Raw genomic sequence first — 144,179 nt, forward strand, 5'->3', positions numbered from 1 at the left:
TACATCCTGAAGAGAGCGACGAAAACTCCTTGCGATGCACAAGTGGTCAATCTGGTTCTCCGTTGACAGGTCTGGTGACACCCAAGTTGCCTTGTGTACCCTTCTGTGGTGGAAAACACTTTCTCCGATGACCAGGTTACTTGTAGCGCACAGGTCGGCGAATCTCTCCCCGTTGTCGTTCATCTCGCCTAACCCTTGCTTTACCATGATCTCCTCATATCCTTGGTTGTCACTGCCGATCTTGGCGTTGAAGTCAACCATTAGAATAATGATGTTTCTCTTTGGTCTGTCTTGTATGATGGTTGACAGTCTATTGTAGAAGTCGTCCTTTATATCCTATGTACTGTCGTTTATTGGGGCGTAGCACTGGATTATGTCCATGTTGATCCTCTTCTTCTTTGTAAGGAAAGAGGCCGTCATGATCCGAGGTCCGTGTGACTCCCACCCGATGAGCGCTCTCTGTGCCGACTTGGAAAGCATTAGGGCAACTCCCTGGGTGTGTGCTGCATCCTCCTGCTCATGCCCCGAGAACAACAGTAACTCACCGGAAGTCAGTCGCTTCTGCCCAGAGCCAGTCCATCTTGATTCACTGATCCCTAGGATGGTGAGGTTAAGCTTCCTCATCTCTGCGGCCACCTGTGCTGTCTTCCCGGTCTCATATATGTTTCGGACATTCCATGTACCGATGGTGGTAGTGGTCCTGGTGGAGATGATGGTCTTCGGCCTGATGGCTTCCAGTTAACACTGGCTATCACCGTCCGGCGTCATACGTCCTCCAGCTGGAGGTCCACCTTCTCCCAGGTCCGTGATGTCTGCTGTTATTCTGTTGGCGTTTCGGTAGCATTAACGTTTCAACAGGGTAGGGTAGCTAGCCCTACGCCCAACCCTCCTCATTTTTCAGCGCGGGCTTGGGACCGTCCTTGGCGGAGTTATTATTTTTATAAAATACAAAATTATTTTACGAGCAACATGAGCAAGAGTTTCGTTTTTCAATGAAGATGCTATTTTTTTTAGAACAAACTCATGCGCATAGTAACAAATATAAGCAACCACTCAGTAGGGCTGATGTTATGAGAACCATTCTACATGATACAGATTACCGTAGGGAGCTAAGTATAACCAGTATTTTGACAAACAATGCCGATTTAAATGCATTTTTGTTGTGAGTTCAAAGAATACACATTTAATTATAGATTAATATATAACACGTGCGTGTTTTTATATTTGTTCACTTCCAAAATGTACCGTATTCATTAAGAGGGCCAATACTACGGATTGACACGCTACTTGTAACAAACCAAACAATTTAATAATTATTATTTATATTACGATTTATACTACACCAACACTAACGCATGTCACTCTAAAGCTCTGGAATAAATCTGACAATTTCGTTTAGCATATGGTAAAAATTCTTTTAGATATGTTGCCCCTCGCTCTGGAACTCCCTATCAGAAGATTTTAGAAAATGTACAAATTTCGCAATTTAAAACTTTAATTGGGACATGGAATGCAAAAATCTGTATGTGCAAATGCTGTAGACTGAATGGGATTTCCACAGCAAGGGAGCATCACATCACTTAGTTTTAAGTTCATTTTCTACTAAAATGTTATACATGTATAGTGTTAGATTTGCTTAGCTTTGTGTGCTTTGGATGCTTAGCATGCTCTCTATGCTTTATTTATTTAAATGTTATATGCTGTTAGTATTTTTCTTAGCTTTGTATGCTTTGTGTGCTGTGCATGCTCTGTATGCTTTGTAGGCCCTATATGCTTTATATGCTTCGTGTGATCTGTATGCTTTGTATACTTTGTGTTCTTTGCATGTTTTTGTGTGCTTTATATACTCTATATGCATTGTTTGCTTGTATACTTTGTGTGCTTTGCATGTGTTTTTTGCTCTATATACTTTATATGCCTTGTTTGCTTGGTGTATTTTTGTGTACTGTGTATGCCTAGTATATTTTGTATGCCTGGCATGCTTTGTGTGCTTTGTTTGCGTTTAATGCTATGTATGCTATGTATAATTTGTGTGCCTTACGCTTTGTATACTCTGATTGCTTTGTACGCTCCGTACGCTTTGTATGCTCTGCATGCTATGTATGCTTTGTATGCTTGATATGTTTTGTATGCTCTGCATGCTGTGTCTAGTCGATATTTTATTCTTTCTCTTAAAAAATTATCTGACTTTTAATGCAGACAAATCTAAACTTTTTAGTACCATATCTGATGTTGTAATATCATGCTATATATTTATATGTATATCTGCCTTTTAATTGTAGAACAAATTGTTTCCAGTCTTTCAGCTTTTATACACTTGTTATTTCTTATTCATCATGTTTTATAGTCGGTTGTACCGCCCTGTATCTCTCACTTGTATATGCTGCAAGATGCTAGAGCACATCATTGTCAGCAACGTCATGGGACCCCTGGACAGTAACAACATCCTAACCGACTGCCAACATGGTTTCAGAAGGCGACGGAGCTGCGAAACACAACTCCTAACCTTGTCAGATGAACTACTGAAGTCCTTAGACAAAGGTAAACAACACGACCTAGCCATCCTGGACTTCAGTAAGGCGTTCGACAAGGTCCCCCACAAGCGTCTGCTGACAAAGCTGCACCACTACGGTATACGCGGCCAGACATTGGAATGGATTAAAGCCTTCCTGACCGACAGAACGCAGCGAGTTGTTGTAGATGGTGCTACCTCAGACCCTGCCCCAGTAGTCAGCGGAGTGCCTCAGGGGAGTGTGCTTGGACCGATCCTCTTCCTGGTATTTATAAACGACCTCCCCCTTAGAGTTTCATCCAAGACAAGACTCTTTGCGGATGACTGCGTGGTCTACAGACAAATAGACTCAGATAGCGACTGCGACCATCTGCAGGAAGACCTCCATCGGTTGTGGCAATGGGAGAAACTCTGGGGAATGTCATTCCACCCAGAGAAGTGCAGCATCCTGCGAGTCCACAGAAAACGATCCCCATTACTGCACAACTACACCCTCAAAAGCCATATACTCGCCAGTGAAGAGACGTCAAAGTACCTCGGAGTGGAACTGACGAAAGACATGTCCTGGAAACCTCACATCCAGACCGTAACACGGAAAGGAAACAGCACTCTGGGATTCCTCCGCAGAAATCTAAGGATTGGCAACGAGAACGTAAAAAGTGCTGCCTACTTTTCACTCGTCCGTCCACACCTGGAATACTGCAGCACGGTCTGGAACCCATACCAGAAGGACCAGATTCACGATCTGGAGATGGTCCAGAGAAGGGCAGCCAGGTATGTGACGAACCGCTACCATAACACTAGCAGCGTCACATCCATGCTTGATCACCTGCAATGGGAAACCCTGGAGTCACGGAGGACAAAGGCCCAGCTGACGATGATCTACAAGATATCAAACAATCTCATAGACATCCCAGCAGCAAAATACCTCTCCCCAGGCTCAAGCAGAACCCGATCAAGCCATGACATCAAGTTCCTGCCTATCTCCACATCGACATCCTACTACAGGCATAGCTTTTTCCCCGGTATTATACCGACCTGGAACAGCCTACCAGCCGCTGTTGCAGAATCCCCTGACTTGGTATCCTTCAAGCAGGGACTAGCAAACTTAAGTTTCTAATCAAGTCGTCAGCGCCAGCTACAAAGTAAACCCCAATGACACCTCATGGCTGTGCCGGTTGAGGTTCAATCCTCTCCGCGGCCACCGTAGCCGGAGAGGCATGAGGTAGAGGGATGAAACGTAGCTGGGGACGCATCTGTACTGTCCTTCTGACTTTTAACTATCAAACTCTTCTCACTGTACTATTTTCCCATTCTTACTTTATCTCTTCACCACCCGTCGCATAATTGTCAAGTTTGACGGCAGCGACGTACGATGTAGATGTAGATGTAGACAAGCTGTCTGAGCTTATGTTTGTTGTTTAACTCTTGCCGACTCAAAATAAATCTTATCTTATCAAAATAAATCTTATCTTATCTTATCTTTAGCATGGGATTTCTTATTTTTTAGGTTCGTCCAACGGACATGAGCAATACTAGTAGTTTTTAACCTTCCATTTCGATTACGAACCATAAAGAGTACAAAACTTATAGGTGTGAACTTTTCACAGCTTTAATATCGTTAATTACTGATATGAAGAAACTATGGATCTCAAAAACAAATTGAAATCTTTATTAACAAAACAGGTAAATGGCATTATTCAATCCTTTATGTTGTAATTATTGGTATTGGTATTAGTGTGCATGTTAAAATAATCTATACCACATATCGCATCAAAAACATTTTCGGATGAAATGTATGCATACGATTTTACTTGAGAATATTAACAAATTGAAATGTAATTATCGTTTTCTGGCATTGAAATTTATCATTTTTAAAATAGAATTTATCAAATAATCAAGGTATATGACTTGACATCATTTCTACATGCTAAAGTACCCCACCAGCACAGCTTATACAAACTAAGATACTTTGGAGTTATTTCACATGCTTTCTTCTGGATATCTGACTTTCTTATAAATAGAACCCTGCTTTTGTCCTGGAGAGAACCATGCCAGACAAGGTAACTTTAACTTCCAGAGTCGCACAGGTCACTGTCTTGAGGCCCATCTTATTTCTGATCTATAGAAATGACTTTGCTGATTATTTAATTTATAAAACAGCGCTCTTAGACTTTTGGCAGATGATGGCATCATCTAAAAAAATATCAACATCCTCTCTGAGGCCAAAAACCTCAAGCTGGAAAATACCAGATAATGATTTTTTGAAAAGCAAAAATCTGAGTGTAAAAATATTGTACAGTACAGCCAAAGCGGAACAAACGTTTTTCGCGATCCGCGGCGGCAAGGCGAAACCAGTCGATGCCGCGTCAGTCGTTGAAGCCGCGTCAGTATGCCGCGGCAAGTCGCATTTCGCCGCGAAACTTGGCATCTGTCCGCCGAGACATGCCGCGGTCCGCGACATGATGCCGAGTCGATGCGATCATGAAATATTTTTTTTTTTAATTATTAGTTACATGTAGTTAACAAATTTTGAAAGAACAATTATAACAATAATTAAAATCATAATAAATTTATTGTGCGAGGATTGTATTAGCATATACATGTAAGCATAGTTAATGTGTCTGGCCAATTATTAGGTTTGTTTCCCGCGTATGTATTTCACACATAAACAAGGTCACGTAATTATGTTTTCGCACATACAAGTGGTCAAGGCTCAAGCATATGGTGGATTTATAAAATAATTGCATGTTGATTCCGCTATTATACCTTAGCTGAGAAAATTAGCAGTTTGAAGCCACATCAATAATCAAGACGGTGACGACGTATTTGTAGTTTTGTTAATTATCAGCTTATTACAACTATTGTTTGAATATGCGTATATAAACACGTTTTATTTTGTTCATATTATACAGTTAATATCGCTACTAATTACCCGATAATCCCGTATATTCCAGTTTTAAAGCAAATGCTGGTAAATATTTACGATACACAAACATTCTCGATATTTCCTTAAGTATCAAATACATTTGGGCATTTGTTACTATTTATAGAGATGATGAAATAACGTCTAATCGGGGCGTTTTTTTTCTCCACTGAACACGCGATTTACGCCTGACGTGATGTTCATGTATTTATACAACACAAAATACACCCAAACTTTCCAAACGACTTTCTACATGTCTGCATAATTTTCGCGCGCTTTTTATGAAACAAAGGATATTTTAGCACTGTTTATTTGACGCTAGAATTTGCCAAAGGACGCGTTAGCATTAAAATTCTGAAGTGTGTTTCGGATTACAAATATAATAATGATAATCGAACGAAACATAAACAGTTGCGCGTAATTAATTCTACGCTACACATACATATATGTACATGTAGGTGGATATCTTTTAACTCGATCCGCCGCGTACGTATGCGGCGGATTTACTCCGCGAAAGTACGCGAGGTTAATACAGACTCGGCGTCGTTGCGCGGATCGATGCCGAGTGCCATGGCGATACGCCGCGTGAACACACGATTCGGCCGCCGCGGACTAATAATCTGGCCGTGGCGTAGCCGCGGATTATGTTTGTGCCGCTTTGGCTGTACTGTAAAACATGTGCATATCACAGGATATCACAAGTGTGAAACAGAATATTCAAAATTATGATTTTAAATATTCTTTAAATGGTTGTAATTTGACCTTTAATTAACATAATTATGAAGTCGCCTATACACAATTGTAAAATATCTTATGCACATTTAAGAAGCCTACCATGTGAAGTTGGCTATATTCTATATATTGTGATCATTGAACAACTAGTTATTGATGTTGTTTTGTTTGTTTGTTTGTTTTATTTGTGCATACATGTCAAGCAATTTACAATTCAATGCAATCAAGGCAATAAGTAACGTATAGATTGCATTATTATCATATTCAGAAACATGCATTACATGAATGGTGCCATTTATCACAGATCCAAATAAGATTACGACATGATGTATACACAGGATAACCCGTAAAGCTTAGACATGTAAACATGAAAAAGCTTATTTCCAACGGGGTCCCTGGATTTAGTCGAACAGATCTTATACGTGACTATAAATATAAGGGCGACAAGGAGATGATGGTCCGAAGCCATGTCTGCTTCTCGCTTGACATGTACATCCTGAAGAGAGCGACGAAAACTCCTTGCGATGCACAAGTGGTCAATCTGGTTCTCCGTTGACAGGTCTGGTGACACCCAAGTTGCCTTGTGTACCCTTCTGTGGTGGAAAACACTTTCTCCGATGACCAGGTTACTTGTAGCGCACAGGTCGGCGAATCTCTCCCCGTTGTCGTTCATCTCGCCTAACCCTTGCTTTCCCATGATCTCCTCATATCCTTGGTTGTCACTGCCGATCTTGGCGTTGAAGTCAACCATTAGAATAATGATGTTTCTCTTTGGTCTGTCTTGTATGATGGTTGACAGTCTATTGTAGAAGTCGTCCTTTACATCCTATGTACTGTCGTTTATTGGGGCGTAGCACTGGATTATGTCCATGTTGATCCTCTTCTTCTTTGTAAGGAAAGAGGCCGTCATGATCCGAGGTCCGTGTGACTCCCACCCGATGAGCGCTCTCTGTGCCGACTTGGAAAGCATTAGGGCAACTCCCTGGGTGTGTGCTGCATCCTCCTGCTCATGCCCCGAGAACAACAGTAACTCACCGGAAGTCAGTCGCTTCTGCCCAGAGCCAGTCCATCTTGATTCACTGATCCCTAGGATGGTGAGGTTAAGCTTCCTCATCTCTGCGGCCACCTGTGCTGTCTTCCCGGTCTCATATATGTTTCGGACATTCCATGTACCGATGGTGGTAGTGGTCCTGGTGGAGATGATGGTCTTCGGCCTGATGGCTTCCAGTTAACACTGGCTATCACCGTCCGGCGTCATACGTCCTCCAGCTGGAGGTCCACCTTCTCCCAGGTCCGTGATGTCTGCTGTTATTCTGTTGGCGTTTCGGTAGCATTAACGTTTCAACAGGGTAGGGTAGCTAGCCCTACGCCCAACCCTCCTCATTTTTCAGCGCGGGCTTGGGACCGTCCTTGGCGGAGTTATTATTTTTATAAAATACAAAATTATTTTACGAGCAACATGAGCAAGAGTTTCGTTTTTCAATGAAGATGCTATTTTTTTTAGAACAAACTCATGCGCATAGTAACAAATATAAGCAACCACTCAGTAGGGCTGATGTTATGAGAACCATTCTACATGATACAGATTACCGTAGGGAGCTAAGTATAACCAGTATTTTGACAAACAATGCCGATTTAAATGCATTTTTGTTGTGAGTTCAAAGAATACACATTTAATTATAGATTAATATATAACACGTGCGTGTTTTTATATTTGTTCACTTCCAAAATGTACCGTATTCATTAAGAGGGCCAATACTACGGATTGACACGCTACTTGTAACAAACCAAACAATTTAATAATTATTATTTATATTACGATTTATACTACACCAACACTAACGCATGTCACTCTAAAGCTCTGGAATAAATCTGACAATTTCGTTTAGCATATGGTAAAAATTCTTTTAGATATGTTGCCCCTCGCTCTGGAACTCCCTATCAGAAGATTTTAGAAAATGTACAAATTTCGCAATTTAAAACTTTAATTGGGACATGGAATGCAAAAATCTGTATGTGCAAATGCTGTAGACTGAATGGGATTTCCACAGCAAGGGAGCATCACATCACTTAGTTTTAAGTTCATTTTCTACTAAAATGTTATACATGTATAGTGTTAGATTTGCTTAGCTTTGTGTGCTTTGGATGCTTAGCATGCTCTCTATGCTTTATTTATTTAAATGTTATATGCTGTTAGTATTTTTCTTAGCTTTGTATGCTTTGTGTGCTGTGCATGCTCTGTATGCTTTGTAGGCCCTATATGCTTTATATGCTTCGTGTGATCTGTATGCTTTGTATACTTTGTGTTCTTTGCATGTTTTTGTGTGCTTTATATACTCTATATGCATTGTTTGCTTGTATACTTTGTGTGCTTTGCATGTGTTTTTTGCTCTATATACTTTATATGCCTTGTTTGCTTGGTGTATTTTTGTGTACTGTGTATGCCTAGTATATTTTGTATGCCTGGCATGCTTTGTGTGCTTTGTTTGCGTTTAATGCTATGTATGCTATGTATAATTTGTGTGCCTTACGCTTTGTATACTCTGATTGCTTTGTACGCTCCGTACGCTTTGTATGCTCTGCATGCTATGTATGCTTTGTATGCTTGATATGTTTTGTATGCTCTGCATGCTGTGTCTAGTCGATATTTTATTCTTTCTCTTAAAAAATTATCTGACTTTTAATGCAGACAAATCTAAACTTTTTAGTACCATATCTGATGTTGTAATATCATGCTATATATTTATATGTATATCTGCCTTTTAATTGTAGAACAAATTGTTTCCAGTCTTTCAGCTTTTATACACTTGTTATTTCTTATTCATCATGTTTTATAGTCGGTTGTACCGCCCTGTATCTCTCACTTGTATATGCTGCAAGATGCTAGAGCACATCATTGTCAGCAACGTCATGGGACCCCTGGACAGTAACAACATCCTAACCGACTGCCAACATGGTTTCAGAAGGCGACGGAGCTGCGAAACACAACTCCTAACCTTGTCAGATGAACTACTGAAGTCCTTAGACACAGGTAAACAACACGACCTAGCCATCCTGGACTTCAGTAAGGCGTTCGACAAGGTCCCCCACAAGCGTCTGCTGACAAAGCTGCACCACTACGGTATACGCGGCCAGACATTGGAATGGATTAAAGCCTTCCTGACCGACAGAACGCAGCGAGTTGTTGTAGATGGTGCTACCTCAGACCCTGCCCCAGTAGTCAGCGGAGTGCCTCAGGGGAGTGTGCTTGGACCGATCCTCTTCCTGGTATTTATAAACGACCTCCCCCTTAGAGTTTCATCCAAGACAAGACTCTTTGCGGATGACTGCGTGGTCTACAGACAAATAGACTCAGATAGCGACTGCGACCATCTGCAGGAAGACCTCCATCGGTTGTGGCAATGGGAGAAACTCTGGGGAATGTCATTCCACCCAGAGAAGTGCAGCATCCTGCGAGTCCACAGAAAACGATCCCCATTACTGCACAACTACACCCTCAAAGGCCATATACTCGCCAGTGAAGAGACGTCAAAGTACCTCGGAGTGGAACTGACGAAAGACATGTCCTGGAAACCTCACATCCAGACCGTAACACGGAAAGGAAACAGCACGCTGGGATTCCTCCGCAGAAATCTAAGGATTGGCAACGAGAACGTAAAAAGTGCTGCCTACTTTTCACTCGTCCGTCCACACCTGGAATACTGCAGCACGGTCTGGAACCCATACCAGAAGGACCAGATTCACGATCTGGAGATGGTCCAGAGAAGGGCAGCCAGGTATGTGACGAACCGCTACCATAACACTAGCAGCGTCACATCCATGCTTGATCACCTGCAATGGGAAACCCTGGAGTCACGGAGGACAAAGGCCCAGCTGACGATGATCTACAAGATATCAAACAATCTCATAGACATCCCAGCAGCAAAATACCTCTCCCCAGGCTCAAGCAGAACCCGATCAAGCCATGACATCAAGTTCCTGCCTATCTCCACATCGACATCCTACTACAGGCATAGCTTTTTCCCCGGTATTATACCGACCTGGAACAGCCTACCAGCCGCTGTTGCAGAATCCCCTGACTTGGTATCCTTCAAGCAGGGACTAGCAAACTTAAGTTTCTAATCAAGTCGTCAGCGCCAGCTACAAAGTAAACCCCAATGACACCTCATGGCTGTGCCGGTTGAGGTTCAATCCTCTCCGCGGCCACCGTAGCCGGAGAGGCATGAGGTAGAGGGATGAAACGTAGCTGGGGACGCATCTGTACTGTCCTTCTGACTTTTAACTATCAAACTCTTCTCACTGTACTATTTTCCCATTCTTACTTTATCTCTTCACCACCCGTCGCATAATTGTCAAGTTTGACGGCAGCGACGTACGATGTAGATGTAGATGTAGACAAGCTGTCTGAGCTTATGTTTGTTGTTTAACTCTTGCCGACTCAAAATAAATCTTATCTTATCAAAATAAATCTTATCTTATCTTATCTTTAGCATGGGATTTCTTATTTTTTAGGTTCGTCCAACGGACATGAGCAATACTAGTAGTTTTTAACCTTCCATTTCGATTACGAACCATAAAGAGTACAAAACTTATAGGTCTAGGTGTGAACTTTTCACAGCTTTAATATCGTTAATTACTGATATGAAGAAACTATGGATCTCAAAAACAAATTGAAATCTTTATTAACAAAACAGGTAAATGGCATTATTCAATCCTTTATGTTGTAATTATTGGTATTGGTATTAGTGTGCATGTTAAAATAATCTATACCACATATCGCATCAAAAACATTTTCGGATGAAATGTATGCATACGATTTTACTTGAGAATATTAACAAATTGAAATGTAATTATCGTTTTCTGGCATTGAAATTTATCATTTTTAAAATAGAATTTATCAAATAATCAAGGTATATGACTTGACATCATTTCTACATGCCAAAGCATTCAAATAAAGTACCCCACCAGCACAGCTTATACAAACTAAGATACTTTGGAGTTATTTCACATGCTTTCTTCTGGATATCTGACTTTCTTATAAATAGAACCCTGCTTTTGTTCTGGAGAGAACCATGCCAGACAAGGTAACTTTAACTTCCAGAGTCGCACAGGTCACTGTCTTGAGGCCCATCTTATTTCTGATCTATAGAAATGACTTTGCTGATTATTTAATTTATAAAACAGCGCTCTTAGACTTTTGGCAGATGATGGCATCATCTAAAAAAATATCAACATCCTCTCTGAGGCCAAAAACCTCAAGCTGGAAAATACCAGATAATGATTTTTTGAAAAGCAAAAATCTGAGTGTAAAAATATTGTACAGTACAGCCAAAGCGGAACAAACGTATTTCGCGATCCGCGGCGGCAAGGCGAAACCAGTCGATGCCGCGTCAGTCGTTGAAGCCGCGTCAGTATGCCGCGGCAAGTCGCATTTCGCCGCGAAACTTGGCATCTGTCCGCCGAGACATGCCGCGGTCCGCGACATGATGCCGAGTCGATGCGATCATGAAATATTTTTTTTTTTAATTATTAGTTACATGTAGTTAACAAATTTTGAAAGAACAATTATAACAATAATTAAAATCATAATAAATTTATTGTGCGCGGATTGTATTAGCATATACATGTAAGCATAGTTAATGTGTCTGGCCAATTATTAGGTTTGTTTCCCGCGTATGTATTTCACACATAAACAAGGTCACGTAATTATGTTTTCGCACATACAAGTGGTCAAGGCTCAAGCATATGGTGGATTTATAAAATAATTGCATGTTGATTCCGCTATTATACCTTAGCTGAGAAAATTAGCAGTTTGAAGCCACATCAATAATCAAGACGGTGACGACGTATTTGTAGTTTTGTTAATTATCAGCTTATTACAACTATTGTTTGAATATGCGTATATAAACACGTTTTATTTTGTTCATATTATACAGTTAATATCGCTACTAATTACCCGATAATCCCGTATATTCCAGTTTTAAAGCAAATGCTGGTAAATATTTACGATACACAAACATTCTCGATATTTCCTTAAGTATCAAATACATTTGGGCATTTGTTACTATTTATAGAGATGATGAAATAACGTCTAATCGGGGCGTTTTTTTTCTCCACTGAACACGCGATTTACGCCTGACGTGATGTTCATGTATTTATACAACACAAAATACACCCAAACTTTCCAAACGACTTTCTACATGTCTGCATAATTTTCGCGCGCTTTTTATGAAACAAAGGATATTTTAGCACTGTTTATTTGACGCTAGAATTTGCCAAAGGACGCGTTAGCATTAAAATTCTGAAGTGTGTTTCGGATTACAAATATAATAATGATAATCGAACGAAACATAAACAGTTGCGCGTAATTAATTCTACGCTACACATACATATATGTACATGTAGGTGGATATCTTTTAACTCGATCCGCCGCGTACGTATGCGGCGGATTTACTCCGCGAAAGTACGCGAGGTTAATACAGACTTCGGCGTCGTTGCGCGGATCGATGCCGAGTGCCATGGCGATACGCCGCGTGAACGCACGATTCGGCCGCCGCGGACTAATAATCTGGCCGTGGCGTAGCCGCGGATTATGTTTGTGCCGCTTTGGCTGTACTGTAAAACATGTGCATATCACAGGATATCACAAGTGTGAAACAGAATATTCAAAATTATGATTTTAAATATTCTTTAAATGGTTGTAATTTGACCTTTAATTAACATAATTATGAAGTCGCCTATACACAATTGTAAAATATCTTATGCACATTTAAGAAGCCTACCATGTGAAGTTGGCTATATTCTATATATTGTGATCATTTAACAACTAGTTATTGATGTTGTTTTGTTTGTTTGTTTGTTTTATTTGTGCATACATGTCAAGCAATTTACAATTCAATGCAATCAAGGCAATAAGTAACGTATAGATTGCATTATTATCATATTCAGAAACATGCATTACATGAATGGTGCCATTTATCACAGATCCAAATAAGATTACGACATGATGTATACACAGGATAACCCGTAAAGCTTAGACATGTAAACATGAAAAAGCTTATTTCCAACGGGGTCCCTGGATTTAGTCGAACAGATCTTATACGTGACTATAAATATATTGTTTTTTCAGTTCTTAATATATAATCGACATGATCCTACACATGATTTCTTCTACGAATTAAGTGAATCTTTCAAAAGTTGACATGATAATACACTGACACGAATAAAAAACATAAAAATAATGAATTACATAAAAATAAAACAAATCTAAAAGTAAAAATACATGGAATTCTCGTCTACCTTCATATCATTTAATAGATGTGTCTTAACAAGTTTCTTAAAAGTAAATTTCGATTCGATGGACTTTATATTATCGGGTAATGCATTCCAATCCGTAATACCATTGTAGTAAAATGAAGAACTAGTAAAGCCATCAACTTGAGGTACATAAAAATTAAATCGGGATCTATTCCCATACTGATGGACATCTGTACATTTGACAAAATTGTCTTTCATATAGCTTGGACATTTATTGTAGAAAATCTTATGGATGTGTTTAAGCCGAAGTTGCTTGCATCTTTGTTCAACGTTCAATAAACCAAGTTCTTCAAAATGCGATACAACAAGTGATGTCCTACAATGGGAATTGTTAATAAAACGAACCATTTTATTTTGGACTATTTGTAACTTGTGCTTAAGCACAAGTTGATTGTTGTTGATTTTTGTTCTCCAGGATTCTCATATATCACTAATCGAAGAAAACATCAGTCATGAGTTGTTTGCTGATGAACCTGCTGTTTCCAAGTATAAGGTCTGTTGCATTACACAACTTTTTAGAAAAAAAAATCACTATCAAATATATATTTGAAGCTAGTGTATCTGCTCAACATTTCTGTATTAGAAACAATGGTTTCACACTTATACCTCAATATTTATTTGGGGTGTTTTTCAGCAGTTTTGGAACATGACCGATTCCCATGATATTGGGAATTTCTGCATCAATTTGCTTTAAATTGGTAAAATCACAAAGATTGATACATGTTTAATGTGTCGTAAAATCTTGTTATGCAAATATTGAAATTCTTTTATTTTATTTTTTAAATATTAACATAATCTAAAATGTAGGCAACTAACAGACTTGTTGTACGGGGGTTTATCTCAAGTAGCAAAGAAGTTGCAATGGAATGTAATATTTTGTGAAGGAAAATTCTCAAAGCATAAAACCGTGTCTGTGAACATTTTTAGCATGAAATGCTGCAGTCTAACCCACAAGAAGATCGTGAGACTATAGAGAATATTGACAAAGAATACTATGAGGACACAGACACCAGTCTGTTTGAACTGCAGGTACATAATCACATCTCGTTGGATTAGTAACTAATTTTGTCTCGAGCTGTGTCTAGCGTCTTGTGTAATACTTTTGTAATTCATGCTGTTTTTTTCTTAGTTATCACAAAGCTATAGGACAATGTTTTGCAGAGTTTTGAAAGTAGGGTGTATTTCAAGTAATGATGGAGATTTTATGCCGAATAAGATCCTTCCAAGGGAAAGACACGCATTTTGTTTTGTAAACCTTTTCCATGTATATTTTTTTATTTTAATATTTTTAGCTCATCTATTTTTTTTTTTTTAAATTATGAGCTATTGTCATCACCTTGGCGTCGGCGTTGGCGTCCGGTTAAGTTTTGCGTTTAGGTCCACTTTTCTCAGAAAGTATCAATGCTATTGCATTCAAACTTGGTACACTTACTTACTATCATGAGGGGACTAGGCAGGCAAAGTTAGATAATTCTGGCGTGCATTTTGACAGAATTATGTGCCCTTTTTATACTTAGAAAATTGAAAATTTTGGTTAAGTTTTGCGTTTAGGTCCACTTTTCTCAGTGAGTATCAATGCTATTGCATTCAAACTTGTTACACTTACTAACTATCATGAGGGGACTGGGCAGGCAAAGATAGATAACTCTGGCATGCATTTTGACAGAATTATGTGCCCTTTTCATACTTAGAAAATTGAAAATTTTGTTAAGTTTTGTGTTTAGGTCCATTTTATTCCTTAAGCATCAAAGCTATTGCTTTCATACTTGCAACACTTACTAACTTTCATAAGGGGACTGTGCAGGCAAAGTAATGTAACTCTGACTGGCATTTTGACAGAATTATGTGCCCTTTTTATACTTAGAAAATTGAAAATTTGATTAAGTTTTGTGCTTAGGTCCACTTTATTCCTACAGTATCAAAGCTATTGCTTTCATACTTGCAACACTTATTAACTATCATAAGGGGACCGTGCAGGCAAAGTTATGTAACTCTGACTGGCATTTGGACGGAATTATGGGCCCTTTATACTTAGAAAATTGAAAATTTGGTTAAGATTTATGTTTTGGTCCACTTTACCCCTAAAGTATCATAGATATTGCTTTCATACTTGGAACACTCAAAAACTATCATAAGGGTACAGTAAAAGGACAAGTTGCATAACTCTGGTTGTCATTGTTACGGAATTATGGCCCTTTTTTGACTTAGTAACTTTTAAGATATGGTTAAATTTTGTGTTTCGATCCACTTTACTTCTTAAGTATCAAGGCTATTGCTTTCAAACTTCAAATACTTTCATGCTATCATGAGGTTACTGTACCTGGCAAGTTGAATTTTACCTTGACCTTTGAATGACCTTGACTCTCAAGGTCAAATAATTAAATTTTGCTAAAATTGCCATAACTTCTTTATTTATGATTAGATTTGATTGATACTTTGACGAAACTACTCTTACCTGACATACCACAATAGACTCCACCCAAACCGTCCCCCGTGCCCTCCCCCCCCTCCCCCCCCACCTCCCCCCTCCCCCCCCTATTTTTAGTTTTTTGTTTTTTAAGATCATCTCACAAATGACCACCACACCCTCACACTATACCCCCACCCCACCCCACCCCCCTCCCCCAATTTTTTTTTTTTTTTTTTTTTAAGATCATCTCACAAATTACCACCACACCCTCACACTATACCCCACCCCCCCCCCCATTTTTTTTTGTAAACGGTTATGTTTGAAATACCGTCCAACCATCGCACCCAAAAAATCCCCCCCCCCCCCCATCGCCCTTCCCCCCACCCCCACCCCCCCCCACCCCCCCCCACCCCCCGCCCCCGATTTTTTTTTTTTTTTTTTTTTCGCTTTTTTGGAAGATAATGTAATAAATGTCCACAACCCCACACTATACACCCCTCTTCACTCCACCCCTCCCTCCTTTGTGATTGAAAATGAGAGTCCCTTCACCTTTAAAAAGAAAATAGATGAGCGGTCTGCACCCGCAAGGCGGTGCTCTTGTTTGTAATTTTATCATCTCACATGTTTATTTTTAGAAACTTCCAGAAGCCCTAAATTTAGAGCAAATAGATGATGATAGAAACCGACTTCAAAGACAACTGCAGGCAGTAGGTTGATTCTTTTACTTAGCCAATTTACAGGAATGTTATGAATAGTATATAGAAACACTTAAATTTAAGCATCCAGTTGCACATAAATCCTTTGTGTGTCTTGAAAAAGATACGAAGGTACAAATGATTCCTTTCTGTTCACAAATTTTACCTGTACAAGTGTGTTATCAATAAATGACAGGCTGAAAATATGTTTCATCCCAAGAGGGCGTAGGTAATAGCGCAGGTAATGGCGCGTAAGGCATGGGGACTGTTACTTCAATATTTGTGTTAATATGCTTTAAGGAAGTCACAATATTCATTGTGTTGCCTCAATGCCTATTCAGGGTGCAGGATCGCATGACTTTTTGAGGTTCAGAATTGAACATAAGTGGATCATTTTTTTCAAATAACTTTTTAAAATAATTTTTCTTAAGAATTTAAACCAGTGCAAAAATTACAGTTTTTATACTGCTAATGGCAATGTGAAATACATCAGCATTATTTTATTTACTAAGCCTGTGTTCTTGACCAAAAATTCTATATGTTGAGCATTCATGTTCACAGTTATGCTGCAGGATATGTGAAATTTTGACACCAATTTTAGACTTAGTCAGGGATTTATTCTTTAACTTCTTATAATAGCAAACAATTTCTTTTATGCACTGAAGGTTTTTGCAAATGTATTTCTATAACTTTAGATGTTTGCAAAAATATAGTTCTTAATGGTGTGTTTACACTCTGTCCAGCCCGTGTGTAAACCCCTGTGAACCCTGCTGATCCTGCGCCCTGTATTTGTCTGAGGCGGTCTCCGGCTGGGATTCTGATGGTTGCTAATGGCTTTCCATAAAATTAAATACTAAAGTGTCATAGCTTATATTCTTTTAATTGATTTGTATGCCCCCGGTAGGGTGGCATATAGAATTTGAACTGTCCATCCATCTGAAAACTTTAACATTGGCCATAACTTTTGCAATATTGAAGATAGCAACTTGATATTTGGCATGCAAGTGTATCTCAAAGAGCTGCACATTTTGAGTGGTGAAAGGCCAAGGTCATCCTTCAATGTCAAAGGTAAAAAAAACAAATCTAAGGGAAGTAACAAGCTTTAAAGGGAGATAATTTATATTGATTATTTGGCAGGTACAGATCATTTTTACAAGGGAAGTAATATTTTTTAAAGGGATATAATAAAAAAATAGAAAAAATAAATCAAAGCGGCGCAGTAGGGGGCATTGTGTTTCTGACAAAGACATCTCTTGTATTTCCCTATTATGTTATTGCACTTCATTCGTTATGCTCCCCGAAAATTTTCGGGGGGCATACAGTTGCCAGTTTGAAGTTCCTTACTTCCTTCCTTCCTTCCGTCACACTTTTGTTACAGTTTCTCATAGCACCTTCAATATTTTTTTCCGATCTCTTACATATTTGGCATGTAGGTACCTTGCATGGACCTCTACCTCTTGATGAGGTTTTAGGTCACTGGGGTCAAGGTCACCAAGGCTAATAATAGATTTTTATGTCCCCCACCACTATAGTGGGGGACATATTGTTTTTGCCCTGTCTGTTGGTTTGTTTGTGTGTTTGTTTGCGCCAACTTTAACATTTGCAATAACTTTTGAAATATTGAAGATAGCAACTTGATATTTGGCATGCATGTGTATCTCATGGAGCTGCACATTTTGAGTGGTGAAAGGTCAAGGTCATCCTTCAAGGTCAAAGGTCAAATATATACATTTAAAGCGGCACAACAGGGAACAAAGTGTTTCTGACAAACACATATCTTGTTTAAGGTGGTTATTAACACATAGATTGACAAAGCGCTTCATCGGGGAGCATCCATCAGTTTCACTGATATTCTTGTTTTTATTAATTTTTTATTTATATTTTCCATAATCATAATAATTGTAATTTGTTAATGAAAACGATAAAACTCAAAATTGGTTTGGTTAATAATGTGGACAAATAGACAGAATTTTTTTAAAGTCATTTATAAGTTTATTAACTATGTTGATTGATCCTTGAGTTTAAGACATTTCTGTTTTCCTAGATATACATTTGGAAGGACAAAATAAGAACAACTTTCATTCCATGCTACATGGTTTGATACATTGTCATGGCTACTCTATGATGAGAAGCAAGCATGCTTTAAATCTCCCATGTGTACTTATACATTTATATAAAATCTGGATTTTGTGTTTACTATTAAAAATAAGACTTTTGTCACAGTGATCAATTGGTAGCCCTCTGCCTCTTTAATACTAAGGCCCTATTAATTATTAAGTTATCTTAAGTTATGATTTCCCCTAAAAGCTCTCCTGACACCAGGCCATTCTCTTTCTCTGGAAACATTTGACTATTAATGTTATGTTTTTTACATTAATTTATAAGCTTAGAATTTTTTTTGTTTCTTGCAGGTTTCAAAGAAAGTTTCTGAGCTGGTTTTGGAGAACCACCCTGCATATGCAGCCGAATTACAGAGAGTCATGGAGCTCCAGAAGACATTACAGCTGGCCACTATCATCTGCAAAGATGGCAGAGGGTAGGTGTGCTCAGACAACTTTTTTTCTTCGTTAAGCTCAGCTTGTTATGATTTAAAAATATTAATTGTCACTTGCAATTCCAGAAGGGCTTTCGGACTCATTTGCCGATATTTTGCTTTTAAGAAACAATGTTCATTATGAATAATTATTTTTCAGAATCTCAAACAATATACATCATAATTTAAACACAAAAATATGTTGTTTGGTTATACAAAAAGCTTGTTTATTTGAAGGAAAACATTTAAAGCAACACTTAAACTTTGAATTGTATTACTATATATATTTAGACATGAAAATAAAATTACAGTTAATAAAAATGGAATACGAGTTTGTAATGAACTGCATGCTGTTTTGTTATGTAAGCTTTTTTGTATATAGGAGGCTGTATCTAGGCAACTACCAGGCTAGGCAAATACTTAATATGAATCAGAATGTATATGTTGTGTTCTAGCCATCTTTCTGAGACTAGGCAGATACTTTACATAATTTGTATGCCATATTTGTAGGCAACTTTCTGAAGCGAGACACAAATTCACTTTAGCAAGTCTCCGCCTGTTGTCCAATGTGAGGAAACGACAGCAGCTAAGGGAACTTCTCAAGTTTATCAAAACCATCAAGACACTGGTACGACACATCTACATGTCTATCAGTTCATCAGTGCAGACATATTATTGCTGACTGCATACATTTTTGGCTATTGAATCACAATACGTCTCATTTTCACACAAAAATGAAAGTATAATAATTATTCATGAATTGGATAAAATATGTGAAATTTTCTGGAGTTTTTTTGCAATCATTTTATAACAGCTCATAATTTTACTGTAATTTAATTTAATGATAATTATAAATTGATCCGAAATTTTGTGTATGTAATTGTTACATCTGAACCTTAATGGCTCATCTTTAGCTTGTAAATAAATACATTGTGCTAACATTGTTTTGTGTTGTATAAAACTATACAACTATACAAACTGTATAAAAAGCACTCCATATTATTACAAGACAAAATTTAAAATGAAGCAATTTTATACCTAGATTCAACATAGTATAGCCAATATTTGTGACCATTCAAGTCTGTTTTGTGCATTATGGATGTTACGAATTCTTAATTTTCCTGTTATTTAGAGGGTAATTTACATGTATCACATCTTTGCAGCAAAGAACTGACCTGAGATTACGTGAAATGATGGTGGTATGTACATTTAATTTATGAAAGAAACGCAAAAAATTTCATTATAGAGAGTTCCAAAACCTCTGCCTGGTTAACTTTTTTAACAGTTTTGTTCGTTTAAAAAAAAAACATTTAACTAAATATTTGATAAAAATATCTTGATGTTTTGCTCACTTGAACACAACATCCATAAGATGAGCTGGGATATTGCAGTTCTTTGTATGACTCTTGAAAGTAGTGGCTTCTCAAAACGAGACAAGTTTGAAGACAATGGAGAAGCTCTCTTTTCAAAACGAGACAAGTTTGAAGACAATGGAGAAGCTCTCTTTTCAAAACGAGACAAGTTTGAAGACAATGGAGAAGCTCTCTTTTCAAAACGAGACAAGTTTGAAGACAATGGAGAAGCTCTCTTTTCAAAACGAGACAAGTTTGAAGACAATGGAGAAGCTCTTTTCAAAACGAGACAAGTTTGAAGACAATTGAGAAGCCACTACTTATAATCATTATACAAGTTTGTCAGAGTGTGAGTCCAAATGGTATCTTAGCTAAGTAGAAAAATGGGATCAAAAACTAGGTCTTCTAGTCCAGAAGAAGAAAAGCCTTGTGAAAACTCTAGAAGTCCAATAGTTTGCCCAGACAACATAGACTGTGTTTAAGAATTGTCTTAATTGAGTTTATAAATGGTTCTGCTCCGTTTAAAAAATTGATGGCATGGGTCAGGGTTGTTTTTCCCATACACTCATACACCTTAAGAACTGTATGATTATTGTAGAGAGCACATATTTTGCCCAATCAGCATGAAACTTTGTCACATCATACCTTGGCCAAGTTTGATATTGGTTTGTGCAGCAAGGGGGTGGCAAACTTTTCTTAAATGGCTACGTTATTGTCACAATCTGGCTGAAATTGAAACTTGCTCAGAACAAAATGTTCTTTTGATACCCTGACAGAGTAAACAAATGATTCCGTTTCATTGAAAAAAGAAAGACTGCAGGGCAGTCTCCGTGATATGATCATATTGCAGCCCGTGATATTGCAACAATTATAGCCTGGGAACTATGAAGTAAAATTTCATATTATGAGCAAATATGTTATTCCTTTCTTAGACACTCAGTTCCTCTTGTTTGACACTGTGTAACAAATAAAGTATGTATGATGGGTCAAAGAAAAAGTACTGTTTTGTTCTTCAATATTTCTCTAAGAATAGATCAGTCATACCCCATTACGTAGAACCTCTGACCTGCAGAGTTCTGGTTTAGTTCATAAAAATGGCATTCTGCTAACAATTCTCTTGAGCGTGAATTGAAGATTGTGAATATGTCTGTAGGAGGAAGATTTCTGTGGCGCTATCCAGCTTTGTTTGGAGTGCCAGAAAGCCGCAGCAATGTTGAAGCACTACGCTTGTATCAGGTACCGATTTATCTTAAATAAAATACCACTTATACTTGGGTTATACATGCTTATATATAAACCCATATTTTACAAGCTACAGAATTTGAAATTTCCAATTGTACCTGAAGGTACTTCTGCTCAAAAAGGTAAGAAAGGGTATGATTAAAAAAAAGATGCTCTTCAACTACAACAGATAAGTGTCTTTTTTATATGAAAAGTCTGAAAATTAATTTCCTATTTATTTAAGCCCATATGTAATTGAGATAGAGTCTGTTTCCTTAGTAGGGTACGATAAACATGATTCAGTTGTTTCAAACTAAAATTAAGCAGTTTGACTAACCACTTTTCCTTTCAGTGAATTGAGTTCAAAACTTCAAGACACACTTGAGTCTATAGAAGAGCAGCTGGATTATGCCTTGTCAAAAACCTGTGTTCGTTTTGATGCCAAACATTACCAAAAGATACAACAGGCATATGACCTGCTTGGGAAAAGACAGGCAAGCATCTATTGTTCGTACATTATTGACATTTATTTGTCATTATTTGATCTTTGATCAAGCTTTGCCGTAAAAGATATTATGATATGCACGAAAATATTCACAATCAGAAACTTCACCAGGTATTAGTTCACTATTAGTGTAACCCAAGAGTTAGTTTAACCCCAGGTTGGCATGTGTGTCCATCTGTCTGTCCAAATTTGGATCCTGCAACAATTCAAAAGTACCTGTGCTTAGTTAATGAACCTTGGTATGTTGATTTAAGCCCACATGAGGAACCTCAATCAGGGGACAAAAATTTCACTCGTCCGCAAGTATTGACGAGTGAAATCTTGAATGGACAAGTGAATTTCCCTAAAGCTCTCGTCCTTCAGGATGATTTTAAAAAAGCTGATGTTAAAATATGTATTTTCTGACCAGTAAGACTCTTTTTCATTAAAGAAAATCATTTTCTTAAGCATATCTAATCCGAAAGTAGAACGCGAATGAACCGGAAATTGTTATTGCAAATTTCAAACAGCAGTTGGCATTGTTATGGGATACTGTGTCCCAAGTAAATATTGGCCTTTTTTTGGGGTGTAAACTTTGCGCGTCCATGTTGACAGGGAACCATCCGACTGCATTCACTGTAAGTATTGATTTTTAAAGAATTATTTAACCGTGAAGTACGGTTTTAGCTGGTGATCAGCTGGCATGAATAACTGAGTAAGCAGCATTTAAGCAGTGATATTAGGAACTTTATTAGTCATATCAGTCCTTTGCAATCTTTATATAACACACATTTAAAGGACGAGTGCATGTGTTTGCAGGACAAGTGAAAATTTTAATGCACTCGTCCTGCAGGAATAGTGCAGTTTAGAATTATTTTTGTCCCCTTCTCAATTATCCTAGAACCTCAGGTATCATTTCCAGAATAATCCTAGAACCCTGGTTTCAATTTCAGAACCTCAATAATCCTAGAATCCTGGTTTCAATTTCAGATGGCGCTCGACCAGTTGCACCTTCACTTCACGAGCGCCATCCACAACACAGCATTCCAGGTGGTACTAGGATACGTGGAGCTCTATGCTCCGCCAGGTGGAGCAACCAACTTCAACAAGCTGCAGTTTGCTGACCTTTGCAAGGTGGGATATTGTGGAACCAGAAAGCAATTATTAATTGACCACTGATAGGATTACATTTTCAATTAAAGATTTTGAGAACAAAGTATGGATCTTGTCACACAACTTCATACATCGTTCTGGGCAAACTGTGCAGAATAGACCTCCTTTAAACGAAAATTTTCATAAATGCTGAAAAAGTGGTGCCTTATTAGCCAGTGTGGACTGCAGAGGCTAATCTGTGATGACACTTTATGCACATGCGTCAAGCCAAGTTTCGCCAGATGGAGGTTTTTAAATACACTTTATCCAGTTCTTACTGGGGATTACATTTGGGGAATAGGCGAGCTAGCTCAGTTGACTGGGTAGCTGGCCTACAAATCCATGTAGTCTATGTCTAACTGTTTGTACACTGTAATGCGTGTTTTGCCATGAAAAGGCAGATTTGTGTAATAAGGATTTTCTCTCCAAATGATGTAGCTGAAGTTTGACTTAAGTGTATTTTTGTATACCATAGTTGAAAGAGTGCTGTATTAAGCTACGTGTTTGGATTTGAAATCAAATGAGCCTTGTTCTGAGAAAACTGGGCTTAGTGCATGTACGTTAAGTGTCCTCCCAGATTAGCCTGTGCTCTGTGCAGTCTGCACAGGCTAATCAGGGAGGACACTTTCCGCATAAACTTGGTTTTCGGTAATGAGGGGCTTCCTTAAAACTAAAAATACCATAAAAGCGAAAAGTGTCCTCCCTGATTAGCGGACTGCACAGGCTAATCTGGGATACTTTACGCACATGCATTATGCCCTTTTTTCTCAAAACACGACACAAATGGTTTTATTTCAGCATGTGACCATAGAAAGTTTTACTCCGTGTCTCATCGGTGTGTGCAAGGCCTTATGGGGGATTATGAAGAGTTATCACTGCACAACCCGCTGGCATGAAACACATCTTGACACTGCTAATACAGGTAAACAGGGCTTTGAAACTAATCAGGCATTTTCTATATGTTAACAGAGTCAACAAGTGTCGTGTAATTACGGCGAGATACAGCAGTTTATTCTATTGGGTTTTTGTTTGTTTTCCACTTTTTGCAGTTTTATGAAAGTATTAATTCAGCTGAATTTGAGTGAAAGAAATGTTATTACCGGTATAGCAAATTTGTCATAATCTTAAGAATAAATGTATGCCCATGGTCTGTTGTTATTTTAAACTTCATAGAATGGAGAATTTATTCTTTATGTGATCAACTGTAGCTTAAGTTATTGAAAAGGATGTAAATGAAACTGCTTGTATATATTTTTTAATGCATTTCTCTGTACATTTAAATCATAGAAGAAGATCAAAATTGAAATGGATTAAATAAATTGTGAGGAAAATTTTGAAAAAATTACACCAGAGCTCCAGATAAGGTTTTGTGAAATTCTTAACGTTACTACCAGGTTTTCAAAAAGAATTCTTAACTCTGAAATTTTATTCTTAACGTTACTACTAAGTTTTGGAAAATAATTCTTAACTTTTCTAAATGACATAAAAATAAATAATAATGGTTATTTTTATGCAAAAAATCAAAATAAACATACTAGCAACTTTATTTATACGAGTTCAACAGTGTCTATTCAGTATTATACAATTTTATTTTTCAAATACCTTCATATGCCCAAACTGTGCTTAGATTGCATGCCTTCGATAAATTTTTACATATTACACAATTAAAACGGGTTTCCCCTTCAATATTTTCAAGCGATTAGCCACGGGAATTGTCCCTTCCACTTGTTCAATGTTTTTTTGTTTAAGTTTGGACCCTTCGGGTCGCGTTTATTTTTAGCTTTTCCGACTGTGTCGGCAACTGAACATACAGCATCGTATACGATCTTTTCTATAATGTCTTTCTTAACATTCAACTTTGGCTCACTTTGCGTACAATATGTTAAAAGCGTGTTTTTGCACGCTTTGCAGTTTTTTAGGATGCTCTCTGGGCGCCGCCTTTGTTTTTTGACAGAAAGACTGTACATGCCGCTTTTATTGGAAAAAAAGCGCTTTGTTAAACAAACCCGATAACCATTCTATATAAGCACTGAAAAGATCTTTAATACTGTGAAAAGAACTTAATAACAGTTGATTCGAACAGATGTAAAAATAATATTCGTAACTTGATTTTGTAATTCTTAATGGTACGACAAGATTTTAAAATAAATTCGTAACGGACTTGATAAATAAATAATTTGTAATTACGAAAATACGACCCTTATCTGGAGCTCTGTACACAGAATTATACCCCTTAAAACAGTATTTGAATCATGTGCTTTTTTCCCATACATATCCAGACCAAGCCTCTGACAACCCAGACTCCATGAGTGTGGCCTACATCAAGCAGAAGCTTGAACATGGACTGGTGCGAATCTGGCAGGACGTGCAGCAGAAAGTGCGCACATACATTCTAGGCATTAATCTCTCCGCCTTCAAACTTGAGGAGTTCATTCACTTTCTTGACATTGTTAACAGGTATTGGTATACATGGATTGGTCTTGAAGTGTTTGTTATATATTTTAATAATATTTATTACTTGTCCATATGTTAATTATGTATAAACATACATACATACGTTATTAAATGTTTATTTAAGTAAAGAAGTATATTCTTGAATACTCAAAACACGCACACAAGTCTTTGATTTGTGTCAATTGAATCAACTGATACCGTATGACTCTATGTTTTTGTGTCCGAAAACTTAGATATGAAAAATATTCACAAAATACAGGTGTCCAAATACTTAGAGTCCACAATTGAAGTGTCCGAAAATAGCTTTAATTGTATCAACGACAACTGGTAATAGCACGCGCTTGTAAAATACCATGTCGTTTAGTATAAATTACAGTTATATATGTGTGCACTGCATTTTAAATAATTATAAATGCTTAATTTATTTGACAGAAAGTTACTTAAAGATTGTACTTTGACCAACGAGTTTAAAGATAAGCATGTGATGTACCGATACTCGCTTGTATGAACCTGTAATTAACGCAATAAAAAAAGCAAACACTGAATTCTATGTTTGTGCATTTCCGATAGTTGTTGTCTAACACCTTCCATTGTTCGTAAAACTTGCAATAGGGTGCATCACACTTTGAAGCGTTTAGTATTTGTCACAGTTATTTTACTGAGAAGGGGTAGTACCATTGCGGTAGATAATTGAAATGTTAATTGGCACTACCCCTGGTAATTGTCATATCGCTTATGCTATCGGGCGAAACCATTGTTTATATGGGTTTACAAGGTTATTTACCCAATTACTCAAATGTTATGGTCCGTTGCCTTCAGGCATGCACCTGCCATGTTTTATGATGTAAATCTGGTTGTAAAACCCCATGATCCAAGTGTAATTAGATATCGAAAACAGCACCGAAATTTGGTAAAATAGCGCTGTAAAATATACTGTCCGAAAACTTAGAGACATTAATTATTGACTAAAACTTGTGTGTCCGAAAATTAAGAGTCATGAAAAATAATTATTTTTGCTAAAAAAAGGAGTGTCCGAATACATAGAGTAATTACGGTATTTATTGTAATTTATCTGCAAAAAATCCTTGAAATGATGTGCGTGTGCATTTCTTGGGTAAATTTTGGACAATTGAAAATACATGAAACTGAAATATATGTACATAATCGGTGTTCTCTTGAAATTCTGTAATGTTGACCAGTTTCAATGGCTAATTTATGACTTGAACATTGGAATCTAGACACTGACTTTTGAACATGAAATTGCACACAATAAACGAATATGTTTATGGATTTAACATACATTTGAAGTGTTTGTAGGTATCACATCTTGATGAAAGATCCAAGCCAGTTCTGTGTTTTACAATCAATCAATCTTTGTTTAAATGACATAAGAAATACATCTACATGCTGGAATTCCATATTTCCTATCTCTTGACTTATCCAAACAAAACCAAATCCATAACGGTACAAAATATTTGTTACAGATGTCACCCAATTAGTTCTTCCGATTTTGTTGTGCCACTTAAGCATTATGTAACAATATCTAGGATATCGAAACTCTGTCATACAAATCAATGTACACCAATGTTTAAGGCATTTTACATGATGTTATATAGAAAAAGGTAATTACCATATTCTCCTAGTACTATGCCATCATTTACAGATTTATTTACACCAAGCAAATACTTAATTTGTACTTTTTCAAGAATGTCTGAGAATTCTTTTCCATATATCTCGGAACCATATGTGAGTTTTAGTTTGAATCATTTGAATCAAACAATTAAGAATATTCCCTATATGAACAATATCCAAATTTTCTTTGGTAGGATTTAACAGCAAAAATAGATATTAGGACCTGAGCTGCAAGTTTTTTCTTTAGCTTTTCGCCATGATAGTTTAGGCCTAAAAAGAAGATCCATATATTTATATACAGATATGATATTTACCTGATTGTTTTTATAGACCCAACTTTCATATGATTGTAGTGGACCTCCGTTTCTAGAAACAATAATTTTCATCTTTTGTTGATTAATTGTCATTCCAGTATGTTCACAAAATTCCAATATAGAGTTCAATTGTGATTGTAGCTTGGTAGCAGTATCAGCGCAGCTGTCTCTTCAATTGAAGTTTCAGTTTACAAAGCTTACACTTTTGCATTGAACCAATGTAACCAATTTGCTGCCATTTAATGAGAAAAGAAGCTCCTTTTTGTTGTTAATAATTTTACCATTGAGCAATGAACTGTGTCTTATTCACAAATCCAATGTTGTTTATATAACCTGTCCTTTCAAAACATGAAATTCTTTATCTTTGTCCTGTTCAATGTTGTCACCTTTTAACACCAGAATCTTGTAACCAAATCTGTTTTCCTAACTATTCTTAGTACAGATATAATGAATACGGTACATTTTTTTACCTCAACTCAGAATATGAGATTTTATTTTCCATTCGAGCAGAGCACAGAGAATGTAAGTCACCACACAAACAGTCTCAAATCACAGCTAAAATAATATTCACAAACTCTTGCACCAATTCAGGATTAAGACTGACTCAAAACTTAAAACATCTGTGAACACCAAGCATATGTGTCAACCTTATCTCAAAATTGAGTCGGAATATTGAACGAAGTATATTCATGATACAACTCCCAAGGGAATTAGCAGAAAATGAAAAGCATTTAATTTTTTTGTAATAAATTATTATATTTGTATGAATGCAAAATTTGATTTTTTCATTAAGTTAATCTTTGTTTAAGAATCTTTTTTGAAATATTAGCTTTGGGTTGCATCAGAAATTTTGGCTTAAAGAGCATTAATTCAAACCTAGGATGCTGATTTCTTTTATATATAAAATTGCTCTCATTTTTCAGGATGATCGACATTGGCGAGTATTTCTGTGACAGCAAGTCGGAGGGCCTGCAGGATTCATTGAAGCAGCAGAGTCTCAACTATTTCAAAAACCACCACAGGTATGGCATGACAGTATAGTATACTTTGGAGTTTGAATGTTTTTATGCCCCCGGTAGGGTGGCATATAGCAGTTGAACTGTCTGTCAGTGTGTTAGTCAGTCTGTCCGTCCGTCCGAAAACTTTGGAAGTAACAAGCTTTAAAAGGAGATAATTTCTATTTTATATCATTTGGCAGGTACAGATCATATTCACAAGGGAAGTAATATTTTTTTTAAAGGATATAATCTGAAACAAATTTTAAGGTCAATGTCATCCTTCACGGTCAAAAGTCAAAAAATACAATCCAAGGGAAGTAATTAGCTATAAAAGGGAGATAATTTCTAAACCTGCCAAATGATCAATTGAAATTTTATTTCAAAGCAGCGCAATAGGGGGCATTGTGTTTCTGACAAACACATCTCTTGTTTATTTTAATGCTGTTAAAGATATTCAATTTTGGTCTGGTCTTGCGGTATGCGGGTGGGAATTGAACCTAGGCTGTAAAGATGAGTATAAAAAACTAGCTAGTTGAAGGGATAATTGAACCTTGGTTGTCAAACTGAGTATTAAACCTAGGCTGCCAATGAGATAGTTGTACATACATTGTCAAATTAATAATTGAATATTGACTGTACAGGTTAGAATAAAACCTAGATTGTAGAGGTGAGAACTGAACGTAGGTTGTCAACTTAATAATTTAACGTAGGTTGTCCAGGTGAGAATTGAACCTTGGTTTTTAAATTGAGAATGGAACCTAGGTTGTCGAGGTGAGAATAGAACATAGGTTGTCTAGGTGAGAATTGAACCTAGGTTGTCAAGGTAAGAATGGAACCTAGGTTGTCCAGGTGAGAGTGGAACCTAGGTTGCCCAGGTGAGAATGGAACCTAGGTTGTCCAGGTAAAAAAGGAACATTGGATGTCCAGGTGAGAATGAAACCTAGCTTGGCCTGGTGAGAATGGAAACTATGTTGTCCATCAAAGAATGGAACCTATGTTGCCAAAGTGAGAATGGAACCTAGGTTGTCAAGGTGAGAATGGAACCTAGGTTGTCCAGCTGAAAATTGAACCTAGGTTGTCCAGGTGAGAATGGAACCTAGGTTGTCCAGGTGAGAATGGACTCTAGGTTGTCCAGGTGAGAATGGAACCTAGGTTGTCCAGTTGAAAAGCCTGTTGACAGCACAAAATCAAGGTTTAGTAATTATTCACTAAAAAAATTGTATTTATTGCATTGGAATAATAAATTAAATTAAAAAATAGTTTTCTCCTTAGTGCTAATGTCTTTAATATTGAATATAAAAGACATTAGTACTAAGGAGAAAACAAAAATTCATTTGTAGCTGGACTTTTCGAAGAAAACTGAGAGCTATACTACTTGCCTTTTCGTCAATGTCAGGCGTTGGTTAAAGTTTTTTTATGAAGTCAAATAACTTTAACACTATCAAAGATAATTAACTAAAACTTGGAATACTTCTATGTGACAACAAGACAATTGTGTAGGTCAAGGTGCATAACTCTGTCAGCATTGTTTTTGGAGTTATGCCCCTTTTTATACATAGAAAATTGAAAATTTGGTGAAGTTTTGTGTTTAGGTCCACTTAATTTTTAAAGTATCAAAGCTATTGCTTTCATACTTGCAACACTTACTAACTATCATAAGGGAACTGTGCAAGCATAGTTATGTAACTCTGACTGGCATTTTGACAGAATAATGGTCCCTTTTATACTTAGAAATTGAAAATTTGGTTAAGTTTTGTGTTTTGGTCCATTTTACTCCTAAAGTATCATAAGTATTGCTTTCAGACTTGGAACACTCGCTAACTATCATAAGGGACTGTACAGGGCAAGTTGCAGAACTCTGGCTGGAATTTTGATGGAATTATGGCCCTCTGTTTACTTAGTAACTTTGAATATTTTGTTGAATTTTGTGTTTAGATACACTTTACTTCTCAAATATCAAGGCTATTGCTTTCAAACTTCAAATACTTTCTTACTATCATGAGGGTTCTGTACCTGGCAAGTTGAATTTGACCTTTACCTTTGAATGACCTTGAATCTCAAGGTCAAATAAATAAATTTTGCTTAAATTGCCATAACTTCTTTATTTAGTATCAGATTTGATTCATTATTTGACAAAACAACACTTACTTGACAAACCACAACGGACTCCACCTAAACCATCTGCCACGCCCCACCCCAGAGTCCCACCCCAAAAAAAAAAAAAAAAAAAATATTGTTTTTTTCCTTTTTTTCTTATGTTTGAAAAATCAACTTATAAATGACCACAACCCCACATTTTTCCCCTTCTCCACCCTTCCCCACACATTGTTTTTGAAACATGGTAAAAAAACACAAATATTTATTTTTATTATTAGCTTATCTATTTTTTCGAAGAAAAAAATGAGCTATTGTCATCACCTTGGCATCGGCGTCGGCGTCAGTGTCCGGTTAAGTTTAACGTTTAGGTCCACTTTTATCATTAAGTATCAATTCTATTGCATTCAAACTTGGTAGCACTTACTAACTATCATGAAGGGACTGAGCAGGTAAAGTAAGATAACTCTGGCTTGCATTTTGACAGAATTATGTGCCCTTTTTATACTTAGAAAACTGAAATTTTTTGTTAAGTTTTGTGTTTAGGTCCATTTTATTCCTTAAGTATCAAAGCTATTTCTTTCATACTTGCAACACTTACTAACTATCATAAGGGGACTGTGCAGGCAAAGTTATGTAACTCTGACTGGCATTTTGACAGAATTATGTGCCCTTTTAATACTTAGAAAATTGAAAATTTGGTTAAGTTTTGTGTTTAGGTCCACTTTTTTCCTAAAGTATCAAAGCTATTGCTTTCATACTTGCAACACTTACTAACTATTGTGAGGGGACTGTGCAGGCAAAGTTATGTAACTCTGACTGGCATTTTGACGGAATTATGGGCCCTTTATACTTGAAAATTGGTTAAGTTTTGTGTTTTGGTCCACTTAACCCCTAAAGTATCATAGAATTTGCTTTCATACTTGGAACACTCACAAACTATCATAAGGGGACAGTAAAGGACAAGTTGCATAACTCTGGTAGTCATTTTTACGGAATTATTGCCCTTTTTTGACTTAGTAACTTTGAATATATGGTTACATTTTGCGTTTCGATCCACTTTACTTCTAAAGTATCAAGGCTATTGCTTTCAAACTTCAAATACTATCATGCTATCATGAGGGTACTGTACCTGGCAAGTTGAATTTTACCTTGAACTTTGAATGACCTTGACTCTCAAGGTCAAATTATTAAATTTTGCTAAAATTGCCATACCTTCTTTATTTATGATTAGATTTAATTGGTATTTTGACAAAACAACTCTTACCTGACATACCACAATAGACACCACCCAAACCATCCCCCCCTGAATCCCCCCCTGAATCCCTCCCATTTTTTTTTTAAGATCACCTAATAAATGACCACCACACCCTCACACTATACCCCCCCCCCCACACCCCAATTTTTTTTTTTATTCCCCCGGTAGGGGAACTGTTGAACTGTCCGTCAGTGTGTCAGTATGTCAGTCAGTCTGTCCGTCTGTCCGAAAAAAACTTTAACATTGGCCATAACTTTTTCACTATTGAAGATAGCAACATGATATTTGACATGCATGTGTATCTCATGGAGCTGCACATTTTGAGTGGTGAAAGGTCAAGGTCATCCTTCAAGGTCAAATGTCAAATTTATGGTGTCTATAAGTCGAAAACTTTAACATTGGCCATAACTTTTTCAATATTGAAGATAGCAACTTGATATTTGGCATGCATGTGTATCTCATGGAGCTGAACATTGTGAAGGGTAAAAGGTGAAGGTCAAGGTCATCCTTCAAGGTCAAATGTCAAATATATGGCGTCTGTCTGTCCGAAAACTTTAACATTGGCCATAACTTTTTTAATATTGAAGATAGCAGCTTGATATTTGGCATGCATGTGTATCTCATGAAGCTGCACATTTTGAGTGGTGGAAGTTCAAGGTCAAGGTCATCCTTCAAGGTAAAAAAATATATAAAAATTTCAAAGCGGCATTCTCATGAAGCTGCACATTTTGAGTGGTGGAAGTTCAAGGTCAAGATCATCTTTCAAGGTCAAGGTCATCCTTCAAGGTCAAAGGTCAAAAAATAATTATTTCAAAGCGGCGTTATCATTAAGCTGCACATTTTTGAGTGGTGGAAGTTCGAGGTCAAGGTCATTCTTCAAGGTCAAGGTCATCTTCAAGGTTAAAGTAAAAAAAAAAAAATTCAAAGCGGCGTTATCATGAAGCTGCACATTTTGAGTGGTGGAAGTTCAAGTTCAAGGTCATCCTTCAAGGTCAAGGTCATCCTTTAAGGTCAAAGGTCATTTTTTTTTATTTCAAAGCGGCGTTCTCATAAATCTGCGTATTTTGAGTGGTGAAAGTTCAAGGTCAAGGTTATCCTTCAAGGTCAAAGGTAAAAAATATATATATAATTTCAAAGCGGCGCAATAGGGGGCATTGTGTTTCTGACGAACACATCTCTAGTTTTTTTTCAAACATGGTTAAAAAACTCAAATATTTATTTTTATTATTTTATTTTTGAAATACCGTCCAACCATCCCACCCAATAATCCCCCCCCCCCCCAAAAAAAATAAAAAAAAATTATTGCATTTTTTTTGCATTTTTGGAAGATAATGTAATAAATGACCACACCCCCACACTATACATCCCTCTCCACTCCACCCTCCCTCCTTTGTGATTGAAATTGAGATAGGTCCATACACCTTTAAAAAGAAAAATAGATGAGCGGTCTGAACCCGCAAGGTGGTGCTCTTGTTTTATTTTTGAAAGACCATGTTACCATCCCACCCAAGCTATTGCTATCAAACTTGCAATATAATCTTATTAGTTTGTTTTATGTCTTTACAAATGTTCAATAGATTGTGGAAAATATACCTGAACTCAGAATCGTCTATAGTGTACCACTTCTTTAAAACATAAGCGATCAATATTTTTCAATTTTGGTCCTCTTCCAGTTAGAATATGACTATGTTGCCTTGACATTATTGAATATGAACAATTTCCCCATGATGGCTTACGTTATACTGTCAAGCACTCGAAAAGTCGAGCGCGCTGTCTTCTGACAGCTCTTGTTTTACTGGTCTATTTGCTGAAAAATAATTTGATTTTTAAACGACTTGAACAATTGAATTCTAAACTTGTCATAAACTCACTATGATACACTTACCCATGCACAGTAACACTCTACTTTTAAGTACTTTATTAGTATATGCTATACTGTGCAATCAGGAATTGACAGAAGCTTTTTAATTTCCCCTGTTTTCATTAAAGTTCTGTAAAAAAAACTGCATACTTCTCGTCTAGTAATAGAAATACAAGTAAATGGAAACAATTTCTTGAGAGAAAAAAACTCTTCAGCAACTTTTTGCTTTTATTTGAAAATGCAAGATCACTTATTTTTCTACACATTATTTTATTAATAATATATACAAATACGTGTGTATTGGGACATAAACTCTTATTTGTCATAGAATCCTAATTCTTTGCAGAGCCAAGATGGACGAGCTACGAATGTTCCTGGAGAATGAAGGATGGGAGTTGTGTCCTGTCAAGTCATCATTCCATGTGCTTCACTTAGTGGTCGGTAGTGGCACCAACTCTTCACCACTCATATAAGCACTTTGACACATGTGTAGTTCCTTAGAAAATCAGATTACATAAAATATTTTTTTACTAGAATCAAGTTTAAATGGCTCATTTCCCAATCCAGTGAGAAACTGATGAATTGCAAACAGCATTAAGCTTGAACAGACTGCTCTAGTATTATGCTGGTTCCATATAGCAAGTTTCAGTTTGACAGACTGCTTTAGTTTTATGCTGGTTCCACATAGCAAGTTTCAGTGAACAGACTGCTCTAGTTTTATGCTGGTTCCACATAGCAAGTTTCAGTTTGACAGACTGATTTAGTTTTATGCTGGTTCCATATAGCAAGTTTCAGTTTGACAGACTGCTCTAGTTTTATGCTGGTTCCACATAGCAAGTTTCAGTTTGACAGACTGCTCTAGTTTTATGCTGGTTCCACATAGCAAGTTTCAGTTTGACTGACTGCTCTAGTTTTATGCTGGTTCCACATAGCAAGTTTCAGTTTGACAGACTGCTCTAGTTTTATGCTGGTTCCACATAGCAAGTTTCAGTTTGACAGACTGCTCTAGTTTTATGCTGGTTCCACATAGCAAGTTTCAGTTTGACAGACTGCTCTAGTTTTATGCTGGTTCCACATAGCAAGTTTCAGTTTGACAGACTGCTCTAGTTTTATGCTGGTTCCATATATCAAGTTTCAGTTTGACTGACTGCTCTAGTTTTATGCTGGTTCCATATAGCAAGTTTCAGTTTGACAGACTGCTCTAGTTTTATGCTGGTTCCATATAGCAAGTTTCAGTTTGCTTCTGTTAAGCGTGAACAGACTGCTCTAGTTTTATGCTGGTTCCATATAGCAAGTTTCAGTTTGCTTCTGAGCAGGAAAGGGTTTGCTTTCCGTAGTGTTAATTGAAGGCCAAGCAGGGCTTTCAGATTTCTTTGTTTTAATGTTTGTGGCACTTTTCTTGTATTGTCCTTCGGCTTCTTGAAAAGCACTCAGAACATGAACTAAATTATGATACAGATTTTATGGAAAATTTTCAGCACTCAGCTGTCTAATGTTTTTTAAAAATAAATTTACTATGCTTAAAGGTTTTTATGCCCCCGGTAGGGTGGCATATAGCAGTTGAACTGTCCGTCCGTCCGTCCGTAAACTTTAACATTGGCCATTACTTCTGCAATATTGAAGATAGCAACTTGATATTTGGCATGCACGTGTATCCCATGGAGCTGCACATTTTGAGTGGTGAAAGGTCAAGATCAAGGTCCTCCTTCAAGGTCAAAGGTAAAAAAAAAACAAATCCAAGGGAAGTTACAAGCTTTAAAGGGAGATCATTTCTTTTTATCATTTGGCAGGTTCAGATCATTTTCACAGGGGAAGTAATATTTTTTAAAGGGATATAATCACCAAAAAAAATTAACTCAAAGTGGGGCAGTAGGGGGCATTGTGTTTCTGACAAACACATCTCTTGTTGTAGTTCATTTCTCCTTTATTGACAAAGAGTTTGCCATGAAGACCTAAATCTGTAGATCTCACCATTGATATAGAAAACACTAACTGGCATTCATTTACTCAGTACCAAATAGTTTGTAATTTTTATGCCCCCCTTTGAAGAAGAGGGGGTATATTGCTTTGCACATGTCGGTCGGTCTGTCGGTCGGTCCGTCCACCAGGTGGTTTCCGGATGATAAATCAAGAACGCTTGGGCCTAGGATCATGAAACTTCATAGGTACATTGATCATGACTCGCAGATGACCCCTATAGATTTTGAGGTCACTAGTTCAAAGGTCAAGTTCACGGTGACCCGAAATAGTAAAATGGTTTCCGGATGATAACTCAAGAACGCTTAGGCCTAGGATCATGAAACTTGATAGGTAGATTGATCATGACTCGCAGATGACCCCTATTGATTTTCAGGTCACTAGGTCAAAGGTCAAGGTCACGGTGACCCAAAATAGTAAAATGGTTTCCGGATGATAACTGAAGAACGCTTATGCCTATGATCATGAAACTTCATAGGTACATTGATCATGACTGGCTGATAACCCCTATTGATTTTCAGGTCACTAGGTCAAGGGTCAAAGTCACGGTGACCCGAAATAGTAAAATGGTTTCCGGATGATAACTCAAGAACGCTTATGCCTAGGATCATGAAACTTGATAGGTAGATTGATCATGACTTGCAGATGACCCTTATTGGTTTTCAGGTCACTAGGTCAAAGGTCAAGGTCACGGTGACCCGAAATAGTAAAATGGTTTCCGGATGATAACTCAAGAACTGCTTATGGCTAGGATCATGAAACTTCATAGGTACATTGATCATGACTCGCAGATGACCCCTATTGATTTTCAGGTCACTAGGTCAAAGGTCACGGTGACCCGAAATAGTAAAATGGTTTTCGGATGATAACTGAAGAACGCTTATGCCTATGATCATGAAACTTCATAGGTACATTGATCATGACTGGCTGATAACCCCTATTGATTTTCAGGTCACTAGGTCAAGGGTCAAAGTCACGGTGACCCGAAATAGTAAAATGGTTTCCGGATGATTACTCAAGAACGCTTATGGCTAGGATCATGACACTTCATAGGTACATTGATCATGACTCGAAGATGACCCCTATTGATTTTCAGGTCACTAGGTCAAAGGTCAAGGTCACGGTGACCCGAAATAGTAAAATGGTTTCCCGATGATTACTCAAGAACGCTTATGGCTAGGATCATGAAACTTCATAGGTACATTGATCATGACTCGAAGATGACTCCTATCGATTTTCAGGTTACTAGGTCAAAGGTCAAGGTCACTTTGACAAAAAATATATTCACACAATGGCTGTCACTACAACTGAGAGCCCATATTGGGGGCATGCATGTTTTACAAACAGCCCTTGTTTGTATTTACTTTGGTCAGCACCGATCATGAACAAAGTATCTAATGCCTGCAAGAAACAAAACTGTTTTCTTTATATTCCACAGGAGTTTAAATTCATGAGACAGTCTGTCACACCACAAAATTTCCTGACTAATAGGAATGCAAGGCAGCCCACCTCTGACCAATCAGAAGCTCAGTCTCTTAAAAGACAATATTTTGAAGAGTTCTCAGGGGACACTACTCCATTCGACTTTCAGACTGAGCAGGAAGAGAAGGAAGATGTTTTTGCAGGAGCAGGGGTGCAGTATTTACTTTATTATGCTGATAGTTGTAAAGAAATGATAGCCAATATTTTTATTAATATGTTTGTGTTTTCAATGTGAAAATCCCTCACCTGCAAAGAAACTAAGTAATGGTTGTACCCAGTAAACAGAGTGTGGTTCACTTTAGCTTACATAAAATAAATATGCTTTAATTTAATGGTTTTAGGGTACTAAAAGTATGGAAGGATTTAGGAATGACTTGGCATTTTGTCTGTTTTTTCACTATGGAATATTTAGTCCCAAAATTTTGTGGTCAACTCCTCTTTTTATGCCCCCGGATCGATAGATCGGGGTAAATTGTTTTTGTCCTGTCTGTCTGTCTGTCTGTCTGTTATTCTGTCCAAAACCTTAACCTTGGTTAAAGTTTGATAATTTTGAAATATTTAACATACCAACTTGATATTTAACATGCATGTGTATCTCATGGAGCTGCTCATTTTGAGTGGTGAAAAGTCAAGGTCCAGGTCATTCTTCAAGGTCAACGGTCAAATATCATTGTAATTTTATGCCCCTGGTAGGGTGGCATATAGCAGTTGAACTGTCCATCCATCAGTCTGTCCGTCCCGTCCGAAAACTTTAACATTGGCCATAACTTTTTCAATATTGAAGATAGCAACTTGATATTTGGCATGCATGTGTATCTCATGGAGCTGCACACTTTGAGTGGTGAAAGGTCAAGGTCATCCTGTAAGGTCAAAGGTAAAAAAAACAAATCCAAGGGAAGTAATAAGCTTTAAAGGGAGATAATTTCTATTTATCATTTGGCAGGTACAGATCATTTTTACAAGGGAAGTAATATTTTTATTATATCCCTTTAAAAAATATTACTTCCCTTGTACAAATAATCTGAACCTGCCAAATGATAATTATGGCCCCAGTAGGGTGGCATATAGCAGTTGAACTGTCCATCAGTGTGTCAGTATGTCAGTATGTGTGTATGTCAGTCTGTCTGTCCGTCCGAAAACTTTAATGGCCATAACTTTTTCAATCTTGAAGATAGCAACTTCATATTTGGCATGCATGTGCATCTCATGAAGCTGCACATTTTGAGTGGTGAAAGGTGAAGGTCAAGGTCATCCTTCAAGGTCAAATTTCTAATATTTGGCGTCTGTCTGTCCGTCCAAAAACTTTAACATTGGTCATATTTTTTTCACTATTGAAGATAGCAACTTGATATTTGGCACGCATGTGTATCTCATGGAGCTGAACATTTTAAGTGGTGAAAGGTCAAGGTCATCCTTCCAGGTCAAATGTCAAATATATGGCGTCTGTCGCAGTGATTTTTTGGCCCAAAATGATCGCCGAATTTCGGCTGCTTCCCAATCGCGAAATTCTACGATTTTTCCCAAAAAAAATCAAAATTTTCCACAAAAAAAAAATAAAAATTATTTTTTTTTTTTAAGAAAGAAGTGTCTTATGATTTCTTAACTCTAGATTTCAACTTTATTTTTTTTTAAACATCTTACAAACAATATACCTTTATTTTAGTCCTTTTTGTCGATAAATAATTCCCAAATTTGCCACTTTTATTGATTAAAAAAAAATTCCCAATTTCACCAGACTCCTTTTCTCAAAATGGCTAGAAAACCCCCAAACATGCACTTAAAAACAATATTAATTCTGTTACTTATACTCATATTTTTAATTCTTAATTTCTCCCAATTTCATGGTTTATCGCACTATTTTTCCCAATTTGACGGTTTATCGCGCTAATTTTCCCAATTTAAATGGCACAGGCTGTAACAAATAAAAGCAAAAAAAATCACTGGTTGGTCGGAAAACTTTAACATTGGCCATAACTTTTTCAATATTTAAGATAGCAACTTGATATTTGGCATGCGTGTGTATCTTATGAAGCTGCACATTTTGAGTGGTGGAAGTTCAAGGTCAAGGTCATCCTTCAAGGTCAAAGGTAAAAAAAATAATTCAAAGCGGCATTCTCATGAAGCTGCACATTGTGAGTGGTGGAAGTTCACGATCAAGGTCAAAGGTAAAAAAAAAATTTTTTAAATTCAAAGCGGCTTTCTCATGAAGCTGCACATTTTGAGTGGTGGAAGTTCAAGGTCAAGGTCATCCTTCAAGGTCAAAGGTCAAACAAAAGATATTTTTTAATTATTTCAAAGCGGCGCAATAGGGGGCATTGTGTTTCTGACGAACACATCTCTTGTTTATAATAAATCAAAGCTGCGCAGAAGGGGGCATAGTGTCTCTGACAAACACATCTCTTGTTCTTTCCTAAAAGTTTTACGTTCGTTAAAGTTTTATCATAACTTTTGCATGTGTATCTCATGAGCTGCACATTTTGAGTGGTGAAAGGTCAAGGTCAACCTTCAAGGTCAAAGGTCAAAATATAAAAACATAAATTTTCATAACTTTTTATTTGTGAGCAAAGCTCACAAATAATGCAGATGCAATTTTGCAAATCGGTATGCCTTAGCTACAGTAGGACCCGTAACCCATGACTGCCTGTGTGGATAACTCTAGTCAAATTAGCAGACGACAAATGCGTTTCTGTTTATACTTAACTGGTACACTGCAGCAGACAACAGCCTGTAATTATGTAAACAATAGAAGCTTGTGGGACATATTGGCCACTCTAGTGTTTATAACAGCTTGTGCGATAACATTGGTAAGTTTATCATTGAAATCTGTACATATTGGCTGCTTTTAGGGAAAACGGGGCATAATGCTGCATTAAAAGTCTGTCATGTGGGCAAAATTGTTTCTCAATAATTAAAAGAAAATAGATAAAGTATTAGATACACATATCACAACATGTACATGATTATAGGCTTGTTATTCTTTAGCAAGGCAACCACAATTCTGAAGATGGTTGCCAGTGCAGCGACCAATTGTGAAAAAAAGACATATTGTTGTTATTTTGTCTAAGTTATTTATATATCATTACTATGAGGATAAACAGTCACACACATCTCCACCTGTGCTTTAAGACACACTCTTTAAAATTTGAATGGGTTGTGTTCATTTCAAACGTGCGATATAAAAAGCTATAACATAAGTTTGAAAACTGAGTTGCTTCTAAAATTATGCAATAGCGAACAAATTCAGTGCCTTCAGCGCTTTGAATTAATATTGAACAAAGCAACTTCATATTTGGCGTGCATGTGCATCTTGTGGAGCTGCACATTTTGAGTGGTGAAAGGTCAAGGTCATCCTTTAAGGTCAAAGGTCAACAACAAAAAGCGGCACATTAGGGGGCATTGTGTTTCTGACAAACACATCTCTTGTTAGCTTTTGTGATCGCCTTTTGTCCGTTGTGTGTTGTGCGGCGTCAACATGTGCCTTGTTAACTCTCTGAAGGCCACATTTATTGTCCAATCTTCATGAAATTTGGTTAGAAGATTGGTCTCAATAATATCTTGAATGATTTCGAAAATGGTTACGTTTGCTTGAAAAACATGGCTGCCAAGGAGCGGGGCATTTTTCCTTATATGGCTGGCTATATATGGCTATAGTAAAATCTTGTTAACACTCTAGAGGCCACATTTATTGTCTGATCTTCATGAAACTTGGTCAGAAGATTCATCCCAATAATATCTTGAACGAGTTCGAAAATGATTCCGGTTGGTTGAAAAACATGGCCGCCAGGAGGCAGGCATTTTTCCTTATATAGCTATAGTAAAACCTTGTTAACACTCTACAGGCCACATTTATTTGCCGATCTTCATGAAACTTACTCAGAAGAAATGTCCCAATGATATCTTGGATGAGTTCAAAAATGGTAACCTTTGCTTGAAAAACATGGCTGCCAAGGGGCGGGGCATTTTTCCTTATATGGCTATATATGGCTGTATTAAAGTCTTGTTAACACTCTAGAGGCCACATTTATTGTCCAATCTTCATGAAACTTGGTCAGAAGATTCATCCCAATAATATCTTGGACGAGTTCGAAAATGATGCCGGTTGGTTGAAAAACATGGCTGCCAGGGGGCGGGGCAATTTTCCTTATATGGCTATAGTAAAACCTTGTCAACACTCTAGAGGCCACATTTATTTTCCGATCATAATGAAACTTAGGCAGAAGATTCATCCCGATTATATCTTGGACGAGTTCAAAAATGATGGGGGTTGGTTGAAAAACATGGCTGCCAGGGGGCGGGGCATTTTTCCTTATATGGCTATAGTAAAACCTTGTTAACACTCTAGAGGCCACATTTATTTTCTGATCTTCATGAAACTTGGTCAGAAGATTTGTCCCAAAAATATCTTGTTATCTCAGGTGAGCGACTTTGGGCCTTTCAGGCCCTCTTGTTTAATTACTGGGTTGATTTCCCTTAACATTTCTCCGTTGAAGGACCATAATGTGTAGATTATTTTAAGAATTTTATTTTGGCTGAAATATAATCTGTTGTCTGTTTCTCTACTATGAAATACATAATTCCCAAATTGTGAGTTTTCAACTCGTGTAACTATATTTATTTGGTTGATTTGGCTGAAATTTTCAAATCTTAATCACATTTTTTCTTAACTATGGCACTTGATCTTTTCATCAAATGTAGAATTTATATGGGGGGTTTGTCTGTGTCTAAGCATGTGTTGAGGGGGTATCAAAGATTGTTCAATCTTCTTCATGAAACTTGCTTAGAACATTTATTATAAAAATATCTTGGCAGTTTGCAAATGTCTATAGTCTGTTAAAAATATGATAACCAGGGGTTGGGGCAGTTTTCAGTTTATGGTTATAGTGAAAACTTATGAACACTCTCTTAGTCACATTTTTATGCCCCCCTTAAATGGCATAAATAGCCACTTTTATAGAAGATGTTTCATGTGTAACACCCATTTACATATCTCAAAGTTGAAGGTCACACTCTGAGGCTATAGGTCAAATCTGACCATAAAAGAGTTTGAAAATTCCTGTCACAGTGGAAACTTTGCCATATATTGATGAATTTTAGATAACTTTACACAAATACATACCATCAGAAGAGAACATGCCACATGTAACAACAGTCTCTTGTCTTGTAGGTTAAAGGTCAAAGTTTGTTCATAAAACAGGTTAAAAATGTGTTTTACTGCCATAACATTGCCATCTATTGATGGTTTTTAAAATAACTTAATACAAATGCAATCCATCATAAGACAACATGTCACATGTACGACTTGTCTCCCTGCCTTAAAGGTCAAGGACAAACTTGGAGTTGAAAGTGCAAGGTTGGTCTTAAAACATTTTTGCCGGAGTGTAACTTTGTAATTCATGCTATTTGAAATAACTTACAAGTTATGACTACTGTCAGGAGATGGGACACATGTCTTATTTGTCTTATCATCATTAAATTCGATCAAAAGACTAATTTTGTTATAAAGATATCTCATCAGTGTTTGAAAATGGTTCGTGGTACTCTTTGAAAACAGAAAACATCACAAAAGCTGCTCTGAACAGTTATGTCCATATGGCTTACGGCCCTCTTGTCTTAAATAATGGTTTATATAGACTTATAAGGCGAAATTCTCTTCTAAAACAATAAATAAAACATTTTATGCCATCTTGTCTTGTCTCACATTGATCTAGCCATCTAGTCTTGTCTCACGTAGATTTAAGCCATCTTGTCTTGTCTCACATTGATTTCAGCCATCTTGTCTTGTCTCACATTGATTTAGTCATCTGGGCTTGTCTCACATTGATTTCAGCCATCTTGTCTTGTCTCACATTGATTTCAGCCATCTTATCATGTCTCACATTGATTTCAGCCATCTTGTCTTCTCTCACATTGATTTTAGCCATCTTGTCTTGTCTCACATTGATTTCAGTCATCTGGTCTTGTCTCATATTGATCTTAGTTTTTTGTGAGTTTTGGTATGTTGGTTTTTTGTGGGTTTTGGTATGTTGGTTTTTTGTGAGTTTTGGTATGTTGGTTTTTGTGAGTCTTTGTAACACACAAAAAACCAACATACCGAAACTCACAAAAAACCAACTTACCAAAACTCACAAAAAACCAACTTACCAAAACCCACATATGTGTAACAAGTGAGATTTTTCTGTGTTTAACTCAGTTTTAACCAAGTTGGTAAAAATACCCACTTTAAACACAGAAAAAACCAACTTACCAAAACTCACAAAAAACCAACATACCAAAACTCACAAAAAACCAACTTACCAAAACCCACATATGTGTAACAAGTGAGTTTTTTCTGTGTTTAACTCAGTTTTAACCAAGTTGGTAAAAATACCCACTTTAAACACAGAAAAAACCAACTTACCAAAACTCACAATAAACCAACATACCGAAACTCACAAAAAACCAACATACCAAAACTCACAAAAAACCAACTTACCAAAACCCACATATGTGTAACAAGTGAGTTTTTTCTGTGTTTAACTCAGTTTTAACCAAGTTGGTAAAAATACCCACTTTAAACACAGAAAAAACGAACTTACCAAAACTCACAAAAACCAACATACCAAAACCCACTAAAAACCAACTGCCAATACCGCTTGGTTTAACACGGATAAAACCCGTGTTAAACTCGACTTTTACACACTTACTTGGGAAGGGTAGTCATCTGGTCTTGTCTCACTTTGATCTAGTCATCTGGTCTAGTCTCACATTGATTTTAACCATCTGGTCTTGTCTCACATTGATTTCAGCCATCTTGTCTTGTCTCACATTGATTTCAGCCATATTGTCTTGTCTCACATTGATCTAGTCATCTGGTCTTGTCTCACATTGATTTAAGCCATCTGGTCTTGTCTCACATTGATTTCAGCCATCTTGTTTTGTCTCACATTGATTTCAGTCATCTGGTCTTGTCTCACATTGATTTCAGCCATCTTGTCTTGTCTCACATTGATTTCAGCCATCTTGTCTTGTCTCACATTGATTTCAGCTATCTTGTCTTGTCTCATATTGATCTCAGCCATCTGGTCTTGTCTCACATTGATTTTAGCCATCTTGTCTTTTCTGACATTGATTTTAGGCATCTTGTCTTGTCTCACATTGATTTCAGCCATCTTGTCTTGTCTCACATTGATCTCAGCCATCTGGTCTAGTCTCACATTGATTTCAGCCATCTTGTCTTGTCTCACATTGATTTCAGTCATGTGGTCTTGTCTCACATTGATTTCAGTCATCTGGTCTTGCCTCATATTGATTTCAGTCATCTGGTCTTGTCTCATATTGATCTAGCCATCTAGTCTTGTCTCACATTGATCTAGTCATCTGGTCTTGTGACTTGTCTCACATTGATCTAGTCATCTGGTCTTGTCTCACATTGATCTAGTCATCTGGTCTTGTCTCACATTGATCTAGTCATCTGGTCTTGTCTCAGATTGATTTTAAACATTTTGTCTTGTCTCACATTGACATCTCCCATGCTTTAGGATGATGGCAGTGGTGGAGAGTACAGTGACAGTGATTCGGATGTGCCAGAGGAGCTCAAGCAGGACTTCATAGATGAACTCACGGGGGAAACACACTCCAGGTAGGCTGGTAACTTGATGGTTGGGAAACAGGTTCTTGATGCAAGGCATTTATTCTTGCAGGAACGGTTTAAAACATTCTAGCATATAAATGTAAATGAGCAAACAGCTTATATTTTCTCTGGCAATTTGTTCTTTGAGCTTATAAGAGGCCATTAATCTATTGTTTGATGGAATATTTAGCAATAATTATGTTCATAAGATGTATTTTACTCACTGTAGTTATTATTTAGTTGAGTATTTGTGTGAATAGCTTACGTTTACAGGGTAAAGTAAAATGTGTTTAAAAAATATATTGATTATTGGTTATTGATTTTACAACTTATTCATTATATTTCTTCCATCTGCTTAGAAAGACTGAACACCAATGAGGCTCTTCTGGCCTTTAAGTGCCCCCCCCCCCCTCCCCAGTCAGCCCTCAAACATATAGCAGAGCCAAAGGCTAAGGTCAGCTTCTGTTTCATGGCTTACTGCAAGGTCACTAGAAGTCCAGATGACTCATAATGCTGTTTATTTTTTAGCTCGGCTGTTTTCTGAGAAAACCCAAGGTATTGTCATAGCCAGCTCGTCGTGCTGTCCACCATCCGCCGTCAGCCATCTGGGTCGTGCTAAAACCTTGACATTTTGCTCTAAAATCAATATGCTTCCACCTACAACTTTGAAGTTCTACAAGCCACATCCATTTTTGGGTCACTAGGTCAAAGGTCAAGGTCACTGTGACCTCTAAAAAAAAAAAATTCTGACAAGCTTTCATTTATTCAAAACTGCACCTGCAGCCGAGCATTGGCACCTGTTATGCGGTGCTCTTGTTCTAAAATTGGACCATTTATTTAGTTTTTTAAATGGATTACATTTTGAAAACTTAATGAAACAATAAGCATTTAATTAATCTGATAGTTTTACAGGTTTTTAGTTATTGAGGACCGATCACTTATTGAGCTTAAACCCATCTGAAAAATAAGTTTATTCAGGTTTATCAATTTATAAATTTTTCAACATGAACAATATTTCAAGCACTGTCCATAGAAAATAAAGCATTGTTTCTAAAGAATAAACAAAATCAATCTTCTCTTGTTAAGTCGTCAGCGCATTTTTAGCTCATTTATTTATTTTTTTTAAATTATGAGCTATTGTCATCACCTTGGCGTTGGCGTCGGCGTCCGGTTAAGTTTTGCGTTTAGGTCCACTTTTCTCAGAAAGTATCATTGACAGAATTATGTGCCCTTTTTATACTTAGAAAATTGAAAATTTTGGTTAATTTAGGTCCATTTTATTCCTTAAGTATCAAAGCTATTGCTTTCATACTTGCAACACTTACTAACTATCATAAGGGGACTGTGCAGGCAAAGTTATGTAACTCTGACTGGCATTTTGACAGAATTATGTGCCCTTTTTATACTTAGAAAATTGAAAATTTTGTTAAGTTTTGTGTTTAGGACCACTTTATTTCTACAGTATCAAAGCTATTGCTTTCATACTTGCAACACTTATTAACTATCATAAGGGGACTGTGCAGGCAAAGTTATGTAACTCTGACTGGCATTTGGACAGAATTATGGGCCCTTTATACTTAGAAAATTGAAAATTTGGTTAAGTTTTGTGTTTTGGTCCACTTTACCCCTAAAGTATCATAGATATTGCTTTCATACTTGGAAAACTCGCAAACTATCATAAGGGTACAGTAAAAGGACAAGTTGCATTACTCTGGTTGTCATTTTTACGGAATTATGGCCCTTTTTTGACTTAGTAACTTTGAATATATGGTTAAATTTTGTGTTTCGATCCACTTTACTTCTTAAGTATCAAGGCTATTGCTTTCAAACTTCAAATACTTTCATGCTATCATGAGGTTTCTGTACCTTGCAAGTTGAATTTTACCTTGACCTTTGAATGACCTTGACTCTCAAGGTCAAATTATTAAATTTTTCTAAAATTGCCATAACTTCTTTATTTATGATTAGATTTGATTGATATTTTGACAAAACTACTCTTACAACCAAACCATCCCCCTTGCCCTCCCCCCCCTCCCCCCCCCCCCCATCCTCCCCCCCTAATTTTTTTTTTTTTAAGATCATCTCACAAATGACCACCACACCCTCACACTTTACACCCCCCCCACCCCACCCCCAATTTTTTTTTTTTGAAACGGTTAAAAAACCAAATATTTATTTTTATTATTTTATTTTTGAAATACCGTCCAACCATTACACCCAAGAATCCTCTCCCCCCCACCCCACCCCCCCACCCCCGATTTTTTTTTTTTTTGTTCATTTTTTTTCGCATTTTTTGAAGATAATGTAATAAATGTCCACACACCCACACTATACACCCCTCTTCACTCCACCCCTCCCTCCTTTGTGATTGAAATTGAGAGTCCCTTCACCTTTAAAAGAAAATAGATGAGCGGTCTACACCCGCAAGGTGGTGCTCTTGTTTAAAACATTAAAATAGATCACTATGTTCTTTTGTGAGGGAAGCAAATTGAATTGTTAATGACAGTGCTTGAAAAAATATTGCACTGGGAAATAAACGATCCACTAGGTTTCAAGAGGACCACAATCTCAATGGTTCACCAGTTTTCAATTACAGAAATCTAGGTCTGTAGAACCAAGTAGATGAAAGACCTTCTTGAATCAATATACATACAGAAAAATGGCTATGTAAGGTGTATTTTTATATTTGCAGGCCAGGAAAACGGAAGTTTTCAAGGAGTCGAAGTTTCCAGAAGCACGTTTCCATAGTGACAAACACATCTTTAAATATTTTCCGTGTCTTAGGTATGCAGAAATTATTTTGGAGTATTTTTTTGTGATCAGTGTAAATGTGTTTCTGTAATGTATTTTGTATTATTCACTTTAAGTGCATTTTACTTACAAACTTTTTTCAATAATTAAGTAAAGGAGGCTGTACTGGAAACACAATTGACATCCATCTGTCCATCTGTTTGTCTGTAGACATAATCTTGACTGCAGGCTTTCTCCTACACTTTTTAACCAGGTTTTCCGAAGGAAAAAACTGGTTATTAGATTGGCGAATGCGGGCGGGCTGGCTGGCTGGCGGGCTGGCTGGCTGGCGGGCTGGCGGAATAAGCTTGTCCGGGCCATAACTATGTCGTTCATTGTCAGATTTTAAAATCATTTGGCACATTTGTTCACCATCATTGGACGGTGTGTCGCGCGAAATAATTACGTCGATATCTCCAAGGTCAAGGTCACACTTTGAGTTCAAAGGTCAAAAATGGCCATAAATGAGCTTGTCCGAGCCATAACTATGTCGTTCATCGTCAGATTTTAAAATCATTTGGCACATTTGTTCACCATCATTGGACGGTGTGTCGCGCGAAATAATTACGTCGATATCTCCAAGGTCAAGGTCACACTTTGAGTTCAAAGGTCAAAAATGGCCATAAATGAGCTTGTCCTGGCCATAACTATGTCATTCATTGTGAGATTTTAAAATCATTTGGCACATTTGTTCACCATCATGGGACGGTGTGTCCCACAAAAGAATCACGTCAATATCTCCAATGTCAAGGTCGCCACGACTAAAAATAGATTTAAAAAAAAAAAAAAATTACAAAGGGGGTTAATTTTTTTTGGTCATTTCAAAAGTTCAGTTTGAGTTTTCTCCCTTTATCAGATTTTTTTTTCACAATGAAAACCTGGTTTTGTGACAATTTTGTCCCTTGTTAGAGTATACGTTCGTTATTATTAATATAAACTTATTATTATCTCTCCCCCATTAACAAAGTAAATAGAATGTAGTGGATTTATCATGTCTGTCTGTCTGGCTGGCTGTCTATGCTTTATAAGACACAAACTGTCAGCAGATGTTTTCCAACTTTTTTTGACATTCAACTTTTAAGCTTTCAATTTTCATCATCTTACTTTGAAAATTATAAAAGTTATGCCCCTTTCTCAACTAACACATTCCATGACATCATGTTGCATCTTGCGTCATGAGACATTTGGGGGGTATTTGTCATCACTATGGTTACAAATTCTAGCAAATTATCTTTTACTTCTACAGAATTGCAATCTTATAAATTTGCAAGCATCTAGCCATAATAGTAAAAAGGTTCCTGTAAAACTGAACAAAGGGCTACAAACTGTTAACATTGTTACCAGTTTGAAAATTGTGCCAGTCTTACTATCAGATTGAGGAAAACTATTCAAAAGAACGCTTTCTTTTGTTTAAACAGAAGTCATGTTGAACTATTATTGCATGACTTTGATGACACATAACACATTTTTGCAATAGACATATAATAATGTTAACAACAATAATAAGTATAATTATGTTGAAATTAATAATTTGTTATACACTAGTAATGTCGATGTAATGGAATACTTGTTAAAATATGTCAGGTCGTTACATTCAAATGATGCGCCTTCTCAAGCCAATAGCCTTTGATGTGGTGACTTGTGTGGCGCAGCTGTTTGACTTCTATCTGTACGCTGTAAGTACCAATTTGAGATAATTTCAGTGAGTTTATAAATTGTAATCATATTTTGCCTGCACAAAATTGGAGGCATAAGGCAACGACCTTGTTCATTCTGTCTGTGTGTTTTTCCTTAATTGTATTTGTGTTAATGCATCTATAAATGTTTGGCAGATTTTAATCATAGGTTAGGTAATGCGTAAGTTATTCCATAGACAAAATTGATTTGTTCCATATTCCACTCAGTGTTCTTCTTTGTCACTTTTTCAGGTTTACTTATTTTTTGGACAAGAGTTGGTAAGTTATCAAAAAATTTCTTGAAGTTATACATTATGATAAATGTAAAACATAATTCAGTGAACAGTGTCCGACAAATCCATTGCCCGGAGCCCGGGGGCTACTGAAATTTTTCATCTGGCTACTGAAATTTTCCAGCTGACGCCCGCCTGGCTACTTTAAATCTATAAGAGCGGTAGCCCGTTTTATTGACAGACATACGTAGAATAAACACGCTCACCATGTGTTTCTACATTGTGTATTGCTTATAATCCGATAACAAAGTGCAATCAATTATCTAATCAGTTATGGATCACTTGCGGTAATGTCCTAAACAGTAACAGTGTATTTTAATCATCCAATCAGAATCAACATTTGTCGTCTGCTAATAATATAATGAGAGCCGGTTGGATAGTTGGCTCACATGATGCAACATCATTTCGCAGTTTGGAATTCTTTGTTAACAGCAACAATAAGTAATAGCGACAACGTTTTTGATGTAGTTAAATATCGAAGGACGCCGAACATTAAATAAATCAAAACAATAGCGGATTCTTCAAAACGGTAACGAAACCGAAAATGAATATTAATAACAACGGTGTGAAAGCAGTTAACACCTTCTAATTAGTTTGCATTGTCAATTAATAATTGGATTAATCGACTGTTAATCAATAATCCCATATATGCCCAATTTATATTTTTTAAACCAAATTATGGGTGGGTAATATAGACAATAAGAGTCATAAACACTAACATTTGAAATTTTCTAAAGTGTCAAATGAATTTCGGCATATGGTTCTATTTAAAGATATGATAAAATAAGCTCCCAATCAGGACCGTTAAATTGCAACATGCAGTAAATCACCTGCCACGGTTTGCACGCGTTGTCTACAGCTAATTTAGGTTACAAAATTCTACATATAAGAAATGAATTTCTTTGTCCAGATAAAAAGCGTGCAAAAATTGGCATGGGTGTATTTATTTGTAAATAAAATTTTTGTAGCGGGTACAACATTGAGATCATTTAATTTCCATAAAAGTTTCGTTGTGAATTTCAACTTAAGTACCGGGGTATCTCGCGAATTATTTGGCATTTACATTTCCTCTTAATAAAATATAATGTAAACATGCTGTATCGTTACCATTACTCTGTATCAGTTCTTTCATTATTGAAACAATTATTGTATTGTATACTGACTGCACGTAAGTGTCGTAACATACGGATGCAATACGTAAATTCGGATAGTACTTAAAGTCGGACACAAGTAAATAAATGATTTAATACTCTTGATTTCTTGAAACTCGGTATTTGTTGTTAAAAAATGCAATTGCATTGATTAACACCATACGAGTCAATCGTATTGATCATCTAAACGCTTTATTATGCCCCCCTTCGAAGAAGAGGGGGTATATTATTTTGCACATGTCTGTCGGTCCGTCCACCAGGTGGTTTCCGGATGATAACTCAAGACTGCTTGGGCCTAGGATCATGAAACTTCATAGGTACATTGATCATGACTAGCAGATGACCCCTATTGATTTTGAGGTCACTAGGTCAAAGGTTAAGGTCACAGTGACCCGAAATAGTAAAATGGTTTCCGGATGATAACTCAAGAACGCTTAGGCCTAGGATCATGAAACTTGATAGGTAGATTGATCATGACTCGCAGATGACCCCTATTGATTTTCAGGTCACTAGGTCAAAGGTCAAGGTCACAGTGACCCGAAATAGTAAAATAGTTTCCGGATGATAACTCAAGAATGCTTAGGCCTAGGATCATGAAACTTGATAGGTAGATTGATCATGACTCGCAGATGACCCCTATTGATTTTCAGGTCACTAGGTCAAAGGTCAAGGTCACAGTGACCCGAAATAGTAAAATGGTTTCCGGATGATAACTCAAGAACGCTTAGGCCTAGGATCATGAAACTTGATAGGTAGATTGATCATGACTCGCAGATGACCCCTATTGATTTTCAGGTCACTAGGTCAAAGGTCAAGGTCACAGTGACCCGAAATAGTAAAATGGTTTCCGGATGATAACTCAAGAACGCTTATGCCTAGGATCATGAAACTTCGTAGGTAGATTGATAATGGCTGGCAGATGACCCCTATTGATTTTCAGGTCACTAGGTCAAAGGTCAAGGTCACAGTGACCCGAAATAGTAAAATGGTTTCCGGATGATAACTCAAGAACGCTTATGCCTAGGATTATGAAACTTCATAGGTACATTGATCATGACTGGCAGATGACCCCTATTGATTTTCAGGTCACTACGTCAAAGGTCAAGGTCACATTGACAAAAAACATATTCACACAATGGCTGTCACTACAAAGGAGAGCCCATATTGGGGGCATGCATGTTTTACAAACAGCCCTTGTTTATGTTTCCAACTTAACGTGCTGTCCGAATTTAATTACACATACATGTGCACATACATGTAATATCTACATGTAGTATATGATTTTCTTTGGTACATTTACATTAGAGTACACGGTGCCTGTACTGTAACATTAATTAACGATATTGACTGTGTACATCAGACTACTTGCTGTATTATGTATATGTATGTATACATATTATGTATATGTAAATGAAGAAATAAAATAAAGATGAAAACCTGCCTCTTATCATTTTGTCGGAAAATTGTATGGGCTACCAAATATTTTTATTGGTAGCCCAGTGGGCTACCTGAAAAATAAGAAATTTGTCGGACACTGCAGTTATCTCTTTGGCATGTCCACATGTATCAATCTTATATAAATTCACTTGCATTATTATCTTATTATTGCATGTAGATATTAAGTGTTAGGTGGTTAAAATATTGTATACAAAAGATGGTGTATTTTTATAGTGATTTTAAAATAAGCAGTTTGAGATTTTTTTATTATTCCGCAGCATGTCTATTTGACCTCTTTTGAACTAATGTGTGGATCTTGCCCAAACTTTCACAGGTGAATAACCTTAATTGTGTAGATGATCATTAAGAAAGGAAATTTGGATCTTACAATATTTGGCAGAATTATGGCACTTTTTCAGAAATTTGATAGTCCCAAAATTATCTTTAAAATGACGACTTTTTACTGTGACTAGTTTTGGATAGATAATGACCCTTTGTCTTTTTGTTTACTGTAGAATATACAGTGGGTTTGTCTATTGCCAAGCATCTGTTGATGGGGAAATCAGAGTTTGTAAAATCTTTCTTTAAGCCATTTTCTTTTATTTATCTAAACAAAAAATGAGACGCTAATGTAACTCTTTATAGGGCACCATGGATAACCGGAACATTAACATTCGCTTGAAGACGACACTTCACAGGATTGAAGAAAATCTAATTTTTGATGCAGACACAACAACGCCTGCTAGTAATGTTGACCAGGTTGAGCACAGGGTAAGTTAGGTGTAAAAAAGCCAAGGCTTTTCTAGACAACAATTAGCTTTGTTGGCAAGAGGTTTGTTTCTGTTTTAAAATTGAACCTTGAATAGTTTTAAGCCGTGTTTGTATTGATCTTTGTACATTTGCATTGAAGTTGATACCGAATATAAACATTAACGACAGTTGACAGTTCAATAATGTTTGCTTAATTTTGTCATGTGAAATCTGTGAAGTTAATTTCTTTCTGTTTACACATATTGAAATTAGTAATGCTGTCATAAGAAAAGTGGTAAGTCAAAACACAGTTTTGGCACATACACAATGTAGCTAATGAAAGTGCAATCTTAGAATTGTAATGATAACTTTTATATTTTCAGATTTTGCTAAGGATTGCTTTTGTAAGCTTATATGTCCTACATGTAATATTATCTTGTTGAATCCATTGCTTCAATATGCAGACGAATCTTTAAACCATTATTTCCCTTCTATATTTAAAAGCTTCTATTTACTGCTTACTGGCCAACTTGCAATAATTTTCAAGCATAAGTATTTGTCCTTGGATTCCGTTATTTTAATTCATCTAAGTTTTTTTCAATATGAAGCACATCTGTCTATGTGCATCTATGCTTGTATGAAACGATACATATTGCAGTTGAAGAATTCTTCGAATGTTAAACACTGTGTACATGTTCCTAACTGTATACATTTTGTTTTTATACCCCCACAAACGAAGTTTAGGCGGGTATATAGGAGTGAACTTGTCTGTCTGTCTGTCTGTCGGTCTGTCTGTCTGTCTGTCGGTCCTTGTCTGCTCTCTAATTCAGGTAGTTTTCATCCGATCTTCACCAAACATGGTCAGAAGTTGTATCTAGATGATGTGTAGGCCATATTTGAACATGGGACTTGCCGGGTCAAAACTAGGTCATGGAGTCACTTAGTGCGTTTTAAACATTCAGCATGTTGTCCGCTCTCTAATTCAAGTAGTTTTCATCCAATCTTCACCTAACTTGGTCAGAAGTTTTATCCAGATGATCTCTAGGCCAAGTATGAACATGGGCCATGCCGGGCCCAAAACTAGGTCATGGGGTCACTTTGTGCATTTTTTAACATTCAGCATGGTGTGCGCTCTCTAATTCAAGTAGTTTTTCATCCAATCTTCACCTAACTTGGTTAGAAGTTTCATCTAGATGATCTTAAGGCCAAATTCGAACATGGGCATGCCGAGTCAAAAACTAGGTCACGGGGTCACTTAGTGCTTTTTAACATTGAGCATGGTGTCCACTGTTTTTTGTGAAGACGACATGCTAAATATTCTGTGTCAATGCAGCATGTGGGGGTATTGGTCAAGTCTGTGACAAAGCTCTAGTTTCTTCTGAAATCATTTTTGTTACATACTTGTACCATTATGCTTTGTGTTCAAATATTGTGACTTATTTCAAAGTCTTACACAAGGTAGAACATTATGAAAATGGCTAAGCCCTCAAACTGGTTTTAATGCCCAAATACTGTGACTTGCCTGTTCCAAGGCAATAATCCTAAGTGTAATAATTTCATGCTTATAGCTGCTGTAATGTTATAAAAGTAAGGTTATGGATAAGGACCAATATTACTCTTGATACAGTTTCTTGATTTTTATAGTATGCTACATTATGGTATTATACTAAATTTGTTCTTTGACTATACAAAAAAGAATTTGTGCTTGAAAATGTACTTCAAATAATTAAATTTTCCATAAACTTGCCATAAAAATTCATCACTCAATCATATATAAATGACACCTTAAATCAGACAGGTTGTGAACAGTACATTGTACTTGCTGACTATCTTTATGTCCATTTCTAGCTTAAGCGATTGGTCGTCTTGCATTGAAATCTTATTTCATCATTCTTAATGCTATATATTTTGATTAGTCAGAAATTAGTTGTTTGAATTGCAAGTCCCAATTCCTAAATTAACCTTTTTCCCACTCAGAGGCTAAGTGGAAATGGCTATGCGCAAACTGCATAAAACTAGAAGAGCCTGTCAGTAACTCGCAGTCTGTTCAGGTTTTATGCTGTTTGCTGCTCACTAGTATCTAAGGGGTGGGATATGAAGCCTTTTGAATCTAGTTATAAAGGTCTTCAATTTAATATAACTTTTTAATAGACTACAAACACGTCAAAATACGTATCTAAGTAGTAAAGGATGAACAAAAAAAAATCCATACCCACCCATATGAAAAGGAAAATATGGGCAAGCCTGATTTAAAATGCACTAGTGCAGGACTGCAGACTGTGCTTTTGTCATTCATATTGTTGTTTTTCAACCTAACAATAAACACAATTAATATTTCAACCATAGAAAATAATGCTTCATTTGGTTTGCAGGAGAGAATGCATGCCCCGCATTTGTCCCCCATTGTGGATTTGAAGAACCCAGCTAGAATGTACGGTTTAGCAGAGAGGATTGTGGCTGCCGAGTCTCTGTAAGTAACTATATGCTGGTATCCAATGGAAGAGTTATTTCAATATGGTTGACATTTGTGGAACTGTTTCCCTCTTCATCGAACGCTATCCCACGGTTGATCAAAAACATACATTGAGTTTAAAATATCCCACTCAACTGAAACAGGGCACACATAGAAATCTGTCTGGTTTAGTTTACCATTGAATGTCCGCCTAGAAAAGTACACAAATGAAGAAAAGCACTGACAAAAAGTAATATATTTTTTTTGCTCTAAACACGTTATTAAATAAAATTTTGTGCCCAAACAACTACATATATGGAATGTCATTTCCAGATGTTTTTCTGTCTTTTTGTTTATAGCAACACCGATGATGCTATTATCACAATCAATATTTTTGTTATCAGTATCATCAGAAATGACCGAGTTGGTTCATAATACAATTGTCAGTGGTTTGATCCCAGGCAGGGTTAACTTTTTTATGCCCCCAGTAGGGTGGCATATAGCAGTTGAACTGTCCGTCAGTGTGTCAGTATGTGTGTATGTCCGTCCGTCCGATTTTTTTTTTTTAAAGTTGCTCATAACTTTTTTCAATATTTAACATAGCAACTTGATATTTGGCATGCATGTGCATCTCATGGAGCTGCACATTTTGAGTGGTGAAAAGTGAAAGGTCAAGGTCATCCTTCAAGGTCAAATGTCTAATATATGGCGTCTGTCCGAAAACTTTAACATTAGCCATAACTTTTTCACTATTGAAGATAGCAACTTGATATTTGGAATGCATGTGTATCTCCTGTTGCTGAACATTTTGAGTGGTGAAAGGTGAAGGTCAAGGTCATCCTTCAAGGTCAAATGTCTAATATATGGCGTCTGTCCGTCCGAAAACTTTAACATTGGCCATAACTTTGTCAATATTGAAGATAGCAACTTGATATTTGGCATGCATGTGTGCCTCATGAAGCTGCACATTTTGAGTGGTGGGAGTTCAAGGTCAAGGTCCTCCTTCAAGGTCAAAGGTAAAAAAAAAATAAAATCAAAGAGGCGTTCTCATGAAGCTGCACATTTTTAGTGGTGGAAGTTCAAGGTCAAGGTCATCCTTCAAGGTCAAAGGTCAAAAAAAATAAATATTTTTTTATATTTCAAAGCGGCGCAATAGGGGGCATTGTGTTTCTGACGAACACAGCTCTTGTTTTTTACTTTTTTTTTCTTTCTTTAATTTCATACTTGTTTTATACTGAAGCTATTTAGTCATGTTGTTTACATTTATCAATTTAAAGCATTTAAACACAAACTTCAAAACATGCAGAAATTTGTGAACATGTAAGTTATTAATGATTAAGGTCGTGTTTGATACTGTATGGTATTATGTTTGTGATTAAATATTGTTTTTTATTAATGTCTTTTGGTAAGCTGTTGTGATCCCAGTTAAGATTGTAAACAATTTCTAACGTTTATGCATATTTCTGACAATCTTCGTACCGGTACTTGGGTATTTTTTAAACGAAATTTGACGTCTAGACGGTAGGGATAATTAAAACAAAAAATCTCTGTTAAAAGTGCGGTGACCCCCATTTTTTATTTGTGTTTTATGATGACAATACTTAGATGAACATATTTGAGAAGTTTCCCAGAATTCTATTTGGCAGAAATTTTTAACATTCCAATTATGTGGTTAAAATAGTAAAAAAATGATGTTTTTTTGGGTGACATAAAAAAAAAAAAAAAAAAAATTCTTAAAATTTAACTTGTGTACTCCATTTTATTGGTAGTGTGTGGTTTAATTAAATGGTATATGATGTCTCTTAGCTTAAATAATATCTACATGTTGCCAATTTCATAGGTTATTAATTAATTTTACACAATTAGATATTTTTCAGTTTTATTGAAAAAGTACATGTTATATAATGGTGAATAAAATCAAAACAAGGCCGGTGACCCTATGTTTTTATTTCATTTTTCATATAGTATTTGTATGTATATCTGAAATATAAATTTTTGACAAAATCTATTTGATGGAAAAAAATCAGCAAAACTGCAGCAACACCCCTTAAAGGGGCATAACGACAGTATTTCACTGTTTAAATATTCATTACAACAATGCACATTTCCTTTTTGCAATCAGATATGTATCTAGTTACAATTTGACCTTTTTGACATCATACCAATAAAAAAATACCATGCCAATAACTATTTTTTGTGCATCAGCTGAGATTCTTACCACTATAACAATAGCATGTTTCAATGATAATTTAAGTACACTTAGTCCTGTTATAAATAGTGCACATTTTATCTAGAACTCCGTGTACACTTCATCTAGATCGGTTTTAAGCTCAACTTTTCTAAGCTATTAAGATGCAAGCATGTATACCTTATACAACAATTTCATTTTTGTTTGCAAATAGGGCTGATAGGGTCAAGGTCAACTGTCAAGGTCACTGTTGGTAATATAGACCTGGTTTCTGCTCCAAATCAAGGTTTATCTATAATGATTTACCTCTCCAGTCCTCTAATCAGGCCACAATACCTTGCCTGACTATATACAGCGTGGATCCTGATCGGAACTCACTGGCATAAGACCCATTTTTGCATGACATGGATCATATGATGAATATATTTAGTACTGATAGTTTTACAAGAATGGTTAACAGTTCATTATGGTGTGATGAATTTACCACATTCTCATATGAAAGTTATAAACATCTACTTCACTGTACAAATGCTTAAATAATAACTTTACTTGGATGAAAAAAAATGAGCCATTTTAAAATAATAATCTTTCTTTTAGTGTATTCCTTGGAGAACAAATGGAGTTTCTTTTGCCACATTTAGAGGCCATTATTCCAGGAAATAAGAAGGCCTTCTTGCAGCAATTTTACTCCCAGGTATGTATCAGGAAACCATCTTTTCTTTATATGATTAACATTGAATTATAAGTTCTTTAATTATTTCAATACAATATTTTGTACGTATTTTTATGCCCCCGGATCGAAAGATCAGGAGTATATTGTTTTTGTCCTGTCTGTCTGTCTGTCATTCTGTCCAAAACTTTAACCTTGGTTAAAGTTTGATAACTTTTGCAATATTGAACATACCAACTTGATATTTACCATGCATGTGTATCTCATGGAGCTGCTCATTTTGAGTGGTGAAAAGTCAAGGTCAACGTCATCCTTAAAGGTCAAAGGTCAAATATCATTGTATTTTTCTTTCCTAAAACTTTTACCTTCTTTAAAGTTTTATCATGACTTTTTTAATATTGAACACAGCAACTTCATATTTGGCATGCATGTGTATCTCGTGGAGCTGCTCATTTTGAGTGGTGAAAGGTCAAGGTTATCCTTCAAGGTCAAAGATAAAAAAAAATCATTTCTCCATTCAATCTCTTACTTACTTCAGGTGGACCTTCAAGGTCAAAGGTCAAAATATAAAAAACATAAATTTTCTTAACTTTTTAAATATTGAACACAGCATCTTTATATTTGGCATGCATGTGTATCTTGTGGAGCTGCACATTTTGAGTGGTGAAAGGTCAAGGTCAAGGTCATCCTTCAAGGTCGACCCATAAATTTTCATAACTTTTTATGCCCCCAGATTGAATGATTAGGGGCATATTGTTTTTGGCCTGTCTGTCGTTCCGTCATTCTGTCCCAAAACTTTAACCTTTTAGTAAAGTTTTGCAATAACTTTTGAAATATTGAACATAGCAACTTGATATTTGGCATGCATGTGGGTCTCATGGAGCTGCACATTTTGAGTGGTGAAAGGTCAAGGTCATCATCCTTTAAGGTCAAAGTTAAAAAAATAAGCGGCGCATTAGGGGGCATTGTGTTTCTGACAAACACATCTCTTGTTCCCATTATTTTTGAGCTCACCTTAGCTTATAGTCCTCATGGGGAACTTTTAGAATACTGTTTTCTTGGTTGCCTCTGGGTGTCTCCTTTAAAATATTATTTTAACGAGTTATCCTCCTGAACCGCTGGGCAGATTAATCAAAACTTTAAAGCAATGATCCTTTAAAAATCTCTTTTAAAGTTTTTCACAACATTTCTGTAAATTGCATTTGTATGTCACCAGAGCTAAAAATTAACTTTAAATAATGAAAAGTTAAACAAGTTGGTATGTAACATTGTCTAGTGGTTTTCTTCTAAGTTTGTTTAAATAATACCCCTGGGGTCAATATAGGTTTACAATGTGACGCCCTAGAAGAAGAAGAACCAAAGTTCCCTTTGGCCGCCGTGCAGTGGTGTTTTTGTATTTATAAAAAAACATGCAGCGAAAACCTGGGCAGCCAGGGCAACTTTTACCTATTTTGACTCAAAATTAAATATTTTTCTCCTGGTAGGTCACTGGTGGAGGTCAGCACATAATGTAGTTGTGAAGACTCAGGGATAACCTGTAAATAAACTCTGACATACACACACATGTAGGCTTACATAGTAAATCACTTTAAAAATCTTATGCTCTGAAACAGCAAGGCCCAGAGGTTTGGTATTTGGTATGCAACATCATATGGTGGCTCTCTACCCAACTTGGTCAAATCATGCCCCTGGGGTCAAAATTGTCTTACTTGTTTCCTTAATATATGTGAACACTTCATTAATCTCCTCTCAAACAAAAACGTCCAGAGGTTTGGTAAAAAGCATGAAACATTACACAGTGGTTCACAAGCCTCTTCAAATAATTTCCCTCGTTTCAAGAATATCCCCGCCCTTGTGATTACTAGTATCCCTTACATGCATACAGTGAAAAGGTAAACAAAGTCTCTGCAACGACATTGCCCCAAGGTTTGGTAGTTTGTTCAAATCATGCCCCTGTGGTCAAAACTGCCAAACCTTGGGGTTACTTTTTTCCATATATGTATATACTGCAAACTTAAAAAATCATGGCCAGAGGCTACAGGATGCTTAGACCCGGAGTGTACGCAGCGTTTATTGTTCACCATATTGGGAATGGGGCTGGGTGCCTTTGGACTGGGAAAATGCACATCCGTTCGACTAAAATTGTGAAATTACTGTTTTTGTTTTTTTGCAACAAATACTTCAAAATTGAGAATGAAAGTGATTTCAATATTATATTTTGTTGGGTTTAACTGATTGAAATGGATTGAAGATTAACTTAATGTTAAAAATAAAAATATATATTTTATTGGGATCCTTCAATTTGGTAATTTTTAGGCCCCATTTGTTTTGTTATTAAGTTTTTGTTATTGTGAATGGGTTCCCATACTGAACCCAAATTTGAAAGAGAGAACCCTGATGCCCCATCACTTCTTCGTTATTAACTTACAAGACTCATGAAAGTTCTAGAAATTTTTTAATTATTGCTTCAATTTCGAGCTATTTTTTTGTGACTGAAAGATATTTCTTTTGGCGACATTCGTGTAGTTGTTGTTTTTTGGGGGGTGGGGGTAGGGGGGGGAGGGGCGCAGTAGCTGCATGAAACCCAACCTGTCAGATATGGTAACAACCATGCTGCCGATTATGGGAATACAACCTGGGTTGCTGAGGTGAGGAGGAAGTGTAATGACCACGGTGCAAGCCACAAAGCCATTGCTATCCTCGATGGTCCACACAGCTCTGAGTCATTTGCTTGTGAACCCAGATCACAAAGGCATGTAGTTATATCAGTCATGTTTGGGACAAAATTCTAGTTAGGGATGTTTTATAACTGGAATATAAGATTAGTTCCTGTTATCTGCTCAACAGACAGTGAACATGGCGTCTGAGCTACGTAAGCCAGTGTACTGGGCGGTGTCATCGCGGGTCATCAACTATGAGATCGTTCTGCAGCACATGGCTTCTGTGAGGTGGGATGTCAAAGAAATCATGTCTCAGCACAACAGCTATATAGATGTTCTCATTCAGGTTTGTTTTAGCTTAGATTTTACCATCATTCATGTTGCTAGCTGATTTGTATTTGGAAAAACTTCACAGTGTAAACTGCTTTTTATCTATGCACTAATAGGTTACAACCCGAGCACAGTATTGTTAATTGTGGTGAGTGTTTTCTTATTGCAAAATAAGAAAAACAAACTCTATTTGTTTGTTAAATAATGCTTGAAAACTATTATTTTGTCATTATTAGCGAGGCTGTTTTTTGGAGAAAACCCGAGGTATTGTCATAGCCTGCTCGTCGTCTGCCGTCGTGCTAAAACCTTTACATTGGCTCTAAAATCAAAGTTCTTCCACCTACAACTTTGAAACTTCATATGTAAATGCACCTTGATGAGTTCTACACGCCACACCCATTTTGGGTCACTAGGTCAAAGGTCAAGGTCACTGTGACCTCTAAAAAAAAAATTCTGACAAGCTTTCGCAGCCGAGCGTGGCACCCATTATGCGGTGCTCTTGTTTTTATTCAGGGATAGACAATTGACACTTTGAGACTTTATAATTCTGATGTGTTACAATATAACAACTTGGACTATTGCCCTCATGCTGTAATGCCTAAACATTAGAACCCAAAATCATTGTTAATTAACAACTAAACAATGACAAATTATGCTTAGTGTGTAAAACTGTTCAATTCACACTGAACTAGTAGTTTCTAATACCGGGTATGTGTTCGGAGCTCAACATGGGTGTGTGCTTAACTTTGTTTACAATGTTATTGTACCAAAATGTCTGCTAATTGCTTTACGCGCTTATTATAACAACGGCTGCTGGGTTAAATTGTATCAAGATGGATGCAAAACATGTATTAGAATGTTGTCCATGAACAAGGCTGTTTGACAGCAAAAATTCTAAATACAATGTACATGTATTTAAAGCTAAACTTTAAATATCTACCAAAAGAAATGTTACATGTGATGATAGAAATTCCACAGACAGAAATGATTTGAGATGCAGTGCATGCTTTCAGTAAATAACAATTAGAGAGATGGATGTTGACACCTGCAAAATTTGATATCACAAAATTATAAGCTTTTATTGAACTTTTTTATGTCCCCCACTATAGTAGTGGGGGACATATTGTTTTTGCCGTGTCTGTTGGTCTGTTGGTTGGTTGGTTGGTTTGCGCCAACTTTAACATTTTGCAATAACTTTTCTATATTGAAGATAGCAACTTCATATTTGGCATGCATGTGTATCTCATGAAGCTGCACATTTTGAGTTGTGAAAGGTCAAGGTAATCCTTCAAGGTCAGAGGTCAAATATATGTGGCCAATATCGCTCATTTTATGAATACTTTTGCAATATTGAAGATAGCAACTTGATATTTGGCATGCATGTGTATCTCATGGAGCTGCATATTTTGAGTGGTGAAAGGTCAAGGTCATCCTTCAAGGTCAGAGATATGTAGCCCAAATCGCTTATTTTAGGAATACTTTTGCAATATTGAAGATAGCAACTTGATATTTGGCATGCATGTGTATCTCATGGAGCTGCACATTTTGAGTGGTGAAAGGTCAAGGTCATCCTTCAAGGTCAGAGGTCAAATATATGTGGCCCAAATCGCTTATTTTATAAATACTTTTGCAATATTGAAGATAGCAACTTGATATTTGTCATTCATGTGTATCTCATGGAGCTGCACATTTTGAGTGGTGAAAGGTCAAGGTCATCCTTCAAGGTCAAATATATTGGTCAAAATTGCTCATGTAATGTCACTTCTGCAATATTGAAGCTAGCAATTTTATATTTGAAATGCGTGTGTATCTCAAGGAGCTGCAGATTTTGAGTGGTGAAGGGTCAAGGTCAAGGTCATCCTTCAAGGTCAAACATCATATAGGGGTACATTGTGTTTCTCAAACACATCTTGTTTTATAAATGCAAAGAATTGAATATAAGGCATAAAGATTGTTAAAAAAATCTCTGCTTTGCTGAAAAGTGTTTACAAGTTTTTAGTTTACTTCTTCCAGTTTGCTGAATGCTTACAGCATGTTTAGAAAGTTTATTTTTGCTTGTTTTCAGGCATTCAAAACTTTCAACACTCAGCTGGGAGACATTTGCAAGATGCTGCCAGTGCCGCGGGCCACTTATGACAATTTGTGGGACCAAATTGTACGCATATCTGCTCGAACCTTTGTCGAGGGCTATGCTAGTGCCAAGAAATGCAGCATTGAAGGAAGGGCCTTGATGCAGCTGGACTTTCAACAGTATTTGAAAAATGTGGAAAAACTGGTTGAAATCAAGTAAGGAATAGAAACCTTTATGATAATTAAAAGCATGTAAAAAAAACACTGGATTTTATGTACTCATTTCAGAAATAGGTAATGCCCAAACTCAAGTGGGAACTACTTACATAATTGTTCCAGATTTTGTATTTTAATTTCTTTACTTTTTAGTTGCTGATTTTGGAAGTTTGAACACTTTTGCAACATTAAGCCTGAGCTATGTGAGCTTACAATATGTATATTCCATGTTAATTTATAACATGCACCATGCTTAAGTTCAAGTGAACAATGTTCAGAGTTGATAATTTAGTATGTAAAAAACACTCTTTTTCGCTTCATAGAGCTTAAAGTCCCATTATTGGAAGTTATTACAAACACAATAACAATCACTGCTAGTTTACATGTTTGAGAATGATATTGTTTGATCTTATCTAAATCAATGTTATCTCTATGAAATTGTAGGCCCATTCCAGACAGAGAGTATGTAGAAAATTACATCAAGGCGTATTATTTCCCAGAGAATCAACTGGAGGGCTGGCTTCCTGAACACAGGGTATGGAAACCAGTTTGCCTTATTTGACATTGACATTGGTAAGAAAAATAAGTCAAAAAAGAAATTGACCCAGAATTGATTATACATTTATTCTTCCTTGAAACTGCTCAGATTTCAAACTCCTGTACATGTGGTCTATCAAATTTGAAAGGTACTATTAGCATATCAAGTGCCGTTGTTTTCAATTGAAAAGTTATGCTTTGTGCGTTAGGGGAGCTTCCGTGGTCAGTCTTGCACGTATAATTGCTTGTGGTGTGTCATCAACTTTTAGCTTGTTTCAGCTTTAGGCCACAGTTTTGGCTTAAGCTTATTGAAACTCAGAATGTTGATTTTTACAATAGTTAGGCCAAATTTTAATCTAGGTCAAATAGGGTCTAAAACTAGGTGACTGGGTCATATCTTAGAAAAGCCTTGATTCTTCTCTAGAATTTGACTAAATGCTGATTAAATTTAATCATTATTTTAATCTTGACAGTATAGAGGTCATGAGGTTTGAATATGGGGTTTGTCATGAAGTCACCGGTTCAAATCTTAGAATATCCTTTTTGCGACTGTAGAAGCCACATATATAACCCATTTTTGATGAAACTTGGTCATAATGTTTATCTTGATGGTATCTTTGCCACGTTTCAATCTGGGTTAATTACCAGGTCACCAGAACAAGTCCTTGACATTGGTGTAACTTGATCTCAGGTGAGCGCTTCAAGGCCACCATGACCCCCTTGTTTGTGATATTTATTAAGCATGTGTTGTTTGTTTGTGTTAGTCAAGAGAGCTTGTCTTAATAATGTTTATATGTTGTAATATTCTAATAATCATGTTGGAGCAATGGAAAGTAAGCCTCGGAGATGAACCCACCTTTGGATAAGTCCCCTTCATCTGTGTTATGTTCCACAGGACTGCACCTTTAAGTTGTTGGTATTGCAGGCAAAGTTAGATTTGTCTACTGCATATGGGATTTCATTGGATGAGTCGTTTTCATCTGTGATTTTATTCGGTTGGTTCATGATATCCCTGATTTCATTGGATTTGTCTGTTACATGGGCAATTAAATTGGATACGTTTGTGATTTCATTGGATTTGTCTGTTACATGGGCAATTAAATTGGATACGTCTGTGATTTCATTGGATTTGTCTGTTACATGGGCAATTAAATTGGATACGTCTGTGATTTCATTGGATTTGTCTGTTACATGGGCAATTAAATTGGATAGGTCTGTTATGTATGTGATTTCATTGATCTAGTCTATTAAATCTGCGATTTAATATGATTTGTCTTTATGATTAGATTTTTCTATTACATCTGTGAGTACATTGGATTTGGCTTATACATATGTGATTTCATTTCTTTTGTCTATTACATATGCAATTTTTTTGGTTGATCCACTACATCTGCAATTCCAATGGGCTTTTCTGTTACATCTGTAATTTTATCTTATATTGTAGGAGTATTGCTTTAGTGTGAACTAAGATTGATCTGTAAAAAATAAATGATTTTAATGTTTTGGTCTGTTGCATCTTTGATTTCTTTGGATTGGTCTGTTACATCTTTGATTTCTTTGGATTGGTCTGTTACATCTTTGATTTCATTGGAGTGGTCTGTTACATCGTTGATTTCATTGGATCGGTGGATTACATATGCTATATTATCTCATGTTGCAGGAGTACAGCTTAAAGCAACTGGTATCACTGGTGAATGTTGTGGACCATCTGAACAGGAAGGCCAAGCAGCGACTGACTGCAATGTTGGAAGACATTGAGAAGTCTCGCAGATAGCTTTAGTGTATGTGCCATGTAAAATATTGTGAAGGATTGGTATATGCATTTTAGCTGTGTGCAGTGAAAAAGGGGTTCAACGCATGTGCTTAAAGTGTTGTCCCAGATTGGCCTGTGCAATCCGCATAGGCTAATCAGGGATGACACTTTCTGCAAAAACTTGATTTTTGCTTATAAGAGACTTTCTTGAAACGAAAAATATCATAAAAGCAGAAAATGTCATCCCTGACTGCACAGGCTTATCTGGGGCAACAGTTTTTGCTCATTCATTAAACCCCCTTTTCACAGAGCATGGTTAATATATAATGGGGGAATATTTTTATGACTAGATAAATCTGATACTGCCTTACTTGTTGGTTATTGTGCCCTACCGCTTTCACCGGAGGGGACTTATGGTTTTCGCACTGTGCGTCTGTCTGTGAGTCTGTCTGTCTGTCTGTCACACTTTTATGGATCTTGCGATAACTTTAAAAGTTGTTCATATTTTTCAGGAAACTTGAAACGTGGATAGATGGCATTATGGACATTATGCACGTCATTTCATTTTGTTCCTATGTCAAAAATTCTGGTTGCTATGGAAACAATTGGGAAAAAAATTCTGACAATGGTGGAATTTCTGACAATGGTGGGGTCGGTAGGCGACATATATTGCTTGGCAATAGTTTTGTTTCAAACTGCTCTTTGCAAGCTGTCTAAATCTACCGTAGAGAATATTATATGTATTGGAACATAAAAATGATTGATCATTGTTATACTGGTATGTGTATTTTGGGGGACATTTTTGCAGCTGAAAAGAATTGGACATTCAGAGTTCCTCATTTTTTAAATATTTTCTGAAAATTATCATGTGTAAAGAAATATGATGAATATTTTTTTCATAAAAATCATTAAAATGTTCAAGTTCTGGAACATTGATATTCACTTGTCAAGTTGATAATGTAGAAGTAATAAAATGGTCTACATAATGTTTAATATAATGTTGTCTGATGCTTAACACTTTCAAAATCTCATTGTTTTGCTCCCCCAAAATTTATTTTGGGGGGAGCATATAGTAGCCGCTTCGTCTGTCCGTGTGTCCGTCCGTGTGTCCGTCCGTGTGTTCGTCCGTCCGTGCACAGTCCGGGCTATTTCTTAGCAACTAATGACCGGAACTCCATGAAACTTAATCGGAAGCTTTACTACCAAGAGGAGATGTGCATATTATCAGCAGGTTCTGGTCGGATGATTTTTCACAGAGTTTTGGCCCTTTGAAATTTTCCATTAGCTGTACATAAAGTGCAATTTTTGTCAGGGCTATTTCTCAGCAACTAATGACCGGATTTCAATGAAACTTTATGGGAAGCTTTACTACCAAGAGGAGATGTGCATATTATCAGCGGGTTCTGGTCGGATGATTTTTCACAGAGTTATGGCCCTTTGAAATTTTCCATTAACTGTACATATAGTGCAATTCTTGTCCGGGTTATTTCTCAGCAACTAATGACCGGAATTCAATGAAACTTTTTGGGAAGCTTTCACTACCAAGAGGAGATGTGCATATTATCAGCGGGTTCTGGTCGGATGATTTTTCACAGAGTCATGGCCCTTTGAAATTTTCAATAAAAAAATTATTATCCCCCAACTACTGTGCCCTCAAGACGTTTCCTTTTATCTGAATATATAGTGCAATATTGTGACCAAAAAACCCTTTGGGAAGCATCACCCGTCTTCGACGGTTTCTTGTTTTTATTACATTTTAAATCTCATTGAACTGTTGAAACCTCTTGCATTGCCTTTGCTTTTTCCTTAATCAAGCGTTTTTAATGATATAAGGGACTTGGTCAAGGTTTTGCAAATTAACAATAGTTAATAAATTGTTATTGATTCAAGAAGTAAGGTATGCATTTTCTTCAGGCTAGTTAAATAACACTCCTGACAAAGAAAAATGTTTAAAATATCGGTTTGCTTAAAGATAAACAATCAAAGTCGGTACAATAAAAATAAAATGTTCATCAATAATTTGACAAATGTGTGTATTACGAAGATTCGGATAATGTCAATAGCCAGAGTGATATAGTGGTAGGTTGTTATCTTTTTCTGCAAGGACCCTGGCTTTAATTCTACGTGGGGCAAAACTCTTTAGTCAGCATTTTGTATCGCTATTATGATAATTTAAAACTGTTCTGAATGTAACAATTATTTAAGAAGCTTCATTAACATTTTTCAAATTTATGCAAATCTGTGATCAAGTCCCTTTAAGGTCATGCAGTAAAAAATCAATTTGATTTGTAACCCCCAAAAATATGTACATTATTTTTTGAATCAGAATTGAGTTCAACGGCATAATGCTTAGGATCACTGTTTTATTTAATCATTTGATTGGCTTTAACCAGTGCTTATTTTTTTTTTAAAAACACACAAATATATACATGTATTGAACTATTAGAACTTAGTGAATATTCATTAACAATCCATATTCAATAAAATGAATAAAGTAACAAAACTGAAAAATAAAATGCTTAATATTTATATACAGCATTATATTCATTTTGTATTGATTTTTAAAGATTTGATAGTAGCATTTATTGGTTAGTAAGGAATGTCTTCCAAGAATGCCAGTAAGTGATGTTATAAGATTGATGTGAAAAGTCACAATCCAAGAAGGTCATTTAAACAATGCCTTATATGTAAACAGCTACACATGTAAGCCAAAATAGTAAGGTGAATCCTGATTAGACATGTGCACATTTTAATTTCAGAATTGAATGAAGATATGTTACATAAGTGTGTGTTTAATATTATATATGTATATTTTGATGTTGTTATTTAACTATAAAAATGAACTATTAAAGTGTAAAAACATCTTAATTGTATAATGGTGAATTGTTCTAATTTTGGGATGACCTGGATTTTAATGTTAACTTGGAATGTTTGCTAGATCAATGTAATGCATTTAACACCCAATGTAAGTTTAAACGTATTTTTTTATGGTTTACAACCATATATATCCTTAGTAACAGGGTCCTCAAGAGTTATCTTAACACAATATAAACATAAATTTAAATCAAACCGTATGCGTTTTTTCAAAGGGCAACTACACGTGTTAATGTATTTCAGACACTGTATTTGTCAACCATAAAATCAATTATGTCAACTAAGCATGGCTCAAGTACAGTGTCTCTTCTGCATCAAGTATTGATTCCCGTTGATATGGGTCCGATGCTCTATGTTCTATGTGCAGCGCCAGTTCAAAAGAGTACATCACTCCAGAGGTTGGGGGGGGGGGGATAAAGAGAATATTCATATAATATTTGTTCAAAGCATCTATTTCGGTATCGCATTGTCGGGCGTGAGTCTTCATCTTATTGATATCTTCAGTTTCAACAGCATTGTGATCATGAAACCACAGGCCCAAGATAAAACTCCTGATTAAGCGCGTAGATGCATTGAATTGAATTACATCTGTACATTTATGCCCCCCTTCGAAGAAGAGGGAGTATATTGTTTTGCACATGTCGGTCGGTCCGTCTGTCCACCAAATGGTTTCCGGATGATAACTCAAGAACGCTTAGGCCTAGGATCATGAAACTTCATAGGTACATTGATCATGGCTTGCAGATAACCCCAATTGATTTTCAGGTCACTAGGTCAAAGGTCAAGGTCACGTTTGGGGGGCATATGTCTCCGACCGTGTCTCTAAATAATAGCGGTTGGAAAAGCGGTAGAGCTAACCAGTGCTACATATCTTCTAATGAATTGAAATTGAAAATGACACTGACTTGGCGAACCTATGGTGTAGTTATACTCAAAGGCACTTGGCATAAGTTGCTCTCCCCCCCCCCCTCCAAAAATCCTCAAAATTGTTGATTTGTTATACAAAATAGTAAAACAAAAAGTAAGTATTTATTACTTAAGAACAGTTATATATGTTTAAAAAAAATATTTTTTACTTATATACAAGTAGAAAAAAAAGGACTTACTTTTTTTGTTTTGATATTTTGTATAACAAATGGACATTTAAGAGTGTTTTGGAAGGGAATAGCATTTAAGAGTGTTTTGGGAGGGGGGGGGGGGGTAGAAACTAATGCCGAGTGCCCATGGTTCTACTCACAACAATTTCTTAAATGACTAATCGGGACCTGTACTCTACAACTTAAAACTTTGAAGATTTGTCTTCTAATGCCTATGTTTTTCAGCCGAAGAATGGTTTGGTGAGCTGTTGCCTAGTTAAGGGAGCGTTTCTCGTCCTACGCTCACCTTTCAGTAGGTCACTGGGTCTTGATTTCTGATCGGCTCTGACTAGCGACGAGTTTTTTTTAGCTCACCTGAGCACAACGTGCTCATTGTGAGCTTTTGTGATCGCCTTTTGTCCGTCGTGCGTCGTGCGCCGTCAACATTTGCCTTGTGAACACTAGAGGCCACATTGATTGTCCAATCTAAATGAAACTTGGTCAGAACATTTGTCCCATTGATACCTCGACTGAGTTCAAAACTGGGTCATGTTGGGTCAAAAACTTGGTCACTAGGTCAAAAAAAAAGAAAAACCTTGTGAACACTGTAGAAGTCACATTTGATTCCCAATATTCATGTAACTTTGTCAAAATGTTAAAGGGGTTAAAGCCAGAACGTGATAAGTGCACATTTTTTCAAAAATCACTTTTTTGCACTTTTATAAAGCTATCCCAACGCTCTACAATTTGCACTATTCCCTGGAATCATATCTTGAATACAACATAGTTTATCCGAAAGAACCAAGGTGCACTAAGTGCTTATCGACAAATCTGGTGTATGCCAAAATGCTTCAAGTGCACTTAAGTCATTTTGGCACAATACGTTTTCATACATATTGAGAGGAAAAACATGTGCCAAAAGGATTTAAAGGCACTTAAATCATTTAAACATATGCAATTTGTGCACCTTATTTAAAGTAAAAACAAAATATGAAGCCCTTACCTTGTAAGGAATTATCTTGTTTATTTAAACAGGAATACACAAACTCTTGTGCTTATTATTAATTAGATAGGGAGAATATGCATTTATTGGTGTTTATCTGGTTGATAAAAGACATTCTCCCACTTAGATGGTAAAATAATATCATTCTGTCAGCACCTTTCTCAGTGAAAGTTCATTCTTATTAAAACATAACAGAAGATGTGCAAAGTCGAGTTGTGTATCGACAGAGCTATTTCCAGAGTGTGTCGCCTAGATAAGAAACGTGTATGCAAAGCTTTCTTGCAGAAGACAGTAAAGAATGTCTGTTTTTATTCTGACTGTTGTAGTGGTCATTTTCTATAAAATGTGACATACAACCCTTGTACCATGAGATTCCAAACTTTCAATTACAGCAGCAAAGAAGAAAGACCTGCCATCACTTTGCTGTGATGGAATAATTCCTTCAGAATATCACCAGTATTTCAAGGATATTCCATCTGATAAGAAAACAAGAGATTGTCTTCCAGAACCAGATACAATAGATGATAGTAAAGATGCAGATGTGGAATAAAATATCTGAATCTTCACTTTCTTTAATTGTTAAGGTTGGAGACACATTTGCATGCCCTGTTCAAATCTAGAATGAAAAAGGAAATAAGTATGTACTTCTAAACAAAGAATTATTATTATGATTATTAAAATAAACTTGTGCTAAGTGCACATGTTTCGTTCAGTCTCTCAAAATAGATGCATAGTCCAAGGCTTTTTTGCCTTAAGGGCACTAAGTCCTGTATGGCATAGGAAAAGCAGAGTTCTATTCTTATGATAAATAGCACCAAGTGCACTTAACATAGTGGTACTCTCAAAATATATATGTTTTACGTTTATGCCAGAATGAAGAAAGTGCTATTTTGATTACAAAAGCATTAAAGTATTGTATGCAATCCTATATTATGTTTATAATGACATTACAATACTATTACCTATATTATAACCTAATATTATGCTGATATTCATATTCAAATAAAAGTTGTAGTCTGTCAAACCTTAATTTTGCGTTTTTCTCCACTATTTGAAAAATGGAGTTATCACGTTCTGGCTTTAACCCCTTGGTTTGTCTAAATGATATGTTGGTTGAGTTCAAAAATGGTTCCGTTCCATTGAAAAATATGGCCGCCAGGGGGCGGGGCAGTATTCCTTAAATGGCTATAGAGAAACCTTGTGAACAATCTATAAGTCAAAATTTTTGCCCAATCATCATGAAACTTGGTCAAAACATTGGTGTCATTGATATCTCGGACGAGTTCGAAAATGGTCCAGATCAGTGAAAAAACATGGCAGCCAGGGGGCGGGGCAGTTTTCCTTATATGGCTATAGTAAAACCTTGTTAACACTCTAGAGGCCACATTTATTGTCCAATCTTCATGAAATTTGGTCAGAAGATTAATCTGTATGATATCTTGAATGAGTTCGAAATTGATTACGTTTGCGTGAAAAACATGGCTGCCAAGGGGCAGGGCATTTTTCCTAATATGGCTATAGTAAAACCTTGTTAACACTCTAGAGGCCACATCTATTTTTCGATCTTCATGAAACTTGGTCAGAAGATTTGTCCTTATTATTTCTTTTATGAGTTCGAAAAAGGTTTCGGTTGCTTAAAAAACATGGCCACCAGGGGGCGGGGCATTTTTCCTAATATGGCTATATATCATGCTTTTGTAAAACCTTGTTAACACTCTAGAGGCCACATTTATTGTCCGATCATCATGGAACTTAGTCAGATGATTTGTACCAATCATATCTTGGATGACTTCGAAAATGGTTCCGGTTGGTGGAAAAACATGGCCGTCAAGGGGGCGTGGCACTTTTCCTTATATAGCTATAGTTAAACCTTGTTAACACTCTAGAAGTCGTATTTATTGTACGATCATCATGAAACTTTGTCAGAAGATTTGTTCCAATGATATTTTGGACAAGTTCGAAAATGGTTCCAGTTGCTTGTAAAACATGGCCACCATTGGGCGGGGCATTTTTCCTTATATGGACTTATGAATCTTCATGAAACTTTGTCAGTATATTTGTTTAAATGATATCTTAGATGTGTATGAAAATGGTTCTGGTCTGTTGAAAAACGTGGCTGCCAGGGTGCACACTAGTCATGAAAGTTGGTAAGAACATTTTGTTCTAATGACATCTTGGGCTGCACAGAACAGGTCAGTTCCTTTGAATCTCAGGTGAGCGACTTTGGGCCTTTCAGGCCTCTTGTTTAAATTTATGTTGCACCGTGTCTTCAATCATGCGCACGTTGCTTTAGAATCAACTGTTTTCCAAGTTTCGCCAGTGATCATAGCCGTGCAATTGCAAGTTGTTAATAAACAAGCCCACGAAAATAGACGCTTCGCCTAATTTTACATGAACTACTTAATGATAATGGTTAGTCTTGACACAAGTGTATCGCTTTGTTAAACTTTCTATTTATATTCAACTTTCTTCAGTTAGATACCTACTTCTTTAGGTCAGGATGGCCAAATTTAACGATGATCTTAACCCTTGTAATAACACGACGTTCTGTTTGTCTGCGTTTCAAAAACTGCAGATCTAGTTACCAGGGAACACGTCCATGTCCATATCCTGCCATACATGTTTGATCGTTGATGGTTTGGGTATAGAAATAAACTTTAATTGCTTTTGTGAGTCCGAAAGCTTATATCCAAAATAATGCGACTCCATATGCGAAGTTCTTTTGTAGAATTGGTACGTGGCGTTCCTTTTATTGCTCCATCATAGGGATAGAGTCTATGAGCCTCAATTCGAAGGGTCCAATAAACCATGCAAGGCATTTGGTGTATATTCAATAGGGCAATTATTTAAAATCGCAGGTGGTTAGCGTGTGTCTATGATATTAATAATTAAAAACATCATTTTGACACAAAATATAACGAAAACTCAATTTCTCTGATTGTGCAGCGATTTCCACGAATTTGGTCTTATTCAACGCAGAAATAAATATCCTTTCTCGAATCTTGTAATATTTCTACAAATGCTGGGTCAAATTTAAAAAAATAACACGAAACACAACTTGCGTGACCTACTCGTCACCGACCTGACCCAATCTAAGACTGAAATCTTCATTGAGTAAAGGGCATTTTCCCTGCAAAGTTCATGGACCTCGGTACCATAATTCAATAATGCGTATGAACAAATATTCTTACCGTTCTTGCCGTTACATTATGCGTCAAAACTAACTGTCCAGCACCGTATGAAAACTTTGTTTACATACATTTCTACTGGCCAGCATTATCAGTGATTTCATTGGTCCAATGCGAAGGTGTGTCTTTATACCTCAAGATTTCATTCATGAATTTGGTCTGATCGTTGACGAGTTGTATATCGTGTTATTTGTTAAAATTTGACCCAGCATTTGTATAGATATTACAAGATATGTACATTTCAAGAAAGGAAAACTCATTTCTGTGTTGAATAAGACCGAGTTCATGGAAATAACCGCACAATTGATGAAGTTATGGCTGTTTCGGGTTATTTTGAGTTGGATACCATATTATGTATTTATTTGATTTTTTTTTTCAGAAAAGTTGATATTTCGTTATAATTTGGTTATTTTTCACTCAAAAAGATGTTTTAACTGATTAATATCATAGCCACACACTAACCATCTGTATCTAAAATGTCCCTTATTAAAAATCCTTTTTAAAAAATGCGCGGAAAATACAAATATATTTATATCACGTTTGTTGTACTAATTGAGTTGCAGTTATACGGAAAATATATGACGAAATCTGGGAGCTATTCAGTATTTTTAATGTTTTTTTTTCTTTTCATTTGAATAAACCAATCATAAAACAATAACGTTATGTGAATGATTTTTTGACGGTTGTTCACTTATATCTGACATTATAAATGTCATCCATTATTCATGTATTGACGACTCCGTCAATGAAATAGTGGATCTAGTGTCTGATGGCGTCCATAGAATCACGAAGACCATTTCTGAACGCGTGTATGGCAATGCTCGATATTATACTGAATCGCATTTCATTGTATGGAAATTAGCAGAGTAGTCATTAAAGTGTATTGGAATATTCCCGGAATGGTGAAGAATGTCTGGAGATTAATATCGTCCAAATGTACATCAATCCAGCGAATATTTATTTAAACATGGGTTTTCTGGGCTATGAATTGGATGTATGGCACGCATTTGTTTCCGTTGTATTGCAAAAATAACAACGGCGAACTTAATTTGCCATTTATCGTTGTTGTCAGTACCATCTTCGGAAAAAATACTAAATCAGACAAATTGAAATGGTTTTGAATTGATTACATTTAAACGCATCGCTTTGTGTTTAAATATACTCCGGTCCCGTTTCACAAAACGAGTCATGACAAGTGCAAGAACTCTTTTCATCTTCCATACGCGTTCTGTTGTTGTTTTTTACCTAATTATTTAATTTAGTGTTCGTTTACTAGTATATTGTATTCCAGTTTTCTTCAGATCGTTTTCGTAGCCGTAACTTGTGTTTAATATAGTCGTCCATTTAGAATATGTCCACGGAAATATGTCTCAAGTCGCAGCTCTGCAAACTTGTATTAAACTCGTATTTGAAATAAAGCATTGATGAGTACAGGTACATGCGAAATTGATAACGGGGCAATAATGTTTTGTTACTTGATAGTTGATGCTTGGGGTTTTGAGTTCCAATCTTACACACACTTTTCATCGGACGATCAAAAGTCAATGGTAAATCCTTTGTTGAACAAGTCAAAAAATGTTTCTACTCGCATTGTGTACAAAAATATCGATTGTTCTACAACTCTGTACTTTAATTTTTCATTAAATATGATTACTATATCATAATCGTGTTATTTCCATGTGATGTGTGTTAGGCCCAAAAGAGTTTTTGTTTCTACAAACATCTGAACAATATATGACAGGAAGGTCTATCAGACTTCTTAATCAATAACCATCGATAAGAATGTCTTAATCAATGACAGAAAGCTTCCAAATGTCTGGTCAACAATCTCTCGTTGCATGTAAAAGTTAATTAAGCGCAAATGATTGAGCGTAGCACACATGATCGAAATCCTAACCTAGAATACAAAAACATTTGGACGGAACACAACTAGTATTGGTCGGTTTTGTGGACATATGTTTTTTACGCCTCTTACATACGAGGCCAAAGCTGGAGCCGTAATTAGTTTTAGTTATTTGCTTGTGTCTTAGTGTATTCTTAATTTTTCTTAAGTCTAAGATTCGGATGGTAAATACCATTTACCATCCGAATCTTAGACTTAACAAAATAAAGAAAACACTTAGACACGAGCAAATTACCTCAGGCATTGACTAAACAATAAAGAATACACAGAGCAAATAATAGTCCTGGGCGCAAGAAAAGTATTTATAGAACGTTTTAGTATAGTAGAATATTTTAATGTTTTGACTGTAGTCTAAGAAAACTGGCCCTGAGTTGCGTTTAAAGGAAATGTATCGGATTTATTTCGTTCACATATAACTGAAGGGTAGTTATGAGCGATGTTGATTTTATACAATTTCTATGTGTTTCCATTGATAACGGATTGGTCGCAACATACGAACATCGTTACAAAGTTGTATCCGCTAGTCAACCAATATTGTAGACCGAGTCATGACAACGCCTCACACAATGATGTTTTATTTATTTATTATAATTATATTATTGGGACAGTTATTTAAGCATGATGAAAATGTACACTGCGTTAGTTAAAACGAATACTTAAGTTTTTTATTTAACAGTTGCCCCATTTACTTTGATTTTTAAAGTATGATAATGATATGTATCTAAAATTGTACGAGATTATTTTATCTGAAACGTTATTTAACGCTGTCTGTATCTATTGTTGTTGACCTTTATCCAGTCGAAAGTCTTTTGTACTTCGAAGGAATGTGTGTTCGAAGTGATTTAAGATTGACTCCTTTTCTAGGACGGAACTTTTTCGCTACATCTCCCTGAAACAACACACACGTATAAAATTATTTAAAGCTGCTCGCTAAAGCACAATACCGTTAAGAAAAGAGTGTATAAAATATTAATTAAAATATGCTCATTTAGTGGCTTTAAAGCATGGATTTACTATTTTGTCTTCTGTCTGTCTGTAATGTGTTATTGCTCACACATATGTAAACATAACACGAGTGTAAGAATATGTGTGATTATAGCAGTTTGCAACTTCGAATCGAACTATGAAACATGGGTCGCCTTTCCCCTTCTTTTATCGCATTTTGAACGTTATGTATGGTTATACTTTGTAGCAATTGTACATCATCATAAACGCAAAGACTAAAATGTGTACAAACAAATGCGAAATACGTATTGTAAATTGATATGTAAGACAGGATACACTATATATCTTATTAACTAGTATGATAAAGAACCAACTAACATACGGTACAGCTTGAAAAACTATTACTTTAAATAGCAAATGGTATGCGAAATGAAAGCGTGGTTACCTATTTTTATCAGCAGGCACAATACTAAATATGACACATTAGAGCGAGTTATATTGTTAAAACCTACCGTTCAGTTATTATAACTGAAACTGCTCGTCAGACCGACCCATTAAGATGTCGAACAGTCTGTACTTTTGATTGTCTGATAGACCATTAAATACCATGTCCAGAGACCGCTTGCGTCGCTTTCCGCTGAAAACAGAAGCAACAAACCACATAAATGTCGTACTTGGAACCGCTTTATTGAAACGTTCATTCTGCTTAAATGCGTTTTAAACGCCGTTAAAAAAGTATTAACTGTTTAGGAATAACATCATCATGTAAAGTATTCTCCTAACTAGCAAAGCGCAGTTATATTAAGTTGTTGCATCTTGCAGGTATTACGCCGTTTTGTTTACATTTAACGTATTACTACCAAACTGAATTTCTTATATTTAGTAGTGACGCCTTACTTTTAAGAATAGATATATTTAAAAGTAAAAAGGCGTTTATGCACCCAAAAAGCAAACATAAAACAAACTCTTCAAACGGAACGTCATTTTGTTAACAGTAATCGAAGTATATGTAAAAAAATGAACAGAATTTTATATGAGTTTGTAATTAATATTTGTCCTTTAAGCATCAAATCGTGATTAATTCAAGAGAAGCTGAAAGAATGCTATTCGCTTGTAGGTTGATTGGACTTTTGTTTTATATAACTTAATATATAACAACGCAGGTCAGTTTAGATGAAAGTCAGTTATCATTACATTTCAAATACACATGGATATATCATAGCTGTATACTAGTAGATATTTTAATACATTCCACATTCATGCAACGATCATGCATATGAATAATGCACTCGATTCGATCAAACTACATGACAAACATGCTGACTGTAGTCCGAAGCCACATATTCAAATGGATTCCTATTTCAATCGCTAGCGTAACAGAGACGTCTGTCAGATGCGTTCCGTATTCAATGCGATACATATATAATAGTGCGATGGTGAACGAACACTTTTCAAATGAATGAATTCCTTTTGCCTGTCTGGTTACAATGATGACAATGCATTTCCTAATGTATTTGTCAATCGAAATGTATGAACATTCGATACATCGATTTATCATTTAAAATTAAAAATGAATGCCTGTATGTATGATTGATTTTTCTATACAATTACCGTCCTTTTAGTCGAGCTTACATTAGCGCACGATTGAAATAAAATATAGCAATTATTAAGCACGTGTTTATGTGATGTTTAATTGTGTTACGTTAATTATCAATGAAGAATATATCGACTATTTATGCGGCGATCCTGCCCATATCTTTGATTCGATAATCTCGGTGTTAGTTACCGGTACTTGTATACATGAATTCATTTTACCATGGAAAAGTATAAACTGACGTTAACACCGTGTAATTACTGAAATACTTTTGAATCTTGCGAAATTATCCTCATATAGACCAAAAACAACTTAACAACTTATTGAAAGTGCACACGTTATTTAATTGTATAATACTGATTTGTCATATTAAAATAAACATGTTCTGTACTTTTAGTGAGTAGACAATCCAATATCGCGCACTTCGTATAATTTGAATAATGGATTGCTTTGAGAACAACTTTTTGTGTGTGGATACTTGATTTATTTTTTTGCAAATGTCGGAACAATGGTCCCATTTAACCCAATATTAAAAATTGATGGGCTAAATGAAAGTATGTCTAACATAAAACATACTCTAACTGTGTACATGTCATAGAACGGAGCTTAATGGATCATCTGCTGAGCATCTGGACGCATTACCACAACCTTTCAGAAAGAAGTGTTATAGATTAAATTCTTCCGAAATTTGACATATAGGATTCTGAAAAATATTGAATTCTCCGTTAAAAGCTATTAGGGATTCCATCACCCTGAAAGTCATTATAAAATGTCCCGTGAAGCCTTAGTAGTTTGAGCTCAATTCTTTATTTCTCTGTTCTGTTTCTCTATTTCTCTGTTCTGTTTCTCTATTTTCCTCGTTATTACGACACTTGGAAGTTACTTTTCAACTTTGATATAATTGGTATTGTTATGTATCGCATGTTCGACTTTTGAACTTAAACAAATAATTCGTCTTGGATATCAAATTTTCAAAACGTTAATGATTTGCTTATATTATATTTTTAACAAGAAAGAGGTTAAGATTGAAAACGTGTTTTACTGATATCCATAGGGTGACAATGGACATTGTATAAACCATACAATAGCCCTTGACTACATATGGAAGGCACAATAAAATTGAAAAAAAAGCGAAAAACTCTCTTTAATGCACTTCCAGAAAAGGTCACATGAGTTAAAGTTAAGTGCGTGTGGGTAAAACATTTCTTATTGATAATTGATTACAATGAGGCCACGTTTAATCATATGGCGATTAATTCGTGAGAATCCCACCCCTTTGATTGCTATTGAAAAAAATGCATACATACTTTACTATACCAAGGAATCCTCTTAAAATTTCCAACAAAGCTTTGTTAAAATACGGATACGTCTTCTTTAATACGTTTGCATTTGAAACGCCTTCATCCCGCGCATTACTAAAGTTAGCCTATGCACTTGTATTGATTCTTGAAATTAAGAAATTACATCTCAGATGTATATATTTTATTACTTCCGATGAGGATAAGAGACGTTGATAATGATGTTGTATACTTTAGACAAAAACTAAGTATCAGAAAACTTATTCCATTGTCCGACAATGCACTTCACGTGAAAGATAAGTTCACTTTCTGTTCAAATTTGTGACAGCGCTTTGTTATTTAGAACAAGTTTAATACACTATTAACAGTTTGCTTCGTAATATCTTATGAAATTATCATATGCGTATGAGATGAAGCTAGGTCAAACTCATGTTCTAAATGTTGTATATGGTACAGCGATAAATAGGGTTTCCTATAACTGACAACAAATTGTTCTAATAAGCTGTGTAAATCCTTATAATACAGATCTTTTTGTATCTTTGCCATAGGAACCGACTGAATGTTATAGAAAATTGCACATGCCATTGTGTACCATATACTTGTTATTGACTATTTGATATTAAGGACATGAAACCTTTCTGCTAATTGTTCTAAACGGGACTTGTTCACAGATTTGTGAACATTTAGAAATAAAAAACTTTTTGTCACATATTTAAACAAATAAATATAGGTAACACTTTGCAGAAGGGGGTGAAATGACATTAATTAATTGATGACTGATGTAATACTTAAACTACACTTTCGTTTTCGAGTAATAATCATTTGAACTATGACGCGTTACAATCGCGAAACGATTTCAGAATTTACAAATTTTCTGTGCTTCTCGTTTTCTGTTGGGACAAACCATACACCGCTTTTATCACGTTTAAATAGCAAGCCATATTTATTATTTATGATCTTCGAGTGAATGAGGCCAACTAATAAAAAAACACTCGATCGAAAATTCAAATACTTATTGCCGAAACTCAAACAGATTAAAATCTATAAACAAATCCCTTTTATTTAGAAAGCAGAATAGAAACTTCAATACAATGAACCTCATCAAAACGATTTCCAAAAAGTATATGTGTTGCGACAAAATAGAAGGATGAAAGCAAAGATGGACAATAATTTATCATATTTAATTTGTTTATAGAATTAACAAAATATGTAGCTTAAAAAGTGGAAATTTAATTATATATTATATTTCATGGCTATGCAATAATCGATTCATTCATTGACTACTTCAACATTTTACAAAGGGCTGTGTACGTATGCCAAGAATATTTTTTCAAGTAATAATAGGCGGCCCTATTTAAGACAGCTTAGTTATCTAAAAACATATATAACCTTATCCAAAAATTAAAAATGAAAAAAATATACAAAGAATTTTATTTGTGTTGAATCACCTTACTGTCTAAAAGCCTATCGAACAAGTATGACAACACATGTTAGACAAGAAAGGACTTTAAATAGAGATTAATAATTTGATGCTGTTTTCTTAATACAATAAAAAGGACCAAGATAATCGGGCAAATATATACGCATGTTAGCAAAACGTAACAACTTTACAGTACTTATGGAATTCGTCAAACAACAACACAAACACTCCTGACAGGCAATCCTGAGCTCATCGGGCGACTTGTGATCCTCCGTCAACATTGTAAATGCTTTTCGTGTGTCGAATATTTGCGAAACTCAATAGCTATTTCATTATGAGAATTCACATAACAATCCGAACACAGGGAATATTTAGGAAAGTCACGTTCAGCTCTTTAGCACGAAAAAAGATACATGTATGCATATTAATTTATTTTTGAAGGCTTGATTAAAGTAACGGTTGACTTTTATTTCTTGAATCAAAAATCCTAAATCGTTATTGGTATTTGATAAGCCATAGCAGTAGGTTTACTTTCCGGAAATTTAGGAAAATTATCAATTTGATTGGGGTTCAATAGTCTAATTGCATAAATTATCGCAAGGAATATAGGTTACATTGAGTTTATACGCCGGAACACGTAAACATGAAAATGACTGTTAAAAATGTGACATGGTTTCAACAAGACCAATGGTGGCTCTCGACGGGCTTACTGGACCAAGCAGAACACCCTCAATCTGCGCAGAAAGCGTTATAAATGATTATCAAGTTTTATTTTCTTTACTTTTAAATGAAACAATACATTATTTATACTTACATCCTCCAGGGATCAATCTGGCCGTGTGCAATGGGGATACCATGACCTTTGCTAAGTGCAATAAGGGCCTGCAGTTCCGCTAATCTCTGGTCTGACATCGTGCGCTTCTCCATGCTTCTTAGCGGGTAAATTATATAGTACAAAAAGGGTATGCAATGCAAGGTTAAATGGGCGTCATGCTATGATGCATTTCAATGGTTATTTGGAAATAAACAAAACATTCTTTACTCTACAAAACAACAGTTTCACATGTGAGTTTTATAATAAAGGAATATCCAATTGAACAAACACATACAAAATGTACGATAACATTTATACATTCGCATAAAACAGAACCACGAACAAAACAACAAACACATTTGCATTCAGGCATGCACACCTAAACATGACCGCTTATGCGTGTTGTCACTTGTGAAAAACGGACATTCCAGGTACATACAAACGAAGGTATCTACATATACAGCGTTGACATTAGACATCATTCAAATATATTTGGGAAATACTGGGCAAGAGTAAAAAGGGATTAGCACAATACGCGGTTGTTATACACGAAATATGGAATTATACCAATACAAAAATTCTCAGACTTTGACTGTACGCAAGCAAACGTTAAACATCGTATAAGGTAAAATGCAGCGTGCAATGGTATTGCTTTACGTCATTTGTTCGTCGCTTTCGCATGCAGAACCCATAATTTTACCTTTCGAACACATCGACCAAACCGCAAGCCAGTTCTGTGCAATGCAATGGCGATTGTAGTAGATAGCGCAACATTTTGTTTTTATCAAGAGTTATTCTTGCTAAGTATTCGGCTGCTCGGAGATCGCCGATCTGTCTTTTGTCTCTGCAAAAACCATCAAACATTTAAAAACATCGTTTTCAGTTTTCATTTCAATCGCACTAGTAACATAGGACGAGGACAAAACATAACAATCAAAACATGTTTTGTGTGTTACTAATGCATTAATATAGTTTTCTGCATAGCACAAGCTTAAAAAATATAGTTTAATTTAGTTAAAGTATGATTTAAACAGCCGACATGGATCGTCATTAACCTATTTATGCCTAGCGTCTAGAAAAAAGGCCTTGGCAAACAGCGTAGACCCAGATGAGACGCCGCATGATGCGGCGTCTCATCAGGGTCTGCGCTGTTTGCTTAAAGGAATTTCTGTAAGAAAATTCTAAAAATATAAATAAATTGACTAGACATCCCTGATTTTGGAAATAAATTAATCCAATTTAGAAGGATGGGAGAGTCCACTTGGCATAAATGGGTTAAATCTTTACTCTCCTAATTGCATACGCGGCCTTTTCAAATGTTGTTGTTTGTGGCCTCTCAAGTTTTTGATACACTTTTCTGTTCGAGATACCCATGGCAGAAGCGCATTGTAAGTTGCACGAGGCTGTTGATCAATGTTATATGAAAGTTCAGACCGACTCTATAAAGACAGAGCTCGCAATTTATTGTATTGCGCACTAAACATCCTCATCCTTCACAATAGACAGAAAATAGATGGTTATCGTTGTTTAATTGTCTACTCGATATTACCACCGGGACGATTGAGTTACAACACTATCAAATCTAAAACAACACTGTCGCGACAAGAGACATTGATTCAGATATATTGCATTTACAAATCAGAATTAGTGCTCTAGTACCATATAATATGAAACCGTTCATTGCGTGATATGTGTTTAGTCATTAGTAAATTATAAAGCACAATTACTTACTCAATATCATTTAGGTATCGTTACATATTATTGACTTCGGACTTCTTGTAACGAAGTCTACCATTTACAAATTTGAGCATATTTTGATTGATTGTTACTAAAGACACGAAACAACAACAACAACAACAAAACACAAGAGCATGGTACACTTTACGCTCCTTGGGACTGATACATACATCATTTAAATAAGAATGTAGCGGTTTATAATCAATAAACGATTCTACTGCTTAATCTTTATCAGCTGTAAATAAGATAATGCATTATCTGTATCATATGCATTTAAGCTAGTAAAACTCGTTTATTTAAAGTTCAGCTGAAAATGAAAAATAACTATATTTAATTAACCGTACATACATTTTGTAACAAAAAACACATCTGCAAACTCGGTATATTTTAATCTTCTGGAAATACATTACTGCAATTGAATTTCTACACATCTTTTTTCTGTCATACATGCGCTCTGTATTCAACACGCAAATACGAGAAATATTTTTTCGTAATTGGGATTTTAGTTTCCGTTACGTTCTTAAATAATAAATGTTATTTTATTGAGAATTATCAATCAAAAGCGGAAATATAATGAAACGCTTTCAAAGCTATTTCATCTATAATTACGTACAAGTGTATTACCGACACAGCGTTTAAATTGCCACCAAAAGTCAAAGACTGCTGTGTATAGTATCGGTGCTCTCGGTTTTGCTTCGAACCGAGAAGAAAACTTATTTTTAAAATATAGTTCCTTGTTATTATAATTATTCATAATTATTCCAAATATACTAGTATCGTTTGAAAAGTAATTTCATGACATTTTTTTTCTAAAAATACGAAAATCTTTCAACTTGTCCCTTCATATTACCATATGATGTTCAAGACAAACAGAGCGCACACAATGGTGTTTTATAAAAATAAAAAAACAAGAATAATGTAATAGGGTATACATTGAAATCAAGAATTTTGTCTGGGCGTTCGTGCGTCGGGCTGCTTTTCGATTACATGAACACGAACACTTTCAGATTTAGTGAAACTTCAAATGTAAATAGATTTTAGCCGTGTTCTGTGAAAAGGGTGTTAAATGCATGTGCGTAAAGTGTCGTCCCAGATTAGTCTGTGCGGAATGCTTTTCGATTTAATGTCTGCGCACAACCAAGTCTGATAATACACGTCCTCAGACCACCACCTTCAACCATACTATTATATCCTCCTCGATTTAACGATATGGTGGCAGCAGTTGTATCTTAGTTAATTGCATGCTAACAATATAAAAGATCCATACCTGCCGTCCTGTGGTTGTGAAAGAAAACTTGCCGCTGTTGCAATTGCGACGACCATTGATATCAACAAGATGGTCACAGATATATATGATTTCGACATCTCTGAAAAAAAAGCAATTAATTGCACATGTTAATTTTATTGTTTTTACGTTTTATTACCCTTGCCTTATACCTGAATACTTGCATGATTACGTTCAAAAACAATTAATTTCAGACAAACATGTAATAATTTCATAATTGTATCACGCTGTTATTAAGCTACAAATACTGTAAAATTGCTATTGCTAAATTGCAAATACTATTATTAAATCATTGTTAAAATCTTCTATGATTTTTTTATCTGAAGACAATTAGAGTATAACAATAAAGAGTGATATTGAATCGGCGATTAGTGATTGATATTTTATTGTAGCGCAGTCATTAAAGATGGTTTTCCATTTTCATCAACGACATTGCTATGTTATGGACGTGTCAATCTGATTCTAGGTTGTTGATTGTTTTGCGTAGAACTTAACTACGACGAGGTCCGAACCTATTTAATTACGATTCTATTCAATTGTCGGATCGTAATTGTCTTCGACTGGCCTTAAAGGAACACGTTTCGACATCTAAAAAGCAAAGCATTTCGCCATTTTTTACTCCTTTAATTAACTTTAAAAATGTGTTCGACCTTTGTTTTCGATTGCCATCTTACGGATCTTTGAAAGTTTTAAATAGGGTAAAGATAATCCCGCAATTTACGCAAATTGATAAAGACAATATCCCAGAGCTAAGCTTATTATAAGTATCCGGTACTCTGTGTAATTTATATGGGCCGTGCTCTGTGAAAAAGGGGTTTAATGCATTTTCGTAAAGTGTCGTCCCAGATTAGCCTGTGCAGATAACACTTTCCGCCTTAACTAGATTTTTGCTAAGAAGAGACTTTCCTTAAACAGAAAATATCATAAACACGTAAAGTGTCGTCCCTTATTAGCCTGTGCGGACTGCACAGGCTAATCTGGGACGACACTTTACGCACATGCATTATGCCTAGTTTTCTCAGAACACGACTCATATTAACGTGACATCGACAGATGAAGCTCAATATATCAGACAAGTGAATATCGTTGTATTACATGTACTAGCTGTGTTCCGACAAATGTACACCGTTTTAATAACTTAAGATTTATTTACTTAGAATACGATTCAATTATTGCATGGTAATACACTGCATCTGATGATTACATAGTTAACCCATTTATGCCCAGTGGACTCTCCCATCCTTCTAAATTGGATCAATTTATTTCCAAAATAAGGGGTGTCAAGTATATTTATTTCTATATTTAGAATATTACTTACTGAAAGTTTATTAAGCAAACAGCGCAGACCCAGATGAGACGCCGCATCATGCGGCGTCTCATCTGGGTCTACGCTGTTTGCAATGTCCTTTTTTCAAGACGCTAGGCATGAATGGGTTAAAGCGAAGAAACCATTTGTAAAACAATATATGTATCAATAATGAAGAATACAAGACCAGTTAAAATGCTTGTGACTTTGCGAATGAATTCTGCGTTTGAAAAAAAACTACCGTACGATAACTGAACGCCGATAGTTATTTACGTAATAGGCCTACGTTTGCATCAGTATTCATAATTCTAGGTGACGGAGTCATTGTATCTTGTTTATTGATGTAAATTCTGGCGCTTCTTAGATTCACGTAGTCCCCATTAAAACAGGGTTGATTTTGATTATATCAGACAGCTGCTGGTGCTTGTTCAATAAAATGCAAACAAATTTCACAATCAATGTGACAATTCTGATGTTCGAGGAACGGTAAAGACGCAGAAATTGTTAAAGATACTGAGCATTGGTCACCGTAATCTAATATAGTGATCATTAGTTCAAACAGTTACTAATGATTACTTGGTATTTTGGAAAATAATGCTTGCAGAGCCAAAGTGCATTTGTTAACACTTAACACTCCCCGTTCCAATTCCTAAACCAGTGCATAAAGTTTGTCCCATTGTTATAACTCATTAAGCTCGTCGCATGTCGTCTTTTTGTTCGCTATTCCCGTCCTAATCATCAGCATTGACGGCCGTATTTCGTTCGGAAAGATTAATATACAAATAAAATATAATAAATATGTCACAATTTGACCATATATATAATTATATATATGTATATATTCTGCTGTTGGTTTTTCCTGTTTTTTGTGTGATAGTTCCTGAGCCTTCAGTATTGTTAAATACAAAAACCATTGTGATATACTGATCGTTGTCAACGCATTTATTTTATAGAGTTAACACACAACGTGTGTTCATTCCAATATCTTTTTTATCATTGAAATGGAAATAGATTTTTTTGTACAATACTTAGTATGAAGTTGTTTCAGTGGCATACTAGAACACTCGTAAAGCGAATGCAAACGATAATAAAGTCAAACAATATGCGCGAAGCGTTTATACGAGACACATTTTTTGTCATTAATCTTTTCCCTGATATTTAAGTTAGCAATTAGTTCATTTAATAAGAACAATAGTGGACAGATGGCATCTCTTTGGCGAACACCGGACAGCGAGATAACAACTTCCGTCCGGAGCTTGAAATAGTTGGCGTTACGTAAGTAACAGTAAAGCTGATCGTTAAATTGACGCGGATCAGAGACAAATACCACGTGAGTCCTCAGTTCTCTTGGTAACTACACGGAAGCATACGCAGACTGCAGTGAGTACTTCGTATTTATTTAAGATAATACGACTTCTTCCTGTCTGCAGTTGTCTTTGTAATTTATATCAACTATAGGTGTCGAATGATGTGGGGGATCAAATTTCCTTGACCCAGAGTTACATTGTTTTATACGAGATCATAATCAACACTTATTAACCATTTGCATGCTGGGAAATTTGTCCTCTGCTAAAATGTCGTCTGCTGAATTTCTAAAATTATCTAAAATTATCATTATCTTTTTTTTTTCGATTTTTTTTCAAAGAATATCAGAAAAGCAAACAGTTTGGATCCAGATGAGACGCCACGTGGATCCAAACTGTTTGCAAAGGCCTTCAAAATTCGGTTCAAGCACTGAAAGAGTTAAGAAGCAAAGACAAAATGCAAAACACCGATCGTACATAATTATTGTTTTAGAAGTTCACTTTGTATGTTGACAGAGCGATTTAAATGTGATACTTAAACTGAACTTAGTATATCCGACGACTTTCAACGATGACCCCACCGTACTCTCAGACTTCACAGTGGATATTATTTCAGCCTCTATAATCATTAAATGGGCGTATCTGGTATAAGCCTCACCAAAATCAGTGAACGATTAAACAGAAAACGATTAGCGAACGACCTGTTTCAGACAAATCAGACACGCCTACGCTGATGACAGGCCAAGGGAACTTGGCAACAATGGCAACCTAATATGAATCTGTTCTTTACAAATGTACGCTTTTGCGTTCTCTTATTCAGTTTACGCAACACGCGTGGAATATCAGTAACTAAAGAATGTTTTTCTCTCTTTAAATCACTTAATACATGTATTGAAATGTTTATTACATCCATTCTTTTCATTTGTATTCAGTTTTTTTAATAGTCTGCTGATTTTTAACTATTCGCGCTTTGAAATACATCTCAAACTTATTGTTTGCCAAGTTTATACATGCGTCTTTCATTTACACGGTTAACATTTTCGAAAATATATTTTTATTTTATGCTTTCCTGTGGTTTATAGAGAAATATCAGTGAATGAAAACTGATAATTTCATTGTTTCAAACAATGAAAATTTTCAATGAAAATTATCGATAATTTTCACTGTTTATGTTAAATGACGTCATTTTTGTGACGAAATGACGTCATTTTCCCAACGAAATTCTTTAGTTTAACTCTTTAACAATTTATATAAACTGTGAAAAAAAGCATTAAATAAAAATAAAATTTGTTGGTTTCGGTGCATTATCGATTTTAATTCACTCGTGATCATATAAAATATATATTATTATTATTAAAATATTATTTTCATTGATCACTCGTGAATTAAAATCAATAATCCACCGAATCCAACAAATATCCTCTATGTTATAACTCATTATGTGAAATACATGTACACGTAGGTCAATAGAGGTCTTTGATTAAAAACGCCAAACATCGATGAAATTATTTTAGCACAGAACAATCCATGGGTGGATATATAAGTTGCTATCTAAGAAAACTGGGCATAATGAATGTGCGTAAAGTTTCGTCCCAGATTAGCCTGTGCAGTCCGCACAGGCTTATCAGGGACGACACTTTCCGCTGTATGACATTTTTCGTTTAAATGAAGTCTCTTCTTAGCAAAACTCCAATTTAGGCGGAAAGTGTCGTCCCTGATTAGCCTGTGCGGACTGCACACGCTTATCTGGGACGACACTTTACGCACAAGCATTATGCCCAGTTTTCTCATAGCGCGACTCGTATCATAGTACTATGTTCCCTGGAAGCGTTTCTTTTATCGCACGAATTCTGTATCATATGTCCAAATTGTTCAATGTGATACGCTATTGCGGAAGTCCAGGATAAACACATTCATGGGAACAGCATCGCTCAAACTTGAGGGAAGAAAGTGAGATGGATAGTTTGTCTTCTTCGCTGTGTGTTTTTCGTGATTGACTTATATTAAACTTGAGTTGTTCAGAAAGGAATCGCGCTCTGTTGTATTAACCGCAACTGAGATAATTACTTAGATTTAAGGGTTTGCATTTTTGGAATTCTATTGCCAAAAATAAATTGCCCAAGTTTAATCGTTCGTATTTTTTGTGTATTTATAGTAATGACTTATACTCCCACTCAAATTTGATTTTTAAAATAAAGTTTAATATGATTTATAAAGAATTTTAACGAACAGGTACTAGTTTGAATACACTAAAATGAATAAATGAGAGGTGTATGTTTGGATTTTTTTTACAGAAATGGTGGTTGACTTACAACAAACGTATTAATAATGGACAGTACATATAAAGCACACTCTCTATTTTGAGAGTAAAAAAAGCAATTTCAAAACGATTATTTTCGTTATTTTGTTTTGTTAGTGAATTCGTCATTATTAAAACCCGTTTTGCGGGAAATTCACATGGAATATATTGTCCTTAAAAAGCGTTTTGTATCTCGTAAAATCGTTGTTACCAGACCATATCTAGCGTTGGAATTTAGGCAAATGCTATAAGGAATACAGATTTGTTATGTTCTAACTTTATTGTACGAAATATTTTACGAATTATTCGTTGATTGTGGGGGTTAATTGGGCTTCAAACACGAACATAGAAATTATTTGTATTTTTTAATTTATAGTACCATTGAAAATAACGAAATGCGTTGATGTCATAAAATAAATATCTCAAATAGTGATGGGTCACTTTTTATTTATCAAAACGTCAGCACGAAAAAAACCCCAAGAACTGTAGACTATAAATATTGCAAAAAATAGCCCAAAACACATATAAAGTCCTTTCTTAAATTCGGTAACACAAAATTATGCAAAGGATAATATCTCAATTTAAATAATAATTGAGGTTCTTTATCATGTTAAAACTTCTTTCAGAATTACTTCGAGACTTAAGTATAATTGTAGATTTTGCTATACTTCATTTAAAGATTAATAGTTACAAACTATGTACATGCATACTTGTCTTATTTCTAATTTAATACCAATTATACGTATATATAATATCGCCATATCAAACCATGTTTAAGATCGCACAGATTTGACACCATAAACATATCACGCTATAAAATATACATATATTTCATGCTTTATTCGTGCGCTTTGCAGCAGTTCGACCACATGCAATGGACATCATAGGAAGACGTAGTATGTACTATGGCAATTTAATTAGTCACAAAACTTAAGTAAGATGGGTTTGGATTACATGCATGTTATTCCAATACTAATTGAAAGGTAACTATATGGTCGGTGGCTACTATAATTTATATCATATAAATTTCAGGCATTACTACTGCGCCTAGCTTAGTAACAGGAAATCAAGTACAGACATACGCAATTAAGTTTCTTGTCATATATTATTTGCGCGTGTTGTGTTACAACGTATGCATTTGTTTAGAGTTCCTTCAAACAAATTGCCTATTTACAATTTAATATTTTTTATCGTGTGCTCCTGATAAATTGATCTATAATGTATTTGATCGCAGGCATGGAAGCATTTTAATCTCAACTCGAATCTTACTGCATGAACGTGCATCATTTCATTTGCATAGTCCTATTCAAATAAATTAATTCACGTTAATATTTATTGATTATTGCATAGTTTTCTTTCATTATCCCCAATTACTAAGCGAAGTTTCATTTTTTTTTTCGATTTCCATTGTAATATACTGCATAGTATTTTTTAAAGTATTGAAACAATCGCTATTGACATTTTGATTGCCATCGACGTATAAGTGAAAACGATAACTAAACTCCATCTATAAACAAACCATTCTTACCTCGTACTTCTTAGAGTCAATATAAATACAAAATGAAATAAAAAGATAATTATTATACGATTGTTAACATTTAAACAGTAAAAATTTGATAGCAAAAACGAACGATAGCACTCTCACCTGATAATTTTTAGTTATTATTGTCTCACAGATGCATTAAGTTCCGAATTAAATATTGTTCTCCATTAATAAAGCCACTTTTCGTCTTTTATAGCACTTTTGCACCTCCAGTCCGACAAGTAAAGCCAGAGAGAATCGACCAATCAATGCTTTCGATATAATGAAGGGTTGTCACCTTTAACCAATCACACCGTCCGTTGCAAGTGAATCGGAAACACTTAAGCGTTCTACAAACGTATTAGAGTAATGTAATGTGGTGTGGATGCCTCTTCATTTGCTTATCTGAAATATAGCGATTTTTCGTCAGCTGTGCTTTGAGTTTTCACTGATTATCGTGTATGAGTTGGTTGGTTAAAACGATAACCGTATGGCGAGTTTTCAAAAGCCTAAATCTTGCGATCGAAATCCCCTCATTTGGGCAAAAGGTTGCCATAGTAACTGCCAATGATCGTGACATTTTAAGTGAAAGTCATGATAGACCAATCAGCATGACGTTCTCTTTGTACGTTTTAACGGTAAAAAACTAGAAAACAAATTGACTTTACAGATAGTCATCTGAGGTTCAGTGTGTATGCACGTAATAGCATCGTGATGGCGACACCGCAACAGATGTCCTCTGAACGAAAACTCATATTAAGTTGGTGTTTCCAAGTACTGCGGCTTCATGATGACGTCGATATACAAATATGCACCATGCGCAGACGAGATTCCTTGATAAACATGACTAAACAAACACGTAAAGCATTCGATATTGCTTAATAAATATTATATATTTACAGAACAGATTCGAACTATGAATATTTTGTTAATGCAAACCAACTGAACATGTATGTATGGAATTACTTCCGTGAATAATTTAGTAGTCGACTTGTAAGTCCCAGCCTTTCAATTTAAATAACAATACTATGCGGTCTATTTAGCGAAAGTAATGTGATATGTCTTAAGGCTTTGATTGTAGTCTTTATGTCGGGGTTAGAGTGATGATGTGCTCAAAGATGATTCGTAATTTATATAAGGGTCTTTAATCTCATTGATAGGTCATCTCATTTGTTCTTATCATGTGCAACTTCGATGCAATGTTATTGTATATAAGAAACAACATTAAAAGAGTCTTCATATTAAAATTGATTGTTTTCTGTCCTTCTTTGATTTTTTTAGCACATTAATAACAGAACATAACAGGACAGAACAGAATAGTTTATTTGACTTAAGCATATACAGCTCATCGTCGTTAACATACATATACAATAACAGCATGCGTTATAATTAAATACAAAATATACATCATTCGAAGGAAGATCGATTAAAAAAAGAATGAAATACAACATGTTTAAGTGAGAATATCACATGGAAGAGGTTAATACTGGGTGACCACATACTGTAAAAACGTTGTTTAATGCTTGCAACACGTATTACATTATTATACGCTTAGTGGCTTTGTGAAAGATATATAATATATAGCAAGTTTCAAGTTTTTTAGTTGGAAAAATCGGCAAAACGCCAAATAACACTTAATACGAATCTCTTAAGAATCGTACACATTGTTGTCGAAAAGCTACAGTTTTACGGTTGGTTAAGGCATACAGAGGGCAAACTGCTAGTGATAATACTATTATAATGAAAAGCAAAAATAATAGAAAAAACAAACAAACAACAACAACAACAACAACACACAAACCGAACCAATTAATGATTTTTTTCCATGATTTTTGATAAAACAAACCACCATAAGTTAACATTATTAACCTGACTATCCGTTTAAAAACTTATATTATTGTATCGGTTACATAAAACTTTCTTAAAATGTCTAATCGCGAAATCAAATGCTGGAACATAGATAACAGCTCTTTGTGCTTCTATAGTTCATTGTTCATTTAATATACCCATGTGTATGTATAGTTAATCATTTCAAAAGGCCCATGAAAGAGACCTCAGACTAATTACGCTTTTTATGAACAGGTCAACAACAAACAATGCCTATATTATGCCATCCAAGTTATTGAAGAACATTTTTACAACGTTGGTTTGTATTTCTGTTATCGTCTGAAAAAAGGTACTAGCACACGAGTAGATAAATGAGATAGTTTGTTCATCTTGTTTGTGTTTGAAGAAACAAATTGGTTACGCAAACATGCTAACGGTGTAAAATCAAAAGTACAGCTGGCTGTCTTTTACTTGTGTTTAGTTCATCATTTCAACGAATATACTCATTCTTGCAATCAATTTAACTTGGCATCATGACAACCAACAATTTTTTCATAACGATATTATTTTGTTTTTGTAATCAAGTATAGCAGTGTTTCCTTGTTCAATTGTTTTTTGTTCGTGTGTTTTCTACATAAAATGATCGATGTTACCAACTTGATAACTAATGTAAGTTTAGACTCGTCGGTATAACTGGTTGTCTGTGCTTGTAGTTTCAAATAAACACTGTTTATGACATTATAATTGTTAACTACTATTTACTTAACATGCGAAACATCTTTCTTTGCCGGTCAGGCATATAAACTCTTTCACTTCCACTGTACACGTGGGCGAAATTCGTCCGTAATTAAAAAAACATTCTCATGATAATATATTATACATTCTACAGAATATCGAAATCCTCTCACTATCACTATCGCGAGTTAATTTTAACTGGTGCTTTTAAGTGCACATATAGACAGCCAATATGGGAAATAATGATATAACTTGCACTCATTGGTATGTATGTATCTCTGTTAAAAGAAAATTGTCATGTGTTTTATATTATATGAAATACAGATTTAAGAATAGCAGTGAGGAATATATGGTTTTATTTATTATGACAGACACCCCTTACATATCAACTGTTGAAGTTAACCTAAACAAGTAACTATTCGAACCCATTACAGCTTGTATGCCTGAAATGATATTCAGAAAGACTTGCATAATTGATAGATTATAGACATATTTTTTTTAACTTAGCACATGTATTACGATGGATGACATTTGTTTTGACGTATCACCTAAACACGTGGTGGGCAAGAGCCACATAGGGCGTAGTTGTGAAGCGGAAGTACGCAGGACATTTGCGTTCCCACGTACGCACGTGCAAAGGATTAGGGCTACAGGAAGCTCTAGATAGGGTTCTCAAATTTATCTAAGAGACCGCCAGCGATTTCATTAATTGGCATGGTGCTGTGGTCTGTGAATCAACCACGGCATTATTAAAATCTCTGAGGACACACACGTTCGTATCATCGGACGTGCTACTCCACATGAGGTGATTTCATACACGCAAATGACAATCAAATGGTGTTTATGGTAATGTTGGCAATACACATACCATCAAGTAGAACCTACTATTAACAATATAGTACACTTATTTGTACTACTAGTATATATGGATGCGAAATATGGTATTGATGCAATGGGATATATTTACAAAACATAATTGCAGAGATGGGATGTTTCTACATAAAGATCAATAATGGTTCATAATTTTTATTTATTCATTTATTTAATTGTGTTCAGTCATCGTGATTTTCTTCAGTAATTTATTGCAAAAACGTCGTAATGTAAAAGCTTTTCACAAACAATATAACAAATTCTGTCATTAGAATGTTGATGTTCATAGAACAGTTTTTATGAGTTAATGTTATAAACTGGCCCAAGGAATTACAGCTACCAGCTAACGGTAAATCGATGAAAACACTGAAAGACAATAACGCAATTTCCGTTGCATTTCATACGTTATTATATACATCAGTTCTAGCGCGCGTTGAACATGGCATTATGATCTGTCAATGATTGAGCCGCTTTGTCCTCAACATATTATTCCTTGGCTTGCTTATTTGGACATTTTCAAAAAACTTTTTTAGGAAAGCAATTGCGTATGGGAAGCACACAACACATACATTTGTTGTAGAACGCAGGAAGAATGATTGCTCATATGGAAACACAGCGGTAAATGATATCAGCCGAAACTAACTATAATGTTCTTGTGCACTTCTTTTTTTATAATGAGTTACGTAAATCTTGCATTTAAAAAGCATCCGTTTGTAAGCATGCTTGCTTTTAAATGACTAAACTGGATCAGCCACTCCCAACCTTAATGTTAGTGTTAACATAATGGTATTGATGATTGTTTTTGCACTGACCAATCCATGACCAATCCTGTCCAATATACCAGCACGCGAACCGCCAATAACAGATACTCATCAAGTGCTTGCAAAAGGAGTCTGCGATACAATCGGTCCACTCTTGTGATGCTCGATCGCGCGCACGAGACCTGCCAATGACCTCCAATGACGTCATAAGGACCCTTCATAGACCATCCTTTTCAATGCCTTTCCTTTAATCTGTTTAACAAGGAAACTCAATCGCTCGTTTTTCCGCTTCTCGCACTAAAAATCAATTTAATTCATGAAATATGAATGAATATTGAATATTTGCAGCGCAATTAATGAACGTTCAAATGTGGGTGCATTGTCACTGACCTTGACCTCGAAACTTCCACCAATGTATTTGTTTAAACGGGAGAAAAACTTTTAAACAAAACAAAAATAGTTTCACATGACGGAAAATAACAATGGGTGGTTCTACTCAAGTGCCAATAGTATTGTTGAAACTAGCGTTAAGTGCTCATTATGCTATTTTAGGGCTTACGCTTGTTCAATTGTTGGATCTTTGTGAGCCCTAAACTTTTTGCACTCTCTGCCAAGAGCGATTTGTTCGTGTATGCAGTATATTGCATATCCAACATGACACGAGTAGTTTCTAAATGAAACTTATTTGTAGAGACTGAGAAATAGTATATCCCGAACTAAGCACTTGCTTTCCTGATACTCACAAACGATCGTAAGCTGTGTACATCTTGGAATTCTAGATCTGTAAAATACATACGAGTCGCGTTCTGAGAAAACTGGGCATTATGCATCTACGTAAAGTGTCGTCCCAGATTAGCCTGTGCAGTCCGCACAGGCTAATCAGGGACGACACTTTCCGCTTTTATGATATTTTTAGTTTCAAGGAAGTCCCTCCTTCCGAAAATCCAGTTAAGGCGGAAAGTGTCGTCCCTGATTAGCCTCTGCGGACTGCACAGGCTAATCTGGGATGACACTTTACGCACATGCATTCAGCCCAGTTTTATCAGAACAAGGCTCATATATTTCTATAATAACTAACGTACATGCATTGTCTATGTGCATGCGTTGCACACTTATGCTTTACAGATTTCTAAGTATCATTAGCAAATACTGCCTTCTTTATAGTGATGTTGACATATTCGCATTTCAATATATTATCAAAATAAATTTAACAGCGTTGTATCTATTTAAAAATCATTTGCAATTATATGCTTATCGTAATTTAAATTATTCGTCAGCGGTTTAGAAAGGGAATATGAAAGGTACACGTGTATCAAGTCAACATATTTTTTCATCGATTGTCCGGCGCATTTACTTAAATTATAATTGGATAAAGATTACATCGCTGACGAAACATATAGATGAAATATAAATTGTATCACGATTTCGGTGCACGTTTAAACTGGCATAAAATAGTATGAGAACATGCGTGACCTAGTAGCCTAATACAGTTTGTGAATGAAAACCACAAACTCTATTATTATCCAGTGCTGTGGTAAATTTCACAATTCATAGTTGCCATGTTGATCGCCCAGCTGACATACTTCCGGGATCAAAGAAATTTATATTAAATTGGTTACACCTTTCACGTACGCGAAACGGCATTTCGTTTTTTGTCTTTTTTATTCAAGCAAGTTTTAAAACATTTCTTTTGGGCAGTTGGCATTTTGATGCTTTGAGAAAATATAAATGGCAGCCGATGAAATCAAGGCGCAAAACAGAGCAAGAAAATTAAGTGATATAGTAATAATTGATATTGATATAGTAGTGATTAATTGCGATATTGTAATGATAGATTTATGGTAATGATTGATTGTGATTTGTAATGATTGATTGTGATACAGTAATGAATGATTGTGATATTGTAATGATTGGTAGTGAAACAGTTATTATTTATTGTGATATAGTCATGATTGATAGGATGAAGCAATGATTGATTGTCATATGGTAATGATTGATAGTGATAAAGTAATGATTTATTGTGATAAAGTAATGATTGATTGTGATATAGTAATGATTAATTGTGATATAGTAATGATTAATTGTGCTATAGTAATGATTGATTGTGATAAAGTAATGATTGATTGTGATATAGTAATCATTGATTGTGATAAAGTAATGATTGATTGTGATATAGTAATGATTGATTGTGATATAGTGATGATTGATTGTGATATAGTAATGATTGATTGTGATAAAGTAATGATTGATTGTGATAAAGTAATGATTGATTGTGATAGAGTAATGATTGATTGTGATATAGTAATGATTGATTGTGATATGGTAATGATTGATTGTGATATAGTAATGATTGATTGTGATATAGTAATGGTTGATTATGATATAGTAATGATTGATTGTGTTATAGTTATTATTGGTTGTGATATAGTAATATTTGATAGGGATAAAATAATGATTGATAGTGATATAGTAATGATTAGTTGTGATATAGTAATGATTGATTGTGATATAGTAATGATTGGCAGTGATATAGTAAAAACTGATAGTGATATATAAATTATGTTAAACCCCCTTTTCGAATTGCGGTCCTCTCCCGTACTTCATGGGCGGCGGGGTTCCCGTTCCGGTCCCCTTTGTGGCGTGTTTTTACCACCCATTATGCCTTTCTGGAAAGAATCTGTTCTATATTTATCTTTTTTATGGCATTTTATAATAAATGCCCGTTTTCAATCAACAATATTGTGTTTGTTCTTTCCTTCAAGTCATACGAGTCCGTCCGGTCTATGACCTTTTCATTACCACGGAGGACAATACATAAATAATATTTTATGCACACATAAAAGATTTTATGTCATTGTACGATTTCTTAATTGTTGAACATTATATTGGTTCAAGCCTTATATTTAATTACTTGTGTATAACCTCAGTGTGGGGTCACATGGGCTCTTTTGACCAATCAAATTCAGTGTTGGCCATTGTGGCCCTTTGTATCCTTTTAGACTAACGAGGAATTCAATATGGTCGAAATTAACAACCCACCTCCACCCCTTCTCCGCCATAAGGTTTTGATTCCCGTACTATGTATGTTTTTACCTGTGTGTAAAACACATTTGTTTCTTATTTTACTGTTATACGCATCAAATATTTTTCTTTTATACTTATTTTGGGCTAGTTTTTCCCGCTGTCATCACATTCAAATTCATGTTTTTGTATGTGTATATACGCGTGGCGTGTTTTTACCACCCATTATGCCTTTCTGGAAAGAATATGTTCTATTTTTATCTTTTTTATGGCATTTTATAATAAATGCCCGTTTTCAATCAACAATATTGTGTTTGTTCTTTCCTTCAAGTCATACGAGTCCGTCCGGTCTATGACCTTTTCATTACCACCGAGGACAATACATAAATTATGTTAAGTAGTATAGACTTTTCTACTAGAAGTAGTAAAGAAATAATTGATAGTGAGTGCTATAGTAATGATTATTAGTGATACAGTAATAGTTTATATAGATATAGCAATAATTCATAGTGATATCGTAAAAAGCAATAGTGTCATTGTTATGATTGATAGTGATTGAGGAATGATTCAAATTAATATATATGAATTATTCATATAGAATTAAGTAATGACCCGTGTTGATATAGTATTGATTACAGGTGTTATATAGTAATGGTGCATAGTGGTAGAGTAGTGATATATAGTAAAAAAGAAATGATTGGAAGTGATATAGTAATGATGTATAGTAATAGTCTAAAGATCAATAGTGATATAGTAATGACTTATAGTGATACAGTAATGCATGATATTGATATAGTTATTATATCAAGTGATATAAAAATGATTGGTAGTGGTATAGTAATGATTCTTTTGATCAAGTAATAGTTTATATTGATATAGTAATTGTTAAAGAGTATAATGTAGTGATAGATAGTGATATAGTGATCTAGTAATGATTCATATAGATATACTTATGATTCATACTATGAAAAGTATGTGTCTTTATTGCAATAATATCATTTGTACGTGTGTGCATGTTATATATTGTATACTAGAAAGTTATGAAACTTTTAAAAGGTCAATTGTTTGAGCATTTATTCTAACTATATGTACACTAACATTTAGTAATTTAGTTACCATCTGTAAACAAATACCATGATGTTTGAATGAAGGTTGTTTAAATGTACGTGTTTGAATACATTAATCTTTTAAATATGTCTTAAACTGTATATATTAATGTAGACACATTTACGTTTAACATTATTTTTAACTACAGCATTGTTTTAATGATGTACGTATTTACTTGTTTTATTAAGGAAAAGCTTGGCACAAAAATACTAGAGAAATACAAACTCACTCACATAAAAAATTCGCTTACCCTTCTGTTATTTTGAGAAAATGTGGGAGAAAGAGTTCATTAAATCAAAAGCTTTTTCCTCAACAAAGTCACGCATTCATTAGTGTTTGATTGTTCGTCATCCTGTGTTTAAGAAAAAGAACGCGTGCACATTTGCAGCTATAATTTTTATTTGATTATTGAAATGTTCACATTAACAAATAATGTTATAACGACTATCATCATGCGGGGAACTATTTGCACTGAATAACCATGTTATTAATATGTGTCTTAATTGTTGTATACGTTGTTCTCTGTTTCTCATGAATTTGAATGCATACCATGTATGTCAATGGTACTATTGTGGCCGCTTTAACTGCCAGTATTCACGTTTGTGGTGAACTTTCTAGTGCGGTTTACACGGGGACACGGATAACTGTGTCATTCAGTCTGCATTGTTACATTAGCGAGCTCAGGCGTAACAGTCTTTACGTACAAATTATCAGTCAACTATTATATACACTTTTTTGCAAATGCATGCCGAATTTCGATTAAGTGGCAAACAGAAAACAGAACAACCGATATTTGTCTTTTGAATTTCCTGATATACCTTGTTGGATTTATCGAGCCTAAAAATTGTTAAGTGAAAAAAATGTGCCAGCCACGTTCATTTTGCCCCATTGTGTTGAATTCAATATAGTTGAGTCTACATACTTTTGGCGGCGACTTAAGATTTTTTGTTATTCATTTCATATATTAGAAATGTACAGCATTCATTTGTTTGGTCGTATAAACAACCGCGAAGTCATACAAACAAAAGTGTTATGATATTTGATTTAGTTTAATGCTTTATACTTAGAACTATTTTCATCCGGGCTACGTTTAAATTGGAGTTATGTGCACGTTGCAAGAGCATCCTGGGATTTGGTCTAGTTACGGCACTGTAGGGAATTAATCTTCATTGTTCGCATTGATATGTTTCATATAGTGCTGGCACCATGTCAGCTGTAAGTGTTTTGACGCCAAGTCTTTATCAAGCTCTTAGTAAAAGATGTGGTTCAATGATAAGATACATCTTGATTTATAAGTGGGTTAGTTGGCTTGTTTTCACTGTAATGTATTAACCCCAAACGGCAGAGTGAATATATTAGTCCAACAATATAATAAGTAATTTATAAATGTTAATTTATACAAATTCAGCATACATGTTGAAATTAGTATCGTCAACATTGGTTACATCTACGCAAAATATATAATAGCTATAATTTGATTTTAAAGCTTAAAGATCCATTTTCACGTTTTGGTAAATTGAAAAATGTTTCAGATTCGAACGTTTTTGTTGTAGTTATGATATTTGCGAGGAAAAAAGAACAATTGCCATTCTCTATGTTATTATCGTTATATTTTGTGAAACTACTGGCATTGCTTATATAAAGTAAACCATACGCCACTCGGTGTATGAGGTTCGAGCCCAGTTCATCATTACTTCTTTCTTACTTTAAATTAATTATTGCTTTTACTGGAGCTATTTTGTGCCAATGTTTCCAATTATCAATCAAACGCATTTAGTGACAAACTTCAATAAATACCAAAATCTGAGAAAAGGTCCCTTTAGCACGCACGATTTTTCTTTGCGTATATGATTAAAATGTCAAAATTTAACCAAACGCAATTTTTAATCGACAAACTGCTTTCTTGTTATGGTGGACGTAGCTTGCCTATGCGTGTTTTCATGTAATTGTGTTATGTAATATAATAAGTAATTTCAGACAAATTCCGAGGTTTGCATGCGCCATTGCGGAAGACAAGTGGATCTATCTGTCATTATTATGTCAATAAATAATTCGCCAACGATGCTTCTGATTATAAAGATATTAATTTAAATAATCAAATCATAAGCCGGTGTAGTTAATGACCATAGAGAAAATAAAGCAAAAGCGTTTGACATAATCTGATAAGTGGAATAGCCACAATCAAATTGACATCTGGCTGGTTACTAAATGTAACGTGCTTACAGCAACACATTGAGTACTGCAGCTGGGGCTATGGCAATACGTACAATTATATGATATATTGATATATTTTTAAGTGTGAAATATAGTACTATGCATACCCAAATACTGTAGTGACATTTTAATACACGTACGCACCACACACACATTAATTTGGAAGATCTATAGGTATGTATTCCCACATGGGACAGTTTAACAGGGGAGGTGTTTAAGTAAATGGAGGACAACCCCCCCTTCTCCGCTTTACCCAAAAGTTATGTTTGGTTTATTCCTTAAGTTTGATTTTTTATAGACGCCGCTTCGTCTGTCCGTGCGTCCGTCCGTGCACAATTTTTGTCCGGGCTATTTCTGAGCAATTATGACAGGAATTCAATTAAACTTTATGGGAAGCTTCACTACCAAGAAGAGATGTGCATATTATCAGCCGGTTCTGATCGGATGATTTTTCACAGAGTTGTGGCCCTTTGAAATTTTCCATTAACTGTACATATAGTGCAATTCTTGTCCGGGCTATTTCTCAGCAACTAATGACCGGAATTCAATGAAACTTTATGAGAAGCTTCACTACCAAGAGGACATGTGCATATTATCAGCGGGTTCTCGTCGGATAATTTTCACATAGTTAAGGCCCTTTGAAATTTTCCATTGTACATATAGTGCAATTCTTATCCGAGCTATTTCGCAGCAACTTATTACGGGAATTCAATGAAACGTTATGGGAAGCTTCACTACCAACAGGAGATGTGCATATTATCTGTCGGTTATGGTCGGATGATTTTTCACAGAGTTGTGGTCCTTTGAAATTTTCTATCATCTGTACATATAGTGCAATTCTTGTCCGGGCTATTTCTCCCCAACTACTGACTGGAATTCAATGAAGCTTTGTGGGAAGCTTAACTACCTTGAGGAGATGCGCATGTTATTTGTGGGTTCTGGTTAGATGATTTATTTAGAGAGTTATGGCCCTTTGAAATTTTTAAGTTGCTAAACCATCCATCGTATTATTTTGTCCAAAGTTTTGCCCCTCAAGACTTTTCCTTTTATCTGAATATATAGTGCAATATTGTGACAAAAAACACTTTGGGGAGCATCACCCGTCTCCGACGGTTTCTTGTTTAATAGGAAACAAACGCATAACTGCATTGCTTAACAAGTGTGTGTGTCTGTATGTGTGTGTGGGGGGGGGGGGGGGAGGGGGCACTTGTATTTCCAGCTGATCCTTAATCTGGGATGATACTTTACGCACATGCGATAAGCCCAGTTTTCTCAGAACAAGGCTCAATAGTTGTGCGCAACGAAGCAGCATAACTTATTATGCGAAATAAAAACCAACGTTTACTCAATTTTCCTTTAATGAATGTGACCTTGTATAAACATGTACACCCGCAAAGTGAACTGCTGAATTTAAGTATTTTTGTCAGTAATGTGATGTAATGGGGTTTAACGGGAAATCATATTTTTGATATTAAAATGGAACTAATTATCTATTACAATAAGCAAGTAATTTCTTATAATATCTTTAGCGGAGTTAAAAAAAACTCGGTCAATTCTATAAATGAAAACGACACAGGCTATATTAGACGCAATATAAAGCGTTTCAATCAAATCATCTCTGTTAACCGTTTTGGACGGAACATATTGAATGGTGAGTCACGATAAGATACGCTGCTAAATGCTAACCTCCATCAAACAGATAATCCAATATTACATTGTTTACATAACACATGACGCCCTTCAGATATACATTTGTCCAGTGACGTAAACAATATTTGCGTGTATTCTCACAACTATTTACTGGTGGCCTAAACCAAAGGGTCACGCCCAGTCTTAATAAAAACACCGGCCACATGCAAATGTGTTGGTCTGGATTTATCTTGATATATTTGGCTTCAGGTACAATATTTATCGAGAATCACGCTGATTTATAATCGTAGTTGTTTTGTTGTTTCTTTTGTCATGGAAGACACATTAATGAGTTAATTGTATACGGATTTTCTAGAAAATGGCGGACATGGTACACGATGTACTTCTGTTATTGTTTGTTAACATTTTGTTTACATGTTTCGTTCACATAAAATTACATTTCCTAGTATTTCCGAATCCACTTTAACATCATTTTTAAACAACACGATATGACTATATTGTGTTAAGTTTCCGTAAAACCCAAATAACTCAATTAAATTACATCTTCACACAACGCCTTTGTGACGTTTTCTGTAAGTCGCGTGCGCTTACATTGACCTCAAAATTAAATTAAATAAGTAAGTTGGTGAAGGAAAACCATGACTTGAATTTCATGGTAGTACTTTCTGAGGAATGTTATGTAGCCGGTATGCAAGAGGTTATACCGATATTGAATATATCTCACGGCGCACACTGGTTATTGCCCCTTAAGCAATAGATCAACCACTGACACAGTCTCTTACATTTTCCAGAAAGCTATGTCTAAGTATATAGGGATTGTAAAGATAACCAGGGCAGACAAGATAGAAAACAAAAATCAAATCAGCTTTGAAAAGAAAAGTTTAAAAAATCGAAGCGAATGCTGAATCTTAGGAGAACGAATGTGAAGATAGGGAAAAGACTTGAATAAGAAAACCAAAGAAACAACCTACTGTAGTTTTCATTGATTTGGCCACATGAAGTATCATTTCGCAGATCTATAGCGTCGCGCTCGTCGGTCTGGAGTAATGCAGTACACCTTCAATAAGGGAACTTGCAACTAATATTTGATTACAGGTAGCCATCTCTCATGCGTATAGACGACTATGCGTTAAGTCATATGAAGTGCTGAACTAGAATCATTTGCTGAATGTTCAATCTTGAAGTAATATTATATTATGCAATGCAAACATACTCATAATGTGATCATAACATTTTTTCGGCGTAAGCTGTATTAAGCCAGCTTTTCACCTTACCTGACCTTTGTAAGTGTCCAATAAAATTCAAATAAAATTTCCAGCGGCTAGGTACGAATGAATACACTTCATTTATTCCATTGGCTGATTTGAGTATACCACCAACACATTGGAAACATATCCTCGTCTTTGTAACACTGTTTTACTGCATGAAACAATTTTATCTCTAATGAAAAGGCTTAATAGATAAAACAGTTTTACACTCAATTCTCGACATCAATACAGTTTGTGCGTGCACCTTTTATTTTCAGAGAATTACCAGCGCAAAAGCGTTTATACTTAAAGGCTATATTCTCATATTTAGTGCTTACTTCCACATTCCTGTCAACATGTTAACATGTAAAAGTATAAAGAGCAGTGGAAGCGAGGCCTCACTTTAATGCATTGCATTTCAACCTGCGAGGTATCGGGTCAAATAGTGTGTGAATGTCAGAGTTTATATACAGGTCATCACCGGAGTTCACGGCCAGTAAAATAATCGTTATATAATAAAGACGCTATCCATGAACTAGTTGACCTGGAATGTTCTTAAGACCAGAAATATGTTTTATGAAGATATTCAGCAATATAATTATGGTATGTCAATAATAGATTCTAAATGTGTTTTCAACAATACAATGATAAATACTATTTTTGATTAATTAAACAATAATTATTCCACCATATTGACTTATGTATTAAGCATGAGCGCGATGATTCTCGATACTGTTAATAATCAAATCAAATAGCAATGCCCGACAAACCACTAAAACAGGTTTGTTCGAAGAACGCGCCTATAAATACGGATACTTCGGGTGTGGCCGGTTGACTCATATGTTTTAATTTCACTTCCATTCTTCTTTTGGTTTTCTGTTTTGTATCTATAGGTGTATGACCAGCAATATGTAATAATGTAAAATAAGCCGCGAAAACTCCGCGTAACATCCAGTACTGCGTGTGATGCAGCTAAGAGCTGCACAGAAAAAGACATTCGCTATCCTTGATCTCATTCGTTGAACTATCAACGCCGTATATCTTTTTAAAAGATATTTCTTGGTTTTCCTATTAAAAATTTGGAAAATCGTTAAGATTGACGTGTACAATTTACACATTTTATTAACATAGTATTGCTATTATATTATTATAAACTTAAGTTGTAAGAAATAAACACAATGCAATTTTATGGCAGAGTGTTACTATTTAAAAAGCATGGTAATTTCAAATAATTACAACAAATTCTAACACCACAAAAGATAAATATTATTTATAGTTAACCAATTCCTACGTTGATAAATAGAATCTACATGCATAACATGCGATCTCAGGCCTTTTTAGCCAGTACTACACTCGTCAATGATAAGATGTATTGCATAAATATGGCACTGTTTTCGTAACCAGTCAAACGTCAAATCTTTGTGCGATCGTTGTTTGCGGCGAAGATTTGCTCAAAATCGTTCTATGTCCCTGACTACCCGTAAGTTCGAATCTTTTCACTTGAGTCGGTGGGGGTCGGAAGCCGACTAAGATCTTATTGCAATTAAATACTTCATCAGATTCCGTTAAAGCTCGGTGTTTGGAAGTTACAAAATGGCCCCATATCTGTATGAAATCCATATACAATACCTTAATTAACATCATAAGAAAAACACCATAATTTGGGCGAAACTAAACCGTGCGTATCACAGTATGTGGCATAGGTCCCTGAATTAGAATTAAAAGCTTGTCATGATTGGGCAGTATAACTGAACGAGAGATTGCTTACACATGTATAAATGAAAGTTAAGACTAAGAAAAGATCATTCACAACCATCGACTATGAATTGTTACAAGAGCATTAGCATAAAACATTACCCTTACTGTGGTCATCATATAAATTGAGTTACATTACGCAAATGAAAGTTAAATAAATTTTACCTAGGATTGTTCTCTTGACCTTTCATTGGGGTTCGATAAGATTTATATGTATGCGACATATCATCTGGCCATGAATGAATAATATTTCACCGTAAAATTACCAGCCCCTGACGTAGTATCAATCAGTTACTTAGTATAACCAAATAGTTAATTAACTTTGACCTTAAATTATGGCATCGACGTTCAAGGTGTATGTGGTTTGTATGCAAAAATATATTAAAAACTTCATAAAATGTAAAAATTACGAGCAGAAACAAAACATGCATGACCGTTGATCTTGAATCGGGACCTCGACCTTTCAGGTCCTTGTGAAATGTACGCGACATATCGTCTGGTAAAGGCGAAAAATAACCTAACGCTTTTTTGAATCCTCACATCATAGTTTAAGTTACAGATCATGAACGAAAATTTATGATATTTGACATTTAAATTTGACCTTTACCTTTCGCTTAGTTGTTGTACACGACACATCGCCTTGTCACGGGGAATATTATTGCGAAATTATATTAAATTCCTCCTTGACATTTACAAGTTACAGACAGGATTCGAAATAAAGACGGACGGAGATATTTAGACGCCAACTCACACACGGACGATGCGACTTCTGTATGCCATCCACCGGGGTTATTCAATTATCATGAAACACACACCAAACAAGAGCTGGCTCCATACGACTAGGTCGTATGAAAGTCAGAGGATGATCAGCAAAGATATTGGAAAAAAATCTACCTTGCGCGGCTGTTTGTTGTCATAAAATGACTACTGACGTTGACTTTTGTGGTCACGTGACAGTTTTTGTTCATTCACAGTGAAAAAGGGCAAAATTTATCAAATAATTTTTTGCGCGATATGCTTAACCAAAACTTTATTTACTTCTCGTAATAGTTGTCTGCTATAACTCCGTAATGAATATAATCTTTGAATATAACGATTTATCCGTTGCCTGTCCACTATTTGGAATATTATTGTTAGAAAATAACAAATATTCTCTAAATATGATAGTTGCGCGGGTTAAATTACGTGCTTGTTGCTGAGCAAACTAAGTTTTCGTGAACATATTTTAGTATTCTGTATTCATACATTAGCCTTCTTTTAGCTTCATGTTTGCATTATATAAATATTACATGGCCGACAGGGTGACAGTAAATTTGTCAACTTGAGGAAATACTGTCAACCAAGGCGAAGCCGAGGTTGACAGTATTTTTTCCGAAAGTTGACAAATTTACTGTCACCCTGTCAGACATGTAATATTTATTTTATTTTACCGAACAAACGTTTCAAACCTTAAAAATTTATAAGATCCATGAACAATTTTAATATTCAATAATTGTATTTAATTACAGCAATGAATAACCATTTATATTTTGATAACAACAATAAAAGTACACTGGTTAACACAGTCAATTTCTTATCACTTGATTACACAATTTATGACGTTGTAAACAGACGACAAAATGGCAAGCAATATTGCCATCAAATGTTTTTCAACGATAAGCGAGGAGGATTTGAAGGTTAACACAGTCAATTTCTTATCACTTGTTCGGTATAATAGAATAAATATTACATGTCTGACAGGGGTCACCCTATCAGACATGTTATATTCATTTTATTATACAGAACAAACTTTCAAACATGAACAATTTATAAGAACCATGCACAATTTTAAGATTTAATAATTGAAGTTAAATTCAGCAATGATTAACCATTTATATTTTGATAACAAAAATAAAAGTACACTGGTTAACACAGCCAAAGTATTCTTTCGTAATGGTGCAGCACAATACCAAATGTCACTGGTCTCTTGAAATGATTCTAACGGTCTTTGCCATAATGTTTCGAGTTTAGGGTTCAGTTTAGATAGGTACTTCTCAAAGCATCGGACTGGACAAAACGTACTGCCAGGCTGCTCATAGATCTTTCCTTCTCCTGTGGTATCATCAGGCGAATCGTCAATCCTAAAAAGATGAATTTATTTAATTAGACACTGGTCTGACATTTAAAATTGCCTAAAACCGAAAAAATATATTTTTGCTAAAAGATTATGCGGTTTCACCACTAAAATTCCATGTAATTTATGTTTTTTTTCTTCTGTCAAACAAATTAACAGCCACCTTTTATAGTCAATTTTTTTTTGCAGCAACTGCCAGCTTTTAGTAAAATTACTACGATTTGAAAGGTTGACATTATATATATTTTTTTAATTGAACCTACCCGTGATTTTTTTGTTGATTCTGCGATGACCTCATGTATGGACTTTCTTCCGGTTAAATCAGTTGCTATAGTAATGTTGACTTCGTCATTGACCCAAAATTCTCTTGACCTCTCCTCAGAAGTTAGTACATTAAGTTAAACCACACCCTGTTTTGAAAACCACATGGAGTGTTAATATGTTAATATTAAACGGTACACTGTTGCCACTTAAATTTTCCAGATCGCTGTCCGATATTACAGGTTTGTGGTCGACACTCTCATGTCCACTTCGCTTAATCTGCTTAACTTTTGACTTGTAGGTTTCATTACTTGATGAAAATTGCTGGTCTTTCAAATTAATTCGTGCTTAAGAGATGCTTGGAAATTCCATACTTCAGACTGCCAAAAGATTTTTTCTTTAGTTCCTCGCCGTTTTTCAAACGTACAGATGCATGGAAAAAGCGTAACTCAATAATTCAGGCTTCAAAATATGGGCAAAATGGGGGGGGGGCGTTAGGTACCAGGGATTCAGAGGGAAATTATCGTCTGTTGGGTCTTCAAGACATGGCAACAAAATCTTCACATGATACTCTGGAAACATTTAAGGAAATTCTTTCAGTCATTGATTTAGTTAGTAAGACTGAAGATGTAACCTCTGCAAAAATATTTACAAAAAAATAAATACTATGAGTGATAGGGCAGCAGCTGAAACAAAATTTAATACTTTACTAAAGGAATATAGGAATGAAATTTTGCCATTAGTCTATAAAAACTATGAAACAATGAATGAAGAATCACAACAAGCTTTAAGTCACATGAACAATTTTGTGTGTGGACTGCACACCCTTGTGCATATGGCCGATGTTTCACAAAAATCTTTGAATGAGGTTGAGAGAAGTTTTTTGGAAAATGATGTTCCTATTTGTAATATATGTTTTTCAAAACAAGGTCAGTCCGGTACTGTTAGAACTGTTCTAACAGCATGCAAAGCTTTTGCGCGCAGAGGAGATCAAAAGAATGGCTGTTACCAAGGATTCAAAACTTTTATTAGTGACTTTTTAAAAGAAAATAATATGCTGTTTTTGCCCCTACAACCTTTGCGTGGAAATCGTTTCAATATTTTGTTTACAAATGCTGGCCATGTGTACTTTTTGAAAGATGAAATGATTGAGTATTTAAGCAAAACAAGCTGCGCAAATGGTCTTTTACAAAGTGTTTTACAAGATTTGCAGACACCATTTGTTGTCAGTGGATGTAAAGCTCTAGGATTAATCTCAAAATTCATAACAATCCCATTATGGCGAATCATAGAAAGCAAGGAAATCACAATATCTGAAATGAACAATAAATATCTTGAACTTTTTACTTTTTTGAATGACATTGTAACTAACCTAGAAGATTTTATTGCTGGAAAATTATTCCCATTTCAATAGGTTGAAGTTATAACAGACACTATGCTTGAAAAACTGTTGAAACCAAGTGAAAATGATGACAATATGGTTTTGATATTGTCTGTGATAATTCCTGCTTTAGCCAAATTGATAAAACACCAATACAGTGATCATTGACCTGGCGGTGTACATGAAAACCTCAATCAAAATGAAACGTTAAGCGTTGACAAGCATAACAAATTTCCGTATCGTGTTTTTTCACTTGTTGACCACATTTTGTCGGCAAAGCCCAACATATTAACCCTTGCTCTGGAGGCCCAAATAACATTTTCTTTAAATAAAACAAATGAATGGTTGCATGAACATGAAAATGTAAATCAAATCATATTAGGAAGCAGGATAAAAGCATCGAAAGAAAGACAACGTTTTAAAGAAAGGGCTTAATCAATATTAAAAAAAAAGAATTGAAAAGCAAGAAGAAGATTTTAGGAAAAAAGAAACTCAAGAAAGGAAAAGGGTACAAAAACTTGAAAAAAACACAAATGAAATGTTGTTCTTTGGGATGTGGCAATCTCAAGGTCAAGTTGAAAAAGAACTAAGTGAAATTAAAAGCATAAAAGAAAAGGAAAATGCATTGAAATCACAACATAGATTTAGAAGAGATGTTTCAATCAGAAAAGTGACAAAAAAGATATTTATGCCTTTTCCAAAATGGTTGACGGAAAACGACAGCAACTTTCGGTTTAATTATTAAAAGAAAATGTTGTTACATTAATTGGCCAAAGCTTTGAAACACCACAAGAATGCGAATACTTTTTAGTTGGCCAAAATATTGAGCACAAATGAATTCGGGATGAGCAGGCGAAATGGTACCAAGGGAAAGTTATATCACAGGTATATGACAAATGTGTATGGGTATTGAATTTAATATCTAAATTGATATATTGAATTTTTTTATGTGTGAAAATTCAACGCCAAACATGTCTTGATACTGGAAGATGCACCATTCATGTTAGTTTTTAACCAATTTATTTCAGCTTGATTGCATCAAAATCCTTACGGAATGACCTCTCGTTCGCATGGTGGACCTCGTTCGCATGGTGGACACCATACCCACTTTACCATTGCGATCTTAATTAATAAAAATGAACATTATACAACATATTTTATACAATATTATACAAAAAACATTAATTAATACAGCTTTAATGAACATACGTTATATTGATATAAAACATACTTAAAACATGTTGTGATAATTTTCAGGTTCCCGGATTTCCTGCCTGGTTTAATGTTATTTATGGAGATGATCTGGCCGTCTATTCAGTTCAGCTTGGTGAAGATTATAGAGAGGGAGACATACTAATCAAGGCGTGATCCTACTATAACTGATCAGTATGTGATCAAAGTACAAATAAGCTGTTAAGTGTTTTAAGTTCATGTTGTTTTTGTTTATTGAATTGTTGGCAAAGTAAATTAGTTATAAATGCTGACCGTAAAGCTTCAGATGCAGATTGTTTTTTCTTCATTGTTGGTAAAGGAAACTAGATTTTAGTGTTCTTGTATATTTTTTTCATAAGTGTATTAATTTAATAATTAAATATATCTAAGCAAGCTGTATAATACTATGTTTGCAAATAAACTGCACTTGATGTATAACTGTGCGAGTATGTTGTGTCGTTTTTACTACAATAAAACACAATTCATGCAAAGAATTAAATTGTCTTAAATAGCAACAACTCTATAGAGAGTGTTAATGCGTTGAAATTACATTAATATTTGTATTATTTTCATTGAGATCTTTACAATGGTGTAAGATGACTGTATGTTTGCTTGGAAAAATAATTTGATATGTATGCGCCATATTCTGGCAGACAAAAATCAATTAACACAAATTTTCAAAGGACCATAACTCCCTTCAGTTTTGGTCTAATTTAAAATCAATGGTACCATTGTGTTTGTCTTAATGAGATCTTTCCAATGATATATAACACTTGAATATTTGGTAAAAATTACAAAATGACATTCTGATGCTAATAACTGGTTGTTAAGTTCCGCTGGATTTTCCACGAGAACACCAAGATTATCTTAGATCCATGTAATTGGAACGAAGAAATTCGTTGTACAAGTTCATACCATGTTTAACTACACGTTTAGTGTTTTTAGAGTCCTTGTCACGATCCAATGCCTTCTAATCCTCCTCGCTTATCGTTGAAAAACGTTTACTTGCCATTTTGTCGTCTGTTTACAGCGGAAAGACAAAACTGCGTTCTGCGCATGCGCGAATGGGACAGTATAATTTTCGAACATTCCGCACGTGGTTGCTAAGGCAGCGGGATACAGTATTTTTTGTACAGTAAATCTTTTCCCGCTGGTGGCACGTGATTTCCAAGGCAGCGCGCGACAGTACTTTTTGACAGTATTTTTTTCCAGCTGGGTCTGACAGTATTTCTATGTCACGATGGCCTATGGGAGTTTAGCATTGTGAATAAAAGTGAGGTATAATAAACTAAATTATGCACCTAATACATAAGTTTTAGCAGTACAAATGTATTCTGATATGAAATTAATTACTGTTACCCATCTGTAAAAAAGTATCTGATAATGATAATCTTCTTAATTAATTGCATGTATATGTTTATGTCCCAGTTGGTTGTGCAATTATTATGAACATAGATTAGGCAATAATATGTGTATTTCAGCAATTACAAAAATTTAAAATGTCACTTCATTCAATGCGTGTGAATATTGTAACTTTGCTTGTATGTTTTTCCCCATAAAAGTATTTTTTATCAGTATTATGTGTTGAACATGCAATTATGTTTATGTCTGTGTGCGTTTGATTGCCTTAATATGAAAGTGAATTGTGCAACCGTACATGCATTAAGATGTTGAATATGAATGCATCATTAAATATCAATGTTGTTTCTTTGTGTATGCTGAAAGATAAAGAAAACCCGGTCATTAAGTGTAACCACTTACATAATTATTTATGCATTTGATACCTTAATGCCAATGGTCCCCTTTGACTTTGTTATGGTAAACAAAATGTATGTTTGATTTGCATAAGCTCATTGATGTAATGATCAGCCGAGCATCTTTAACATAATATTGTAGTTATTTCTCGTTTGTGTATATTTGTTCATTATTTATACTATTTTTTGTATCCGTTCCATATATGTTGATCCTCCTTATTTCGTCGAAATCGAAGCACTTGCTTTTACATTTAACTGACCTTTTAACCCTCCTTGTTAATGTGTTCCCTAAAAAATACTTTCTTTAAACTGCAGAGGAATCCAGAGCAAAAATCAAACATGTCAAGTATTTCAATATGCAACGGATACAAATTGTGACATATTCTGTATTCAGGATACACATTTTGTGTGCCCGCGGTGTCAATATTTCTCACAAAGAAACCTGAGTACAACGTACATAACGTTTATTACGATGATCTAGGAAACTTTATTCTGCTGAATTTTAATGTCGGTGAAACATGGTCAAACATTCTTACTATTTATGAACTAAACACTGTTAGCCCGGACTTTAATAACAACATTTTGCAGAACATTGTCACAACATATTGAAGAAAGCAATCTTTCCGATCTTTTCCGCGTTCATTATCCTGCTTAAAACGATATACATGGAGACGAACAAGCCCTATACAACAAGCAAGACCATTTAAGATGCTCTAAAATATCCATTATATGAATCTTTTGACGATTTAAAAACCTGAAAATTATAAAGCGTTGCAACGCAAAACGATTAAATAATTTGGAGAGTTATGTTGATTGTTGTTATATTTTCAAACACTACGAGGATTGCGTATATACAGTATAAATATAAAGCATTAAATGACAAACTTAAATATCTGCAAAATATGTGAAAAGGTCCCTTTAAACTCGACATCGAAAAACTAGAAAACACATTTACACATGATCATTTTCAATATATTAACATTTAAAAAGCTAACCATAAAGTATTTATGATGAAAAATTGTCCGTCATTAGTCGAGAGCTGAATGGGTTCAAAATAGGGAAAAACCCTCGAAACCTTTTTTCAATTTCGAAAAATACAATTATACTACTTATACGACTAATACTATGACAAACTTCATTAATGAAAATTGAATTGTATTAGACAAACAATATTATATTTACAAGGAAAATGCCTCATTTATAAAACAAATTGTAACAATCTCAAAATGAAAACGATTGCAATGAATATTTACATAATTATGTTAATGACATAGAAATACTCAAACTTTAAAGTGGAGAATCAATAAGTTTAAAAAGGGCTATACAATTAAAAGAAGCTTCTGTTGTTAAAAAACACAACAACTATGGCAAATGATAAAAGCCAATGCTTTTGGCCAAAAATAGGCACATTTGTTTGCAGGGCTATAAACCAAGCTTTTCTAAGTGGGAAGTTATCTGTAACTCAAACCCATGTTCTTGTCACCTGCATTCAAATGGTGATAAGATTGGACAATTTTTAAATACATGGAGACGTAAAATGTTCCTTAATACTGTTTTATGCAAATCGGTTCTTGATGAATTGCAGACAGGTTGAAACTATATATAGATAAATAAATAAGCAAATACCAAACAGGATTTATTAAGGGTATGTTCATAGGAGAGAACACCTTTAACATATACAAAATTACACAGATGAACATGATATCCTAAGACTATTATTGCTAATAGACTTTGAAAAGGCCTTTGCATCTTTGCCCTGGGCTTTCGGTAATCGGACTCTGTCATGGTTTAATTTCGGCCTCGACATTATAAAATGGACGGAAAGTTGGATTAGATTTTTTTCCTATTCAACGTGGTTGCAGACAAGGTTATCTGCTCAGTTGCTTCAATTCTATACTTAAGGCCAAAGCCTGAAATTAAGGGAATCAAAATTAACGACATAGAATACAAATTGCGTTCCCATTCCCTAACACAACTCAACAGCAAATCATCAACCGTAACGTAGTAGTGCATCCTGAAACTGCTCTGGGTGTGACCAGGTGATTTTGGATCATGCAATACTCTATAACTCATTTAATCCATGCAACTTCACATCCATGTGGCAATTAGCACTTACTTTGCCTTGCATAGACACACACACGCATGCATTCAACAAAGATAGACCCTCGCACGACACACACGGGTATCCGCGGTCGCATCTACGTTTGAATGAACGACCCTTATTCCTCGACAATAGGATCTTACTAAATAGTAATGAAATGGTATGAATATTGCAATATTTGATGATATTATGTTTTACCATTTTCTCCACATATGCTGAGTGATTTACAAACAACAATTATCCATGTTATATTTCATTCAAATTTTCGACGGACCATTGGCGAAAGGTGCAACAAGGCAAGTAAGTAAATTAAAAAATAAAACTTTACAAATTTTCAAATTGATGCGGCCTTTGGAAGCTGTTAACTTTATTGGAACATTATTAACAAGTATAATAAATATACGTTTGTAGTCCATGCGCAACCGAAATAAATAGTGTGCTTAACGAATATGTATAAATGGTGAATGCAGCTAGTGTAGAATATATTATTATGTGCTTTTTCTGTTGAATATGGCTTCATAGTTTCCTTATCAAATATCTCTTTCTGCATTAATAAAGTAATTCCTTTTTACAGGGTTTTTGGCCATATTTAATGTTCTTTACAAACTGGCACACTCTGGATCAGCAGACGATTTATTTCATTAATCAATCTCTGTGTTAATGGTCGCCATCTTTCGAACTACTTTCAAAAGTACAACAACAACAATAACAGTAGGAGACAATTTTAATTGCGAAAAGTTGAAAAATTGAGTGCATGTGTCACGGTTGTTGAGTGGAATAGTGTTATTTTCAACTGTGTACGAAGCATTTTAACTGGTAGTGGAATAACCGAATTGTTGGTGGAAATAGAATTTAGAAATATATCGAGTAATTCATCATCGTGTAGAATTATCATCAGCATCATATCTGTGGAACATTGCAATATTCAAAATACAAGTGTTTCATAGCTATGGTGCGTTTGACATAGTTCCCTAACCATCAAGACTGAAATGATTCATGCACACAGGTAAAGTAAATAATTGAATTTGTGCAGAATGTTTATTTTTTACAAATTATTATTTAATTTGACCAATTTATTTTAGATAGATTGCACTGAAACTCAAAGTCTAAAGCTTAGTAAGACACTTAAGCCAGTTTTCTGAGAAGAAACAATACTTGTTCAGAGTATAGCAGGCTCATGCGGCCGCTGGATTATTTATTTTGCCTCGTCCTTTAACCTGGGTCGCTTTGATTTCAGGTGTTTAGCCCCCATATCAACAAGGCTCTCGACCCTATATGTAGTTATTCATATTGTTTAAAGATTTGAGAACCCTCACTCGGTGCCAGTGGGGATAAAACAGGGTTCTTCTTATAGCTAGATGAATGCATCAAATATGCCAGCAACACTTTATAATCAATAACTTTATAATTGATGATTCTGTTCTTTAAACTTCATGTTTGTGCATTACTAATTTACCAAAACAATGTGAAACACATTTTTATGCCCCCAAAGGAGGGCATATAGTGATCGCACTGTCCGTCTGTCTATCCGTCACACTTTGCATTTAGGTTTCGAAAAAATGCTCATAACTTCTATGTCGCTTCAGATGTAACATTCATATATGTGTATATGGACAAGGCCTTCCCATACACACACAAATTTTGACCCCTTTGACCTTGAACTTAGGGTCAGCGTTTAGGTTTTGAAAAATGCTCATAACTTCTATTAAAGCGTTTATCGGGGGCGTATGTCATCCTACGGAGACAGCTCTTGTTTTTGCTACTTTCCTCTGCACAAACCATGATATATCTGCATATATGCATCCAACCAAATCAGTAAAACTATTTGTCACTTAATTACAGCAAACTTATTGCATGTTAACTTTTCAACAATATATATATATATATATATATATATATATATATATATATATATATATATATATATATATATATATATATATATATATATATATATATATATTATATATATATATATATATATATATATATGTATATATATATATATTTATAACAGATCTTGAAAAAAAACACACATTAAACTTCAAATTGTTTTAGTAAATTATAGGCTTTAATTGGTATTGTGACATTGTCACCACTCATGCATGCGACTATACAATTATACAACTATGGGACACATTATTTATGAGAAATTCCAATACATCAACATATCGTCTCAAATTTAAGGCAGATAATCTGGTGCTTTTTTGCTGCCATTTTTACTATTACACATTTTTTCATTTTATGTTATGATGCATTGATCTTGTTTCTAAATTAACCAAGCAATCATATTAAACTTTTGAAGAAAGATGTTGTCTGATAAATATAGAAAATATAATCACTACAAAGTGAACAAAATTCAGTTGAATACTGTGACCAACGAAGATTTGCCAAAGAGCAATTCAGATCATGATTTAAATTAAATACAAGTAATATGAAAGTCTGCCTATTGGATCCCAGTTAAGACTTATTTGTCAAATCTTCACATTAATTTTCCCTTAGCCATGTAGAATTGGGGACTAAATACCATCAAGTCATGTAAAAAGGAGCAGGGTAAAGCACGCTGCTATTGATCTCTTGAGCTTTCACATGAATTTTACGGGTAATTTTCATACAACAAATAATATTATATAGTGTAATGATAAAGCATTATGAGCACAAATTATATCTCTTACTAGTTGTGCAAAAATCATTTAAAGGGGCCTTTTCACAGATTTTGGCATTTTTTTACTTATTCATTAAATGCTTTATATTGATAAATGTAAACATTGTATCGTAAAAGCTCCAGTAAAAAATCAAGAATAAAATTAAAAAAAGGAAAAGAACATTGCCCGGAGCAGGTTTCGAACCAGTGACCCCTGGAGTCCTGCCAGAGTCCTGAAGTAAAAACGCTTTAGCCTACTGAGCTATTCCGCCAAGTACACATACTTGTTGTATTTTTTACCTTATATAAGCAACCTTCGTAGTTTCACAAAATTTAACGACAAAAACAGAACTCTCCAAATTATCAATCGTTTCGCGTTGCAACGCTTTATAATTTTTAGGTTTTCAAATCGTCAAAAGATGCATAAAATGGCTATATTAGACCATGGTAAATGTTCAGTATTACTGTTTCCTCACAAATATCATAACTAAAACGAAAATTTGCGAATCTGAAACAACTTTTTTCAATTTTGTCAATTTACCAAATCGTGAAAAGATCCCTTTAAGTGTCACATTTCAAAAGAAAATTTATATAAAAAGGTATTATAAATTGTTAAAACGTTATAAAAGGTTATTTCAATTCACTAAAGCATTTAATTACAAGAACAAGTGCATTTTATGTCCATTACAATACATGTAACAGTATTGTCATTGTATTTATCTGCATTTGATATGCATTTAATACACTTAAAAATGCAGACAAGACAAACTTCTAACAGAAAAAAATGTATTTTTTTCTGCATTTTTCCAGCATTAATACTCTTCAAGTGTATTTTGTATCATCCCAAATACACTTTACCAGGAAAAACGTATGTTAAAATGCATTTTTAGTTTGTTTTAAGTGTATTTTCAAATGCATTAAGACACTCTCTTTTTTTGCAAAAAATGTTGAACAAAAACTTGAAAATATTTAATATACTAAAGTGTAGTAATAATTAAAGTTTTGTATGAGCATCAAAAACAGTGTCAAATTCATACCAGTGCCTATTTAGTAGCAGTAGGCCTTATATGGTCTACTTGTGGTAGAAATAATGCATTTTGTATAATACAACATACATAAATTAAAAAATATAGCTGCCCATACAGTTCAATACAAGGTTCAATTAACTACACTATGCAAAGTTGAAATATGACATCACGCTTGGAATAATCTTTTCAATAATGAATAATATGCTGTTTTAATTTATAAGTGAAATAGACACTTGCATATAAAAACTGATTTTACATCAAAACTAAATTTTTAAGTTGATTTTTAGCTCCACTGGCCATAGGTCCTGTGTCCATCGTGCGTCCGTGCATTAACTTTTCCTTTAAACATCTTCTTCTCCTAAACTACTGATCCAATTCTGATGAAATTTCTTAGGAATGTTCCTGGGGTGAACCTCTTTCAAATTTGTTCAAAATATGCCCCTGGGGTCAAATTTGACTCTGCCCTGGGGGTCACAAAATTGAAAATTTGCTTATATAAGGCCTATTTTGTGAAAACTTTCAAAATCTCCCGTCCATAACCATTGGCCCTAGGGCTATCAAATTTGGTATGTAGAGACATCTAATAGTCCTCTACCAAATTTGTTCAAATTATGCCCATGGGGTCAAATTTGACCCTGCCCCGGGGGTCACAAAATTGAACATATGCTTATATAGGGTATATTTTGTGAAAACTTTACAAATCTTCTCGTCCATAACCATTGGGCCTAGGGCTATCAAATTTGGTATGTAGTGGCATGTAATAGTTCTCTACCAAGTTTGTTCAAATTATGCCCCTTGGGTCAAATTTGACCCTGCCCGGGGTCACAAAACTGAACATACGCTTATATGGGGCCTATTTTCTGAAAACTTTAAAAATCTTGTTGTCCATAACCATTGGGTCTAGGGCTACCAAATTTGGTATGTAGTGACATCTAATAAACCTCTACCAAATTTGTTCAAATAATGCCTCTGGGGTCAACTTTGACCCTACCCCGGGGGGTCACAAAATTGAATAAACGCTTATAAAGCGCCTATTTTGTGAAATCTTTAAAATCTTCTTGTCGAAAACCATTTGGACTATGGCTACCAAATTTGGTATGCAGTAACATCTTATAGTCCTCTACCAAGTTTGTTCAAATTATGCCCTTTGGGTCAAATTTGATCCTGACCCGCAGGTCACAAAATTGAACATTATATACGCTTATATCTTGCTTATTTTGTGAAAACTTTAAAAATATTATTGTCCTTAACTCTAGGACCTAGGGCTACCACATTTTGTATGTAGTGAGATATAGTAGTCCTCTACAAAATTTGCTCAAATTATGCCCCTGGGGTTAAATTTGACCCAGCCCAGAAGGTCACAAAAGTGTACATGTGCTTAAATAGGGCCTATATTTAAGTATTTGCACATGCAGAGAAATTTGTTTCAGCCTTTTTTTCAGCAGTGGAGCGATACATGGGCCATCATGGCCCTCTTGTTTAAATACTCAAAAAATGAAACCGTGTTCATGCTTGCAGGTCGCTGATGTGTAATGGATGTGGTGTCCACCTAATGATCTGGAGGTCACTGGTTTGATCACCAGTGTGGGAGCATTCTTAAGAAATCTCCAAGAGACACCCAAGTACTGGTTCTAGGCCCAGGAAACGAACTCAAGAGCATTTCACATACATGTACGTAGTTAGTAATTTAAATTTAATCGAACTAAAAATGGGTTAAAACTAACAACTGAAACCCTTATTAATACCTTTTATTTTGAATCAAGCAAATGTGGAAATTCATTAAAAATAATGAGTAAAATTTAAAAATTCTACTTTAAAGTAATCATGATAATTTAGATTATTTTCAGAATATTTAATGATGAAAATGATACAATTATTTATTTCCTAAATGATAAAAATAAAACATGTAATGTTAATTTATGAAAAAAAAAACGTTTATTTTTATCAATATCATGGTAATTACAACTAGATACAAGCAATTAGATCAGAAACGTGCATTCATTATATTAATGAACATTGCAGACATTTATGTGATTTATGGTCACTATTTGATTAACGTTCTATACATGACCTGTCATAAAAGGTATTTTTAGCCAGTACTACAATCGGCAATGATAGTCTGTATTGCATACATATTCCAACGTCTATTATCGATTCGCTTCCTCAAACTGAACAAATATTTAATGTTTACATCGCGAAACGTAATGCATCCAGTTTCACTTTCGGTTTGGTTGGTTTTGTAAACACCGTAATTTCATCTTAAAAATTGGATGTTAGGGTGATTAAATAATAATGGAAAAGTAAATCACTTGGATAATAGGTCAAAATGCAACACAAATGAACGTTAATAGTGCTCTTAATATCAAAGTTTCGGTAAAACGTTTGGCGCTAGTTCAACGCGCATCGTATACAGCCTCATAACAATAGACTGACAACCTTTTGGGTAGTAAAGTAGTAATACAAGGCAATATGGCGACCGTTAGCCACGAGGCCTATCTTACGGAAGAATCCGAGATAGCCGATGTATCACGATTGAAACTGGCATTCTATTCAGGCGACATACTGCTATGCTATTTTCTTAAGAACACAATTGAGACCATATGGAGTAGAATGGAATTGCGACTGCAATGATTTGCATTAGCCACCATATTTGAAGACTTTTTGATATAATCGGGAATTTATTTCAATTAATCCACTTCCTAACATTAACTATCATAACATAGTTTTATTTCAAGGCTAAAAGATTCAAAATAATGAATACGTGTGTGATAATATCACCACAGATGTCAAAATGTTGAAATGATGGCTATATTGGACGCCATTCCTAAAACCCTTAATGATTCCAGACCGGTATCATTAAGTTTTTTTAATAGGAAATAAGTTTTTCACCAATTATCCATTTAACGTTTTACTTTACACCCTAAATCCGTGCAAATATCAAAATCTGCCGGACTTGTTCTTCACAAAACTTTCATTTTCCCCTTGAGTGTACTGAGAGTGTGGATCCATTTCAAGCGACGCAAAGACCTTGTATGATAGACATCCATCATGACATCCATCATCCATCATGATGTGTCCCCTCTTGTAAAAGATGAGCCGCTATATGGGAAAACGGGACTAAATACATGCGCTTGAAGTCTCTCCAAGATTAGCCGGTGTGGTCCCCACATGCTGAGCAGGTACGACAATCTTTTTATTATTGAGTATAAGATTAATCATTAACAACTAATCTACAACAGTAAATAAGTTTACAGCGGAAAGGGATTCGTGAAATATTATCAATTATTTCACAAAATGTTTTAAGAAAAGAAGTACATAAACTTAAGTAATATATATTTTCAATATTGGGTGAAATGATTGAAATTATTGATTGTTTGAGGTTGCTTAAAAAGACCACTAGTTAAATAAGACATTTTCTGGAAATGGTGCCGATGTCAAACAATGATACAATTACTAAAATACAATGGTCGGTATTTGCAATAATGGACATAATATGTCAACGTCAATCGAACCTACGTCAATGCAATTCCTTGACATATCGCTAATGTGTTTAGTCCATTACGCGACTAGCCCGGAGTATTTATTTTATGTTGAATAAAAGAAGGCAATTACAAGATACACATACATGCCAACAGTTTTAGCTCTATTCACAAAAGTTAAAATGCTTGTCCTACAATCGTTTAGATGTGGTATGGGGCAAACATTAAGTCACTTTTAGTATGATACAAAGGGGAAACAGGATACTTATTATGATTGTATTAAGTACAGTCAATGGGCTCCATATGGGTTGGGGTCCTGCCCTGCTGCATGATAGTCGTACTAAAATAATTCTGGAACAGCATCGTCTAAGGTATGATAACCATCAAAAAATTCTTCACAATGGCGACTATGTAAAAGACCGAGCCAGTCCGATTGAGATAACTCGATTTTTCAGTTACTTCCCTTGGGCATTCGCCACTGCGTAGGAGATTGCTCGTTGATTTTCATTGATAACATTCTCCTAGCAGAGTTGTCGTTCGTGTTTCAACATTCAACAATGGCCGCCCCCATAAGAGTCTCGATTCAAAACTTTCTTACTGCATAAATTGGCTTGTTTCGCTATTTAGAAGCTGTCATTTATGATATATGAATTATTTATTCACTAAATCTCCGCTAATGACAACAATGGAAGGAATTCGAAGGATATATTCGATGTGAATGGATCACTTTCTACAACAATGGCTTCGCACATGAGAGACTTGATAACACTCGTGTCAAAACTTTCTTACAGCTTAAATTGGCTTGTTTCGCTATTTAGTAATGCAACAATAAATGGAAGGATATATTCAATGTTAAATGAAGCACTTTCTGGATCTTGACAGATTGACAAGGCAAAACTGGCATACTGATGATACTGGTATTTTTAGTTATCAATTTAAGTCACATTTTTTTTTAATAAACTTTGTTCGAGCATTTTGCGACTTATTGAATGGCTATGATACCCGATATCAACAGCTCATATGGGATTTGCATATCACTAAGCTGTCCTGAAATACAACATTGATTACAAACTCTTTACTCAAATTACTGGTTTGTATGAATTCTTTCTTCTTTCTATTTAAGTAGTTGATATCATAGTCCAAATAATTAGACGTAATTTACCGTTTAGTCCATGTATATCGACCTCATATTTATAGGAGTAGATATTATGTTAAAGGGGCCTTTTCACAGATTTTAACATGTTTTGAAGTTAGTCATTAAATGCGTTATATTGATAAATGTAAACATTGGATCTTAAAAGCTCCAGTTAAAAATCCAGAATAAAATTCTTTAAAAAAAAGTAGTCCGCCGCAGGGCTTGAACCAGTGACCCCCTTAGTCCTGGAGTAAAAACGCATTAGCCTGCTCGACTTTTCTGCCAAGTATAAATGGTTGACGTATTTTATACCTAATATAAGCAATCTTCGTAGTTTCACACAATTAAACAACAACAACATAACTCTCCAAATTATTCAATCGTTTCGCGTTGCAACGCTTTATAATTTATAAATCGTTAAAAGATGCATATAATGGCTATATTAGACCATGATAAATGTTCAGTAATACTGTTTCCTAAAAATAGCATAACTTAAACAAAAATTTGCGAATCCGATACAACTTTTTTCAATTTTTGTCTATTTACCAAAACGTGAAAAGATCTCTTTAAAGTTAAATGAACTGTATCCCAGTAAAAGAGACATTAAGGCGATTGTGGCCTGTTTAGATCCAGTTCAGCCTGCAGTTGCTTGAAAGCTGTTTGCTTAAGAGCGGTTTTCTGACAATGACGAATAGTTTAATTGAATACTGATTAGACTGCGCTTTTCCTGTGACATGGCTAATTAAATTCAGAAGCCTGGTAACAGTTTAACGTTAATGTTACCAATGTGTCAGACCAGGGCCTGGATTTTGAAATCTAGGACATGCATGGTCAGTAGATGTCATTTAAGATTATACATTTTTTCAAACATATACAAATGCATACAAATATAAATAGTAAAATGCACTAAGTCAGTAGGCATTTGACTTCGGCTGGTGCCTTGGCACACCAGGTGTTTCGGTTGCAATTGTTTGATGGACTCACTACTTGGATGTGTAGTTACATTATTTACAGTATATCAAACAGTATTTAGCATGAACCAATGATTTTTTCAAACATAAATAATTATTGATGTAAAATGCTTGAAGGAATAATATTTAAGGTTTAAGAAGGCATTTTCTAATTTTTTTTAAGGATATCTTTGAAAATTATATTTTTTATGAATGTTTTGGCAACAAGGGGTAACGCATTTAAAAAAAAGGTAATTAATTTTCGACAAAAACTGGTACCATGAGTAGCATTAAACATTTTTTTTTAAACATTTGTAATTGATGAAAAATGATTGCAAAAATAATATCTAGGGTCTAATAAAGCATTTTTTATTTTATTTTAATAGGTTACTCTGAAAATTCTATTTTTCATGATTTTTTTTGCAACAAGGGGTTATGAAATTTAAAAACGTTACTGGATTTTTAGACCAAAAACTGGTACTATGATAAAACTATAATGCACTTCGCCAAAAACATTTATAATTATATTATTTATTCTTGAAAATGTATTTCCCCTATTCACTAAAAATAACACTTTTGATCAGAAAATTCCTAATAATGATGTTTACTTTTATTTTCAAGAAGCATAATGCCTCTTTTTAGTTGTATTCAGCCACAAGTTCTTGTCAGCCACTTAAGGGTTATATGTTGCCTTTCTTTTACTAAATGCAAAATAATTCTACGCTTTGAGACATTCATAAAATATTTTATGTCTTTACAACACCGACAGGCTAATACATTTATATCAAGTACTTCCATACTAACAGGACCATTCTAGGCGGGCAACCTAGCAACCTTGATTTGTTCATATCTTCCTATCAATCTGTTATATGTGTTATGAATCATTTGTTCGGAGAACATTTAATGTTTGTTATAACTTTTAAATAATTCAATGTTCAAAGTGATATTGTTATTGACCGATAAACCAACATACTGATTAAAAGGGAATATTTTATTTATTATTTGCATTTATCTTACATGAGAAATATTTGCCTAAATGGTTTTCAAACTATAGAGAAATCTATATGCAATTAATAATTGACGACGTTTATCAAAAAAAAAACATTTATGAAATGGAAGTTTAAAGATAAAAATAAATAATGCAAGTTTTTGTCAGATATTCGTAATAATTTCAATTATAATTGAGTGTCTGAGCAATGTGGATGAATGAATATATCGGATAAAACGAACACTTGTCTACACTTGAATTATGACTTATTTTTCAATATTGTATGCACTTAAGTTTAGCCTTTATGCTTTTTTAGCATTTATAGACAGTGTCCCTCCCCAAAATCAGGGAATTATTACTTGTCGTTCATTTGTGTAATGGTATACAATAATTTTGTGGTAGAATATTTGAGAAAAACATTAGAAACGAAACTGGTCAGTGATGAAATTTTTCATATGGTTATGGAAATTACCGATCGTCGGTTTCTGAAAAACAATACGTCACGGTTTCCAAAAATATGATGGTTGTGCCCAAAGATTTTGGTGTTTATAACATTACTGGTTTATATTTTAATAATTTCGATTCTCATTTGATTAATAGGTAATTTCAAGGCTGATAAACTTGAAATATGCAAGCTATTCTTTCGTTTTGCATATGTCTGTCGATACATCTGAACAATCGGTAATTTCCGAAACCACTCTTTAAATTAAAGCAAACACAAATTTAAATAAAAAAATATGTTTTACACTAATATTCTACCTCTTTCTTGCTAAAAACTAATGCATGAATGATTAAAATAATATTGCATCGTTTTCAGCCAGGAACACTGTCTATGACCGCGAAAAAAAACATAACAAACATTTTGATTTACGATATTTACTTTATAAATAGCTTGCATGCGGCATGGCATTGCATGTTCCGCAAGATAAATATATCGACTTTATTTATTGGATGATTTCGGACTGTTTCATCCAATCAGAAAATAGCTTTTAAACGTAATTTAGACCCATGTTTAGCGAGATAATTAAGTACCACTTTTTATACACTGCCAAATTGTGACATAACAAGTTGCCTCCTGGTTTCCGGATAATAACTCAAGAATGCTGGATGCCACGTTTATATTCCAATCTTCATAAAATTTGGCCAGAATATAAGTCTCAATAATATCTTGGATCAGTTCGAAAATGGTTACAATTGGTTGAAAAACATGGCTGCCAGGAGGTGGGACATTTTTCCTTATATTGCTATAGTAAAACATTGTTTATAGAGCTGCAACGATTCGATTTCGATTTCAGACACTCCGATACCGATTTTTTCGATTCGATTCATCTTCAATCCTAGTTGTATCATATATTCACTCTTATGCCTCAAAATTAACATTTCTGTTCAAATGTGATTTCAATAAAACACATAAAAAAGAATAGCAAATTAGGACTCAATTTTAATATAAAAACTTCTGACTAGAAGATTGTGTTGATTACACAATAATATAAAAAATAAATAAATAATCATAAGAACGTATCTGGAATCAGTTGAATGGTAGTACTATCACTATTCCACCTTTACCCAAAACCGCTATGAGCATGTCTACCACTGTGCCATGACAGCATCACCTGTTACCTGTAGGACAAATCACATTCTCTAATAAACTTAACAAAACTCCGACAGAAATAGAACTACTTTTCTGGCTGGCGACTTGAGTAGTTGCACTTATGCGACCTCTTTGTCTTGCTAAATCAACGTTATGTTTGTGTTTGACATATTGCATTATATTAGATTAGTGGTTGAGCCGGACTTAGCGTACGCCACATCCGTGAAGCACAGTTTACACTTTGCTTTATTGGTAGGGCTACCATCCCGAAACCCAAAATACTGCCACACTTTTGATTTTAGCTTCTTAGGCGCATCTGATAATTTCAATTTGTCGGCAACAACTTGTTCAGCCATTTTGATGCTTTTTCCGAAAGTAGACCGTAACGGGCTTATTGATTGGATGACTAAAGTAATAAGCAACCAATCGCGCGCGTCGTAATTACAGGTAAAGATAAAACCTACACCTTCCTGTATCAATAGTCAGAATACATCGCCTTTACGTATCTATGTATATATATGTATATATGTTAAAGAATCGAATCGAATTTGGTAGGTTTGGTATCGTAATCGAATCAAAGCATTTCGAATCGATTTTCGATGAATCGGATCGAATCGTTGCAGCTCTAATTGTTTACACCCGAGAGGTCACATTTATTTTCCGATCTTCAAGAATTTTGGTCACAATATTTGTCCCAATAATATCTTGTTATCTCAGGTGAATGACTTTGGGCCTTTCAGGCCCTCTTGTTTGTTCATCTTACCATTTGAAGAAAAGATATCATTGCACAGATGTCTTTTACTTTTAGAATGTGTTATGCTGCATTTCTTATGTGGCTTGTTCGGGGTATATTGTTTAGCACATGTCGCTCAGTCCGTCAGTGGGTCCGTCCACCAGATGGTTTCCGGATGATAACTCAAGAACGCTTAGGCCTTGGATCATGAAACTTCATAGGTTCATTGATCATGACTCGCATATGAATCATATTGATTTTGAGGTCACTAGGTCAAAGAGCAAGGTCACGGTGACTCGAAATAGTAAAATGGTTTCCTGATGATAACTCAAGAACGCTTATGTCTAGGATCATGAAACTTCATGTGTACATTGATCATGACTCGCAGATGATCCCTATTGAATTTCAGGTCACTAGGTCAAAGGCCAAGGTCACGGTGACCCGAAATAGTAAATGGTTTCCGGATGATAACTCAACAACGTTTATGCCTAGGATCATGAAACTTCATAGGTACATTGATCATGACTCGCAGATGACCATTAATGATTGTCAGGTCACTAGGTCAAAGGTCATGGTCACAGTGACTCAACTTTGAAAAATGGTTTCCGTATGATAACTCAAAAATGCTTACGCCTATGATCATGAAACTTCTTAGGTACATTGATCATGACTCGCAGATGACCCCTATTGACTTTCAGGTCACTAGGTCAAAGGTCAAGGTCACGGTGACTTGACAGAGTAAAATGTTTTCCGGATGATAACACAAGAAAGCTTACGCCTAGGATCATGAGACTTCATAGGTACATTGATCATGACTCGCAGATGACCCCTATTGATTTTCAGGTAACTAGGTCAAAGGTCAAGGTGTCAGTTCCAAAAAAACGTATTCACACAATGGCTGCCACTACAACTGACAGCCCATATGGGGTGCATGCATGTTTTACAAACAGCCCTTGTTTCAAAAATGTTTTCATGTAGTATACTTATATTGATATTTACAAAATTGATGCATATGAATGATAGACTTTACTGAAATCATTTTAATGATACTGAAATCATGTACAGTGAATTAATACTGATAATAATTTAATAGATTTTGCTTGATACAATCATGTACATCTATTTCAAAATAGATCATACTGTAACTTCAGTGATGAATTTCAGTGAATTAAATGAAATCCAAAAAATAAGTAACTCCTATATCTCTCCTGCAGCGCGCACACCTAAACATCCTGCTGTGTACCTATCCAGATCCAGATAAAAAGATATGATACATAATTATGTATCATATTGTTCAGAGGGGTCGATTTTACCTCTGTTGTATCAATGTAGTGTTTTACTTCTTTAATCAGTGTGTTTAAAGATATATAAACATAGCTACCAGGGTCTTTGCTTCAGGCAATTAATATTTCATATCCTGATCTCTTTTTCTAATGGATATTTTAACTAGATCCTACATTCAATACAGTCAAATATATGTTAAGTAGTATCTGTACACATTGGTAGATTAAATTTGTACATCAAATATTATTTTTTAATTGTTTTAAAAAGATTTAGTTCAAATGTTCATACTAGATTAATTTAGAACCTTAGTCATGTCACGGAGATCTAGAGTCCGTGGTCATGTGGTAATTAAATATTTTTTAAATATAACCACTTTTATATGGAGTCCTGACCAGATCTCAAATGCATATCCCTTTTCTCTGTCACCCTGGTCATCTCCTATCAAAATGGCAAATTATATGCAGAACCGTTCTTTATACACAATGGTTGAATGAAAAAATTGACATCCTTTTCACATGGAAATTTCACTTTGACAGTCATGGAAAAAGAGCCTGCACATCACAGATCAAAAATACTTTTTATTTGTAGATCATCCCATATCTTGAAACTCTATGTGCATAAATATCTCAAGTCTTCATGAAATCAGGACAACAAACATGTTTTTTAAGTCCTTAATTGACCTGGCTATAGTAATCAGATTATTATAAGCTCAATTAGTCTATTTATGTCTTATGCTTTGTGTATTGTAAACATACACACAATATTGCAGGTACATGATAGCAATAAATAATAACAAAGCCATCCATACTATAAAGGTCAATGGCAAAGCCTGTGAGAAAAATGTGAACGCCTTGAGTGATATCACACAACGTGCTCATGGTGAGCTTTTGTGATCGCTTTATGGCCGTCGTGAGCCGTCAAAATTTGCCTTGTTAACTCTGTGGATGCCACCTTTATATTCCAATCTTCATAAAATTTTGCCAGAATATGATTCTCAATAATATCTTGGATCAGTTCGAAAATGGTTACAATTGGTTTAAAAACATGGCTGCCAGGGGGTGGGGCATTTTTCCTTATATTGCTATAGTAAACATTGTTAACACCCGAGAGGTCACATTTATTTTCCGATCTTCAAGAATTTGGTCACAATATTTGTCCCAATTATATCTTGTTATCTCAGGTGAACGACTTTGGGCCTTTCAGGCCCTCTTGTTTGTTCATCTTACCATTTGAAGAAAAGATATCATTGCACAGATGTTTTTTACTTTTAGAATGTGTTATGCTGCATTTCTTATGTGGCTTGTTCGGGGTATATTGTTTAGCACATGTCGCTCAGTCCGTCAGTTGGTCCGTCCACCAGATGGTTTCCGGATGATAACTCAAGAACGCTTAGGCCTAGGATCATAAAACTTCATAGGTACATTGATCATGACTGGCAGATGAACCCTATTGATTTTCAGGTCACTAGATAAAAGGGTAAGGTCACAGTGACTATAATGCTTAGGCCTAGGATCATGAAACTACCAAGGTACATTGATCATGACTGGCATATGACCCCTATTGTTGTTCAGGTCATTAGGTCAAAGGTCAAGGTCACAGTGAGTCAAAACAGTTGAATGATTTCCGGATGATAACTCAAGAATGCTTACGTCTAGGATCATGAAACTTCATAGGTACATTGATCATGACTGGCAGATGAACCCTATTGATTTCAAGGTCACTAGATAAAAGGGTAAGGTCACAGTGACTAGAATGCTTATGCCTAGGATCATGAAACTTCATAGGTACTTTGATCATGACTGGCATATGACCCCTATTGATGTTCAGGTCATTAGGTCAAAGGTCAAGGTCACAGTGAGTCAAAACAGTTTAATGATTTCCGGATGATAACTCAAGAATGCTTACGTCTAGGATCATAAAACTTCATAGGTACATTGATCATGACTTGCAGATTACCCCTATTGATGTTTAGGTCATTAGGTCAAAGGTCAAGGTCAAAGTGACTCAAAACAGTAAAATAGTATCCGGATGATAACTCAAAACTACTTACGCCTAGGACCATTAAACTTCATAGGTATATTAATCATGACTGGTATATAACCTTTATTGATTTTCAGGTCACTTGGTCAAAGGTCAAGTTCACAGTGATTCATAACAGTAAAAAGGTTTCCTGATGATAACTCAAGAATAGTAAGGCCTAGGTTCATGAAACTTCATAGGTAAATTGATCATCACTGGCAGATGATCCCTATTGATTTTCAGGTCACTAGGTGAAAGGTCAAGGTCACAGTGACAAAAAATATATTCACACAATTGCTACCACTACAACTGACAGCCCATATGGGGGGCATGCATGTTTTACAAACAGCCCTTGTTTGTCTTATGTTGGTTAATGTTCATCTCGGTCATTTCTAGGTTAAGTTTGAAAGTAGGTCATATGTGGTTCAAACTAGGTCAACAAACCAAATCACAGAAAAGGTTAGTAAACACTCCAGAGGTCACATTTTCTTCTAGATCTTCATGAAAATTAGACAGAATGTTATCTCGATGAAATAAAGTTTCAGTTTGAAAGTTGGTTGTTTGTCAAAAACTAGGTCATTAGGTCAAAATACAGAAAACTTCCTTTACCTTTCTACAGGTCACATTTTCTTCCTGATTTTCATGAAAATTGCTTACAGTGTCCATCTTAATCAAATCAAAAGCTGAATTTGCAAGTTGATCATGTGCAGGCTAAAGCTAGGTTACAACTTAGTCAAATCATACACAAGTTTTTGACATTATAGAAGGAGTTTTGGGTGAGCGATACAGGGCTATCTTGTTTTAGAACAGCCTGTAGTAGGAAAGGGAAGGTATTGTATTTGTTTCAAAAGTAACATTTTATTGTTATTGGAAGTAACTGAGCAATTATATGATGTCATAGTTTTGGTTATTTTGCTCACTTGTTATGATGTGACAAGGTGAGCTTTTGTTATCACTCTTTGTCTGTTGTATTTTATCCAAAGTTTATTGCGAACATATAAGATATCATTTTACAATGTTTAAATTTGATTGTCACCTCAGATTCTTATTAAACTAGTCACTTCTATGTCATTTTGGGTTTCATATTCTATCAAAAATTAGGGCACTAGGTCAAATATAAGAAAAGGTCTGTTAATACTTAAGTGGTCACATTCTGTCTCTGATCCACTTGTAAATTGGTTAGAACATTATTTAAAATGATTTCAAAGTCAAGCTTGAAAGTAGCATATTCAACATTAGGTCACAAGGTGATTAACAGGTCAAGTTCCAAAGTGGGTCATGTGCTTCCAAGCATTTGATCAATAACTAAAATCATTTAAATCTATGTTAACACTTACATTTTTTACCTGATCTTCATGGCAGTTGATGAGAATGTTCAAATGAATAAAAGTAGGAACTCGGTAACAAGGCTCAACTAGACCGGATAGACGCAAATAGTTTGTTCATACTCACAATGCCTTTTTTCTAGATCTTCATGAAAAATTAGTTAACACCACTAGGAAACAATCAGTTTCAGGTGAGCCACATTGTGCTGTTAAAGCTATCTATGTATAGTATAGATTGTTACAAAACCTTGTTTATCAATAAAAATAAATGAAAAAAATGGCTTTCTAAAGGTTATAGTCTTGGATGATATATTCCTCAACTTATAATCTACGACAATCTTTTGAGAAGAAAAACAAAATTTGACTATTATTAAACCCCAATATACTGTGATTTGGGGCTAGCACAGGAATTCTCAATTATGTTCCTCGAAAAATAATGGGTTAGCATATTGTTGTTGTTTTATCCAGTTGTCTGTACCATTACTCCCAAAAGAATTCTAAGTTCAAATATGAGATATTTAGGTAAATAAATCTCATTGAAGGGAGTGCAGAGTGCAAGAACGCAAACGATTGCACCACAACTATTAACTATTGACCTGCGGATAAATGACAAGCAATAAAAATTACACAATTGCGGTGATGTAGATAAACTTAAATGGATGCTTATTTATTTTATGCTTTCCGGTGATTTATACAGAAATATCAGTTAAATAAACTGGTATTTCACTGTTTTAAACAGTGAAAAATAACAGTGAAAATATCGATATTTTCCGCTGTTTTTCTGGGAAAATCGATATTCCGCCGAATCCAACAAATATCCTCTATATATCCATCCTCTTCAAAAGCATCGTCAAACCAGTACTTTCAGTGCTTTGATTTTCCACAAGTTTCAAGTGGCAATTCATCGAGTTATATGCGTCTTTATTCAACCTGAACTACGCATCACGATGAACTGTGCTACATTAATGTTAATGTAAAGTACTATAGGCATTCTCTCTCACATATACGATATATAATCATCTTTAGGGTAACGCACTTTGTATGTATTTCTAAATATATATTGGCATAGAGTAACTCAATAAACATTTTCATTAGAAAATTCTTTTCCGATCGTCTTTAATTAAATGCGCATGATCCGTTGCCAAAACATTGCAAGACAATACTACTTGAACAGTCAATTAGAATCACGGGCTGTTTTAAAGGCTGAAGGATCTCGCATTTTCAAATCACACGTTATCGTTTTCATTTTAGTAAAATGAAAAATTGACATCGCATATTCGATTTCTTTTGTAAATATACCCAGATTAATCAAACGTTTATTGAGGACATGAATCATTAAGAAGTAGAACAATTTAATTCGAAATAGCTCATTGTTCAGGACAACATTTCAAAGGCGCTTTATTGTGTAAAATACCCTTTCAGCATTATTATACGCTTGCCGTTTCAATTCCTTGTCTCCCGAAATGGTTAAAATTACTTACAAACACAGCTATATTTTTTAATATACAAATGTGTATCATGTCTTTTTCGCATACGCCATTGTTTAAATATCACAACAAGACAATTTCAATCTTAGAATTAAAATGCAATTAATAAATGCAAAGTAATGGATACTAAACATTAAGTTACCTTTTTCATTGGTCATTATGCCCGAATCGGATTCAACAGGCAATAATATGGAAGTAAAGAAGTGGCGACAGGAACAATGTTTGCAATGATAGATTTAATGGGTGAACACTGCAGCTCGAACATTTAATAATATGATCCCTTTACGTACCATTCAGTGCACATTCGATTCAACCGGTTGTGTTCACTGCAGGCTATTGAATGCGTAGTAGTTCAAGAAATAAAATGTAAAACTGTATCAATTAAGAGTAACCATTTATCCATATATTTTGATCAAGATATATTATTTGGTGAAATCGAGTACATCCATTCGCGCCTTGAGTAATTTATACAACTATGACGCACATTCACAAACATTAGAAATAAAGATCATATGCAGAGCGCATAAACAATGGTTTACACCATATTGGATTTAAAGCGCAGACTACGAAAGGCAGAGAAAATGTGGCGATTTCATCGTGAGAAAGCGAATTTTGAAACTTTTAAATCCCTACATAACGAGTATACGTGCACCATTAACAGCGCGAAAAGAAAAGCTATTTGCGAAAAAGTTTTAATGGGTGAAGGTGACTCGAAAAGTTTAGTTTCGGAGCTATGTGGAACAAAGCCTGAAAATCCATTACCTTCAGAGGCTTCCGATGAAGATCTTGCAAACTAATTCGCAGTTTATTTCATGAATAAAATTAAAGACATTCGCGACTCTTAACGTGATTTTGAACAATTCACACCATCCACACGGGATGTTCCTCCTCTGATTAGCTTCAAAGATATGACAGAAGATGAAGTTAAACAATTAATAAGTGAGCTTAATACCACATCATCTGAGCTTGATGTTTGCCCACAAAGTTATTGAAAACATATACCACGGAACTTTTACACGTACTAACTAAACTCATTAACCTGTCTTTGTCAGAAGGTGTTTTCCTAAAAAAATACAAAGAAGCGATTGTGCGGCCTTTATTAAAGAAGTCGGGTCTTGAGCTTGCGTTGTCAAATTATAGACCAGTTAGTAATCTATCATTTATTTCAAAGCTTATAGAGAAAGCGGCCTTGAAAAGACTATCAGCAAAGTAATGAATTCGGACTACTTCCAAAATATCAGTATGCGTATCGCCCCGATCACTCATTTGAATCGGCCATATTGCGGGTTGTAAATGACACTTTAGCAGGAATGGAACGACAGGAAGTGATGGCCCTCAAAGCCATCGACCTGACTGCCGCGTTCGATACTGTGGACCACGATGTACTTCTGGAGGTCCTGCGTTGCCAATACGGTGTTTCAGGTACAGCCCTTGACTGGGTGGGCTCGTACCTAAGACCGCGTGGCTGTAGAGTGAGCATCAACGGTACGCCGTATTCATGCCGCGCTCTAGATTGTAGTGTTCCTCAAGGAAGTTGTCTTGGCCCATGGATGTACCTCGCTTACGCCGGCACATTGTTCGATGTTATCCCCCCTTTTATACCTTGATATGTCTTCGCAGACGATCACATCGCTAGCAAATATTTTCGCCCGTCTAGTTCCAATAAAGCTGATGCGATCCGAGGAGTCGAACACTCGGCAATAGTGATTAATGACAGGATGAACAAAAACAGATTAAAAATGAATACGTCTAAAACCGACTGTATAATGTTTTGAAGCAGAAAACAGTTAAACAAATGTGCAACACAAACTATATATATTGCTGGTTACACGGTAAATAAAGTTCCTTGTATTAGATAATTAGGTGCATTCAGAAATGAAGCACTATATTTTAATAAGCATGTTACACGCAAATGTAAAACCGCCATGATAAACTTTCTTCGCATTAAACGCATTCGTCAATATCTAACCAAGCAAGCTGCCGAACGCTTAGTTCTTTCACTTGTCATTTTGCATCTGGACTTCTGCAACGCTATTCTATATGGTATTGCAGATCATGAACTTAATAAGTTACAACGTATTCAAAATATGTGTGCAAAGATGGTCCTACAACGGAAGAAATTCGACAGATCCAAACAGGCGTTATTTGACGTTCACTGGCTACTGATTAAATACGGAATTAACTTCAAAATGTTGTGTAATATGTATAACTGCCATAATTCAAGAGCACCAGGGTCATTACAAGAACTCCTGACACCGTATGCACCCAGTCGCACAGGCATGAGGTCCGCTGACAGACTGGATGGGTGTTATGTAGTCCCGTTCAACAAACGAAAGATATTTTGTGCCAGAAATTTCTCTACCATTGGTATAAAGTTGTGGAACGATTTACCACCGTATATTCGTAAATCTGACAATATAAACGGGCTTAAGAAGAATCTTAAAACATATTATTTAAGTGATTTTTACTCAATGTTTCCGTAACCTTCGCATTACTTACTTCGAGTATGCATGCATGATTATGTTCACTACCACATAAACATACTTATATTATTTGCGTGTTTTTGTCAAATATTAATGTTATTTTATATAGTATTAATTTATATTTGTTTATTATTTTACATTTTCATTTATTCAACGAATGATTTATATATCTTAATCATAATCACGTTGTTTAATATGTTTATCTTTCAAATGTTGATTATTGCGATTGTTTAATTGTTTATTTATTTATCTTTTTATTTATGCTCTGAACGTGTTTATGATGTTTTTCAATGTGTTGTTAAACGCCACTGAATATGTACTTGTGTACAGATACAGGCGTTTAATTAAATAAAACACATTTTTATTTAAAACACATTTACAAAGGTGAAATATAAAAACGTTGCTCATTAAGTAGCTGTATAACTTTGTTGATAAAGACATAAATTAACATATTTTTGTTGATACCATTTGCCCTCTCTTCCCTCATTGTTTTATGAACAATATCAGATAAGCAAGATGTTCGTAAAATGTACTTAAAATGTACTTCAAATGTATTTGAAAATTGTTATGAACTTGATACGCATGTATAGGTTCATTGAATCAATTTATTATAACATTATACACACTGAGCATGAAAGCATCGTTAGTTTTGTCGTTTATTAAAAAGGCAATAAAATGTAAGATAGAAGAAAGATAGATGACTTGTATTTAAAATTACAAAATTTTCTTTGATGCATCATCTATAGTTTTGTCATATTTAATTTGTGACACTAAACCGACAAAACTCAAACAAAAAACTTATCTGTATTGTAAGTTGCATATAATGTTATATAAATGTTTTAATTAGAAGCCTACCTTTAATGATTATTTAATGGCACAGAAAACACTATGACAGACACTGATAATCATACTATTCAAATATAAGTTAATATAAAAACAAATTTGATTAATAATACATGTAATAACATGGGCTATCAATCCATATGGAAACCATAATACTAACGTTGAACATGCGAATTTAAGGAAACAAATAAAACGGATGCATGCGTTTGAATGGCTAATCGATATTCATGTTACAAGATAAATATTTGAGTGGCTCTCATTATAAACTATCGAAACATGACCAGCCTGGTCGATTTAAGTGAATGTAAGTCAAATAGCGAAGTTGTAGGGATATTTTTTACATCCAAATAGTGGCACGGAAATATCTAACTTTTCTGAAATTGTCATGGAAAGGTCAATGGCTTTAGACATAACAATTCAAGATTTAAACATCACACTTATTAACAATTACGGGTCGAACAAAGATTACCCATATGTTTTCCAATAACTAAAAACTTTTTTGTTGTCAAATGCTGACAATGTCGAATTTTATTATAGGAGGTGATTTTAATACCGTCTTAACAGGTCTTGACAAAAAAAATTGATTATTTTAATACACATAAAAACTGCAGAAGACTTCTAACTGATTTTATTGCCACCAATCAACTGAGTGACATCTGGAGGATAAAACATCCTGACAAAAAGTTACAAGACATTCTAACTGTAAATAACTTGTATTCTGCAGAGTTGACTTTTTCTTGATATCAATTAACGTAATCGTGTATGTCGGAATGTAACATAACATCTGTATATAAAACGGACAACTCTTTTGGTTAGATAAACTTAAATATATATTTAACTCTAAGGAAAGGACGCGGATACTTTAAAATAAATAATTTATTTAACTAGATGCTGAATACTAAAACAAAATCAAACAAAGTAATAATGACATAACAAATTTTAATAAAGAATGTGTGGGTTGCATGTGAAGTGTATATGTTAGATTAACGCGCATTAGTGACATGTGAAGTGAATGGGTTGCGTATTGAATATGGCTACATGTTTGGGTTGTATGTGAAGTGTATGTACTGTTTATGAAGAATATGGCTGTTTGTATAGTGTATTGACTGTATGTGAAGTGTAGGCTGTGTATGTAAATTGAACTGATTGTATGTGACGTTTATCGACTGAATGTGAACTTAATATATTGTATTTGCATTGTATGGGTTGCATGTCATGTGTATATGCTAGAGGAACGTAAATTAAGGCATATTAATTGTATGGGCTGTATGTGAAATGTATAGGTATCATGAGACGTTTATATGCTGTATGCGAAGTGAATGGGTTCCACAAGAAGTGCATTGGTTGCATCTTAAGTGTTTGCGTTACATGTGAAGTGTTTTGAATGCATGTGAAGTGTGACCGATGAGTGGGAAATGAAAGGGTTGACCGGTATCGTGTATGCTGTTCACGTGTATGGTTTCAAAAAAGAAAAAAAGAGTTTTGATTGCATTCGAATACTATGTTTTACATAAGTACTATGTGGGTTACACATAAACACTGTATGAGTCGTTTTTGTCGTGCTTTTTTATATATAAGTATTAGTTTGATACGAAGCGTATGCTTTGCATAGAAAACGTATGGGTTGCATGTGAATTATTGACTCTCTTGTCTAAATAAGGTATGCCCTTCCGGAAACTTGTCTTTTCTTTGTTCACAATGTTAAACAGCATATTCATTATATTTTTTACTAAGGTCACTGAAGAATGAAAAGTAACTTAAAATAAGCCATTCATGGTAATCATGGTTCTATTGTTTAAAGGTAACTATAAGAAAAACGCAACCCTAGTTCTAATGTAATGATAAATAAATAATGTAAATAACATTCGCAATTCCTATAATATAACCAATCTAGGTCGATAAATATTATATATATTATGACAACTGTGGTCTAGTGGTGTATATCGAATGCACCCATATTTTTAACTTTTGATTTATATTGCTTTTGTCATGTTGTTCGTTGGTAAAGTATCTCCATGAATCATCATATACTTATAAGGAAAATAAAACTATCAATTCATCGGCTTTTAGTGAACGCGAAAATTCTGCAGCGCATTAAGTGGTCACTTGTGTTTAATTTCCGAATGAATTGAAATGGCAGTAAATAGCACAATACATTATGTGACAATAATCTAACTATTACAATCGTGCTTCAATATATATTTACAATAACTATTTTAAAGAAAGTTTAATAAACATTTCAATGTTGATTACATTTATGCCTAGCGTCTAGAAAAAAAGGCCTTGGCAAACAGCGCAGACCCAGATGAGACGCCGCATAATGCGGCGTCTCATCAGTGTCTGCGCTGATTGCTTGAAGGAATTTTACTAGACATCCCTAATTTTGGAAATAAATTGATCCAATTTAGAAGGATGGGAGAATCCACTAGGCATAAATGGGTGAAATATTCTGATTAGTGCATCAGAATGTTATAATGTTAACATTTTATTAAGAGAAGTACAAAATTATTTTAATATTATGAATATATAATTTAAAATTAGCGAATACAACGACGTGACATTAATTGCATTATTATTATTTAAAAAAACGTACACAAACATTTTAAAGTTAAATCACGTTTGTTTTGAAGCATATAGATTTTGCATATATACTTTAACATACAAAAACATTTAGTTACTAAATGCTTGTCCATGTAATGTTGTGACGCCCATAAACGGTTTGCAAAATAGCAATACTTATATACTCCTTTAACAAAACGACATTTACCATTCCTGTCATATATTATGTATTGACTGAGATTAAACGTTTAATTAATTGTTTGCATGACTTTGGCTGTATCGTTGGTTGAAACATATATTCAAGTGGAATCAAAAGTTCCATGGCGCTGAGTGTAAGAGAACATTTTAATATAGGTTGAAAGGAAAAGAAATCTTATAATGTATTCATCTGTGCATTTAATTACTCTAATTTGTATGTATCATAATTGTTTGAAAGTCAACTTATTTTGGTCTTGCCGAAATCTCTTGAGATAGGTGTCGTTTAGTAGTTTCGGAGCCCAGTCAGGGGCCAACAGACGTGCGAAGACATGACAGCTAGATGCTTCATAACTGATCGTTATATAATTTCATCGGATGTTTTATTGTTGCATTGTATTGATTAAGAAAGTGTGGATATCAGTGCATACAATTCGCGCATGTAGTTAATATAAGTATACTATTAATGATAATGTACATTCATTCATTGTATTTTGAAGTTATGATGCTGTTAAATTGTTTTAATTATATTGCCCAAAACATAATTAGAACGTTTATTAATTGATCATACATTGATGTATGCAATTTTAAATACTTCAAGCTACTGTGTTCAAGTTTTGTTGACGTAATTAATGTCGGGTTAATTTGTTTTAAAAGAGGACGAATACAACGCAAACACGCATATGCAGGTCAGGTGGTCTACAGCTTTGCCACTATTTGACAAAATGCAGAATGATCACTTTATAAGGCATAGGTTTTGCATTAATTTGAGTTAGCATTGTCAGTAGAGCTTGTGAATACATCATGGCGTAACTTCTTGTCAACACACGTTGAAATCAAATATAACATAGGCGAAAAGATACCAGAGTCTCTATTTGGTATTCGGATCAAATTAAATTGAAATGTTAAATTAAAATGTTTGTTTTAAAACTAGCTAATTTAACATTTCTGCAAACATATAAGCTCGTATTCAATATAGTAACAACATGAGATGAAAAATACATCTTGTTCAACCCCAGAGATCCGCATGTGTGCGAATGATTTGCCTTTGAACAGGGCAAACCAGAATGGATTATTTATATGTTTGAAATTACACTGGTGATGATTAAAATTGTTACTTTTCCAGTGCAAGCTCAGCTAATCTAAGGAGTGTAACCATAATTCAGCTGACTCTGATTCAATTATAGCAGTTTTTAGTGTTACTGGAATAAACAATGAGCACTTAACATTGGTTCTACAAACCATTTTATAATTTATTTACGTTGTTCATGCTAAATGACCTCGCTGTAATTCTATCTTACATATAACTGGGATACCTGTAGGCCTCTTGAGAACAAGGACTCAAATTAACGAATACTCTATTGACAGTCTAGCTCTCTGACAACTCATTTGGATCCTATTTAAAACAAGGTTAAAATGTAAAAAAATATCAAAATCCCCATATTTACAGTCTAGCGACTCTTTTGGTTTGTACAAGGATATTATAAAAATGCAATGTTTACATTGTTTAAGTGAAAGGAGGGTTTGCAGCTTAAACCATTCTAGCACTCGCCCTTGACTGTGCTACTGCGCAGTTTGGACTGAGTTTTCTTCCTCATTCAGTCGAGTTGAATTTTGTCTTCCTCAATCAGTCCAAAAGAATCTTTAGGACCATACAGATTTGCAAAATGTGGCTTTATCAACTTGTGTTTGTATTTATACTGCTCTTCGGGACAGTGAAGGGTAAATATATTGTTGAATATGTATATTTATGTTTAGTTAAACATATCTGATTTCATAAAGAGACGTAAATATAGATTGTCTTAAAGATTATAATGTTGTGGTAGTCTTATCTTAAAGCATTATTATGTCGAAGTTTCGTAGGGGTTTGTTTAATTATGCGGTTTAATTCTTTAATATGCTTTTTGATAAGAACAATCAGTCAACCGTTATAACGTCATAGTAAGTCCGCATCATTCATTTATAGATACATTTTTACATTATATTATTTATTGATGGTTGAGTATAAACACTTAACAGTCAACTCTTATTTAAGTATTAAATGTATCGGGAATACACTTACGCACATGCATTTATACCTATTAATGTCTTTATTTAAATATAAATTACAGTTAAATCAGCAGGAGATATATTTTAAAATCACATGACCTATATTAATGGCATGTGACAAAATGACACCTAGAAATGGGAACAGTTCTAGGCAAACACAAACTGTATGTTAACAAACATACGTATGTAAAGAAATATTTTTTCAAATAAAGACATGTCCATTTTTCAATGCCCTAGAGTACAAAAAGTATGGGACAAAAGCTTGCATTCGTTTTGGTATATATTTTAATACAATAAAATACTGCAATGACGAAAGAATATCTTTATATATAACATATGACATGTCGATTAATAATCATGCTAGCTCTATAAATGTGTTTTCCAATGCCCAATAGTGAAGAAAGTATTTGATAAAACAACAACATCATGGATTGGTTTTTATTCTCCCCCAAAATTTATTTTGGGGGGAGCATATAGTCGCCGCTTCGTCTGTCCGTCCGTGTGTCCGTGTGTCCATGTGTCCATGTGTCCGTCCGTGCACAATTTTTGTCCGGGCTATTTCTCAGCAACTAATGACCGGAATTCAATGAAACTTTATGGGAAGCTTCATTACCAAGAGGAGATGTGCATATTATCAGCGGGTTCTGGTCGGATGATTTTTCACAGAGTTATGGCCCTTTGAAATTTTCTAAAAAAAAGTCTTGTCCCCCCAACTACTGTGCCCTCAAGACGTTTCCTTTTATCTGAATATATAGTGCAATATTGTGACCAAAAAAAAACTTTGGGGAGCATCATCCGTCTCCGACGGTTTCTTGTTATTTTATGATTTAAAAAGATAAATGACTGAAATAAGCGCGAGAGTAGCTTCAACTGTTAACGTCTCTTCTGACGTCTTACATGGTCCTATCGTTTCTTTGTGTAAGTATGGTTCGGAAAAAAGCGTAAAAGTTGTAGCTTCGTTATAGCAAATGAAGGCTTTGTTGATTCTGTTGCATGAATAAAAAAAAAATTATTGTTGTGAATATTGCACGAGAAGTAACTGACAATGGTTGACCAATGTTGTCGATGAATGTATTTAAGTTTTGTTTAACAACATTTTCAATACAGTCAGCAATATAAATAGGATATTGGTAAATTTCGATGACTCTAGTGAAAGTACATTAATGTTTTGTTATGAACGAGTGAATTAAAAAAATCACAACATTTCATTTTCTTTTCTTTTAATTTAACGAGATTTCTACCGTTTATTTACATCTTAAACGAGTTACACTAGAGTGATTCGCTGAATAACAGAGGTAATGACGCAAAAAAACGGCGTAATTTCTAAGAAAAACATTTAACATGGTCAATAATTATATCTCTTATTTTCTCACTTTGAGAACGGATTTTAACCAGGTTTTCCGAAGGAAAAAACTGGTTATTAGATTGGCGAATGCGGGCGGGCTGGCGGGCTGGCTGGCGGGCTGGCGGGCGGGCGGAACAAGCTTGTCCGGGCCATAACTATGTCGTTCATTGTCAGATTTTAAAATCATTTGGAACATTTGTTCACCATCATTGGACGGTGTGTCGCGGGAAATAATTACGTCGATATCTCCAAGGTCAAGGTCACACTTTGAGTTCAAAGGTCAAAAATGGCCATAAATGAGCTTGTCCTGGCCATAACTATGTCATTCATTGTGAGATTTTAAAATCATTTGGCACATTTTTTCACCATCATGGGACGGTGTGTCGCACAAAAGAATCACGTCAATATCTCCAATGTCAAGGTCGCCACGACTAAAAATAGATTTAAAAAAAAAAAAAACTTACAAAGGGGGTTAATTT

General features: G+C 35.1%; 3 protein-coding genes and 1 long non-coding RNA gene across 11 annotated transcripts in view; 3 read left to right on the forward strand and 1 right to left on the reverse strand.

Annotated features, from left to right (window-relative positions):
* The first annotated feature begins 4,071 nt into the window (after positions 1-4,071).
* On the forward strand, positions 4,072-68,850 carry LOC127881940 (syndetin-like). Of its 6 annotated transcripts, XM_052430209.1 has the most exons (29): positions 4,094-4,198; positions 4,537-4,575; positions 13,903-13,980; positions 14,415-14,516; positions 16,533-16,604; positions 19,004-19,128; positions 19,636-19,753; positions 20,289-20,324; positions 21,631-21,713; positions 22,051-22,192; positions 23,173-23,316; positions 24,133-24,256; positions 25,614-25,791; positions 28,658-28,756; positions 34,292-34,382; positions 37,361-37,555; positions 44,922-45,022; positions 47,706-47,797; positions 49,388-49,479; positions 49,732-49,758; positions 53,006-53,131; positions 53,494-53,514; positions 55,483-55,580; positions 58,348-58,444; positions 61,268-61,426; positions 63,476-63,696; positions 64,141-64,231; positions 65,894-66,014; positions 66,499-68,850. In XM_052430209.1, exons 1-28 carry the CDS (start codon positions 4,157-4,159, stop codon positions 66,005-66,007), a joined length of 2,907 nt encoding a protein of 968 aa, XP_052286169.1. In that variant the 5' UTR covers positions 4,094-4,156; the 3' UTR covers positions 66,008-66,014; positions 66,499-68,850. The 6 variants fall into 6 exon arrangements, with proteins under 6 accessions (XP_052286192.1, XP_052286169.1, XP_052286161.1 ...); XM_052430201.1 differs by having other exon boundaries at positions 4,095-4,198; positions 65,894-68,850; XM_052430232.1 differs by lacking the exon at positions 4,537-4,575 and having other exon boundaries at positions 4,072-4,198; positions 65,894-68,850.
* On the forward strand, positions 51,414-51,776 carry LOC127882203 (uncharacterized). Its single transcript, XR_008050445.1, has 2 exons — positions 51,414-51,530; positions 51,676-51,776. It is a non-coding gene; the product is annotated as an uncharacterized LOC127882203 (long non-coding RNA).
* Positions 68,851-76,597: 7,747 nt separating the features above from the next.
* On the reverse strand, positions 76,598-91,837 carry LOC127882154 (uncharacterized). Of its 2 annotated transcripts, none has more exons than XM_052430635.1 (6): positions 91,678-91,837; positions 85,106-85,205; positions 82,802-82,945; positions 82,102-82,215; positions 77,488-77,612; positions 76,598-76,919 (listed from the first exon to the last, which is right to left on the reverse strand). In XM_052430635.1, exons 2-5 carry the CDS (start codon positions 85,201-85,203, stop codon positions 77,498-77,500), a joined length of 471 nt encoding a protein of 156 aa, XP_052286595.1. In that variant the 5' UTR covers positions 85,204-85,205; positions 91,678-91,837; the 3' UTR covers positions 76,598-76,919; positions 77,488-77,497. The 2 variants fall into 2 exon arrangements, with proteins under 2 accessions (XP_052286595.1, XP_052286585.1); XM_052430625.1 differs by having other exon boundaries at positions 82,102-82,218.
* A 50,056-nt stretch (positions 91,838-141,893) lies between these two features.
* The window catches only part of LOC127882104 (uncharacterized), a 19,951-nt gene continuing 17,665 nt past the window's right edge, over positions 141,894-144,179 (forward strand). For both annotated transcript variants that reach the window (XM_052430548.1, XM_052430559.1), the window contains exon 1: positions 141,894-142,028. In XM_052430548.1, coding sequence (XP_052286508.1) covers positions 141,974-142,028 — 55 coding nt within the window. In that variant the 5' untranslated portion in view covers positions 141,894-141,973. The remainder of the gene's footprint in view (positions 142,029-144,179) is intronic.

Source organism: Dreissena polymorpha, chromosome 1, assembly GCF_020536995.1.
Source record: "Dreissena polymorpha isolate Duluth1 chromosome 1, UMN_Dpol_1.0, whole genome shotgun sequence".
Taxonomy (NCBI): Eukaryota; Metazoa; Mollusca; class Bivalvia; order Myida; family Dreissenidae; genus Dreissena; species Dreissena polymorpha.

What these genes read in the sequence shown, in the direction of transcription:
- LOC127881940 (XM_052430209.1), top strand. Translation starts at nt 4,157, where the DNA reads ATGGATCTCAAAAACAAATTGAAATCTTTATTAACAAAACAG. An exon ending in TCAAAACCATCAAGACACTG is followed by an intron (nt 19,754 to 20,288) that starts GTACGACACATC and finishes ACATCTTTGCAG; the next exon opens with CAAAGAACTGACCTGAGATT. An exon ending in TTGACTTCTATCTGTACGCT is followed by an intron (nt 49,480 to 49,731) that starts GTAAGTACCAAT and finishes TCACTTTTTCAG; the next exon opens with GTTTACTTATTTTTTGGACA.
- LOC127882154 (XM_052430625.1), bottom strand. Translation starts at nt 85,203, where the DNA reads ATGTCGAAATCATATATATCTGTGACCATCTTGTTGATATCAATGGTC. An exon ending in TTGGTCGATGTGTTCGAAAG is followed by an intron (nt 82,219 to 82,801) that starts GTAAAATTATGG and finishes TTACCCGCTAAG; the next exon opens with AAGCATGGAGAAGCGCACGA. An exon ending in CAGATTGATCCCTGGAGGAT is followed by an intron (nt 77,613 to 82,101) that starts GTAAGTATAAAT and finishes TTCTGTTTTCAG; the next exon opens with CGGAAAGCGACGCAAGCGGT.